The sequence below is a fragment of the Phascolarctos cinereus genome, unplaced genomic scaffold, assembly GCF_003287225.1.
Source record: "Phascolarctos cinereus isolate Bilbo 61053 unplaced genomic scaffold, phaCin_HiC Scaffold_9;HRSCAF=440, whole genome shotgun sequence".
NCBI lineage: Eukaryota > Metazoa > Chordata > Mammalia > Diprotodontia > Phascolarctidae > Phascolarctos > Phascolarctos cinereus.
Window position 1 is genome coordinate 255,938,740 of NW_027556402.1, and position 132,747 is coordinate 256,071,486.

Below are 132,747 nucleotides of genomic sequence, written 5' to 3' on the forward strand. Positions count from 1 at the left end.
CCACTGTCTTGGGTTCTAGTTTTCCCCCTACAGAGCTGGAAAATAAATATTGTTGTCGTCCTTGCTTTTCCTTGATTTCATTTCCTGATGCTGTTGCTACGAATCGTGTTGCCTGACAATAGTGGGTGGCAGAAGGAAATAGAAAAGGGGACCTTAAACCAGACGTGAGAGGCCCTGGGGGCTGCAGGTAGACTTAGGAAACCACAAACCCTCATCTTCTGTGGTCTCTTAGGTGTCTACTGATTCTGTTCAGTTTCTTCCAGTTGCATTTTAACCTGGCTGCCTGTTAGACACCTTCGATCCGCAACAGCAAAGGGAACAGCCTCGCCAAGGGCAAAGGGCAGACACAGTGAAAGCGGGCTGTAGAAGACACCAACTCTTCCTCAGGGCCAAGTTTTGTCAGTACAATCACTCACGTTCGAGTTCTTTTTTTTTATGTTTTGTTTGTTTTTGTTCTGTGTGCAGAATTGTAGTCATTTCAATGAACTGACCAATCAGTAAATAAATATTTGTCTCCTTCCTTCCTTGTCTGAATGGAATTTAAGAAATCACTTTGGAGCTGGGTGAGCCTGGAGGCCAATTAGAACAGTTCAGGTGAGAGGTGTTGAGGGCCTGGAGTGTTTAAGCTGAGAGCTGCCCTGGAGGGAAAACAGCCACCTGCTTGGATGCTGGAGGTGAGAGTGAGGAGTAGAGCACCACGCCACGTTTGCAAAGCTGAGCATGTAAGGACTGTGCTCCCTTCAGGTGACACTTAATTAGGGACGTTTGGATGAGGGATGGGTTCTTAGGGGAAGTGATGATGAGTCTGCTTGGACTAGTGGAGTTTGAGCTGCCTATGGGAAATCCAGCTTACAATATCTGATGGGCAGTTAGTGATGGCGGCCTTTGAGCTCCAGAGAGACTTGGGCTGGATCTAGGACTCTCTTTCACAGAGATGGGAGTTGAAGCCCTGGGAGCTGATGAGAGGGACCTCTATTTCTGAATGCCTTTATCCCTTCCTGCTGGGTGAGTCATCCCCTCTAACAATGATTTTAAAAGAAAGGGGGAGAAGGGAAGCAGTTTAGCAAAACTAATTAACTCGTTGGTCTCATCTGTAAAAAGTTGTTGTTCAGTCCCATCCAACTCTTTGCGACCCCCTTTGGGGTTTTCATGGCAAAGATACTGGAGTGGTTTGCCATTTCCTTCTCCAGCTCATGTTACAGATGAGAAAACTGAGGCAAGCAGGGGGAAGTGACTTGCCCAGGGTCACACAGCTAGTAATGGTCTGAGGTCGGGTTTGAACTCAGGAAGATGAGTCTTCCCGATTCCAAGCCCAGTGCTTTATCCATCGTGACTCCACCTAGCTGCCTTGTAAAAGGAGTAGTTGCCCTCAGATGCTTTCCAGAGTCCTTACCAACTCAAGCTTCATGATCTCATAATTAGGGAAAGAAAGAGGGGAAGGGGGCAGGCATTTATTACTGTGTTCTAGGCATGATGTTAAATGCTTTTCAAATACTATCTCATGAACTTGTGTCTAACAATCTGAGTAATATTCCACACCCGCTGTGCCTAACTCTTCCCACAAAAGAGGGAGACATTTTTTCAACTCCTCCAAGTATTGTCATTACAATTGTTCAAGTTCAGTTTCTTTTTTTGGGGTTCTGTGTACAGCACCGTAATCATTCACTGAACTGACCCATCCATCAATAAATGTTTGTCCAGTACCTGCTATGTGCCTGGAACAGGGATAAAAATAAGCTCTTGAAGAATTTACATTCAATCATTGTGTAACCTCGTTTTACAAACAAAGAAACTGAGGCCCAGAGCAGAAGTAACAACCAAGGTTGAGTCTTAGGTGGAATTCGAATCCAAGTCTTTAGGCCCCAAGCCTTCTAGATCATAAGGGAGACACGATATCCATCATATCACACACTAGACCCAGTGAAATTAGATGACTTTTCCTCTCCCCAACCCACTCCCAGCTTACATTCCACTGAGGAGGGTTAAAGTATATATGAATAAATAGAATAAAGGTAGACATTTCTAACAAGTGGGTGAAGGTTGGCCTCTGAGCTGGCGATTCAAAAGATCCCTACCATGGCAGATGTCTGGAAGAACCACCCGACACAGATCATTCCATTTTGGGGATTAATTAATCTCTAATTATTAGGTGTTTTTTTTTCCTGGCCTCAAGCCTCCATTTACTTCTTTGAAATTTCCAGGCATTGTTCCTCTAAAATATCCTAAATAACCCTAACATCCGGCACAGGATAGCCCTTGTGGCGTTCAAGGCAGCTCCCCTCCTATCTCCTCTAGTCTTCCCTCTCAGAGATCTTTGCTTTCCAGGTCTCCTTTACTGTTGTCTTCCATTATCTGAGTATAAGCTCCTTGAGTTCCCCAGTGCTTAGTGAATGTTTTCTGACCCTCCCCCCCCCCCTTTTTTGAGGCAATTGAGGCTAAGTGACCTGCCCAGGGTCACACAGCTAGTAAGTATCTGTGGCCCACTTTGAACCCAGGTCCTCCTGACTCCAGGGCCAGTGCTCTCTGCACTGTGCTACCTCTCTGCCTGACTCTCTGTGGAGACGGATGATAAATCATTCTGAAACTCAGTTTCCTCATTTGTGAGAAATGAGAGGATTGGACTCCATACCCTCAAAGTTTCCCTTCTTCCCTAATAAGAATTGCTAGCATTTATACAGCATTCGAAAGTTTGCAGAATACTTCACTTACATTTGATTCTTACAATAATCCTGTGAAATAGGTGCTAGTATTCTCTGTGTCTTACTGAGGAGGAAACTGAGGCAGAGAAATGAAGTGACCTGCCCAGGGTCACCACAGTGAGCTAGTGTCCCGGCAGGTTTTGAATCCAGGCCTATCTGATTCCAGGTCCTGTGGATTGCCCCCAGGCCTCAGGTTGACTCCATCCCCCTTCTGCCCTCCCAGTTCCCAACTCGGAGGAGTTGATCCAAGGTTGGGAGGGGGGAGGTGGGAAGGAAGAGTAAAGAGGTGGGCTCTTATCCTGCCCAGCCAAGTCAAAATCACTAGAGGGCAATAGGCTAGGTCCCACACCTACCTTGGCCCTGGGCACCTTGGTAACAGCTAGGTTTCACCTCACTGGGCTTTGGCTCCATACTCTCCAGTTAGATGAGCCACCTGCCTGTGACCAGGTCCCAGTCCATTCCTCCGAGGTCTGGAGTGAGTGAAGGGTGAGAAAGAGGAGAAAAAAGTCTCTCCAGGAAGATTGTAGGAACCTGGGAAAGGTGGATTGGCGGCTGGGCCTACCTGTGGGGGGTGGGCGGGGGAGGGGCTGAGCCCTTATAGAGAGGAGGTGGGGGGGCGCAGGGATGAGCTGTGGGTAATCACCTTGTTCAGGTGAGTCAGTTTCTTGAGGGTGAAGGTCTGTCTTTAGCCTCCCCCGGCTGGGGCAGCCAGAGATGATGGGTTTGTTGGGCACAGAGGAAGCTTTCCCTGCTGGCTCTGGGGGTGGGGCTGCAGGAGAGGGGAGTAGGTAGTCCCTTGTAAGCCAGAGCCCACCCCGGGGTGGGCGCCCCAAGGGTTCTACCACTGTCTTGCTCCTGTCCTCCAGCCCTTCTCCCCCTAGACCCAGAGGGGAGGCTGAGGCTTGTGTTCTGCCTCCTCCTTTGGACAGGTCTTGTATCCCCTTTCCATCCTTCCTTCCTTCCCTCCTGCCACGATGATAAGCCTGATGAACCGAGGCCTGGAGTCTGCTGCAGTCCTTCCTGCGGTCACCAGCTGGGTGAAGCCAGGGGTGTGGGCTGGCACCGGGCACCTCCCCTCCCCACCAGTGCCAGGAGGTGCAGGCCTTCCTTAACCTCCTAGGTGAGAAAGGGGTAGGAGAGGGCATCCTGTCCAGCTCCCCTCGGGCTGGCCTCGGGGGTCCCCTAGGAGGGCCAGGGCCCGAGGTGAGCCGGCAATGGCTGGGTCACTGCTTTCCCCACTGGCCAGGGATGGGGTTTAATCTCATTCTTCCCTTGCCCCGGGCACGCCCACCACCCTGGGCTGAACTTGCTTACCTGCTTGGGGGAAGGGGGTAAGAGGACTCCCAGGGTGGAGATATTAACCTTGTACGGGGATAGGGGGCAGACTGATTCTTCTTTTCTCTCTGCCTCCCCCTCCCCAGAGGACAGCTACCTGCAGCAATTCTTTGCCACCGATCTATGCTTTCAAATCTCTGATAAGGTGCGTGCATTTAAGCTTGGGGTGGGGGTGGGGGGCAGTTCCAGCTGTGCAGGCTTGGGCTCCTTGGAGGAATAAGGGGTTGTGTCCTCATTGAATTATCGGGGACACCTGCAAACTCCATCACCCATCTCTCCCACCATTTATTCCCACTTAAATCACAAGAAGCAGCGAGGCATTGACCTGGCAACATTCATTAAGCATCCATTCTGTACCAGGCTGGGGATGCAGAGAGATACCCATGCCTTAACGCTTAACTGGACCAGCCAGTCCAAAGGGACTTCCCTGATTGAGCACGTGGTCAGCACCTGCTGTGTGCCCTGCAGCAGGAATAAAAAAGATGAGAAGACTAGCAGCCCTGGCCTGCCCTTCCCTGCCCTGCAAAGGGTTACCTGTGCTCTAAAGGGAGAGAGAGGTAAGGGCCCATTGGGGCCTAATGAAGGGGCATCAGAAGGACTAGAGCCTGGCCCTCCTATTTCTGTCTCTGTGCAGTATCTCTTGGCAATGGCCCTGATTTATTTCCAAAGAGCTGGCCTGCAGCTCAGTGAATATACCCACAGCAACCTCTTCTTAGCCCTGTAAGTAAGGGGTGTGTTTTTGGGTGGGGGGGGAGAAAGGCCAGCAAAGGGGACGTTTGAAGACAACATTCATAAAATCATGCTTGTGTTGGCTTTGTTCCTGTGACCCCTGGTGGGTGCTGAAGGTATCTAGCCAATGACATGGAGGAAGACAGAGAGGACCCCAAGTATGAGATTTTGCCCTGGGCCCTAGGCCGGGGCTGGCGGAAGCTTGTGCCCAGCTTTCTCCGTCGGAGGGACCAGTTGTGGGCCCGGATGGGCTACCGGGCAGCTGTGAGCCGGCACTGTTGTGAAGAGGTGAGGGAGTCATGGGGTACTGGACCTGGGAGGGACCTTGGATCATAGGACCTGGGATTGTCAGAGCTGGGCGGAACCTTGGAAATCTAGTCTAACTCCATTTTATACTTGGGGAAACTGAGTTTTAGAGAGGGGAAGGGGGCTGGATAAAGTAGAAGATCGAGGCCCTCTGACTTCTAGACTGGTTTCTGCTTCACTCAGCCCTCCCAGGGGCAAATGAGAACAGCTTCCCTTCCCTATCCCCCAGAATGCTTGGGCTACTGATCTTATCTCCTTACAGGTCATGGCGAAAGAACCATCCCATTGGGCCTGGACCAGGGAACGGCCTGCACACCATGGGGGGGCTCATCGAGGCTCCCCCCAGGGGGACCGGAGCTGTTCTGCCATCATGTCCCATGTCTCAAATCTCTCTCCACTGGGCTGCTCTGTCTGCGGCTGCTGGGTCCGGTGGGGCCATTCTCCGTTTCCTCCCAAACAGCCATCCCCCAAACAGAACTCCCTTAAACAGCGGCCCCCCCAGCAGCACTCCCCCAAACAGCCTCCTCCAACTCGGTCCCTTCCCGCTCTTTCGTTGGCCCCTTGGCCCAGAAACTTTTTCCTCATTCTTCCCCCAATGCTGCAGCTAGAACCTGGGACCTACACTCTGCAGAGTGAGTGTGGAGAAGAAGGAAGAGGGAAGGGGTGGTGTGTGTGGTTTTGTTTTTGAGGGGTCTTGGGATCGAGGGTAACTGCCTGTCCACAGGAAACAGAGGTTTGGGAAAGAGAAAAGCGGGGAGGATTTGAGGTGTGCAGGTATTAGCCTCAGAGGCTTTAGCGGCTCTCTGCTGCCTCTAGGATGCTGTACCTGTCTCGGATTCAAAACTTTTCCCACTTTGGATCCTGGGATCTTTCGGGAATGAATGTTCCCTCATCAACTCTGCTCTTGCTCACTTGTATATACAGTGTTTCTCCTCTTCATTGAGGATGTCTGCCTTTGGAATGCACACTTCCCTTTGTAGGACCCCTACTACCTTCAAGTGTTCCCTCCTTCTGGAGGCTGGTCCCTCTCTGTTTTACGAAGATATACATACCTGGGTCAATAGACTGACTGTTTACTTCTTGGAGGCAGGAGCTATTTCCTCCCCATATTTATCTCTGTATCCCCAGTGCCTGGCACATAGATGTGTTTAGCAAATGCTAATTAAATTTAGAGTGGGAAGGGAGAGTGGCAGAGCTAATCCTCCCCTTGTTTGTAGCTCTTCCTTGGTGGGGCCATCTCCTGACTATCTCCTCTTCCCACAGTCTTGCCAGAGCTGGCTGCTGCTGCCTCCCCTGCTTCCTGGCAGTCAGTAGAATGAAGAGCAGTCAGGACCAGCCTGCTGGCCCCTCTCTGCAGTTGCCCCTGTGTGGGGTGACTGCCCTCCCTGGCTCGGCCTGGCATCACTGCTGCCCTCCTCTTCCCTTCTCCCCTTCAGCCTCCTAGTGATTAAGCATCAGCCTTCCTTGCTGTATAACTCTTCTTGATACAACAATGATCTTGATTACTTCTGTAATAAATTGGAGAAGAGACGTTGTGTTTAGGGTTTGATTTGACTCTTGGGGGAAATTTGGAAGAGGAGGAGGTACAGTCTCAGTGGGTTCCCCCACCAGAGACAGAACTAGGCCCCTTGAGATTGAGCCACAGGGCACCAAAAATGAGACCAGGAAGCTTGGCACCTAGGTAGCAAGACAAATTACTCAACATAGGAAGTTGTCAGCTGCCATCCTGGCCTCCTCCCTACCCCATGGGTTAGCTCAGGGCGGAGTCTTGGACAGCATCCATTTCAGCCCTCTCCCTCATTTTACAGTTGAAACTGAGGCCCAGTCATACAGACAGCAGATGGCAGAGCTGAGATTCAAACCCAGGCCCTCTGACTTCAGAGTTAGCCTACTTTTCTCTGAATTACACTCATGGCTCTGGGCATTCCCAAAGGACAAGGGGCTATCGGCGCTGGAGATGATTTTTTTTTCCCTCCCCTGCCTGAATCATGAAGGCAGAGGTGCCCTAAATGGTGGTACGTCCAATTAAAATGAGCTCCCATCCCTACCCATGATAGGGTCTCATGTTATCGGTGTATTTGGTTTTTCACAAAACACTTTCCTCCTGGTAACTGTGAGGTATTGGCCTTGAGCCTGGAGAGAGGAATATGAAGGGTGTGGGGGATAGGATGGGAGTTGAGAAGTGGGGGATGGGATAGCCCCAGAGGCCTGAGCTCGGAGCTGCAGGGGAAGCTGCAGACTCCTGAACGATGTCCGCTCAGTGTCTGGGGAGCCACTCGAAGTCTCCAATTTGGGAAGGATTGTAGAAAGGCACCTCCGGGGGCCATCTTGTCCAACCCCATCACTTGACAGGTGAGGAAACTGAGTCCCAGAAAGGTGAAGTCAAGGTCGTACAGGTGGTGGAGGTAAGACTCGAGCCTGAGTCCTTTGACTCCCAACTCAGCCCTTCTCACGGCACCCTCTGCGGGGCGAGTACAGGGGTTTTGAGAAGGGAGGAATGGAAGGGGGAGGGGTGTGGCTGGAGCTGGGCCTTCCAGGCTGCAGGTGGGGGAGGGGGCGAAAGAGGCTGAGCCAAGGTGAGTGGCAGTTGGGAGAGGCTAGAGGGGGCCTCGGAAGGAATGTGCCTGGCAGTCTTTGGCAAATCTTGGTTTATCCTGGTAGACTAGTTGGAGAGATGAGGCCTTGAGGTGGCAGAGGGGTTAGAGTACTGGGCCTGAAACTTGGGAAGACCTGAGTTCAAATTGTACTTCAGACGTGTGCAAACTGTGTGACCCTGGGTGAGTCACAACCTCAGCCTCAGTTTCCTTATCTGTAATTGAAAGGGCCTTTGAGACCCTGCCTATCTCTAAATCTCTGATCTTGTGTGGGCTGGTCAGGTGGCTTCATGGCTATTTGAATGACCAGACCCGAAGAGATCACTGCCTCCTGTGGCTGTCTGCTTGCATCAGGCCCTGCCCCAGGACCATCTCCAGAGGACGTCCTCTGGGGACAAAATCGCTTCCATCTCCTGCCTTGCAAAAGGCAAGATTTTTTAAAAATTTACTTATTTTTAGTTTTCAACATTCACTTCCATAAGATTTTGAGTTCCCATCTCTCTCCTCTCCCTACCCCAAGATGACGTGCAATCTGATATAGGCTCTACACGTACATTCATGTTTTTCACATCAGTCATGTTGTAAAGAAGAATTGGAACTAATGGGTGAAACCACACGAAAGAAGAAACCAAAAAAAAGGAAAAAAAAGAGAGCAAATCGTCTGCTTCGATCTGCATTCAGACTCCTAAGTTCTTTCTTTGGATGTGGACAGCATTTTCCATCCTTTAGAGTTGTCTTGGATCCTTGCTTGCTAAGAAAGATGGGTCTATCAAAGTCAGTCATTGCACATTGTGGCTGTTACTATGTCCAATGTTCTCCTGGTTCTGCTCATTTCACTTGGCTTCAGTTCATATATGTCTTTCCAGGTTTTTCTGAAGTCAGCCTGTTTATCATTTCTTATAGCACAATAGTATTCCACTACACTCATATACCACAACTTGCTCAGCCATTCCCCGATGGACGGGCATCCTCTCAATTTCCAATTCTTTGCCACCACAAACAGAGCTGCTGTTAATATTTTGGTACATGTGGGTCCTTTTCCCATTTTTATGATCTCTTTGGAATACAGACCTAGAAGTGGTATTGCTGGGTCAAAGGGTATGCCCATTTTTATAGCCTTTTGGGCATAGTTCCAAATTGCTCTCCAAAATGGTTGGATCAGTTCACAACTCCACCAACAATGCATTAGTATTCCAATTTTCTCACATCTTCTTCAGCATTTATCATTTTCCTGTTTTGTCACGTTGGCCAATCTGATAGGTGTGATGTGGTACCTCAGAGTTGTTTTGATCTGAATTTCTCTAATCAATAATGATTTAGAGTATTTTTTATATGACTATAGCTTTAATTTCTTCATCTGTGTTCATATCCTTTGACCATTTATCAATTGTGTTCTTATAAATTTGACTCAGTTCTCTATATATTTTAGCCTTTATCAGCAGAAGGCAAGGCTTTCACCTGTCTTGCTGCCTGCCGGCCTCCTGGGGCGGCACATTCCTATCTCCTGGTACTGGCCCCCTCTCTTCTCCTTCCTGCCCACCCCCCTGCTTCCTCACTTCTGTCACTATCAATCCTAGGCCCCCTTCCACTTCAGATCTGGCCAACCCTCCTTCCACTGTGCTCCCCAGAATGCCTGCCCAATATTAACAAACTTATTTTATTTGAAACACTTTCCTTTCTCTTTTCTTCTGTCTTCTGGCTCCCTCCTGACCCTAACTTTTCTCTTGTTACTCTTTCCAGGACTGGCTCTGCTATTGTATGCCCTGATTCATGGGCCCTGGTGAGGAAGTCAATATTCTTTGCTCCCCATTGCCAATTCCACTCTCTTGCTACCCATCTCTAACCATTCTTTCCTCCTGAGAGGCTCATACTACCTAAATTATCACCCAATCCAGATGCCCAGGAGCTTATCTAACACCTCCCAGGGCATCCTCTTTCCTCGGTGAGTTTAGGGCTTGGATCACTCTCCAGTCTTTCCTCTCCATCTCTTACCACACTCACATTTTAAAACTTCTTTTTTAAATCACATATTAATGCTCCCCCAGGCTCCTCCTTCCCACCTCAGCCACCCAGAGAGATGGTCTCACCCTCCATTTTACCATCACTCATAAATATTCCACTTCCTGGTCCATCAGCTTCCTTTATCTGGTCACAATCTGTGATCATTCCCATCTTTTGCTGTGCCTGACATCCTCTTAACAGGTTCTTCATCTTCAGTGTGACCTCATATATATGGGCTATACTCTCCTCTTTTTTTTTTTTTTTTGGTGAGGCAATTGGGGTTAAGTGACTTGTCCTTGGTCACACAGCTAGTTAGTGTTATGTGTTTGAGGCCGGATTTGAACTCAGGTCTTCCTGAATCCAGGGCCGGTGCTCTGTCCACTGCACCACCTAGCTGCCCCCTCTCTATTCTTGATCTCAAAACACTTGGCGAACCAATTCAGGTCTCCACTATCCTTAATCTCAAATGCATTGGTAAGGACAGCCAGGTGTAGAAAGCCTGGTCTGCAGTCAGGAAGACTCATCTTCTCAAGTTCAAATCCGGCCTCAGACACGAGCTGTGTGACCCTAGGTCACGCTTCATCCTCTTTGCCTTGGTTTCCTTGTCTATAAAGTGAGCCGGAGGAAGAAATGGCCAACCATTGCAGAATCTCTGCCAAGAAAACCTCAAATGGGATCACAACGAGTCAGGCATGACTGAAATGACTCCATACAACAGTAACAAATAACCACTGCTCCCTTGTCCTAGAACTGATTCCAGCTGGCCAAATCCCCGGTCCTGGACTGCTCTTCTACCTGCCTCCTCGGCTTCCATTCCTGCTGGTGAATGGAGCTGGAGGAAAGCTCCCCACAAACTTATCTAATCTTAATTGGCCCTAAGTGCCCCAAGGCAAACCTTCTATACTTTTCCAATTGATTTGCTCTCTCCCTCTCCCCAGCAGCTGTTTCAAAAGTTCCCAGCTGTCCTCAAACCTCCCACCCTACCCGTCCCTTACTCTCTCAGTTGAGAATCTTGCCTCCTACTTCCCTGATATTTGTGTTTCTTCCTTTGTTCTCCGAGAGGACCAATGACCTCACAAGGGCCTTGTCTGGACTTGCTCGTGAATTGGATTTAAGTGAGGTGGAGCTGTGCAAAGTCAAAAGTCCAGGTGAGTGGTGATGGCCCAGGATGCAGTGGGTGACCTTAGCCTTTTCTAAGTTAAGGTCCTGAAGTGGGGGCCACCTGAGGACAGCTCCCCCTTTCTTTTTATCATACATCATTCCAACCATTCCCCTCATTACCCCTTTCACTCTGGTTGCCAATGAAAAGGGGGCCCTTCTCCTGTCCAGGACCTCATACTCTTCTTACATCCGCTCCCAACCTCTCCAGCATATTTGTCCCTCTTTCACCCCCAGTTTCTCACTAGTCTTCAATCCTCTCTCTCTACTGGCTCCTTAGCTTCTGCCTTCAAATATGATCATAAAAAAATTCCTCCGAACTCCTTGAGAAAGCTGTCTATACACGCTGCCCCCTCCACTTCCTTTCTTCTCACTCTCTTCTAAATTCTGCAATCTGGCTTCCGACTTCTTCCAACTGAAATTGCTCTCTCTATAGTTACCAAAGATTTCCTAATTGCCAAGTCGATGGCCTTTTCTCCATCCTGACTCTTGACAGGCTGCTCCGCAGCCTCTGACACTCTTAATCACCCTGTGTTCTCTCTCCTTTCAGATAACTCTAATTGGATGTCTTGTAGACCTCTTAAATACAACACATTCCAAACCACACTCATTATCTTTTTGCCTCAAACCCTCCCCCACCTCCCTATTACTATTGAGGGCACTACTATCCTCCCAGCCCCTGAGACTCACAGACTTGGTGTCATCCTAGACTTTCCACTTGTACTTAACCCGTATGTCAAATAAGCCAAACTGTGATATTTCTACTTTTACAACATGTCTCATATACATCCCCTTCTTTTCACTGTCCCAGCTACCACCTAGGTCCAGGTCCTCATCACCTCCGGACTATTGATATACTGTCTAACCTGGTCTCCTGGGCTCAAATCACCACCCCACCCCCCACTCCAGTCTGTCCTCTGCTCAGTTTGCAAAATGATTTTCCTTGGCTTCACATCCCAACTCACTTTCTACAGGAAGTGCCTTCTTCCAGTGCCTTCCTTCTTTTAATTATTTCCTGTTTATCCTATATATATCTCACTTTGCATACATATGTTTACATGTTGTCTCCCCAATTAGACTGTAACTCCTTGAGGGCAGAAGCAACTTTTGCCTTTTTTTCTGTATCCCCAGTGCTTAGCACAGTGCCCGGTATGTCATAGGAGCTTAATAAAGGTTTATTGATAGGTCGATTTTCCTAAATTGCAGGTCTGACCACGTTCATCCCTCCTGGTCAATCAGTGAGCTTCGGTAGCAAACCCCACCCCCATCCCCATCTGTGAGTTAAAGCTTTCCCAGATTGCTCCCTTCCTACCTTTCTAGTCTCTTTGTACCATACTCCTTTCTATGTACTCCATGATTCAGCAACATTGGCTTCCTTGCTTTGACATGATACTCCATCTCCTGACTTTGTCCCTTTGCAATGACGATCTCCCATACCTAGAACCTTCTGCACCTCTCATTTTTTTTGTCTTAGCTTCCCTGGCTTCCTTCCAGATGCTCCTCCATTCCAGAAATTCCACCCTCTGAGAAAGGTCTTTTCCAGGAAGGAAGCTAGTGCCTTTCCCCCAGAATACCTTCCATCTACTCTGTATATTTTTCTTGGATAGACCTAGTTATTTACATTCAGTTACAACCTCCTGAGGACCAGTTCAATTTTTGCCTTTCTTTGAATCCCCAGGCCTTATTACCACTGCCTGGCACATGGTAGGTACTTAATCAATGCTTGTTGACTCACTCATGGTTCGATGTCAACTTGGACAGAGGTATATAGTACAGATTTCCAACCATTTGTGCTTGACTATTAAACATTGTTATCAATGCTTAGGAAGAGATCCGATGGCTTCTCAGTAACCTTCGCTGGTTCCTACCCCCTAATTGTGGGCCGGGGGGTTTCTGTCCCAAGCCCTGGGCTTTCTCTCACTCAATGAGCTCTGAAGAGCTCCCAGGGCCTCAACGATCATCTCTGTGCCGGTGACTCCCAGGTCTCTCTTGAGCTCCAGTCTGGCATCATGAATTGCACATTGGACTTTTCAAGCTGGAGCTCCAGAGGCAGCTCAAATTCAGCATGTCCAAGGCCAGATCTATTGTCTTCCTCCCTTCCCCAAACCCTCCCTTCTTCTAGACTTCCCTATTCCGATCCAAGGTACCGCCATCCTCCCACTCACTGGATTCACCACCTCAGGAACATCCTCCACTCTTCCCTCTCCTTCACTCACCCCCACATCTACCACACAACGGCCCAAACTCGTCTTCTACCTTCACCACCTCTTGGCTCTAGCGCTGCACCCAATGTCCTGATTCAAGCCCTCCTCACCTCTCACCTGCCTCCTGCTAGACCTCCTTTGGACTCTGTGTCTCAAGTCTCTTTCTCCTCCACTCCATCCTTCACGCAGACATGAGGCACAGAAGCCCGAGTCTGCCCACATCCTCGTCCTGATCAGTAAACTCCGATGGATCTCTGTTACCTTCAGGATCAAACACGAACTCCTGGGGCATTTACAGCCCTTTGTAACTCAGCTCCAATTGGTCTGTCCAGCCTCCTTGCACATTACTTTCTTCCATGTCTTTTTTGTTGTTGTTGTTGTTTTTTTGGCAGTTGGGGTTAAGTGACTTGCCCAGGGTCACACAGCTAGTAAGTGTCAAGTTTTTGGTCCAAGGCCGGATTTGAACTCAGCTCCTCCTGACTTCAGGGCTGGTGCTCTATCCACTACACCACCTAGCTGCCCCACTTCCGTGTCTTTTTTAGTCCTGACATAGTGGCTTGATTACTTTTCCTGACACGCTCCATCTTTCATTTCCATGACTTTGCACAGGTTTGACCCTGTGCCTGGAATGCATCTTAGACTCTTTAGTCTACCCTCTTACCTTTCCTGATTCCCCTACCAGCTGTTGGCCCCTCCCTCCTCCAATGACCTCCTATCCCTTTCACAAGAGAGAGGCAGTATGATATCTGAACAGAGTCTGGAAGACCTAAGCTTAAATTGGGTTTTGAGCACAGAATGCTAACTGTGTGACCCTGGGCAAGTTACTTAATCTCTCAGGGCCCTAGGTCACTATTCTTGACCAAGAAGGTGTTGACCTGCATTGGTAGAGGGAATTTCCTCACTTGGGAGTTCTCTATATCAATAAAATCACAATTTTTAGAAATATAAAATATAATTTTAATATATAAACATTTTTATATGCTTGTATTTTATATGCATGATAGAGTGTAAGCTCCTTGAGGGCAGGAATTATCACATTTGTCTTTGCATTTCCAGAGTCTAGCATTGGGCATGGCATACCTTAGGAGCCCAATAAATGCTTGTTTGATTGAAGAAGCTGTAAAGGGCACTCAGTACATTTTCAGATGAGACAATATTGGGAGGAACAGCTAGAGCGAATCAGTAGAATCAGGATCCCAAAAGAGTGTGACCCAACTAGAATCCAGGGCTTTATGAAGTAAGATGAGATTCTTTTGGATCACATGTACAGTTTAACGCTTAAGTTAACCAATTAACAAGCATTTATTACATATCTCCTATGTGCCTGGCACTGTGCCAAGCATTGGGATACTGAAAAAAAAAAGCAAAAATAGTCCCTCTTCTCAAGGTGGTTACATTCTAATGGGAGGAGACATCACATACAAGGGAGTAAGTGGAATGATGCCTTATGGGGAAGCCACTAGCAGCTGGAAGGACTGAAGTTAAACCATCAGCCTAGTACATAGGGGAGAGTTGGATGGACAACAAGTCTTTGGATAAAAAAATCTCAGCATCTTTGTGACCACAGGTACAATACGAGTCAACGATGCGATGATATCACCAGAAATGTTGGTGTGATCTTGGTGCTGGCACTAAGAGAATCTGAGTCCCACCTCACCTTCCCAGTGAGGGGTGAGGTCACAGTTTTGCCAGGTTCTGCTGTAGGCAGACCATGCGGGGGAGCCATTGTTCAGATATGAGAACCATATTTTAGGAAGGACTTTGAAAATTTGGGATGTGTCTGACCAGGATAACCAAAATATCAAGGGTCCTCAAGCCTGTTCCTGGCACACAGTAGACACTTACTAAGGAAGTGCTTGTCAATTGAGCACAGGGATCAATGCTTGGAAATGGGGATGTTTACCCTGAAGACTTGGTGGGAAATGTGAGTTACCATTTCCAAGCATTTGAAAGGCTGTTATAGGGAAAGGGGGTTGGGTTTGTTCAGTCCAGATCCAAAGGCTAGACCTGGGAGCACTGAGGTGGGGTGTGGTGAGGTGTTGTAAAGAGGTTTGATGCCAAGAAAACCTTCCTGTAAAATAGATATGACAAAATCAAAACTGTCCCTACCCTCAAGGAGTTTATATTCTATTGGATGCCTCTAGAAGCAAAGGTGGGATGAAATAGGCAGGTACCCTTCAAAGGAGGTTTCCAAGAGACTGTAGGATGATGACTCTCTGGAGATGCCTGTGGATGATGACGATGATGATGATGGTGATGGTGGTGATGATGATGGTGGTGATGGTGGTGATGACGATGGTGATGATGGTGATGATGATAATGGTGGTGATGATGATGATGATGGTGATGATGATAATGGTGGTGATGATGATGATGGTGGTGGTGGTGATGGTGGTGATGATGATGGTGGTGGTGGTGGTGATGGTGATGGTGATGATGATGGTGATGGTGGTGATGATGATGATGGTGGTGGTGGTGATGGTGGTGATGATGATGGTGGTGATGACGATGGTGATGATGGTGATGATGATAATGGTGGTGATGATGATGATGATGGTGGTGGTGGTGATGGTGGTGATGATGATGGTGATGATGATGATGATGATGATAATGGTGGTGGTGGTGATGGTGATGGTGATGATGATGGTGATGGTGGTGATGATGATGGTGATGATGATGGTGATGATAATGGTGGTGGTGATGATAATGGTGGTGGTGGTGATGGTGATGATGATGGTGATGGTGATGATGATGGTGGTGGTGGTGATGGTGGTGATGATGATGATGATGATGATGGAGGATTACAAAGAACCAGCATGGCCCCAAAGTAGAGAAAGGAGAAGATACTTACATCGTGCTCTACATCAATGTAGAGATGCTACATTGCTTCATACTTTTTCAATTTGTTGGTCAGTTTTCTTCATTTTTAAAAATCTTCCTCTTTTAAAAAAATGTTGGATGGCTCCTTGAGAGATGGGAATGGGAGGGATACTGCGTGAAATACTGGTGATGTAAAGAACAAGATATCCTAAAATTTTATTTTAAAATGATAATAGATGAGCACTATTAGTATAGGGTTGTTGTTCAGTTGTTGTTTTTTTTTTAAATTTTATTAATTTATTTTGATTTATCAACAATCACTTCCATATGCTTTTGAGTTGAAAATTTTTCTCCCCCTTCCTCTCCAGCACTCTTCCCAAGATGGTGCACAATCTGATACAGGTTTTACATTTACATTCCTATTAAACATATTTTCACATTAGTGAAGTTGTAAGTAAAAATTAAAACCAATAGGAGGAACCATCAGAAAGATGAAACAAAACTCAACAGAAGGTAAAAATAAGTGATAGCAATTCAACTTCCATAGTTCTTTCTTTGGATGTGGACTGTGTTTTCCATCCTGAGGCCTCTGGAGATGTCTTAGATCCTTGTAATGCTGAGAAGGGTTAAGTTTATCAATATTAGTCATCGTGTAATGTGGCTATTATTGTGTACAAAGTCCTCTTGGTTCTGCTCACTTCACTCAGCATCAGACCATATAAGTTGTTTAGTTGTTTTTATCAGTTGTGTCTGACTCTTCACGATCCCATTTGGGGTTTTCTTGGTAGAGATACTGGAGTAGTTTGCCATTTCCTTCTGAAGCTCATTTTGCAGATGAGGAAACTGAGTCAAAGAGGGTGAAGTGACTTACCCAGAATCAAACAGCTAGTAATATTTGAATGCAGGAAGAGGAGTCTTCCTGATTGCATGCCTAGCTATCTCTATCCTAGCTGCCCGTTAGTATAGGGTTGGAGAGTGCAAGGGCAAAACACTCCAGTTTCTCTGCCGAGAAAACCCCAAGTGGGATCACAAAGAGTCAGACACGCCTGAAAAACAACCAGCACATTAGTAAGGGAACTCCTGGAGGAGGACATTCCCTCCACCAAGTAGAGTCTTAGAGAGCTGCTTGGAGACTGGAAGCGACTTCCCTGGGGTCACATAGTCTGACTCCAAGGCTAATTCCCTGTCTACAAGCCATTGTCTCCTGATAATAATTAGCATTTCAGTGGTGCTTTAATGTTTGCCAAATACTTTATGTATGCTCCCTCATTTGATCAATAATCAGTCAATAAAGATTTATTAAGCACCCACTACGTGCCAGGCACTATGCTGAGTGCTGGGGATAAAAAAAGAGGCAAAAGACAGTCTCTGCCCTCAAGGAGCTTACACTCTAATGGAGGAGACAACACGCAAATGAATATATGCTAAATGAGATATATACAGGATAAATAGGAAATATTATGTGATCCTCACAACAGCCCTGTGAGGTGGGTGCTATTATTAGACCCATTTTACTAATGAGAGACCTGAGAGAGAGATAGGTTATCCAGCTAGGAAATGCTCAGGCAGGATTTGAACTCAAGCTGCCCAGATTCTGAGATCTAGTTCTAGGCATCAGTTTGACTAGCTGGTATCTGCTAACCTCTTCTAGCTCTAAGATTTGGTGGTGATGCAGGGTGGCCATGGGCCCCTAGTCAATGCAACAAGCATTTATTTAGCACTTACTGTGAATCCAGCAATTATTAAGTGCCCACTTAAGGTTCTTCAGGAGGATGGGTTTGGAGTAAGGGACAAATCCTAGGGAGGCCAGTTAAGAAGCTCCTGTATTAACCCAGGCATAACTCAGGAAGCTTGGGAGAGCCCTGAGAGATGTTCTGACGAAAACTGCTTTGATTTCCATTGCACCTTAAGGATTACAAAGAAGGTGTGTGTGTGTGGTAGAGACAAACATTTATTAAATGTCTACTACGTGCTAAGCCCTTTCCAGGTATCATCTGATTTGAGCCTCATTGCAGCTCTGGGAAGTAGGTGCTGTAATCATCTCTATTTTTTTCAGTTGAGGACACAGACAAACAAATGAAGTGACTTGTCTAGGGTCACACAGCTAGTGTCTGGGGCAGATTTTGAACTCGGGTCTATCCGACTCCAGGCCCAGCACTCTATCCACTGTTCTGCCTAGTAAGTGCTTGATAAATGCTTTTCATCCTTCATAGGTAACATTAGGTGTCACAGCAGGTTAAGCTTCTGGTGAGGCCAATTGAAAGGAGTAGGGCTGGCCAGCACCGTGCTCAAGGTGGCTAACCCTAGACTTTGGGATTTTTTGGTTTTAAATCATCTGACATCAATCTTCTAGGTGATGAAGCTATCGCTGGCATATTTTTGTTGAGTCATTTCTACTGTATCCGACTCCTCATGACCCCACTGGGGGTTTTCTTGGTAGAGCTACTGGAGTGCTTTGCCATTTCCTTCTCCAGCACATTTTACAGATGAGGAAACTAAGGCAAACAGGGTGAAGTGACTTGCCCAGGGTCACATGGCTAGTAAATGTCTGAGGCTAGATTTGAATTCAGGAAGATGAGTCTCCCCCCCCCAACCCAGAGCACTAAGAAGGTGCATGCTCAGACTGTAAATTCCCATTTTTCATTTTGTGTTTGTTTCCTTATTGTTTAGCTCTCCTTTGTCTTGTATATAGCAGCTGCATTATAAAAATGTCTGTAGGAATGGACCTTGATCTTAATATTTTTCATATATCTACCTACATATCTACATAATAGATCCTAGGTCTAGAGCAGGAAGGGTCATCAGAGGCCCTCCAGTCCACTGCTCGAATTTTACAGATGGGGAAACTGAGGGAGGGTAAGTGCTTTGCTCAGGGTCACACACAGAATTTAGATCTGGATCAGGAAGGGACCCTCTAGACCAACGCCCCCATGTTCTACTTTGTTTCCCGGAGTAAAACGGGAGCTCCTGGAGGGCTGGGCCTGATTGTCTCGGAAAGCAGCCCCCCACGATCGCCCTGGATAGATAAGGGGGGAGGTGGAGCGCAGTTTCGCTGTCCAGTCCTCCTACTGTCCTGCAGGGGGGGCTCGCAGCCCGCGGAGGCGTCCGAGGCCAAGTTACTGCAGCGTGGAGAAGGGGGAGGGGGAGCCGTCCCAAAGAGGGGCGGGCGGGGGCCGCCTCGAAGGGGAGGGAACAGTGCTCAGAGCACCTCCCCCACCTCCACGCCCCGGGAGCTGCTGCAGCCCTTGTCTCTGCAGCCGCCACTACAGCCCAAGGTAACGTAATCTCAGCGCTGCTCCGCTGGGCAGGCGCGGGCAGCAGGATGAGCGATGGGGAGCCTGGGGAGCATCCGAACCTAGCTAAGGGAGAGGCGAGGAGGCAGCATATGGAGGGGCAAGGATCTGGGCAGCCCTTATCTGGGCGGGGTGGGGGGCGTCCTAGCCTGGCTAAGTTAGGAGGGCCGAGAGGGATGGAATGGGGAGCCCTCATCTGGACAGTGGCGGGGCGGGGGGCGGCTGCCACAGCAGGGCGGTGCCTGCCCAGCCCCGTAACCCGAGCTGCCCCCTGGTTAAAAATACCGCACCCCCTCCCCGCTCCCCGTCCAGCTGGCAGTGCCCTTCAGCCCCCAGTCCTGCCTCTGCCCCAGCCCGCTCAGACTATTCATTCCCCTTTACCCAGTCCCGGTTTTGTTCTCTCCCACAGCTGGCCCTGAGCCCCAGCCTGGGAGGGCCTCCGAGAGACCGCGTCCGGAGACGGGAGGCAGAGAGATAGGGAGAGAAAGTTGGGGAGAGATAAGAGCTTGGCCACAGCGCTAGCCGTCAGAGAAAACCCGAGTCAGCTGGGGAGGAGGCAGTGGGAGGAGAAAGGCAGTGGGAGGGGACCAGAGAGGCCCCGAGGCTTTGGGCTAGGAAGGCAGGGCGGGGACCAGATTCTTCCTGGTTGGGCCCTACCAGTGAGCAAACCGATCCAGAACTCAGACTCCTCCGGAGTGGCCAGGGAAGGCACCCCGACAGACAGAGGGACGGACAGACGGACGGATTGACGGGCACCGATTAGACCCAGGCCGAGGTAAGGGGGCTGCGGGCTTCCCTGAGCCACTGGAATCCAGGCACAGGGGTTGGGATCGAGTTCCTGAGACAGGTGCCCCAGGGCACTCTCTGGGGCTTCGATTGGCTTTGGGACCTAGGTATCCCCATCTTCCCAGTTGGGGGGGCAGTGCAACCACCTAGGGTTTCCCCTCCTTGGGGGAGGTGATCTCCGAATAGAGAGAAGAGTTGGGTGTGGTCCAGATCCCAGTCCTGGGAACCCGTAGTCCTCCAGTGCCCAGCCTTAGGGCCAGGTCTCAGGCTAGAGGGTTGTCAGCCAGTCCCAAAGGGAAGAGAGACGACTTGTCTGCAGAGAGGTCCCTGGGTTGAGGGGTGACAGGGAAGTAGAAATAAGGGCCTCTGGAGAAGCTTTTATCCTCCCTCCACTCCCACTATTCCAATCTTGTCTAGTACCCCATCCCACCCAGCCCATCCTAGCTCAGGTCACAGTTAGAAGCCTAGGACTCCTGGGGTCTAGGAGAAGGGGAGGGGAAAAAATACCACATAATATGGTAGAGTGCACAGAGTTAGATTTGAAGTCAGAAGGTCTGAGTTCAAATTCTGCCCCTCCTCTGTTTTGTGTGACACTGGATAAGTGCCTTCCTTTTCCGGGTCTCCATTAGTTTCTTCATCTGTGAATTGAGGGGGTTGGACTCACTCTACACGCTCTTGTCTGGCTGGGGGTGAGCCGTGCATGTGGGCAAGGGAAGGGACTTGAGGTTTGGGCAGGACTCTGGGCTTCAGAGAATGATGGGCAGGGAAGGAGGTGACTCAGGGGCCAGACCTTCCCCTGACGCCCCAGTTCTGAGAGGGGACATAGTCGGGGTTGCTGGTGGGGCTCTAGGCTCTGGGGGAGAGGTGGCTAAGGGATTCTGGGAGCCCAGATGCTGGGGTTTGGAGTGGGAAGGGTTGGGTATCTCGAGGAGGGGGCTGACACTCAGGAGCCCACGATTCTGAAAGGGAAATTGGGCTTGCTGCTTGGAGAGTTGGCCGTCTTGAGAATGAGGGACTGGGGTGGTAAGTTGGAGGCTGGTGCCAAGCAGGGAGTGGACAGTGTAGTAAGAGGAGCTCTGAATTTGAATTAAGTAAGGCCTGGGTTCTCCTTCTCCCTGTATGACCTCAGCAAAGTCCTTTTCCTTCTGTGGCTCACTTACTTCTGTAAAGTATGGGGTTTGAATGAGGTGATCTCTCTTAATTCTCTTCTGGTTCTAAATCCTCTGATGGGGCTGGGGTGGAGGGAGAGCAGGACCCCTGGCCAGGAGTGAGGAGTTGGACATCTTGAGATGGGGAATATGTGAGGGAGGTAGGGTTTGAGGGACCAGGATGGCAAGGTTCTGAAACAAAGCGTTTGTCCATCTTCAAGATGGGGCTGGATAGGTGAGCTGGAGACTAGGACTGCTGAGTTCTGAGGAGGAGCTAGGGCTGGGGATGGAAAGCACACTTGAGTTTTACTGTTCAGGGTTGAATGTCTTGATGATAGGGAGAGGAAGTAGAGGCTTCTAGGACCCGTGAGTTTGGAGAAGGCAGCACAGAGGTTGGGAGTGGGAGACTGAGGCAGGGGTTCTGAGCAGTAGTAAGAGTGGGGAAGGGGCAGAACTCCAGGTTCTGATGGGGAGCAGGTCTGGACTCTTGTCACTCCCTTGCCTCCCCAGGATGACAGAAGAGATCATCACCCCTGTGTACTGCACGGGGGTGTCTGCCCAAGTGCAGAAGCAGAGGGCCAAGGAACTAGGCCTGGGCTGCCATGAGAACGCCATTAAGTACCTGGGCCAGGACTACGAGCAGCTACGGTCCCAGTACCTTCAGTCTGGGGCCCTTTTCCAGGATGATACCTTCCCCCCTTCTTCCTATTCCCTGGGTTTCAAGGAACTGGGGCCCAACTCCTCCAAAACCTATGGCATTAAGTGGAAAAGGCCCACGGTGAGTGGGACCCTCGCGGAGGGTCCCCTGAACCCCAAAGAGATCAGGGTTCCAAAGGGAGGCTCCAAGGAGGAGCTGGGCCTGGGAACAGGGTCTAGGTTTGGGGAGCGGAGTACAGGGGCTAGATACCCTGGGGGCGGGGCAGCTGAGGGAACAGGGAAAGAGGGCTGAACGTCCCAGGGAATCCAAGACCCCTTAGCTCTCCACGTCTACATTGTAGGAACTTTTGTCGAACCCTCAGTTTATCGTGGATGGGGCCACCCGAACAGACATTTGTCAGGGAGCGCTAGGTAAGCCTTGGACTGTTCCTGTTCATTCTAGTAACTTCATTCTCTCTCTCTCTCTCTCACTCCCTCTCTCCCTCTCTCCCTCTCCCCTTCCCTTCTCTCTCCCTCTCTCCCTCTCCTCTTCCCTTCTCTCTCTCTCTCTCCCTCTCCCCTTCCCCTCTCTCTCTCTGTCCTACACACACACACACCCCTTCCCTCCCTTCTTGTATCTGGTCCCTCCCTCTTACGAGTAAGGGCAGGTTCTGATTCTCATCTTCAAAGCTGGTTTGCCTGGATTCCTGGGTCTTTTCCGTAAACTGTGGGGGTGTTGAGAGGGAAACCAGTCCAGGAGATCTGTAGTTTTCTCTGGCTTGGGGATATAATGGGCACTGCCCAGCCTTGCTTCCTACTCTGTTCTTCTGTTAGTGAGTTGGTGGTGGGAACAGCAGGGCTCTCTGATGGCTGGTGCCTATTGCAGGAGATTGCTGGCTACTGGCGGCCATCGCCTCCATCACCCTGAACGATACCATCTTGCACCGGGTGGTGCCTCACGGGCAGAGCTTCCAGCATGGCTATGCTGGCATCTTTCATTTCCAGGTGAGGCTGGCTTGGGAGGGTGGGGTCTAGCCTTGGAAGCAGCCTTGAGAGAGCTGAGAGGGGCGGGGTTCCCCAGAAGTGCAGAGATGGAAAGTGTAGATAAGATGGAATCTCTTCCCAATCAGGCTCACAATCTAGAATGCCTGTTAAGTCGTTTTTTTTCTGTGATGTCTGACTCTGCAACTCTATTGGAGGTTTTCTCCGCAAAAAAGATACTGGACTGGTTTGCCCTTTCTTTCTCTGGCTCATTTTACAGATGAGGAAAGTGAGGCAGACAGGATGAAGTGACTTGCCCAGGGTCACACAGCTAGGAAGTGTCTGAGGCCAGGTGTGAACTCAGGTCTTCCTGACTCCAGGCAGGGTATTCTATTCACTGTGCCACCTAGCTTCAGTCTAATAGGGGAGGCAAAACATACCCTGATAACTTTAATTCAAGTCTGCCTACTGAAGTGCAGAGGTGAGATCAATTTGAAAGTGGGTGAGAAGTTCAAGGAGAGAGGCCTTGTTTATAGGAACGTTTAGGAGGCCCCTGCTTTGTGCAGAACACTGCTGGTCTCCTGGAGGAGATGTAGGTTAGATAAGACTGGGTCCCTGTCCTCTTAACCTCTCTGGCTGCAGTTTCCTCCTTTGTGAAATGAGGCCGACATGACCTCTAGGCAGGTCCCTTCTAGTTAGAAATCAATGACTCTTGTCTGGAGATATGTGTGCGCCTCGCTTCTTCATCACCTGTCCACCACTTCTTTCCTGAGGTGGGAGGCATTTCGAACCAGGTGCTCAGGAGTCACAAGCATTCCTGCATCCATCAGTCAGTAAGCATTTATGAAGTGCCTCTTGTTTGCCAAAAAGACAGTCCCTGACCTCAAGGTGCTCACAGCATGCGAACAATCTGGAACAAGCTAGGCAGAACACAGAAGAAATTAGAGCTAATCAACAGAGGGACGAAACCTGAAGGAAGGGGGCTGGGAAACGAAACCCTTCCTGATCAGAACTCTGCAGTTTTTCAGTTGTTTCCCTTGATCTGAACAAGGATGCCATCTATGTTGCTGTTTAGTTGTTTCAGTCATATCTGGCTCTCCATGACCCTCTCTGGGGTTTTCTTGGCAGAGATACTGGAGTGGTTTGTCATTTCCTTCTCCAGCTCATTTTACAGGTGAGGAAACTGAGGCAGACAGGGTGAAGTGGCTTGCCCCGGGTCATACAGCCAGAAAGTGTCTGAATCTGGATTTGAATTCAGGAAGAGGAGTCTTCCTGCGGCTGGGCTGGGCGCTCTATCCGCTGTACCACCCAGCTGCCCTCATCCCATCTATAGCATCTCCCATAGCTTGAGGTAGTCTCTTCTCCTTCTGGATGGCTCAGATTTAGGAAGTTTTTTCTGGCCCCATGCCCAGATCTTCCTCTCTGCTGCTGCTTCTGGCTTCTTGGGCTAAGCAGCGTAAATGGCTCCAAATCTTTCAAGGTCGCTTTCATGTCTCCTCCAGAGGTCTCTCCTCTAGATTAGATGTTACCGACTCCTTCGGTTTATTCTAGCCGTGAACTTGAGCCTCTTCGGCATTCTGGTTGCTCTCTTAGGTACTCTCCAGCCCCTCAGTGACCTTCCTAAAATATGTCATCTAGAACTGAGCATAATACTCCAGCCAGGGTCCACATAGGTGGGACAGAGGGAAGGCACCTCTGTAGTCCTGGATCTTAGGTTTCCCTTAACGTAGCCCAGTATTATATTATAGGCTTTCTTGCCTACTGTGTTCTCCACTTCTTACTTGATTTGTCCCACAATGCTGTATGTAGCCTGTTCAGAACATTTTGATCGACCCTCTGTCCTTCAGTTTGCTCTTCCTCTCTGCTTTGGGTCATTTGCAAATCTGATGAACCTCTCTCTTTGCTTTTGTCTTTGATAAAATGCTAAAAGGTGGAGAGCCCAGTGCCGAGCCCTGGGGCACTCCACCGGACACCCTTTTCTAGCTGACATTAAACTTTTCCTGGTTACTCTTTGTGTCGTGCCCTTTTTCTCTTCCTCCATGGCGTATTGCTAGAATCTTTCCATCCACGTTGGAAAAGCCTGAGAGATTTTGCTGAATCTGCAGCTTTCTCCTGGTTTGGCAGTCTAGAAAAAATAAGATGATTCTGGTGGGACCTGTTCTTGATGAAGCCCTGGTCACTGCTTCCTTTTCAGAATGTTCGCTAGGCATCCCTTTAGTAATACATTCTAGGATCTTGCCAAGAATTGAAGTCTTAGAAGCTGATTGGTTTATAATTTGCTGACTCTTCTTCTTTTTTGGATGAGGTCTACATTTGCCCTCCAATTCATTGCTACTTTTGTAGTTCTTGAGAATCGAAGAACACTGGTGGTGTTCTTGTCATCTGCCTCTGTGTGTTTCTCTGTGTGTGTGTGTGTGTATGTGCGTGTGTGTGTGTGCATGCGCTCATGCATGAGCTAGTGAGCGGGATCTAGATTGTTCCCTCCCCACTGTCATGGCCCAGAACTTCAGGGACACTCACCCTAAAAGAGGCAGCTCCTGGTGTTGAGGTCAGATTTGGGAGAGAGTGGTCTGGGTGTGAAAGAATTCACTTACACCTTCTCTGTAGCCATTCATTGGGAGCTTTCTTTAACATGTAAGCAAGATGGGCCCCATTTTCGAGAAGCTCATGAAAGGGCTCCAATAGTTGGGGGAGTTATGCTTGTATAGAGGTTTCAGAATGATGATGTAGTTTTAGGGTTTTATGGTGGTTAAAGATAAGGACAGCATAAGGAAGACCAGGGAAATTTTATGACACAGTATGAAGAAGGCAAAGAATTTTATGGTCCAGAATAAGGGAAAGTTCAAAATTTGAAGATAAAGGGAAAAGGACTTTGAAAGGGAGCTTTCAAGTTACGGGATCTCCGAAGTACTAGAGAAGCAACCCTTAATATTCTTAATATATGCCCTTAGGGGACCATTTGTATCCACATCACAGGTGTAGGGGACTGGGAATCAAAAACCTTAGTGTTAGTTTGTGACCTTGAGCAAGGCAATTCACTTCTTTCTGAACCTCGGTTTTTCCCTCGGTAGAATGAGGATACCAGATTCTGAACCACCTCCCTCACTGGGTTATTGCCTGCAGAGGAAAGTAAACCTCCCCAGGTGTGTCTCAAGTGATTCATCCCTAGGGCCTGGGCCAGGTGGAGGACCTTGCTGTAGGGTAGGGGCGTATCTTGTACTTTGAAGCGGAAGTTAGTTCCTTAATAGCTCCTCTCTGTTGCCTAGGGCACTGAATGCCCTTCATGTTTGGCTGCCCTTTGCATCCTTTCCTCCTGTGCCTCTTTGTTTTCACATGAGTTTTTTGGCCTTTGGTGCCTCACCCATCCTGCATTTGTACTCTGACCACGAGGTCCCCAGGACCTCCTATCCTCTTTGGGTGAGTACTGGTCTCAAAGTCAAGAGCCCTGGATTCAAGTTCTGACTCTGACACTCACTAGCCCTGTGACTTTAGGCTCTTCACTTGTGATATCTGAGCCACAAAGTCTTTATTGGTAAAACTGGGACACTAATTGTAGCTCTAGTGCTAGAAAGGTCCAGCACACTCTTATAAAATGAGAAAACTCATCTTCTCGACGCCTTCCTCGCTGCTCTTTGGGTTCAGTGGTCTGTGTAAGTGGCTCTCCAATTCTGCCTTCTCTCTAGAGTTCTGGTCCTGCACTGCCAAGTGCCTGATGGACTTCCCCTGGATGTCTGTCCCAGGGACATCTCAGACTCAGTTGTCTAAACTGGAACTCACTGTTCTTTTTAGACCTGTGTCTCCTCCCGACTTCCCCATTGTTGTTGAGAGGGTCATCATCTTTCCAGCTGAAGTATCTGGAAACCCCATTTCTAATCAATTGCCATGTTTTCTTGATTCTGGGGACTCTAGGCCAGGGCCCTAATCACTGCTCACCAATTGGTCCCCCTCTCTACACTATCATCTTTTTAATAATTTTATTGAAAAATGTTTTAATGAACAAAAATCTATTTTCTCTCCTTCCCCTGCGGAAAAAAGAATGAATGAGAATGTACAGGCATAGTTAGGTGAAACGCAGTCTCCATTTGGCCTCGTCCGAAAAATGAGGGTTGTCAACGACACTCTGTCACCTCTGTCAGGAATCCAACACATCTTCCACACTGAGGCCACCAAAGTTTCTCCGTATCACTTTTCTTTTCAGAGATCCTTTCTATATAATGAATACCATTTTTTTTTTAAAGAAGAGGGGCAAAAAACCCAGGAAAACTGATCAGTACATTGTAATGTTCTGACAATAGATGTCATGCCCCAGGGCCCTGCCCCACTGGGCTACAAAGGGGTGGGAGTGGGGAAGCCCATTTTCCTTTTGATTGTTCTCTGTCTGCTGTGGGAGTCCTCTTCCAGGTGATTTCCTTGACCCTTTGCATCAGATCTAGCAAATCTTTCCAGGCTCCTCTGTATCCCCGTTTGTCTCCATTTTTACACCCAGGCACTGTTATATTCATGGCCCACACTGAGTTTTGCCACTGAGTGGCTCCATGGATGGGCATTGCTGAAATGCTCCTCCTGGGTCCCACCACTCCCTCATTGTTTCTTTCTTTTTGTTTTTTTAATTATTGATTTATTTTGATTTCTCAACAATCCCTTCCATGTGCTTTTGAGTTTAAAATTTTTCTCCCTCTTCCTCCCCACCACCCTCCCCAGGATGGCACACAATCTGATATAGGCTCTACATATACATTCCTATTAAACATATTTTCACGTTAGTGATGTTGTAAGTAAGTAAGTAAGTAAGTAAGTAAGTAAGAATTAGAACCAATAGGGGGAACCACCAGAAAGAGGAAACTAAACTCAACAGAAGAGGGGAAAAAAATAGCCAATAATATGCTTTGATCTGCATTCAAACTCCATAGTTCTTTCTTGGGATGTGGATAGCGTCTTCCATCAGGTCCCTTGTGGTTTCTAAGGCGCCTCCTGGCTCTGCTGCTGCAGGTCCTCCTGGGCAGTCTGGCTCCAGCCAGCCTTTCCGGGCTGATTTCCCCTTTTCTCCTTAGTCACCTTCCACTCTAGTTGAGCTGGCTTGCAATCCCCCTTCCTTGACAGCCCAGCTTGCCCAGGACCGCTAAACTAGGAAGTGTCTAAGACTGGATTCGAACTTGGGTCTCTCTGACGCAGACCCGGCCCTCTCTATCCGCCGCACCACTCAGCTGCCTGGGTGTGTTGGTACCACATGCATGGGTGTGGAATGCATTTGTACAAATGTGCAAATTGCACACAAAGATAGTACAGGCAGTACATAGTAAATAAAGGTCATGTTGCTGTGGGGAGAAGGGCGAGGCACCCGCCGCTTGAAGAGATTGGGAAAGGTTTCGTGAAGGAGGTAACATTTGAACTGACCTTTGAAATGAAACCAGAGCTTCTAAGGGAGGGAGTGCACTCTAGGCGTCAGGGCCAGTCTGTGCAAAGACACTGAGAGAGGCTAGGGAAAGGCCAGTTCATCTGGAGTGTCAGAAGAGCAGTCCGGAATTAAAGGCCTGGGAAGGTCCCATGGAGCCAAGCTGTGGAGAGCTTTGAATGTCAAACAGAGGGCAGCTAGGGGGTGCCACAGTGCACAGAGTCAGGAAGACCGGAGTTCAAATCCAGCCTTCCTAGCTGTGTGAGCCTGGGCAAGTCACTTCACCCTGGTGGCCTCAGTTTCCTCATCTGTAAAATGAACTGGAGAAGGAAATGGCAGACCATTCCACTATCTGCCGAGAAAACCCCAAGTGGGGTCACATGGGGTCAGACGTGACTGAAAAACGACTGAACACCAGCCACAGAAGAGTTTATTGAGCAGAAAGTGAGGTCCAGTCTGTGTAGGAAAATCCCTATCTGCGTCCGGATGAGAAGGCAGTCGTGGTAGTCTAAGTGAGAGGTGCAGAGGGCCTGAGTGGCTCACTCCTGGGAGTGGCTGCATGAAGGCAAAGGGGGTCCCTGGCAGAGATGGAGGTGGAAACAGGGAGGCTTGCCAAATCGTTGCCTGGGTGGGCTCTGGAAGTGTGAGGAGTCTTCACATCTTCCCTGTGGCCCAGCACCAAGCCACACACGTAGTAGGCGCTCCCCTGAGAAGCCAGGTCACAGCAGATGAGCCGTGGTTATGAGGGCTTGTAGGAAGTTCTGGTCTCCACGGGGAGGAGGGAGGAGAAGTGGAACTGAGGGCCGAGATGTGGCTGTCAACAGAATTCACAGCAGCTGTGGCTGAATCACAGATGACCTTGATAAATCCCGTGCTTGATATCTCTGGGGAAGATTTGGGGGGGGGTGTGGAAGAGGATGGGGAATTGCCCAGGTGAGTCTGTGGTCATTCCGTGCCAGAGTGTCCTTAGGACCCGTGGCCTGTCGGGCAGTCAAGGCTATCCAGGGGGGTGGGAAGTACAGATCACCCCCCAGCACCCCTTCTCTCCCACAGCTGTGGCAGTTTGGGGAGTGGATCGATGTAGTTGTGGACGACCTGCTGCCTACCAAGGATGGGAAGCTGGTCTTTGTGCACTCAGCCCAAGGCAATGAGTTCTGGAGCGCCCTGCTTGAGAAGGCCTATGCCAAGTAAGTCCCTCCCTTCCCAGCCCAGGAGCCCTGGACCCTGCCAGGGGCTGTCCCTGATCCAAACTGGACCCCTCCCTGGACACCGTGGGTGCCAGTGGCCTACGAGCCCTGCCTGTCTGTCTTGTCCCCCAGGGTGAATGGTAGCTATGAAGCCCTTTCTGGGGGTAGCACCTCCGAGGGCTTTGAAGACTTCACTGGAGGCGTGACAGAATGGTTTGATCTCAGGAAGCCCCCTTCTGATCTCTACTCCATCATTCTGAAGGCCCTGGAGCGGGGCTCCCTGCTGGGCTGTTCCATCGATGTGAGTAACCGGGCCTGCCCTCCTGTGTCTGCCTGCCCCCTTTCTGACTTTTCCTGTTTCCTGGTTCTTGCTCCTTTCAGCCCCATTTTTTTCCAATGTGTTTTATTTTTCAAATAACAAGCCTTTATTTTCTTTCTCAAGCTCCTGTCTCCCCATTTAAAAGAAAAGAAAAACAAAACACTTGTAACAAATGTGCACAAACACGCCCAGCCCCTTCCTCCTTTGGATGGCTTCAGGGCCGCTGAAGAGCCATTGGCTTTCCTGGCTGGACCTGGCAGTCCCCAGGCCCCTCAGACCCCCTTCCGTGAGCTGCTGTCTGATCTGCCCCATCGCCCCCATCTGCTGCTTGTGAACCTGATTCTTTGAACCTTAGACTTGACTTATGTCCCTTTTACATTTTATGCTGTTCGACCACGTTTTCTAGCCTGTCAAAATCATTTTGGATCGTATCTGTCATCTAGTCTGTTAGCCAGCCCTCCCAGTTTTGTGTCCTCTGCAGATTTAAAGAGCATTTCACCTGTGCCTTCAGCCAGAAACCTTAAGCGACCCGGGGGCTGTCCCCTGTTGCCTCTTCCAACTTGACCTAGAGTCACTAATGACCACCCTTAGGGTAGTATCTGTTGGGTTCCTAGTGTCCCTTCTTTCCTTCTTCATCTTTTTTTTTAGTGAGGCAATTGGGGTTAAGTGACTTGCCCACAGTCACACAGCTAGGAAGTATTATATGTCTGAAGTCGGATTTGAACTCAGGTCCTCCTGACTCCAGGGCTGGTGCTCTATCCACTGTGCCACCCAGCTGCCCTTTGGGTCATTTTTCTTTTGAAAACAGTTTGACTACTTATCTTTTGTGTGGCCTTCTTTTCCAAATGTTTACTAGCCTGACTTGAATGATGAGATGGGCAGTTTTGCTAGGAATTACTAGCAGGCTCACTAGTCTATGGTTTGCAGATTGCCTTCCTTTCCCTTTTTTTTTTTGTGAATGGGGACATTTGCCCCTTTGTAGTCTTGTGGCTCTGCTGTGTTCTGTGTCCCCTTTCCCATATTGCCCCCCAGTGACTCGGGGATTGTGGCTCAAGGACCTGCTGCGTCTTGGTACATTCTCCAGGGGCAGAGGGCTGCTCTGTTACTCTCTTTTTACCTGTCTTGGGTCACAAATCCCTATTAGCCATTTCTGTCCTGTTCTTCTCAGTTCAGATATCATTCTCCTTGGCAGGAAAAAAAAATACAGTATATGTCAAAAACAACAACTAAAGCATGATAAAGACTTTAGTAGGCCCTGCTCCCATGCTGGTGTTGGTTGCCTAGAACAGTGTTCCGGTCTCTTCTTTGACCCTTCTCCTTTCCTAATATACCTTAAAAAACAAACCAGTCTCTTTTTGTTTTTCTTAGATTTCCTCACTAGGCTCAGCTCCCAGTATCCCCTTCCCCCGGTATCTAGGCTCGTGCCAGGCTTTTGGACTTTCATCTTGTTACTTGACCTGGGTTCTGTCTTCTGTGTGTGGCTCACAGGACTCCAAGCAGCACCCTGTGCAGCCACGCCAGCCTCTTTGGACAGTTCCTTTTCTGTGTTGTCAGAATAATTTCTCTTTGTCTCTTCAGAATTTCCTTCCAGTCTTTGGCACCCTCCCTAGCCTTTCCCTGAGCCCTTTGAAATCCCCAAACTCAGAGTGCTTGCCAGGCTGTGCCCAGCCCTGCCCAGCTTTCATCTCCTCTAGCATGAGTTCCAAGATGGAAAGTTTACTTTCCCCCAAGGTTCCCCCAAGATTTCTGTTTCAACAACCAAGTCGTCCTTAGAGCCAGGCCCACAATAGCAATAGAGTCGTTCTTGTGGCTTCATCTATCTCTTGAAGGAGGAAATGATCATTAAGGCATGAGAGAGAGAGACAGAGAGAGACAGAGAGAGAGAGAGAGAGAGAGACAGACAGAGACAGAGACAGAGACAGAGACAGAGAGACAGAGAGAGACAGAGACAGAGAGAAAGAGTGACCCTCAGCAGCTATTTAGAAGACTGGATTCTTCCAGTGAAGCCGCAGGCCCCTAGAATATCAGAGCTGGGAGGGCCTACAGATTCCATCTAGCTCAATCCCCTTTGGCCTCCCTTCTTTCCTTCCCAGCCGGGTCCTCATGGATCTGAGGGCAGCGGGTGAGGAGTTGGGGTGGGGCATGGCAGCATTTGAGAGAAGTATTCTCCCTTTGCCATACCTAGATCACCAGCGTGTTTGACATGGAAGCAGTCACCTTCAAGAAGCTGGTGAAGGGCCATGCCTACTCTGTCACTGGCGCCCAGCAGGTAGGACCAACCCTGGGGAGGGGCAGGGAGACTGGGTGGGATTCCCACTCTAGCCAGGGCTGGGTTTGGAGAACCCTCTGGGAGCAGCCTCCCAATTCTTTCTAATGGAGACAGGCAGGCCCACTCTTTTGGGGGCTGTGTGTCTTGTCTGGTTAGTGGGAAGGAGTGGTGATTGGAGGCTGGGGGGAGGCTGACTCAGGAGGGAAGGCAGGGGCCATACTGAGTGGGGCTCTGGCTTCCAGGTGAACTGTCGGGGCCGCTCGGTGAACCTGATTCGAATGCGGAACCCATGGGGTGAGGTAGAGTGGACGGGGCCTTGGAGTGACAGGTAGGGACTGGTGGGTCCCACAGGGCCAGGTTCAGATGGCTGTGGTGGCTTCCTTGCCACTCCCTGCCCGTCCCTTAGTGGAGGCGGTCTTGGCCTCGTTCGTTCATTCATTCCTTCAGTGAACACGTGCTGTGCACTGACTTTGTGTGGAGCCCTGAGCTGAGTTTTGAAAGAGATCTAAGGTTTAGCTAAGATCTGCTTGCTGCCCTCAGGGAGCTCCTAGTTTCGTGGGGATAAGACACAGGCATTATTTTCTTTATATCGTTATGAGCTCAACAAATGTAAGCACACGAACATTTCCCTGCTTCCTATGTGAGAGTGATAAAACACCTGGCCTGGTGGCCTACAGTGGGAAGTAGAGCACTGGACTGGGAGTCATGGGACTGGGGCAAGTCACTTTTTGTCTCTAAGACTCAATTTCTTTATCTATAAATAGGAGCTAGGGGCAGCTAGGTGTCACAGTGGATAGAGCTCCTGAAGTCGGGAAGACTCTTCCTGAGTTCAAATCTGGCCTCAGACACTTCCTAGCTGTGTGACGTTGGGCAAGTCACTTCACCCTGTTTGCCTCAGTTTCCTCATCTGTAAAATGAGCAGGGGAAGGAACCCCAAACAGGGTCATGGGGAGTCGGGCGTGACTGAAGGACAAGCACAACAGGCGGGGATCATCACAGCCAGAGCTCTTGTGGCCGGTGCTCTGTGAAGGTCAGCTGTCACACTTGCTCAGCGACAGTGGAGTGCATGCCCAGGGAGGGGAGGCTTTGGGAGCTGAGCAGGGTGGCCAGTGGAGGCTGACTCCTCTGGGTCCTAGCAGCTCTCAAAGACCATCCACCGAGGCAGGGAGGGCCTGTGACTCCGCCGCAGAGGGGGACTTCTAGGGACGAGGCCTGGGATCTCTGATTCTGATTCTTCACATAGGCTGACAACATACTTTTCCACGGGCATTTTTCTTAATGCGTTCGTTAGCTGCCTCTCATAGTTGTTCAGTCATTTTCAGTCGCGTCCGACTCTCTGTGTGTCCGTTTGGAGTTTTGTTAGCAAAGAGACTAGAGTGGTTTGCCATTTGCTTCTCCGGCTCATTTTACAGATGAGGAAACTGAGGCAAACAGGGTGAAGTGACTTCCCCTGGATCACACAGCTAGTAAATGTCTGAGGCTGGATTTGAACTCAGCTCTTCCTGACGTTAGGCGTGACGTTATCCACTCAGCCACCTAACTACCTCTCTCTCTACTTGCCCGTAACCCCGAACCCTAGATCCCTCCTGGGAGAGTCTGAGCCCTAATCTTGGGGCTTGTGGGTGGACTCTTGCCCTTGCTTGGACTGGGGTCACTCAGGTAATTAGGGGCTGTGATTTTAGAGCGATGCATACTGGGGCCCAGCCAGCCCTTAGGCCTGGGGATGATGGGACTGGAGCTCTACCCTATTTCATGGGCTCCAGCAGAAAAGGGTCCTAAAGAGCTACAGTGGGTTGGCCTTGGGGGCCTTTTTTTTTTCTTTTTGGTGAGGCAGTAGGGGTTAAGTGACCTTCCCAGAGTCACACAGCTAGTAAGTGTCACGTGCCTGAGGTCAGATTTGAACTCAGGTCCTCCTAACTCCAAGACCGGAGCTCTATGCGCTGTGCCACCTAGCTGCCCCATTACATGCCTTTCTGACCCTCTGCCTGGGACCTTCTTTCAGTTCCTCTGAGTGGAACCAGGTGGACCCCTCTACCAGGCAGCGACTCCAAATCAAGATGGAGGATGGGGAGTTCTGGTGAGCATAATGGGAAGAGGGATAAGCGCCTGACCCTGGGTTCCAGGAGACCCCCTCCCCAGCCACTTGGGGCTCTCCCCCAAGGTGTTAAGCATGTGGTGTCTCTGTCCCTAGAGCAAAGCATCGTGGGAATACAGGAAGGCTATTAGGACATGGGTCATAGAATGTCAGAGCCGGGAGGAACCTTACTTAGAACATAGAAAATGGGATGCCGGAGATAGGAGGGACCTTGGAACATAGAATGTAAAAGCTGAGGAAGGATATAGATGATTTAGTTCAGGGATTCTTAATCTTTTTTCTATTATGGACCCATTGAACAGCTAGTCTGGTGAGCCTATGGACAGACCCCTTCTCAGAATCATTTTTTGAAATGCATAAAATAAAATATACAGGATCACAAAATAAACCAATGATATTGAAATATTAAAAAAAAAACCCAGACCCTAGGTTAGGAAGCCTTGATCTAGAACAACCCTAAAATTTAAAGAGTGGAAAACTGAGACCCTGAGAAGGCAGGTGACTTCATGTGAGCGGTTAGCAGAGTAGATAGGATTTGAACCCAGACCCCAAGCTCTTTCTGCTACACTGTGAGTAGGTGCTCCTGGGCTGCCCACACCCTTGTGCTTTGTCCCTGCCCCCACTAGCCCATGAATAGCATACCCCAGGGCCTGTCGGATGGCCCGGCTCATGTCTCGTGGCCCCCAGGATGTCCTTCAATGACTTTCTCCGTGAGTTCTCCCGTCTGGAGATCTGCAACCTGACCCCAGACACCCTCAAGTCAAACAAATTCCGCAAATGGAACACGACCCTGTATGATGGCACCTGGCGGCGCGGGAGCACGGCAGGCGGCTGCAGAAACTACCCAGGTCAGCCCTGGCCCTAGCGTGCCAGGGAGGCAAGAGGGAGGTGCCCAGGAGAGGTGCTGAGGGCCAAAGAGGGGGACGAGGAGCCACAGACATGGGGTTAGGGTTAGAGATGCACAGAAAAAGCATCATGAGGTCTGCCAGGGACTTGGGGTTTAAGGACCTGGGTTCAAGTCGTGCTTCTGCCACCTCCTGCCTTCCTAGAGTTGTGGTCTTAGAGCTGGAAGGAGCCTTAGCAGCATCTCGTCTAGCCCTCCTCTGGCCAGCAGTACACCTGCCCTTGCCTTGAAAACCCCAGGGAGGGCTGATCCCCTGGCTCCCTGGGCCTGGGCTCAGCCATTGGGAGGAAGCTTTTCTTGCCAATGAGCCTAAGTAACCTCTTAGCTCTTCTCCTGTACTCTGACTTATGCCTTTGGAGCTGAATGGATGTCCGATCCTTCCTCCTAATGACAGCCCTGAGCAACTGGAAGTCAGCCTTACTTTCCCCTGAGTCTTTTCATTCTAAATAAACATCCCCAGTGGATCCCAACTAGCCTGTGTACGGCATGGTTCCTGGTCCTTCCCCACTGTGGGTACCGTTTTCTGGACAAGCTTCAGTTACCATTGTCCTTCCTTCCTCTCCCTCCCACTCTCCCTCCTTCCCCTCCCTTCTTCTTCCCTTCCTCTCTCCATCCCTTCCTTTCCTTTCTTCTCTTCCTTTCTTTCTACTTTCTCTTCCTCCCTTCCTTTCTTCCTCCCTCCCTCCCTCCCTCCCTTCCTTCCTTCCTTCCTTCCTTCCTTCCTTCCTTCCTTCCTTCCTTCCTTCCTTCCTTCCTTCCTTCCTTCCTTCCTTCCTTCCTTCCTTCCTTCCTCTTTCCCTCCCTCCCTTCCTCTCTTCCTCCTCCCTTCCTCCCCTCCCTCACTCTCTCCCTTCCTCCTTCCCCTCCCCTCCTCTTCCCTTCCTTTCTCCCTCTCTCTTTCCCTTCCTCCTTCCTTCCTTCCTTCCTGACAGAAATAGGCAGAGGCCAGGTTAGGAAGGGCTCTGAATGCCAAACAGGATTTTAGATTTGATCCTGAAGGTGATGAGGAGCCCCTGTTTCATGAATGAGGGATTGAGTGCATTAGGAGGATAACTTTGGCAGCTGAGTGGAGGATGGCCGGATGGGACTTGGCCCTGCCTGCCCATCCTGGGAGACTCAACCACGTTCTCACCAATGCTGGCCCCAGGGGAAGGCCAGTAGACTGGGGGCCTTCCTCACTGATCCATGTTGGTGATGATCATATAGTTATTATGTATTCCATCATGGTTCTTCACATTCTGTGGCACAGGCCACAGACAGAGCTAGGGAATCGCAGGAGTGCAAGGTCTTAGGGCTATACCAGAAGCAGGATTTACCTCCAGATGGGGTTTCTTGCTCCCTGCTCGTTGGGGTTCAGAAGAGGTAGGTGAGAGTTACAGGGAGAGGAGAGAGCGTTTGTGGTGTTTGGCCCACAACCCCTCTGATTCCTGCCTTGTTCTCACAGCTACCTTCTGGGTGAATCCCCAGTTTAAGATCAAGCTGGAGGAGATGGACGATGACCGCGGGGGTCAATCAGACAGGGGCTGCAGCTTCCTCCTGGCGCTGATGCAGAAACACAGGCGCAGAGAGCGCCGCTTCGGTCGGGACATGGAGACCATTGGCTTTGCAGTCTATGAAGTGAGTGCCAGGATGCAGGGTGGCCCACCTTGCCTCGGCTGCCTGCCTTCTTGTGCCCTGTGGCCTGATCCCTAGGGCTGCCATCAGGATGTGGGTCTTATAGAGCCCAAGGGGCCGGGACTGGGAAGGTGCCTAGCGATGGGCACGTCTCGGAGGGGAGGAAGCCGAGTCTCTGAAGGGAGCCCTTGTCCAAGGGCGCATGTGTGTTTACATGCCTGCACGCATATACACACACATACACATGCACATACATGCACACATACACGCACACACACACACACTCACACACACACACACACACACACACTCACACACACGTGAAGTTGGGGATAGAGCTAGGATAACTACCTCAATGTCTCTTTGGACCGAGGTGAGCCTGCTCTGTTCCCTCCATGGTCCCCTTCCATGGCTTTGGACCTGAACTGGCTTCCTGTCGTGGGGATCTCCCTGGGGAGTCCTCTGAGGTCTGGAACTGAATGATCCTGCTACAGCAGGGTCAGCCAGAAGGAAGGCTTTGGGACCAGACAGCCTTGAACCTCTCCTGGGCTTGGCAGCTTTGGTCCTTGTAGGACCTCAAGCCCAAAGTTCTCCTTGTCAGTTGCCAGGATGGGCATCCCCACACCCTGTGTGTCAGGTGTGCCTACTGCCAAGGCCTGTTTGCCATTGTCATTTGGTTCAAGGATGGGTTTAGGAGAATGTTTGGCTGCAGTCTCACCATCTCTGAGAAGTCCCTGTCTTCCACTCCAGGATGCCAGATCTGGGTGGGAGGTCACTGGGGTAGGATGGGCCATCTAGATTCTTGGGGAGGGCCACTGCTCAGGCCCGGGGTAAACAGATGAATCTTAGAACATTAATGACCCTAGGGTGCAAAGTGATGGGTGGAGAGTCAGGAAAAGCATCATGCTTTCTCATCTATGAATAGAAGACTCCCCCCCCCCCACACACCTTAAGTTGGGTCTTTAACCCCCTAGGAAGACGACCTTAGCCTAGGACTTGAGGCAGGAGATGTGGAACTTGTCGAAGTCACCCTGCTGTCCTTACACTTCCCCAAAGTGACTGGGCTCAGTGCTTGTGCCAGAGCAGTCCCCAAGCTCCCTCTCTCCAGAGCCCAGGTGTCCCCCCACCTGCCCATCCCTCTTCCCTGGCTGGGGAGAAGCCACAGACCCTGCTCTCACTGGTCTTTCTTTCTTTCTCTTAACAGGTTCCTGAGAAGGTAAGTGCACCTGCCTGACTCATTCGGTGCTGACAGCCCTGGAGAGCCGCCATGTCCTTGAGGCCAGAGCTGCAGATGGGCCAGGGAGAGGCCAAGGGCACAGACCAATCCCGGAATGGGGCTGGCTGCCAGCCTCTGCTGCTCCTCCGTATTGGCAGTGATTTTGCTGGCGTATTGCACTCCCCAGGAGAAAGCTCTGCCTGTGCAAAGCTGAAATGGAGGGTCTGAGGGAGTGTCCGCAGGCCAGGGTGGGGAACGGGGTCACACAGCCCGGATGGGACAGGGGCTGGACTTGGGTCAGGTCTTCCTGACTCCAAAGCTGACCCCCTTGGCAGCCTCTGGGCCATGATAACCAAATGATGAGAGAACACGTGCGAGGTGCTTTCCAGACCAGGGAAGCGTCAGCCGTGGTTCTTACCGATAACAGTTCTCATTTACGCGCCTCTTTGTCTGTGAGAGTATGCCCTTGTTTACCTCGTTTGATCCTCACAACCCCCATGTGAGGCAGGTGCCATTCCATGACAGCTAGGGAAACTGAGGCTGAGAGAGATGAAGTGACTTGTCCTGAGTCACACGGCCAAGAAGGTTTGCACTTGGCTCTTCCTGGCTCTGTCTTCTGTGCCACTGACCTGCCTGTGTGTGTGTGGCACTTGAAGGCTGGCAAAGCCTTTCCTCTGAACAGCTCTGGGAGGGAGGTGATGGCAGCATTCTCCCCATCTTACAGAAGAGGAAAACAGGCTCAGATTGGGGAAATGACTTGGCCAGGGTCACGCACCTGGGAAGTGTCAGGGGCAGGACCTGAACCCCAAGAGTAGGACGCTTTATGCTACACTGTGTGAATAATATTACAGATATGGGAGAACCGGGTCAAAATCCTGCCTCTGACATACACTTTATGACTCTGGGCATGTCTCTTAACCTCTCTGCATCTCTGCTGCTTCCTCTGTTAACTGGGGAGAATGATACCAAGGACTTCCTTCCCAGGGCTGATGTGGGCTCCAAAGAGATCCCCAATCCCTGTCCATCCCCGATGTGCTGCAGACCCCCATGACTCGGGAATGGTCTTCGTGTATTGCTGTGGCCAAAGCATTCATCTCCTCTTGGCTGGTCCTCCACTGTGAGGCCAGCTGCCCGTCGCAGAACGCGGACTTGAAGCCCTCCCAGCAGGACTGGGCTTTCTAGAGTGAGCTCCCTGCTAGCAAAGCCTTTGAGAGCTCTTGGCCACCTTCGTGTCTTAGTTGGTCAACGGAGGCACCTAGATCCAGAGCTGCTGAGGACCTACCTCAGCGGTCAGAGGGAGTCCAGCCTTCTCACTTGGCAGAGGGGGCAGCTTATTCCAGGTCACAACATCAGAGGCCTTCTATTGACATATGCTTCCCAAGTCCCTTGTAGGAACTCCCAGGGAGGTGCCCCCTTCTGCCAGTGCATATTGGCACCTTCTCTGCAGTGGATGGTCTTAGAGACATACTGGGGGGGGTGGAGGACTGACTTGCTCAGGGTCACACAATCAGCATGTGTCAGGTAGGATTTGAACCTGTGGGGGGCAAGATGGGAATTATTGTGCCATCTATACAGAGATGGGACCTTGGGGTCTAGAGAGGGAGGAGACCTGTGCACGGTCCCATGGCAGGATGGTAACATAGGGAGCTGAGTCTTAGACCTGACCCTGGGAGGGGGCAACCCTTACGCCCCCTTTCTTTCATCGGCAGTTGGTGGGTCAGCCTGGCGTGCACCTGAAGCGGGACTTCTTCCTGTCCCACTCGTCACTGGCCCGCTCAGAGCAGTTTATCAACCTACGGGAGGTCAGCTCACGCCTGTGCCTGCCTCCTGGCGAGTACATTGTGGTGCCCTCCACCTTCGAGCCCAACAAGGAGGGCGACTTCGTGCTCCGCTTCTTCTCCGAGAAGAAGGCTGGGACCGTGTGAGTGGGAGAGGGAGTGGAAGTGGCCCTGCCTCTTTCCCCAGCTCTCCCAGCTGTCCCCAGCCCTGTTTGCCTGCCTCAGCTCCCCAGGCTTCTGGGGCCTCCCATGCCCTTCTCACTGGCTCTCTTTTTCTTTCTTTCTCTCTCTCTCTCTCCGTCCCTCCCTCCCTCTCTCTGTGTCTGCCTTTCTACAGGGAGCTGGACGACAAGATCGAAGCTCACCTCCCTGATGAGGTAGGTAGTGCTTCTCTTGTGCTGGGGTGGTGTGTGAAAGGTATATTCCTTTCTCTTCTTCCCTTTCTCTCCCTCCCTGTCAGGCAGCATTGTACTGTGGAATTGGAGCTAGGTTCCAATCCTGGCCTTGCCACTAGCTGACTTGGGTGACTCCAGGCCAGTCCTTTCCTTTTTCTGGCCTTCAGTTTCCTTCATCTGGATGATAAGGGAGTTGGATAAGGTGATCTTTAAGGTCACTCCAGATTTGGAGATATGTAGGCTGTCCTGACCTCTCAGCTTCTCTGCAGGTTCTGGGGAAGAGTGGTCTCGGCTCAGGTGGTTGCAGGCTGGGAGATGAAGGACTCTGGTAGCTAACCACCCCTTCCCCTTTGTTCATTACAGAGAGTGCTCTCTGAAGATGAGATTGATGACACCTTCAAGAACCTTTTTAAGCAGCTGGCTGGGGTGGTGAGTGGGGCTTTGGGAGGGATGGGGGGGTGGAGGGGCCTGGCTCTCCCAGGGCACACCTCACACTCCTCTGTACCCCTTTCTCACCAGGACATGGAGATCAGTGTCAAGGAACTACAGACCATCCTCAACAGGATCGTTAGCAAACGTGAGTGTCCCTGAGGAACCCAGCGTTGAGCCCTGATTCCCTCCCTGAACCTGGAATGCTGATATTTTCCTGCTTCCTCTTCCTCCCCTAGAGCCAGGGCTTGGGGCAACTTCTAGGGCAGATGTCTATGTGTGCACAAGAAAGGACCTTGTTTATTATGATTTTTTAGTAATGCAAGGATAGATTCATGGAGCAAGGCCTGGCTTTGGACTCCAAAGACTTGAAGACCTGGGTCTGAGACTTACTAACTTTAGGACCATGGACAGGTCCCTTCCTCTCTGTTTCTTCCTCTGTAAAATGAATGGATGAAAGTTGTTTAGGTGCTTCCTCTATGCTAAGCCTGGGGATATAGACACAGAACTACACCCAGGTAGTCCCTGCCCTCTCTTGTCCCCTCCTGTAGTTCCTACCCTCTCTCCCACCAATACTACTTAATGCTGACTTATCTGGGTATATAATACTGTATTTGCCCCTTAGAAGCTGCTTGAGGGCAGGCTCTGTTTCCCTTTTATCCTTGAATCCCTAGTGCCTAGTTCCTAGCACATACTAGGAACTTCACAAATGCTTGCTAATGAATGAATGAATGAGGGGGTGGTTAGATGCTGTTAAAGGTCCCTTCCCACTTCGAATCCTTGGATCCATGATGTTAACTCCCAGGGGACATAATCCTCTGACTTTGTTTTATCCAACTTCCTCTCTTTCTGCTTCTCTCTACCCCCCCCATCCCAATCTCAAACACCTTCATCCCTTCCCCCTCCACAGACAAAGACCTCCGGACTAATGGCTTCAGTAAGGAGTCGTGCCGAAGCATGGTGAATCTTATGGATGTATCCTTTGGAGTCGGGGCCAGGGGAACTGCAGGCTTCCTAGCCCCAGGACCTAGCTAGTGGCAGGGAGGAATGGGCAGGGCTTTGGGAAAGCAAGTCTGGGCATGGTGGGGGGGCGGTCTAGATGGCATGCGCCAGGAAGGGAGTTCAGTTCAAAGAGTCTTTTTTACTAACTTATTTTCCCATTATCTCCTTTCCTCCTTTCTCTCACCTCTTCTCCAGAAGAGACAGTGTAGTACAGAGAGAAGAGCACTGCATTGGGAGTCAGAGGACCTAGGTTCAAATCCCACCTCTGCCATTTACTCTTTGTGTGACTTTGGACAAGTCACTTGTCTTCTTTGGGTCTCAGTTTTCTCATCTTTAAAACTGTATGAGTGACTAGGTGATGTCTAAGGTCCCTTTGATCCTGTGAAGTCTCTGCCCCTATCCCCTCCCTGCTTTTGGCATTTCCCCATCCAGATCTCTGTAGTTCTCTCTTAACTCTGCTTCAGCGAGATGGCAATGGGAAACTGGGGTTGGTTGAGTTTAACGTCCTCTGGAACCGAATCAAAAATTACCTGGTAAGGAAATGAATGTCCTTGTTCTCCCAGTTCCTCAGTCCCTGGGTGGTGGGGCTCTGGGCTGCCAGGCTGCCAATTTAAGGTTGGCTGGCTGGCTGGCAGAAAGCGGTGGGCTCTCTCTTACCTGCTTGTTTCCTCACAGTCCAGAAGAACCTCTGGGGTCCAGCCTTATAATTCTCCTACACCATGATCTCCCCCAACCCTGAAATCAAAGCATCCAGGCTAGAAGTGGTGATTCTTTTCCCACTGCATCCTCAGCACCTCTCCTTCCCGCTGGCCATGGTCCTAGAGGCCCCTGGGGGAAGATGAAAGGATTGACCTCTCCCTTTTCCTCATTCCCTGTCTGTCCCTCCCCTGTAGGACATCTTCAGAAAGTATGACCTAGACAAGTCAGGCAGCATGAGCTCCTATGAGATGCGGATGGCTCTTGAGGCAGCAGGTAAAATCCTGACCTGGTGGGGGTTTGGGGAGGAAACTGCCAGCAGGTGATGGGGGGGCACGCCCTATTGGTGGTGGTAATACTCAGCTGCTGGCCAGCTGCTCCTCAGGATGACAGTTACAAAAAAAACCAGACCCTTACAAGCATCTGATCTAATAGGAGAAGTAAACTGAGGCCCACAGAGGGGAGGTAGCTTTCCCAAAGTGGTACAACTCAGGAGCAAAGACATTGGGACCAAGCCCTGGGACTTCACTCTGTTGCCTCCAACTCCTTCATCTCTAGGGGCTCACTGAAGGGTGACTCCTGTCCTCTCCCATCACTGGGTCTCTCCAGGGATCCCTTAATGAGTTAATTATTTCTGAGCCAAGGGTGCCCTGTCTATCCCTGCCTCCCAGCAAGTTGATCTCATGGGAGAGCCTATGTGTATAGTGCCCAGAGCTTCTGGAGTCAGGAGACCCAAGGTGGAGTCTTGTCTGTGATGCATCCTAGGTGTGTGGCCATGAATAGCACAAGTCCAGTACCCTATCCCCCACACCAGTGGTTTTCAAAGAGTGGTCTGGGGACCCCTGTGGGTGTCCCAGATCTTTTCAGGGGTCCATGAAATCAAAGCCTCTTTCTTAATACTAATACATTTTAATTTCTGATAAGGTGAATATTGATGGGTATAACTCATAAACAAAAGCTCTTGGTGAGGGTATTCCTCAGTAATTTTTAAGAGTACAAAGGGGTCCTGGGACCAAAGAGTTTGAGAACAATAGCACTAGGCCATTCAGCAGAGGAAACTAAAAAGCGTGGTCTGACAGGTAGGAGACCCAGGAGAGAGCATGCTTCAAGAAGATGAGGCAGGAGTGGGTGGTTACTCAACTGTGTCAAAAGCTACCAAAAGGCCAAGAATGAATTAATAAAAATAAGCCCCATTAGATTTAGCAATTACGAGGTCATTGGTCATCCTGGAGAGAGCCTTAGTGCAAAAAAGGGTGGGAGGAGCAAAGGCAGAGTTGGGAAATGTAGATGGCTTTTCTTAAGGGTTTGCTTATGAAAGGGAAGAGAACTGTCAGGGAAGGTGGGCTCTAGAGAGGAGGTTATTGTTTGGGTTTTTAAGGGTGAGACAACTTGGGCATAAGGGAAGGGATCAGAACGTAAGGAGTGATCTATAAGGAAGTGAGAAAGTGAGGGTGCTTGAAGGGCAGGGCATTGATGCCAGTTGGAACAAATTTGAATTGGTCTCCAGTAGGACCAGTGCAAACAAGCTCCCCAGCCTGGCCCCATGACTGATTCCTGTGCTGCTCTTCCTGGCCCAGGGTACAAGTTGAACAAGAAGCTGTATGAACTGATTATCACCCGCTACTCGGAGCCTGACCTGGCCATAAATTTTGACAACTTTGTGTGCTGCCTGGTGCGCCTGGAGACCATGTTCCGTGAGTACCACCCTCCCGTCTTTCATTTCCTGGGGGCTCTGGGAAAGTTTGCCCCCTGCCTATGTCTGATGGAGGGCACTCCTTTCCACTCCTCGTGTCTGTCCTCCTCTGGTCTCTTCTGGGAGCCCCCCTGCACCCCTGCCATACAACAAAGGGAGACATGGGCACGTGCTCACACAGATATACATACATACGTGTTGTTTGTGTGGTCATTTCCGTGTGTACGTATGTTGGGGAAAAGGGACTTGAATCCATTTCTGGCTGGGAGGAACACACTGTGTGGCTTTGGTCTGCCTGACTCATCGGCTTTTCCTTGTACTGCTCACACAGGATTTTTCCAGAGTCTGGATACAGATAGAGATGGAATTGTGAATTTCGACTTACTTAGGGTAACGGCCTTCTCTTCCCTTCTCCTCCCTCTTGATGTGGGGCTGAATTGGGGTTGGTTGCCGTTTGTGGGTGGCTCAGGGCCCTGGAGGGGTCAGGCACCTGAGTTCTGGGAAGTGAGATAGCCGGTGATGAAATGAAAGGGGGAGCTGGGGGCCAGAGTACCTGAGTCCTAGGAGCAGAGCTGAGCGGGGTGGGGAGGCAGAATGGCCCGGGATTGAGAAGGAGGGAGAGTTGGAGAACACCCCCCGGCCCCAATTTCCAGCTTCTTTTCTGTGCTCTGACTTTCTCTCCCTTTCCTTTTCCAGTGGTTACAGTTGACCATGTTTGCGTGAAGTGGATGGGGCAGGGTTCCACCTCTTTCTGCACTGACCCTAGCCTCCTCTTCTGCCTACCCCATGACCCCAGCTTCAAGTGCCTTCTCAGGAGAGATGGGAAGCTGCCCTTCCTCCTGCCTCCCTTCCCTTTGAGCTGCCACGGATATCCTACACTAGATAGGAGCATGCCTCCCTCACTTGTGCCTAAGGCACAGACCTGGTAGGCCCTCCAGGAGGTGGGGAAGGAGCCCCTGGGACCCCAGCCTTGAGCCTGCTCAATCCTTCAGCATGGAAGCCAGGAATGCTGCTTGATTTTGTGCCAACCTTGAGTCAGGGGTCCCAGGGCAAGCTGGGACTGCCCCTGCCAGAGGCCACTGCCCAGACAGCCCTCCCCATTGGCCTGCCCATTTGATGCCAACCTGGGATTGAGTCTGGCCTCTAACATCACCTCCAAGAAAGCCCTCTGAGGGCATTGGCCAGCAGACCCCTGCCCTGCACTGTGGATGGACACTCACCTGCCCCCAGTCTGGTCTTCCTTCTGATCTCACACTCTACCCACCAGCTCCCTTTGCCCAGTTCCCTCCTGGCCCGGCCCTTTGAGGAGTCCCTGTGCTGGGTTCCAGAACACCATCAGGACCTTCACATCGAGAAAGCCAAATAGCCCCACTTTGGGGTGACGGCCAGCCCCTGTCTCACTTGGGCCCTGTCCAGCTCCCTGAAGGCTGCATATCCTGGGAGGGTCAAACTCTTTTTTTTGTTCCTGCTATTTTTTTTTTATACTTGGTGATTGTAAGGGGGTCTCTTTAGGGACTGGGTATGTGGTTGTGGGGGCATCTGAGGAGATGCCTAGGGTGAAGGTGGTGGAGGTTGTTTTCTTGTAGATCCCAACCACCTATTCTCATGCCAAAAGAACCCCAAATAAAACAGAAACCCCTCTAAGTTCTCCCCCTTTCCAGAGTCTGTTGTGGTTGGCCTGTGAGAAAAACACCCACTTGTCATTTTGCGAGGGAATGAGGTGAAGTGACTTGCCCAGGGTCACATAGCTAGTAAGTGTCAAGTGCCTGACGTCAGATTTGGACTCGGGTCTTCTTGAATCCAGGGCTGGTGCTCTATCGACTGTGCCTCCCCACTTGTTATTTTTCAACTTGACTAGCATGTGTTTAGCCCCTGCTATTTGCCAGGCACTATATTGCAAAGAAAATCTTGGAACTGTCCTTAATGACCTTTCATTCTACTCCTGCACACAGATAAAACAAGACAATATATTCAAATTAATTTAGGTGTGGTGGTGGTAGAGGTTCTGGTCTGGCTTCTTGCAGAAAGTGGACCCTGAGCTCTGCTTTGATGGAAGCTATTGATCCTACCTGGTGGAGGTGAGCATGGGAGAGCACTGCAGACTGGGGGGGGGGGGGGGGCAGACTTTGTTAAGGCCTTAAGATGAACCATCACGTACAAGGGAACATTGCAAGTGGGCTCAATTGGCTGAACCATTGAGTAGGAGTTGGGGAAGAAGTTTGGAAGGGCAGTTGTAGCTAAACTGGCTGTGGTTTTAAATGGCAAACTGTTGCCCGCAACCAGATTGTACACCGAACGGAGAGGCGTGAAATAACTTATGACATGGGCCAGGTGGAGTAGAATTACTGACTCCGTTTATTCATCTGAGGGCACAGAATATATAGGAAGATCTAGCCTAACTTCAAAGAGTCCTCCCCGTGAGATACTCCCCAGAACATCTGCTGAGGATGTAACAATCATGAATTTCCTCCTTATCAGGGTTCCTAGATTGGGCTGTAGATTCCAAGGTTTTCCCAGGCGCCTAGGCACCACCTGCATAGAGGAGTAAATATGTAAACCTAAGGTTCAAAGAGAGAGAAGGGATGTCTCAGTGACCTCTTTATCAGGAAGGAATTTGGGGAGCCGTACCACTTAATCCTTTGAGCCCTTTGGGGTGAAAGCCTGAGCAGAGGTCAAACTCTGCCTTGGATCTTAAACCCTTATCAGACTCTTAAGATCGGCCCTCAACAACTTCCTCCCTTCTCAAATTAGCAAGGAGCTTGAGGTGATGAACATCCGTTCCCAACACTGTGATCCTTGATTTAATTAAGGTAACAATGCAGGGGACAATAAAACATAATATGATGAATAATATTGCCCAAGACAATGCATGAAGTAACAAGGCAGGTAAATTGTTAAATATATTGGTCTCACTTAATTTTTTCAGGATCTCTACAGCCAGATTTTTTGGGTTAATCCCCGGGGAGTGACTATCTACAATCACCTGGGTGATATTAGCAAGAAAAGACAAATCAGCAGAAAGGTTACTATTATGCCAAACACCTTCTAAATGATTCTTAACCATGTTCCAATTTACAATGCTAGAATTATATGGAAAAGGAGTAACACATACCATAGTAAAGCGATAATCACATTTTAAAGTAGCTCTAAATTCTATTTCTGCAACTTCATCCCCAATAAATTCCACAGCATCTTTTAATGCATCCAATTTTCTCTCAAAATCTAAATCAATTTCCTTTTGTGTGTGAAGTGCCAATGACACATTCCTAGCCAATGCTTCAGTGTATTGTGCATCATGCACTTGCTGTGTAAATGTATGAAATGTTACTGCAGATGCAACAAGGGATGAGATAAGTGATACCAGGGACACAACTCCCCAAACGACACATTGGACACATCTCTTTTTTCTAACAGAAATCTCTCGATTAAGATAGTACAATGTTTGATCAGCAGGAGCTAAAAACCATCCCTCCTGTACTTGAGTAGGAAATATAGAATATTTAGGTCTTTCTAATATCATAGCTACAAATTCCCAAGTTCCATGTGCATAATATAAGCATCTATTTACTACACAATTTTTGCATACAGTTTTATAATACCCATCAGGTGTCAGTGTGATGTTGGGTCTTCCCAAAAGAAATGCTTGATGCCTGGGTAAACAGGCAACTAGCTTTGTTCTATTATAAAAAAGAGCAATATCAGGTTTAAAGGGAGTGGCAGCATGTAAGTATATAGGATCAAATGCTGCCATTGCTAACCAAAGTTTTTCCTGATGTACACCATTCTTATTGATAATTCCTGGCATAATCCACCCCTGTCTTGCACCCTCAATATCATGATCTAATTTATTCCATATTTCAAATTTTTCCCACTTGTAATTAGCTACACCCCTATACTGAGTATGACATTTTACCCAAGGTGGAATTTTATGCCATGCTGACGATACAGAGATATTAGAACAATCTGGCCAGGGAGAAAGATGAGCTGGCCCTTTCACAGATCTAGTAGTTTCCATACCAAACATAGATATATTCCAAACTAGCAGAGTGAGTAATATTTTCTAACTTAACACAATAATCTATAAAATCTACATTAATTCCAAAACATATTGGGGGTGTGCCAGTTTTGCCTTTAAAATTGTATCCTAAAACATCCTTCATTTCTAAGTCTTTAATTCTCCAATCCCTTTGTCCAAAAATTTCTGCCGCTTGTCCTGCGGGTATAATGTCAATAACTGGATCATCCCAGTGAGTAGTCTCGGCCACGGGGGGTTGTTAATGTATGACCAAAGCTGTAAAGTCTTTGCTTCAATAGTCATTGTTTGTAACAGCATCATCAGTTGCAGCAGCCATCCTGCCGAGCTTGCTCCTCGCTATCGCCTCCGGCGCTGCTTCTGTTTTCTTATGTCCTTTTTCCTCTTTGGTATTTGAAGTTTCTGAAACCTCCGGTCATCTCTGAGACAGATTCTGATGTTACGTTCAGGGATCCATATTGGTCCTTCTGCACCATCTGGAAAGACAGAAGCATACCCTCGTCCCCAGGTCAATAATCTATCTGGTCCAAACCAATGATTGGTTTTTGGGTCCTTCCACATGACTCTTTTTTGAGTCTTTTGTTCCTCATAATTACTCCCCTTATGTAATCTAAAGTGTTTTTCAGCTGGGGTACAGCCTTCTCTATCAGGAGTAAGAAAATTTAAAGCATATACTGCTTGAGCCAATTGTCTTCGTGGCCTACCCCTGGCTTCTCCCCCTTTTGCTTTTGAAGAAATGTTTTAAGAGATCTATTTTTCCTTTCCACAATTGCTTGACCGGTAGGATTATAAGGAATCCCGGTAATGTGGTGAATATGAAACGTAAGACAGAACGTACGAAATGCATGAGAAACATAAGCAGGGCCATTATCAGTTTTTAAAACTGAGGGCACACCAGAAATAGAAAAGCAATGAAGCATATGATCTATGACATTTTGTACTGCTTCCCCTGCTTGTGCAGTAGCCATAGTGAAGGAAGAATAAGTATCTGTTACATGAATAAATTGTAACTTTGCAAAACTGCTGTAATGAGTAACATCCATTTGCCAAATTTCTCCTGAATATAATCCGCGTGGATTAACAGCCATTTTATATGGTGTGGGTATATAAGGAAGACATTTACAGCAGGATTTTACTATCTGTCGAGCCTGTTCTCTAGTAATCCCAAATTGTTTCCTTAACATAGAGGCAGACTGATGAAATTTGTCATGTGATTCCTTAGCTTCCTCAACAGACAACATTAACAGGGTTGGTCTAGTGAGGTCATCAGCTATCTGATTCCCATGTGTAATAGGTCCTGGAAGCTCCGTATGTGAAGGAACATGTGTACAATATACTGGGGAAGTTCGTTCCCGAATAGTTTTTTGTAACATCATAAAAAGTTGCAATATATTATAATTAGATGACACTTTAATTTGAGCAGTTTCTATGTTATTAACCATTCCTACTGCATATTTACTGTCTGAAAATATATTAAGAGGACCAGAATATCTTTGTAGTACTAATATTATAGCATAAATTTCATTTTGTTGTGTAGAATCAAATGGTGTATGTGCTGCATATCTCTCATCAGGGGGAATAAAATATGTTGAAATGTGATGAGAGGAAGCGTCAGTAAAGGCACAGAGTGCTCCCACTATGGGATCCTTTTGCACTATCGTGTTAATAATCCACTGATGTTTCCTGGCAAATTGTAAAATTGGGTATTGGTATGTATTATCTATTTCCCCTTGAAAAATAGTAAGAAGCACCTGCCAAGAATGGTCTTGACTGAGCAATTCCTCTATTTGTTTTTTATCATAAGGTTGATGTATAATACTAGGGGCATTTCCAACTAATTGTAATATTCTTTTGCAGGCTTTCTTAGCCAAGTCTGCTACCATAGAAGGATATGTTTGAAGGGTATATTTCGGCTGTGAAGGCCGAAAAACCCACTCCAGTAACTTGTCTTTCTGATGTATACATCCAAAAGGTATATCTGGGGTATCTAATATTGTAACTTCTAAAGGCACACCAGATTCTATGCGATGAGCCATTGCAGTTTCAATTGATTCTTGTATTTTTTCTAATTGCTGTTTTGCTTTTGTAGTAAGTGTTCTAGGAGATGTAGGATCAGGGTCGCCTCTAAGAATATCATATAGATCCTTTAATTCATGAGTCCCTATTTTTAAATAAGATCTGATCCAATTAATGTCTCCTAGGAGTTTCTGAAAATCATTTAATGTTTTTAGTTTATCTTGTCTAATACATATCTTTTGAGGCTGAATTTCTTTCATCCCTACTAATTGTCCTAAGTACGAGTAAGGAGGTGCCTTTTGAATCTTTTCAGGTGCAATCTCTAACCCATGATCTCTAAGAGCGGTAAACATGTCCCCCAATACTAGCTAATTGCTCTTTTTGTGGATGAGCACAAAGGATGTCATCCATATAATGAATTATGTATGCTTGGGGGTATTTTTTCCTGATGGGATCTATAGCATCTGCTACGTATTGCTGACACATGGTGGGGCTATTCTTCATCCCTTGAGGAAGCACCTTCCACTGATATCTTTGGTAAGGTTGTTTCAAATTTTCTGATGGTAATGAGAATGCAAAGTATTTACAATCTTCTGCTCTAAGAGGTATAGTATAAAAACAATCTTTTAAATCAATTACCCACAAAGGCCAGTCTGCCGGGATTGCAATCGGAGAAGGCAGCCCTGGCTGTAAGGTTCCCATAGTTATCATACGAGCATTAACTTGTCTGAGATCTGTTAACATTCTCCATTTGCCTGATTTTTTCTTAATAGCAAATATAGGAGAATTCCATGGACTAGTGGAAAATTCTATATGACCTGCTGCCAATTGTCTGGTTATAATATCTCGAAGAGCCTTAATTTTTTCTAGACTAAGGGGCCACTGGTCCACCCATATGGGGGCCCTTCTTTCCATGTTATCTTAGGAACCTGTACTGTTCTTTTCTTTTCGACCGTGACCCCTACTAAAAAATTTTTGCTACTTACAGTAACATTCATATGTTTCAATAAATCTCTTCCCCAGAGGCAGTATGGAAGGTGTGGCAATACATATGGTCTAAATCTCCCTTGCTGCCCCTCCACTCTCCAAGTAAGCCATGCTGCTTTGTGCAGGAGCGGCTATTTCTCCTATTCCCTGTAACATCACATTTCCTTGATCTAGTGGCCAGTTTCTAGGCCAAGCCCGTAAGGTGACAACTGATTTATCAGCTCCAGTGTCTATTAACCCTTCAAATTCTTTTCCTTGTATCTCTATTTTTAGAGTTGGTCTGGCATCTGTGATAGTTCTATGCCAAAACAGTCCTGTGCTACCAAATCCTTCTGTCCCCCTTACCTTTTTTGTCATATTCCCCAGTTTTTTATAATCCATTACAATCATTTGTGCTATTCTTTCCCCTTTTTGAATGACAAAACGACAACGAGGAAAAGCATAAACCATAACCTCAATTTCTCCAGTGTAATCAGAGTCCACCACTCCAGGAATGACCATGAGTCCCCTAAGTGTCTGGGAACTACGCCTAAGATTAAACCCACCATCCCTGGGGGTAATGGACCATGTACTCCAGTGGGAATACGTACAACTTCATCTCCAATGTTTTTATCAAGAGTGGAACTTAAATCTAATCCGGCACTACCTGGGGTGGCATGAATAAGGTCTAATATTGTGAGTCTTGTGGGCCTGGAGCAGGGACTGGTTGAATCAATGACAGCACTGCTCCTATTGTTTGGCGGGCGGAGCGGCCCCTCCGGGGGTTTAAAGGCTGTCCATTAACATCTGAAGTAGATCTACATAATGAAGCCCAATGATTTCCTCTTTGACACCTAGGACAAGGAGTAGTAGGGGGCTGAGACGCTGTCTTCCTAAGATCCCTACAATCCTTTTTTATATGGCCAGGCCTTCCACAATTAAAACATTTTAACCTTCTCAGGTCCCTCTGATTGTTAGGAAAGGCAGCTGCTAGCATTTCTGCTTGGGCTGCTGCCATAGCCTGTACCTGAAATTGCGTGGTCCCTACACTCTCACACCGCTGAATCATTTCTGTAATATCCATATTGAACTTGCCGCTTTGTAAGGCTTTTTTACAATCAGCATTAGCATTTTCACAGGCCAATTTTTGAAGGAGTATTTCAGCTGCTTTTGAATCAGAAATGCTCCTTTGTATGGCTTGCGTAAGTCGGGCTACAAAATCTGGGAAAGTTTCTTGGGGCCTTGCTTTATCTGAGTATACGAGGCTCCCCTATCTTGTTTCCCAGGAACCTTTAACCATGCCGCCCGTGCAGCCTTCGTAATTTGTTCATATGCTACAAGTGGATAATCTAGCTGTTGCTGCAGTGCAGTAAACATTCCTGTCCCTGTGAGCTGCTCCAAAGAAACAGGAATCAATGTTCTTGTATTGTATCCTGCCTGCTCTTGGCATTGCTCAATAAATTCTGATTTCCATATTAGATAATCTCCTGGCTCCAAACATGTTTTTGCTAATGAATACCAATCATATGGGGCCATGGCTGTATTAGCTATTGAATCTAATAAAGTTTGTACATAGGGACTGTTTGGCCCATATTGTACTGAGGCTTGTTTTAATTCTCTTAAAACTTTGAATTCAAAATTCCTATGTTCCCTAATCATCTGTCCAGGATTATCTGGATTCTCTTCTTCATATAGTGGAAACATCATGCTTTTTGGGATAGCTAATTTTAAGTCCATAGGCACTTCTTCCCCTCTGCTTTCTGCCCTTTGTATTGTCTCTTCTAACAAGCCCTTACATATTAACTTTCTCCCAGGCTGTTGTTTAACTGAAGGTAAATACACATCTTTCTGTTGCTTAGGGGAATGCACATTTCTCTGTTGTATAACAGAATACACATCTTCCCTCTCCTCTTCAACTATGCTCAATTGTTCCTCAAAGGCTTTATGCATTTCTTCTTCCTCTCTGTTCCTACCCCCTTATCTGCCCGTATCACTTTCTCAGCCACTAGTACTTTATCCGGGGCTAAGACATATTTTTAGCACATTCCACATTAAAAAGGTAGCAATCGAGAATGCACCAGGGCCCTCTTCTCTGTAATATTCTCTTAGTTGCTTGCCTACAATCTCCCATTTCTCTAAATCAATTGTCCCTTCTGGTGGAAACCATGGGCAGCATTTTTCTATAACTTCTAAAAATTCCTGTAACTGACTGTTTGGAATAACTAAACCTTTTTCTTTCACTATTTTCTTTAGTAATCTTAGGTAATACTCTCTATCTCTTTTTCCACTTTGTACTTGACCCATACTTTTGATCTTAAGGGCGCCTCTTAAGATCGAAAGTATATATGTGGGCCTTTCCAAAGCGACACTATATCTTATGCTCTAAATACCGAGCCTGTTTCTAAACTTTTTTCTAATCAATTTTTTTTTAATTTTATAATCTCCCACGTAAGCCTGGTGATTTCCCCCCTTAATCCTATTATTTCTATGGGGAAACCTGTAATGACCCTCGTTCCTTTTTACCTTAGTACCGCGCGTTGAGCCACTTCAGGACCTTGTTTCCTGGCGTAGTGACCAGCAAGGATTTCTTCCTCCGGAGCGTTTCAAGGAACCGACCTCTCTGACTTTTAGTCACTGTTCAGGCGCCAAAATGTTGCCCGCAACCAGATTGTACACCGAACGGAGAGGCGTGAAATAACTTATGACATGGGCCAGGCGGAGTAGAATTACTGACTCAAGTTTATTCATCTGAGGGCACAGAATATATAGGGAAAATCTAGCCTAACTTCAAAGAGTCCTCCCCGTGAGATACTCCCCAGAACATCTGCTGAGGATGTAACAATCATGAATTTCCTCCTTATCAGGGTTCCTAGATTGGGCTGTAGATTCCAAGGTTTTCCCAGGCGCCTAGGCACCACCTGCATAGAGGAGTAAATACGTAAACCTAAGGTTCAAAGAGAGAGAAGGGATGTCTCAGTGACCTCTTTATCAGGAAGGAATTTGGGGAGCCGTACCACTTAATCCTTTGAGCCCTTTGGGGTGAAAGCCTGAGCAGAGGTCAAACTCTGCCTTGGATCTTAAACCCTTATCAGACTCTTAAGATTGGCCCTCAACAGCAAACAGGAGTTTGCATTGTTGCTGGAGGCAATAAGGGACCACTGGAACTTCTGGAGCAGAGGGATAAGGAGGTCAGCTCTGTGCTCTAGGAATAGGTTTGGAGAGTTTTGGCTAGGGAATAATCTAGAAGACTGGCAAGAAAGGAGTGTCTGTGTGAGTCTGGGCAAATCACTTCATCCTGTCTGCCTCAGTTTCCTCATCTGTAAAAGGAGCTGGAGAAGGAAATGACAAACCGCTCTAGTATCCTTGCCAACAAAACCCTAAATAGGGTCATGAAGAATTGGACATGACTGAAAAATTTCTTAACAACAACCCGGAGGCTGGTTTGGCAAGGGGAGGTCCTGGAGGATCAATTGGGAGGAAGGAGACCCGAGTGGGAGGCTATTGCAGTAGTCCCAGAGACAGGGACCGGAGCTAAAATCAGCAGCACTTGGCAGCTGGATACTGTGGGGAGGGTAAGCCAACACTAAAGATGGTGCTGAGCTTGTGACCTGGAATGACCAGAAGGATGGAAGACAGTGACATGAAGCAACACCTAACACTAGCACTGCCCTAAAGTGGGAGGGGCTTCCTCTGGCCATGGTGGGCTCTCCTTCCTTGAGAAGCTAACCTTCAGGCCATCAGGGTACTTGGGATCCAAGAACAGGAACTTCTTTCAGATCTGGGCTGGACTAGGTGGCCAGTGGGGCTCTGTCCAGCTCCCGAGATGCTGTGACTACGAGGGGATATGAGTCTAGGGGAAGGTAAGAAGGTTGAACATCAGCCTTCGGGCTGTCTCAGCTAGGGTCTCAGCCAGGAGCACTGCGGCTATCTGCAAAGGGCTGGCTGCCTAATCTGCCTAGGAAGGAGGGCGGGACCTGGCGGGACCTGGCTGGATGGCTGGAGCAGCAAAGCCCGCTCCCCTGGGCCATCTGTGATTCAAGGGGAGCACAGTTAGGGCCTGGCTTGGGACTGGGTGATGGGCTTTTTTGGGCCTTTGTCTAACACACCCCTGAGATTCACCTCTCTCCTCTGTCCTTTCTGTGTCCAAGATGCCATCTGGGGCCCCACGCTTTGGGCTGTGCACACTGTCCCTTTGCTCCAATTAAGTCCTTAACAGCAGTCTCCACCCCTTGCAGGCCTGGATGTGCTGGCCCTTCCAATCTGTCCCTGACACCCAAGCCTGGAGTTGGCACACACCTGATCCCCCCCAGGGTTTCCTTGGGTATAGCTACTTCTTTCATGCCGTGTTCTGGGCTGCCCTGAGACCTAGTAACTCCTGCTGCTTACATACGTTATGCCCACTCTTCCTGGGATCCAGTGGTTTGTAGTCAGAGATAAGCACTCCCCTGCCTGCAAACACCATTAAACCTCTGGCAACTATAGGCTTATCCGGGAGCATGTGCCTGGCAGCCAGTTTAAATCGCTAGGAGATAGTGGGGACTTTGGAGTTTGCAAACGGATCCCTCTTCGAGTCCCCCTGCCTCCAACATGACGCGCATCTTCGGGACCCTGCTCTTGCGGGGCCCCGAGGCCTTCAGAGGCTTTTTGGCAGGCCGGCACGAGGGCGGGGTGACTGGGGCTTTGCCCTAGGGCACCAATGTGGGGAGGGTCCCACAACATCCTGCAACAGTCCAAAAGAAAGCCATTACTCCGCCTCGCATTGTACAGCCCTACTCCTTCACTCAGCCTCTGACCCGCAGGGCCCTGCCCAGTGCCGTGGTGCCCAGCCCACAGCGGGCAGTCATACCCGCCACCGGACTATTCCCCGCACATCTTGTGCCCTCTACTCAACTGCTGTTGTTCCAGGTGAAAGAATGCTTGGTTTTGGGCAGCATCTACACCAGTGGTTTGAGGGAGCCCCGGAGAAGAGGATTTCACTGCAAAGAACCTGCAGTCTCATAGTCTTTTTTGGGGGAGGAAGAAGACATTCTGAGCAGATCATGCACTTGAGCCTTTGCTCAGACCCAGCAGCCACCGGCTGGTCTGGCTGGAAGAACCTCTTGGTGACCATTGCTTTCTAGCTTTGTGATCCTGGGAGGGTTGGTCCATCTCTCAGAGCTTCAGTTTCCATATTGGTCAAATGTGGGCAATGATCCCTGTAGCCCACCTACCATTGTGGGGTCTTGGAAAGCCCGATGAGATCGTGGATGAAAAGACTCCAACCCGAGGGTCCCAGCAGTGTCTGTTAGCATCAGTACCTGGCAGGACGCCTCAGAGACCAAATCTGGTCCACCCTCTACTTGTACAGGAGTCTCCCTGGTGATCAAAAGATTTTGGGTACAAAGGAAGGTACCCAGCCCATTTTGTAGATGAGGCAAATGAAGGCCAAGGGAAAAAATACCTTGTTGCAGGTCACACTGAGAACTGCATCCCTGCCTCTTGAAGGAGCCTTCCAAACAGTCCCTGGCAGGAAGGTGGAAGACAAGGTTTTCTTCCTAGCTCACTCCTAGGGGGCCCTTTGCGAGGGTGAGTTGGGCTTATGCATAACAACAGCACATTTTCCTCACAACCCTGTAAGACGGGTGACATAGTTGTGCCCATTTTGCAGATGAGGAGATTGAGGTGCAGCTCAGGTTGACCTCTCAGTTTAGTGACTCGCCCTGCACCCCCAGCTCCTGGGTGCCTGTGCCAGGCTCTTTGGGTGAGCCAGCTAGGGCTTGTCTGTCCGGTAGTTCAGGAAGCCGGAGAGTGGCCTGCTGCCACGGAGAGTTGAAGGGTTCCTGCCCTACCGTCCGCTCTCCTCGGCGACTGGGCCTCACTTCTCCTCTCTGGACTCATTTCTGCAAAATGAAAGGGTTGGATGGGGGCCTTCCCGGCTCTACCCCTGAGAGCCTGAGAGGAGGCGGGGTGGAGACGGAGGCTGATGGGCCTCCGGCAGCAGCAGGAGGGAGGCTGGTGCCAGCAGCCCCTGGACCTGGTGGACAGACACCTGAGGCTCCCCATGAGGTGTAACCAGAGTCTCCTGAGCCCAGGTCCTAATCCCTCTGTCCCCTGGCCCCGCGGCTCCCTTACATAATGCCACTCAAGGCTAGCTGGCTGCCTCTGCCGCTGCCACCCACAGGCCTGCTGTCCAGCCCTTTGCTGCCATGGCCTCCACTGAGTTGCTGGATACCCTGGGTGGCGTGGGCCGCTTCCAGATGCTGTACACTGCACTGCTCTTGTTTCCCTGTTCCCTTCTAGCTTGCCACAATTTCCTCCAAAACTTCACAGCCGCTGTCCCCCGGCATCGCTGCCGGGGCCATGCAAATGGGACGTGGAGCACCAACCTCACAGCGGAGAGCTGGTGGCGGGCATCCATTCCCACGGACCAGCACCAGAGGCCGGAGCCCTGCCTGCGCTTTGTCCAGCCTCAGTGGGTACTATTGGACCCTAATGCCACAGTCGGTGGGGCGGCCACTGAGGGCTGTGAGGACGGATGGACCTATGACCGGAGCGTCTTTCCCTCCACCATTGTAACTGAGGTCAGGAGAGGGCCCAGGCATTTGGGGAGGGGAAGCACGGGAGGAAATGTAGTCACAGAGTCTCTGTTTTTTCCCTGACAGTGGGATCTGGTGTGCGATTCAAGGTCCATGAGGGACCTAGCCCAGACGATCTACATGTCAGGGGTGCTGGTGGGGGCTGCTGCGTTTGGCAGTGTGGCAGACAGGTGAGCCACCCCATCCCCATCCCCATCCCCATCCCCATCCTCAACCACTGACACTCCTCAATGGAGGAGCTGTCTTAAGCACTGGGGGCTTCTCTCTCTCTGTCTCTCTTTTCTTTCTTCTCTCTCTTTTTCTCTCTCCTTTCTCCTCTCTTCTCTCTCTCTTTTTCTCTCCCTCCCCTCCTCCACTTTTCTCTCTGTTTCTCTCTCCTCTCTCCTCTCTCTTTTTCTCTTCTCTCTCCTCTCTACTCTCTTCTCTCTCTTTTTCTCTCCCTCCCCCTCTCTCTTTCTCTCTCCCTCCTCTTTCTCCTCTCTCTTCTCTCTTTCTCTCTCCTCTCTTTTCTCTCTCTCCTTCTCTCTTCTCTCTGTCTGTCTGTCTGTCTGTCTCTGCCTTTGAACTTTTCTTGGCTGCCCTCTGTTGTCTTACCTTGGAGGACTTAATCACATAGAATCACAGCATGTCAGAGTGGGAAGGATCCCCTGAGGCTATGTGCTCTAACTTGTTATGTGAACCTACATTCCGTTTCTCAAACCCCTGACAACTGGTAATCCATCCAGTCTTCCCACAAGGTCAGGGTAACCTGCTGGAGAATCAGAGTCACACAGTCCCAGAACCCAGGAGTTGTCAGGGACCTCAGGAGCCACTGAGACCAGCCCATTCCTGAGAAGGAATCACTGCCAGGTCATACCCTACAAGGGGCCATCTGGCCCTCTCTCCTCAGTGAGGGGTCGCCTGCTCACTCTGCTGCTGAGTGACTCCAGATGGTAGGAAATCTGTCCTTTTAACCAAATCCAAACCTGCCCCTGAATATCACTCACCTCCCACCCCATTGCTCCTCAATTGACTCTTCTTGAGTCTAAACATCCTTTGTCCTTCCACTGATTTTCCCAAGGCATGAACTGGAGACCCTTCACAGCCCTAGTCTCCTTCCTCTCCAGCTTGGGAGATAGCAGGCGTGCTCTGACCAGGGTGCTGGTCAGTCTCCAGTTCACTTACTTTTCTTGGTTGCCCTACAAAGCAGGCTGGCCTTGGAGCCAGGAGTGCTGGGTGTAGAGTGCTAGTTCTAGTGACCCAGAACGGGTCACTTGCTTTGAGTGCCCTGGGCAAGTCTCTACAAGTTGTAGAAAAGGTGCCAGTCAGACCCTCCCATGGGGGCTCCCTACATCAAGAGCTTTCAGGTTTGCTGAGCTCTCTACAGGTATGGTCTTATTTGAGCTTCACAACCACCCAGGGAGGCAGGCACTATTTTTGTCCACATTGGACAGATGAGAAAACCGAGGCCCACAGAGCTTAAATGACTTGTCTAGGGTCACACACTTACCTGACTATATTGGGTTAAGTCACTTAAGTTCTCTGGGCCTCAGTTTTGTCCTCTGCAAACTGGATATTATAATAGCACCATCTCCCAGGGTCATTGGGAGGCTGAAGGAAGTGAGTGCATGAAAGCGTTTTATTAGCCTCAAGGCACTAGAGAAATAGCAGCCCAATGGTTCGCCCCATCTAGGGAAGTTGGCTCTGTCTGGTAGAAAAGGTCCTATCATCCTCATGACAGTCAAGTGGGGCTGCAGTCTCCTTGACAGAGTTATTGTCTCTAACAGAGCACAGTAAGCCCTTCTTGCCCATGCTAATCCTCATTCTCAGTCATCACCTTATTAACAGATGTAACTTTTATGATTTAAAATAACTTCTTCTACTGTGGCTGCAGTTCTTCTGAGGCAAAGTGGAGAGAGTGGGGTCAGGAATACTCATGACCAGCTTCTGGCCCATCCTGTTGTGTGACTCTGGCCATGCTAGCCTATCTCTCAAGGCCCCACACAACCCCCCAAAACCATAATGATTTAGACTTAGTGTGTCACAGCCGTACCAGTGAAGGGAGTTTCCACACTGGGAGTTACCAACAATCTATGAAACCCCAGAGGGAGGCCAGAAGCCCCCTACCTCCAAGTCATTGGATGGTGTCCATCCTGCCTCTGGACACCCAGGCAACTCTGTGATTGTGTGTCTTCTCTCTCCTGGGCTCAGGTGGGGCCGGAAGGCTCCTCTCATCTGGTCCTACCTACAGCTTGCTGTGTCTGGGGCCTGCTCAGCCTACTTCAACTCCTTCATCATCTACTGTGTTTTTCGTTTCCTGACGGGTATGACTTTTTCAGGAATCATTCTCAACTCCCTTTCTCTGGGTAAGTCTTCCCAGGTAGGGTAAGGTAACCCTGGCTGGGGAGGGGGAAGAGGGTGGGGATAGGAGGCAAGATAATATTATCTTCATCCTTTCAGTAGAGAGGGGAAGACTGAGGGTGGGGAACATTTGTCAGATGTGGTCAGGCACCTTAGAGGTCCTCCAATCTCATCCCCTCATTTCACAGAGGAAATTGAGGCACAGAGTGGAAGACCCTTGTGCCAGATTCCACAGCTGGTCAGAGGCTCGCTCCAGAGCTCTGCTTAGCTGTGTTGAGGGAAGCAGACAGGACCGGTTTGGCCCAGGTTGGAAGTGTTGGCCCTGGCTGGGGTGGGTTTGCATGCAGCTGCAAAGAGAGATGGGGCATGGGCCTTCCTACTTAAGTGTTCCAAGTTAATCCTTTTTCCTGGCCAGCTTCAAGAGAACTCTGGTCAGCACGTGAGACTGGGCTGTGACTGATGGAAAAGACAGCCTAAGCCTCTGCCCAGGCCGGTTGCTCTGGCTCCTGTTACAGATTACAGGGTTCACTCTGGTCACTCTGGGGAAACAGCCTTGACCTTGAGAAAGCTTCAGTGCAGGGAAGGGCAGAGCCACAGGCTCCACTTGGGGGTCATCTTGGTGCCAGAGTGGGGGGCAGGGGAAGAAAAGAGAGCAAAGAAAAGAGGGTCTGAGAAGGGTCCATTCATCTATCAGACAGACAGACACAATCTGAGAATTAGAATCATGGAAGGAAGCTCAGAGGGCAGGCGTCCAGTATCGCTGCCCATTCAGTGTGGACATTTCTTCTGCTTTCTAGATCTAGCCTCTACTTAAACAAAGAGGAGGTGTGGCCCGGCAGAAAGAATACCAGGTCTGGAGTCAGAGGCTGCAGGTTCAAAGCCCTGCTCTGCCACTTACTCTGTCACTCTGTTACCCTCTGTCTGCCTCAGTTTCCTCATCTGTAAAATGAAGGAATCAGGGGAGATGGCTTCTAAAGTCACTTCCAGCTCTGAGTCTGTGATCTTAAGATTCTAAGTTCCTTAACCTCTTTGGGCCTCCGTTTCCTCATCTGTAAAAAGAAGGCATTGGACTAGATGACTTTTTTTTGTCTTTTTTTAAATTAATTTATTTTGATTTATCAACAATCACTTCCATATGCTTTTGAGTTTAAAATTTTTCTCTCTGTTCCTCCCCACCACCCTCCCCAAGAGGGTGCACACTCTGATATAGGTTCTACATATACATTCCTATTAAACCTGTTTTCACATTAGTGATGTAAGTAAGAATTAGAACTAATGGGAGGAACCACCAGAAAGAGGAAACAAAACTCAACAGAAAAGGGAAAAAAATAGCAAATAGTCTGCTTCGATCTGCATTCAAACTCCATAGTTCTTTCTTGGGATGTGGAGGCATTTTCCATCATGAGGTCTTTGGAGATGTCTTAAATCCTTCTATTGCTGGGAAGGGTTAAGTTTATCGATACTGGTCATCACACAACGTGGCTGTTATTGTGAACGACGTTCTCTTGATTCTGCTCACTTCACTCAGCATCAGACCGTACGAGTGGACTAGATGACTTCTAAGGTCCCCCTTCCAGCCAGGAGTGTGTTGGTAAATGCTTAACAACTTGTTTTCTGAAAAAATAAAAATGCGTAGACACACGTTTACGTTCAATCTACAACATTAACATTTCCCCCGTTAGTTTCTTAGGTCTAGCCAATCAACAGACAGAGAAATCACACCCTGGTCTGTAGTGTTTGCTGTGCTGAAAATCTAACCGTCTGCTCTGTGGCTTGTGGTCCTCTGACCTCCAGTGAAGGGGAGCTTGCTCCCTCCGAGGGAGGCCCACCCAGTTGTCAGATGGGTCTCACTGCCAGCCATTGCTTCTTTCTGTTGAGCTGAAGTTTTCCTTGCGCCCATTGCACTGATTCTTCCTTCAGACGTGCCACAGGATCAGTGCCCGAGTTGAGATGAAGGCTTATTGGGATGATGCAAAAGAAAGATCCAGACAGAGCTTGTCAGATGCCCAAAAATGGCCAGGGCATTTTGGGCTGGGGTGGAGGTGGAATTAGGAAAAGCTTCCTGGAAGACATGTCCCCTGAGCTGGGCATTGCCAGCAGAGAGAGATTTTACTAACCAAAACTAGGCAGGAAGTAGAGACCATGACTCCATTCCTGGCATGACAAATGGGTTGGGCAAAGCTCCAGAAGTGGGAGAAGACAAGATGAGAAGCTGAATTGTGAGTGGTCTGGTCTGGCTACAGTAAAAAAGGATAGCGTCAGATAAAATGGAAAAAATAGACTAGTCCTAGATTATGGAGGGTCTTGAATGCCTTGAAAGGCTCAGCAGGAAATAGAGGGAGATTCTTGATGGAAGAGGAATGTGGACCTGGTGGGTGGGTTGGAGTAGGGAGAGAATGAAAGGAGAAAGATCACTTTGGGGAGCATTCTCATCATCCAGGGGGCATGAGTGCACTTGAGTAGGGTGATCATAGCGGGAGACAGGTCACATTCCTAGCCACCACCAAGTTTTCTCTTCTGCTTAGAAGGGAAAACATTCCCAGTTCCTTTAGCTGTTCTCCATCACCACCTCTGCTAGTATAGCTCACACCTATCCTGCGGCTCTCAAGGATTACAAAGTCCTTCCCCCACAATGATCCTCTTGGGTTGATACCATCATCCCCTTTTTATAAGGTGCCAAGAAGTTCAACCCCCAGACCTAAGTGAGGGCCAGAGCCAGGGCTGGAACCCAGATGGCCTGATTCCCAGGCCTGTTTTTTTTCCTTCTCCACCAACATCCCTTCTCGTCTGACCTGGCTTTTAGTTCTGTCACTATTCTTGTCCATCCAAATTGACTTTAGTTTGCCATGGCCCAGAAGGGAAGACTGCACTGTGGGTGGGATCTCACCAGGGAGAGGACAGTGGGCCTCTGACCTCCCTTGTCCTGGATACTGTGTTTGTCCTTGCGGCCTAAGGGGTAGGGTAGCAGACTGGCAGAGCCCTGGGCTTGGAGCCAAGGAGAGGGTTTAAATCCTACCTCTGACACTTCCCAGCTGGGTGAATTTGGGTGAGTCACTTAAACTCCAGCTCCCTGGGATTTCTCCCTGTGAACTGCTTGCTCTTAAGTGATTCACAGCCTCTAGCCTGTATTTGTGCAATTGATTTTTTGAATCCAAGTGTAGAACTTTACCTTTATCCCTAACCTGTATCTTGACCCATCTTCCTAGTCTGTTGAGATTTTCCTTCGCCTTGCGGTCTCAGCAGCGTGGTGTGCACTCAGTAAACGCCCACTTGCCTCGCCTCTCCTGGCTGGCTGGGCCCTCACCTCTGTGTTCTCCCCAGTTGTGGAGTGGATGCCCACCCAGGGGCGGACAGTGGCTGGAGCCCTCTTGGGCTACGCCTTCACCCTGGGGCAGATCCTGCTGGCAGGAGTGGCCTATCTGGTTCGGCCTTGGCGGTGGCTGCAGTTTGCTGTCTCTGCCCCCTTCTTGGTCATCTTCCTGTACTCTTGGTATGTTATGAAGGGAGTGTTGGGGGATAGAGTGGGGTTGTAACTCTGTGTGTGTGTGTGTGTGTGTGCGCACCCTGACAGTATGGACCTTGCCACTGGTGGGCACGAAGCTCTTACTGCCAGCATACCCCAACTTCTCCAGTGCCTGGGACTCCTCCCTCTTCCCAGCTCCCGGTGCCACCTGTGGAGGGCAGAACAGTCTACGGAAGAGAGTTCAGATTCTCTGCCAGCCCAGCCTTATGATTTGAGTTGGGAAACCATGCCCTAAGGAGCTAGGTGCTATCTAAGAGGGGTAGAGTGAGTAGCGCTCAGACTTAGCAGGGTGAGAAGGGCAGAGGAGGGTACTGAGGAATCCAGTCCTGGCACAGGCTGAAGGGGCAGCTTCAGAAGGCAGCCCTGGCGTTTCCCTGTAGAGAATGAATGCTTGCTGACAGCTAACTGGCTGACTGAAGGAAGGGAAGGCTGAATACAAACAAGCAGATTGATGACAAGTTGGCCAGTCCTTTAGACTCAAACTTGCACCACCTCATACACAATGTAAATCTAGGTTCTAGACTCCGTGTCCAGAAAGGATTCTGGATTATCAGGCTGACAGTCCCAGCAGTGGCTTGGAGGTACCATTTGTTAAGCTCTTCTTCTATGTATGCCCCAACCCTAAGAGGCAGAAAACCAGCACCTGCCCTTGGGGTCTTACATCCACTCCCAACTTCTACTTCCTGGTCCTTTCCCTGGTTAATGCAGCTTGGCTTCATGGGCCAACAGCCTCCCAATAAGCTCCCTGTGACTCTAACTTTTGGGAGGACAGTACCTGGTGCATAGTGGGGCCTTTAATAAATACTTATAGTGGGATGGCTTGGTTGCCACTTTCCCCAGGGGCAGAATTTGCATCAAAGAGGGGGTGAGGGTAGCTGGTAATGGAAGCCCTGCCTGCTGAAGCTTCTACCTGCCAGTCTGGACTCATGGCCATGCCTTCCTGACCAGGTGGCTGCCTGAGTCCTCCCGCTGGCTCCTCCTCCATGGAAAATCCCATCTGGCCATCCAGAATCTGAGAAAAGTGGCCAGGCTCAATGGAAAAAGAGAGGAAGGGCAGCGACTTACCAAGGAGGTAACAGGAGGGCATCCAGGCGAGGAGAGCATGGGAGCTGCCCTCATGTTCCTCGGGAGCTGCTCTCTGTGCTTGAAGGCCTGAGGGAAGCTGGGTGGGAGGCTCTCAGCTGGTCTTGGCTCAGGTCCCACCTGAGTATGCCTAGCTGACTTGGGACAATTAATTCAACTGCCTCAGGCCTCAGAAAATAGCTCCCTTTCCCCTCATTCCATTCAGAGTTCAGGATTTAGTCATCAGGAAGGATCTGGAAGTCGGGAAAGTATCTGGAGGGCCTCAGAGAGAGGCACAGGGGTCATTCAGTGGTGATGTGATTTTAGCAGCATCTTTGAGGCTGGAGCCCATCATCTATACCAAAGGTCTAGTTTTAGCCCACCAGGCAGCCTCCAACCTGGCATCCAAGAAGAGGTCACTTGGAGGCTGAGATCTCATTGAGGCATTAGTGTGGTAGAATGAAAAAGAATTGGCTCTAAGGGCAGAAGACCTGAGTTCAATTTCTGGCTCCATTACTGTCTACCTATGTAACCCTGGGCCAATTACCGAGGCTCCTTGGGCCTCAGTTCCATTATCTATAAAAAAGGGGGTTGGATTTAATGGTAAGTGAGGTCACTTCCAGATTTAGATCTGTGGTCATCTGAGCCTATCTCTGTCCCCCTCCCCACAGTGGGAGGGAAACTTGAAGAAAGCAGAGGGGATTGGGATGATTTGATGTGACACCACCCAATTTTTCTCAATGGCCTTGCTTCGCCCAGGTGGTGAGTGCCTACATGCAGGGGGAGTCTTCAGTCGGACCACCCTCTAGTTCTGTCCTGGACCTCTTTCGGACCCCAGCCATTCGCAAGGTCACTTGCTGCCTCATGGTTGTCTGGTAGGTGGTGGGATCCATCCTTGAGCATGGGATGGGGGTGGTGGTCTTTTCCCTAATCGTTTAACTTTGTAGGAGTAATTCGGTATACTCGATAAGGGCTGTGGGGAAATACTGCAGTGAGGGAGTGAATTGTGCAGATAAGCAGGTTCCCCAAGCTGCCAGCAGGTGCAAACTGCTGCCAACCTGGAAAACCACTGGGCATAAGGCTGGCACAAGAGACCATCACTTGAGTTTTCCTCCACTGAGTTTCCAGAAGCTATGTAATAGCACTTGGGTGAGCATTTCCCCAAATTTGGAGGTAAGGGGTGGAGCATGCCAGCTCTCAATGTGTGCTCTAGTGGAAGACAGTTGTGACACAGATAATTCAAAATGGTGGCCAATTTGCCTGGAGAATGTTTCTGGAATATGGAAGCCTATAAAATGTATTCATTATACTTCAGACCCTTGTGCAAAGATCAGTTGTCCTGTGTGAGACCTCCCTTTCTCTGTCTATCTTGCATGTCACCCCCCTGACTGGATTCACACAAAATTTTTACTGCATAATCTCACCTGGACCCTCACTTTGGCAAGACAATCCTTTTACATCTTCCTAATTGACCCACTATCCCACTTATCACAGTGGAACAAGAAGGCAGCCAGTGTCATTGACTGGCAGCGCTTGTGTTAGGGAGGAGGGTGTGAGAAGACTGGACAAATAGGAAGAGGCTGGTTAGGAAAGGCTTTGAATGCCAAACAGAGCATTTTGTATTTGATCCTGGGGGAGGGGATAGGGAGCCCTTGGGACTTATTGAATGGTCAGACCTGAGTGGAGGACGGCCAGGAGTGAGGATAGACTTGAGGAAGGCTATTGCAATAGTCCACGTGATGAGGTGATGAGGGTCTGCGCCAGGGTGAGGGCAGTGTCGGAGAGAGAGAAGGGGGCATATTTAGGAGATACTGCAGAGGTGAAATCACTAGGCCTTGGCAACAGCTCAGGTATGGGGGGGGTGAGGAGTACCGGATGTAAGCCTGAAGAACTGAGAGGGTGGAGGGGGGAGAGGGGAGGGGGGGATGTTTGGGGGATAAAGATAATGAGTTCTGTTCTATGTACTTCCTACTACTCCATCTTAAGTCTCCTCTTTTCCCTTGTCAAACCATGGCCTCTCAAGGATAATTCTAGGCCGAAAAAGTCTGATAAAACACAGTAACTCCACCAATACCCATGTTATAGGGGGCGGCCAGAGCTATAACTAGGGTGAGGCCACTAGGGTCTGGCACATGGCACCAACATTCAGAGAGTGGATGCTGACAGTGCTTGCATTCTTTTGGCAGGTAGAGATAGCTGGGTTATTAATTAACAAAATGGCTTAATCAAAATAGGGAGCTACCAATGGTGCTTCACCTCACATGAGCTTCTCCACAGGCAGCTCCTGCTTTCCTCCACCTGCCTGGTCACAGCCTCATCAGCAGTGGCCTTGCAGTGTCTTGGGGCCCCACCCACAAGGGCTGGTGCCCTTCCAACTCTCACCGGCCAGAATCACAGCATCTCAGAGCTGTAAGGGACCTAAGTGTCGATGTAGTCAATCAATCTACAGTCATTTATGAAGCACCTACTGTGTGAGGGGCACCAGGGATATAAAACAGCACTGAAATAGACCTTGCCCTCAAGGAGCTTCCAGTCTAGCCAGGGGGCAATTAAACACATCTCGATCCAGCTATAAGGATTTGGGATTGTGAGGGTGTGGAGGACACTTCCGCATCCATGGTTCTGCAAACTCTGCTTGGAGATTCCAGAGATGGGGAGCTCAGCCCTTCCCTCAGCAGCCCCCACATTCTACTATGGGATGGCTCTGATGCTTAGAGAGTTTTAGATAATACTGATTGCCTCACCAAAAAAAAAAAAAAAAAGAAAAAGAAAAGTTAAGTGACTTGCCCAGGGTCATGCAGCTAGTAAGTGTCTGAGGATGGATTTGAACTCAGGTCCTCTTGACTCCAGTGCCATTGCTCTAACCACTGTACCACCTAGCTGCCCCTTCTTAGAAAGTTTTTCCTGGTATCAAGGCTAGATTGGTCTTTTGCCAACTTCTCCCCCCTTCCCCATCCCACCCCAATTGCTCTCTGTTAAACCAAACCAGGAGTCAGAGGAGCCTTTCCCATCAGCTGAAATTTATCAGCAAGCATTTATTATGCACCTGCTGGGTGCTGGGTATTGGAGATACAGAGACAAAAGAAAGATGTTTCCTGCCTTCAGGGAGCTTACACACCCAATCTGCAGCACGTAATGCACAGAAACAAGTTGCTTATGGGAAAGCAATGGGAGGAGGTCATGGGCAGTGGCTTGGAAAGGGGGGGAACTGAGGCCTCAGGGTATCGGCACTAACAGCAGAGCTGGGGGGCTAAAGCAGGAGCTGTGCAGGGGGCCAGCAGAGGATTCTGCTGTCCTTCCCAGGTTCTCCAACTCCTTGGCTTACTATGGCCTGGCCATGGACCTGCAGAAATTTGGCCTCAGCATTTACCTGGTCCAGGTGATGTTCGGGGTCATTGACATCCCAGCCATGCTGGTCTCCACCACCACCATGATTTACGTGGGGCGCCGGGCCACCGTGGCTTCCTTCCTGATCCTGGCGGGATTCATGGTGATCGCCAACATATTTGTCCCAGAAGGTAAGGCAGCTGAGCTACTCTTTCTTCCCTTCTCAGGTTGCAAAGTCCATTAGTTCACTGGAGCCTCACAACAGCCTTGCGAGGGAGGGACTACAGTGATTTTGGTCCCCATTTTACAGATGAAGAAGCCAGAGCTCAGAGGGAAAAGAGAGGCACAGAGATGCCACCCTAAGCAGCACCTGGGTATAGGTGTCAATAATGCAGGGATCTGTGACTCTCACAGCCAACTCAGAGAGAGAAATCTGTCTTTCTGGGTCAATAGGTCCAATGAGGCTCTAAGAAGCTGTCCTGTTCATGGTCATACAGAGTAATAATAGCAAACCTCATATATCTGAGGCAACATGCTACAGTGGAAAGAAAACTGGCATGGGAGTCAGAGACCTGGGTTCAAATCCTGCCTCCACCATTCAACCTGAATGACCTTGAGCAAGTTCGCACCCCCTTTCTGTGCCTCAGTTTCCTCATATGTTAAATGAAAGGGGAGACTAGATAGCCCCTAAGTCTCTTCCAGTTCTAGATCTAGGTTCCTGGGAGTATATTACCACGGGTGTGTGATCTCATCGATGATGACCCATCCCTGCCCAGATGCTGTCTGTGTGTTTGGGGTGGGGGTGGGAAGGTGTGCTCTTCCAACACACAACAGCTGCCATTAAGTGATGCTATTGTCCAGCCATTTCAGTCTTGGTCAACTCTGTGACCCCATTTGGGGTTTTCTTGGGCAAAGATACTGGACTGGTTTGCCATTTCCTTCTCCAGCTCCTTTTACAGATGAGAAAACTGAGGCAAACAGGGTGAAGTGACTTGTCCAGGATCACATAGCTAGTACATATCTGAGACTGCACTTGAATTCAGGTCTTCCTGACTCCAGGTCTGGCTCTCTATCCACTGAGCCATCCAGCTACCCTGTTGAGGAGTGGGGTGCGGGAGATAAAGCTGGAAAGAGAAGGTGGAGTTGAATTATTATGGAGAGCCTTGGATGCCAATCAAAAATGTGGTAGGCAATTGTAGGAACCTAGGTTTCTGGGGAGGGTGAGGATGAAAGTGCTATCTTTGGAAGATTAATCTGCCACTAACGTGCAGAATGGATCGTGGGATGGAGAATCTTCAGTGGCTCCCTGGTGTCTCTAGGATAAAATACACACTCCCCTGTTTGGCCCTGGAAGTCCTTCATGGTCTGGATTTCATTTTTCTTTCAAATTACTTCTTTTTGCACACTCTACCCTCCAACCAAGCAATCTTGTTTGCTATTCCCAACAAAGGGCATTCAATCTCCCACCTCTTCGCACCCCACACCTGGAATGCCTTCCCTTTTCACCTCTCCATCTTGGAATCTATTTGGAATCCCTTGATGGCTCTGCTCAGGTATCATATCCTGGTCCTTCCAGTTGTTAGCTCCCACCCCCCACCAGTTGATTTATACTTTGCTATGTTCATATTTTGTAATTACTTACTTGTGCCCATTGGGTTTCACTTCTCCGGTAGAATGTAAGAGGACAGGGAAAGTTGGGTTTTTGTAGACATTTAATAGATACTTGCTGGATTAATGAGTGAATTTGAGGAAAGCTGATCCCAATCCATTGAGGTATTGAAGGCCTTTCCCTGGTGGGGAAAGAGGGAATTAAGATAGGGACCGACCGGACTTGGGAGACAGACCATAGAGATGAATTTGGGCAGAAGCTTGAGCCCAGCTATTCCTGGAACCTCGAGGAAACAGGCCAGATGCAGCCCAGCAGCCTGGCATCTCCTCCTTTCCTGGCTGCTGCTCACGGCTTCCTTTTCTCCATTCTTCCACAGACATGCAAACCCTGCGGACGGCCCAGGCAGCCCTGGGGAAAGGTTGCCTGGCCAGCTCCTTCATCTGTGTGTACCTCTTTGCTGGGGAGCTGTACCCAACACAGGTCAGGTAGGCAGCAAGATGGGGCTGCTGGATCCCCTGGGATGCTCACAAATGTGCCTGAAAGGAGAGTAGAGTCCTGGGTCTATCTGACCTCACTAGACCAGAGTCTTCTCTCCGGATCCCGAATGCTGTTAGGCAGTGGGGATGTGAAGAGGAAAGTGAAATCTCCTGCCTTCAGGGAGTTTGCATTTTACTGGGAGGGAGGACAGATATGGATACCCCTAAGGTCATTTGAGGAGGGCAATGGCATCAGCCAGTGGGCAGGGGGAATTAGGAAGGAGGAAGTCGTGCCCAAGGTAAGCTAAGAGAATTTACAAGATTGAGCCTGGGTCCCCAGGCCTTGGCACCATCCATGCCCTCCCTCCGAACTTCCTCTACTAAAGCCTCCCCTCACTCCAAGTGACCTCACCTCTACATTGTGTAGAGATAGCATGACACAGCACACACAGAGCTGGCCTTGGAACTGGGAAGCCCTGGGTTCAAACTGCACCTCTGATACCTCCTGGCTGGACGACCTGTGGACACTTCTTTTTACTGTACCTCTCTGGGCTAGAGGTAGCAACTCTGAGAGAGAGAGAGAGAGAGAGAGAGAGAGAGAGAGAGAGAGAGAGACAGAGAGACAGAGAGAGAGAAGAGAGAGAGAGAGAGAAAGAGAGAGAGACAGAGACAGAGACAGAGAGACAGAGAGAGAGAGAGAGAGAGAGAGAGAGAGAGAGAGAGAGAGAGAGAGAGAGAGAGAGAGAGAGAGAGAGGGCAGTGATAAAGGCTTTGTCCAAGGTACTGAAAATTTAGAGGAGGCACCAACTTCAGTCTTTGAGTAGCTTTGATACAACTGGGTTGAATAATTAGATAGGAAGAGAAATGGAGTAGAGAGCTGGATGGTAGGGGTAACCTAGGGTTGAGGGTTGTCAAGGTACAAATGTTTGGGAGACGAAGAGGCAAGGGACTCAGGACAGAGGTCAGTGCCCACTTGGAGTGATCAACTATAGAGTTGAGGATATAAAGGGAGAAAAGTATGGCCAGAGGAAGGTGATAGATGAACAGGGAGGGACAGAGGGGACAGGTTTGTGGTCAAGGGGAAGACAAAAGACAGGTTTAGTAGTAAGGTGGAGGCAGAGCTGGGAGAATAGGAGACTGTGATCTAGGGAAATTTCAGAGCTCAAGCAAGTGTTGTAGGTGGTGTAGGTTGAAGGGGTAGCCATCCCTCTGGGTAGCTGAGTAGAGTAAGGATGCAGGTCATGGGAGCTGAGGAGGCCACAGCATTCAAAGGACCATCAGCATAAGCACTGAGGTCACTGATGATGAAGGCAAAGTCTGTGATGGGGAGGAATACTGTGAGCCAGACGCTGACCTTGAGAAAAGAGGAGGAATGCCCTGGGTGCCATTGGCAGTCACAGCAAGGATCTGGTCAGAGTGATGTGGAGGGATTGAATGATTTCAGTAGTGGTCTGGAGGTACAGGTGGTGAAGGAGGCCTTTGACCCAGAGCCCTTACCATGGGGCAGTGGGCTTTTTCTTCTCAGTGGGTGCTGTCTCTCAAGCTCAGATCTGTCATTTTTTTTTGCCCTAATCTCTTAATTTCATCCTTGAGGGTCTCAGGTCCTGCTTCCATCCTGCAACCCTCCAGCTCCCACAATTTGGCTTGCTAACCCATTGACTTTGCTCTGTCAGGCAGATGGGCATGGGATTTGTTTCTGTGAATGCCCGTGTGGGCGGAATGGTGGCCCCGTTGGTCTCCATGTTGGGAGAGTACCACACTGCCCTGCCCCCTGTGATCTTTGGGGCTGCTGCCATCTTGGCTGGAGTGGCTGTCTGCTTCCTCATGGAGACTCGAAACATGCCCCTGGTGGAGACTATCGAGGCGATGGAGAGAAGGTGAGCCCTGGATCACAGGTGGTTGTGGTTGTTGTTGTTGTTCTTCTTCTTCTTTGCAGAATAACTTAAGCACTCACCCATGGGCCTTGTCCATTCATCCTTCTTCACATTTCCTCATATAGTTGCAGTAGACGTATCTGCCTGTCCTTTGGCTCAGCTTTCTCAGTTTTGCAGAATTTCATCCCGAGGTAGTGGGTGTAGGGGATAGAGAATTGGCCTCTGGATTCAACTTCTGCCTTAGACACACTGGCTGTGTGGCCCTGGGCAAGTCCCTTAACCTCTCTGTGATCTAGGCAACTTTCTAAGATGAGACATTTTGAAGAGAAGGTCCCTATTTTGTGCCAGGCCCAGTTCTAGGTACAGCAATACAGAGACAAAAATGCCCTCCCTGCCTTCAAGGAGGTTAGTCTGGAGCAGCTAAGTGGCACAGGGTACCAACCCTGGAGTCAAGAGGACCTGAGTTCAAATTTGGCCTTAGATAATAGCTGTGTGACCCTGGGCAAGTCACTTAACCTTGATTATTTTTAAAAAAAGGTTAGAGTCTATCAAGGCTAATAATATGTACATATAAACATATGTAAAATAAAAGCCAGGTGATTTTTTGGGCGGGGCAGGCACTAGCTGCTCAAGGAAAATCAAGAAAGGCCCTGGGTAAGGGGGTTTATTTATTTTACACTATTATGGTTATTGTATGTATTTTTCTCCTGGTTCTACTTACTAAGTTCAGCATCAGCTCACCCAAATCTTCCCAAGTTTCTTTGAATTCCTAATATTTGTGTTTCATGCGGCATTCAAGACAAGATAATTTATTAAGCAGCTACTATATTCTGGGCAATGTGCTAAGTGCTAAGGATGCAAAGAAAGGCAAAAGACAGTAGCTGCCCTCAAGGAGCTTACAACCTAAAGGGGGTGGGCAGGAGAGAGAGCCCTGAACATAAACATAAACAGAGGAGACAGGAAGCACTCTGAAAGGGGGTGTTAGCAGCTAAGGTGTCTAAGAGAAAAATCTCCTGGAACAGGTGAGATTTGAGCTGAGTCCTGAAGAAAGTCAGGGAAACTGAGAGCCTGAGATCAGAGGGCAGAGCAGCCAGTCATTTGGGACAGCTAGCACAAAAGCGTGGGAGAGGGAATGTTGCATTCCACAAACTTGTATTGCTGAATCCTAGAGAGCTGGAGGTCGGTTAGGTGTCAGAAGACTAAAAGACAGGAGGGGACCAGCTTGTGAAGAGCCCAGAGTGGGTCAGTGACTTGTTCAGGGTCACACAACCAGAAAGAGTCAGAAGCCACAAGGATAAATCTTACCTCTTCTACAAGTCACCCTAAATCTGATCCTGAGTGAGAGTGCTGAGCCAGAGTGCAACTTCCTGTCATCTTTCTTGGCCTTGGGAAAGGTGGACTGAAGGGATAGGGCAGACAGTGGGGCTGGGAATTGGGCACACACTCTCTGTTGCCCCTTCCCCCAGATGCCTAGAGAGCATCCGGGACAGCAGAGACTCTCAAGACCATGCCACATGAGGACTAGGGGGAGGACCTGGGTTGAAGGAGGTTCAGTCTGGGGAAGAGAAAACTGAGGGGAGACATGAGAACCATAAGCATGTATCTGAAGGACTGCTATGTGGAAGGGAGAATCAGCCTTGATCTGCTTGTCTCAGAGAGCAGAAACAGGAGTGATGGAGTGGGCGGAGGGCTGCAAAGCCTCCCATGTAGGCTTAAGGTCAGGAGCATTTCCCACCAATTGGAGTTGTCCAACAGTGGAATGTGCTGCCTTAGGAGGTGGAGGGATACTCTCCAGTCGGAGGTGTTCCACCCAAGATTGATGACCACGGATTGGGGATATTGAACTTCAAGCCAGGAAGATGAGTTGGAGTCCAGCCTCAGACACTTACTTAGCTGTGTGACCCTGGGCAAGTCATTGAACTGTTTGTCTCAGTTCCCTCACTTGTAAACTGGGGATTATGATAGCACCTACTTCCCAAGTTTGTTCCGAGAATCAAATGAGATAATATTTTTAGTGCTTAACAACTTTGAAGTGCTGTTACTTATTATTGTTGTTGTCATTGTGGAGTTTTGCTGAGGCATGAGTTGAGCTCCATGGCCCTTAAGGTCTCTTCCAGCTCTGGGGTCCTCCCATTCTGTGCTCACTTCCCTCCACCCTTTGTTTTCATTAGGGCCAAAGGATGCCTTTCCAAGGAGGCTACAGAAGGAAAGAGTGAAGAAGTGAGTCTGCAGCCCCTAGGCATTTCTTCTCATATCAAAGAACCATCTGAGCTGGAGGGACCCGTTGGGAAGGGCCCTGCTGGGGGCCAGGCTGCTCTGGGGGAGCATCCTTTGGAGGAGGGAGCCAGAGCCTTGGCCCTGAACTTGGTGCTGAGGCCAGGAGGAAGGGCATGGTATCATCTTCCTCAGTCATTTCTCAGATGTTTATCAAAATTTCCAATGTGAATTGAATTGAATTGATCTTCAAAGTTGTCTATGTTTTTAGCTGGTTACATTCCGGTGCCTCTACTTCCATTAGGCCCTAGTGGCGACTAGACCAGGGCTTCCAAGATCGTGAAGGAAAGTCCCGCAGGAGATATGAAAACCAGCCCACCACCTGCCAATGAAAATGTGCAGAGACAGGGAGACAGTCTGTTCCTCCAGGGGTACACAAGGTCAGAGGGCAACAGAATCCTACCGGCCCTCTCAGGGGACGGGGGCCTGGCCAGGCTTGGGTCACAGGACCCCTGCTTCTATCTCCATGACAACAGCTTACATCTCTACAGCATGTTAGGGTTACAAGGTTGCTCTGCAGAGCAACCCTGAACTGGGAGTGGGGAGACCGGTCAAAGTCCTGGCCCTCCCACTTACCATCTGTGTGACCTTGGGCAAGTTGTTTAACTGTGCTGGATCTCAGGTTCCTTATCTGCAAAATGAGGGGGTTGATCTTTGCTGTCCCTTCCAGTCCTGGGACGATCATCACCTCAGCTGAAAGCATTGTTTAGGTCTTCTCATTCCTTCTTAGAGGTAGTTTGGGGGAGGAGAACGAGGCTTTGGAGGCGAAGGAGCTGGCCTAATGTCATAAGAGAGTGAGGATTGAAGCCGGGTCTCAAAGGTGGGTCTCCTGACTCCAGTGCCAGAGCCCTGCCCACCACGCCATCCTGCCTCTCCACTGGGTGCTGGAGTCATTCTCTTTCCCTGACAGCCTTCGTGCCCACTCCTATTTTGCCCTCAGTTGGGCCTTGGGAGCCAGAGGAGCTTAAATGATTATTTAAAGCAGTCACATAAAACCTGGAATAGGGTCAGGGTTCTGGCGCCACGTGAGATCCATGCCAGAGAAATACGCTTTGGCCAGTGGTAGGAGGGATGGATTGGAGAGCCTTGGAAGGGGTGTCCCTGCTCCTAGATCCTCCTGTCTCCAAGCCATCCTCCTGCCTCTGTCAAAACAATGACCCTAATCCGAAGTCTTCAGCAGCTCCCCATTTCGTCGGGGCTAAAATACAAACCCCTCAGTCTGGCCGTTCACAGTCTGACTCCAGCCTACCTTTCCAGATTCACTGTACATTATCCCCTTTGCTTACTCTTTGTTCTGGGCCACATTAGACGTCTTGCTGCTCCTTGAGCCTGGCACCCCCTCCCCCGCCTCAAGCCTTTGCACAGGCCTGGAATGCCCTGCTGCTCTGCTCTGCCCCTTGGGCTCCCTAGCCCCCGCTAGTCTCACCTCAAGTACTTCCTTCCATACAAGCCTCCCAACCATCCCACCGCTGCTCTGAGTTTCTTGGTTTCCCATTGCCTTCTTTTAGAAAGCTCCATGAGCTTTAGGGCTATTTTGTTTCTGTGTCTCTAGCGCTTGGGCACATGGTAGACTCCAATGAAACATTGTTGCTTTGGACTGAATTGGTTCCAATTGGGTGCTGGGGCAAGGGGTGGAGGGTGATAGTGATATCACTGTAATGCTGATCAGCCTCCTGGCCCCTCTCTAAGTCACTTTCTACACATCTGCAGCTAGCAAGTGCCACAGTGCGCAGAGCAAGAGGCCTGGAGTCAGGAAGATCAGAGTTCAAATTTAGTCTGATACATACTAGCTGTGCGACCTTGGGCAAGTCATTTACCTCTACCTCAGTTTTCTCCTCTCCCTCCCTCTCAGGGTTGTTGTGAACATCAGATGACATAATAGTTGTAAAGCGCTAATCACAGTGCCTGGCACATAACAATCCCTATATAAATGTTAGCTATTATTATTTCAGGAGAAGCAGCTTTGATGTATCCCAATGGGATCAGACTGAAATCAACATGGAGGGGCCACCAAATTATATATAGGGATCCCTGGGAGCTGCATAGTAACTGAGTTTTAAAAACATAATATTATCTATCTTTTATTATATTTTTATTTATTTTGTTAAATATTTTCCACTTACATTTGTTTTTTAAGTTAATATTTTATTTTCTCCCCCAATTACATGTAAAAACAACTCCAACCTCCTTTTTTCAAATTTTGAGTTTCAAATTCTCTCCCTCCTCCCTCACTGAGAAGGCAAGCGATTGGACAGGGGCCACATGTGCCGTCACACAGAGTACATTTGCACGTAACCCACTTGTATTTGAAGCTGGTCTGGCTGCACGAGGGGGTGTCGTGGGCTTCACGCACGCAGCCTGAGGTTTTGTGTTCATCGTATCTGTTGTAATGAATAGAGGAGGTCTTGAAATGCAGGCGACCTGGGTTCACGTCCAGTTTATAAGTTTGGCTATGTGACCTTGGACTAGTCATTTACCCCTTTAGTGCTCTCAGCAATTTGTTAAAATCATAAACATCAGAGAAGGTAGTGACTTGCCTTGGTTGCAGTATTTCCTCATGGAGGATTTCCCTATATTTATGAAATCTCAGGTCCAGTCCTGATGCAGCCGAGCTCACCTCTTAGACCCTCCCTCTGTCCCTCACGCCTGACACTGCCCCTCTTGGCCTCTATTTCTTAGAATAGCAGGAGGCTGTTCCTCTGTGTTCCAGCTGTTGGCGCTGTCCCTCTCTCCTGGAATTGCCTTGTGGTTACTTGCCCGTGAACATGCTGTGTCCTCCACATACTGGCTCCCCATCCCCTGAATCACAGGATCCGAGAGTTGGAAAGGTCTTCAAAGCCACTGACCCTAACCTCACCCCACCCCCCATCCCTGACCATGGGTTCTCCAGTCTTGCTTTGAAAGGGAGGAGGGACCGCCCACTTCTGGAGGCAGGCCAGTCCACTCTAGGGAAGCTTTCCCCACCATTGGCCCAGCCCAGGTCATTGACCTCTTTCTGACTCCAACCACTGCTCCTTATTCTGCTCCATGGGGCCAGACGACAAGTCTGTTCACTGTGTGTATGTGTGTGGATGGATCAATAAGCCTGGGTCTTGGAGCATACTCAATGGGCTCTGCTGAGGCAATTCCCACTTGGACTGCAGAGCCTATGCTGACCTGAGACGAAGAGGAGCCTTTCCATCCGGCTGCTGAGTCAGAACTGAGAATCCTTATAAAAGGTGCTAACTAGACAGCTAGGCTCACTCCTTCCTGGCTGTGATTGAGGAAAGACATGCTGTAAGCCTTTGGGTGGATGGGGCAGTGGAGACACACACACACACACACACACACACACACACACACACACACATGGGCACAGAAACAAAGAGACAGACAGAGAGACCGACAGACAGACACACACATACACACACACAGAGGAGACAGAGACACAGAGAGACAGAGACAGAGCAAGACAGACAGAATGACAGACACAGAAACAGGAAGAGAGAGATAGAAGGGGAAGGGAGAGAAAGAGAGACAGAGACACAGAGAGAGACACAGAGATGGGGAGAGATAGAAGGGGAGGGGGGAGAGAGAGAAGAGCCTTGGACCTTCATCTTCCATTCTTCCCATCTGGGCCAATATGTGGCCAGTGAATGTTGGCCTCCTGTTTTCGTCTTTTCTTATTCTTTGTCCAGTCCTGGCCCTGGACCAGGTGGTGACTTTGGGAGCTTAAAAAGGCCCGGGACCTGGAATCCAGATTCGAAGCTTAGAAGTCAGATTTTGTGGTCAGTCAAGCCCTGTTTGACCTAGCAGAATAGTGGAGCAAGGGCAGTCCACAGGGAGGGACAGCACCTGGTCCATCTGCTGTGTAGTGCTTAGAGGTGACCTTGGTGGGGGAATGGATGCTTTGTAGAAATGGCTGTAAGTTTGAGCTCTCTCTCTCCAGGGACCAAGTGATTTAGGGGACAGTGTCCCCTAGGTATTGGAGTGCAGGGACTTTTATAACTTCTGTTCTTGCTATATCATATCACAGAATATCTCTTTGTAAAGGCTAATTGATATTAATTGGTTAAAAGATACTGAAACACCAGAGCTAGAGATGATATAGGGGAAGTGCTCATTGTAATGGGGGATTGCAATCGAGGATAATGCACCAGAATGGGCTCAAGTGCCACCCACCTTCCATGTGACATGCCTCCAGATAAATACTTACAGACAGCTTTCACATTTCCCCAGGGTTTTCTTCAGTAGGCTAACTGGTCCTAATTCATTCACTGATCCTCACAGTGGCACGAATATAAAACTTTTCACTATCCAGCTCTGCCTTCTTCAGCTTACCAATATCCTTAAACCTCGTGGCCCAGAATGGAACCAGATGAGATCTGAACAGAGCAAGGGAGAGTGGGACAGCCACTTCCCTTTTCCTGGAAGCCCAGCCTCTAAGTGGAGCCCAAGATCACATTCACTTTCTTGGCCACATCTCACTGCTGACTCATACCCAGTTTGCAGGTCATGAAAACCCCCAGGGCTTTTTCTGAATAACTGCTACCTAAAAATGCTTGGAAGGTTTCACATATTAAATAATAGTGGTGACAATGGCCAACCTTGCTTTGTTTCTTATCTTATTGAGCCAAATGTTAACCTTTAGCCTGTAATTTCTCATTTAAAAATATTTTTAATTGATCATTTAGCTCACCTTTTAAAAAAAATTTAAATTATAGAACAGCTTGTCTATTTTATTAGTTTTTTTAAAAAATCTCAGTTTCATTTGTGAATTTGGTTTTTTTTTTAATCCCATGTCTTTTGTTTTTAAAATGTCTACTTTTGGGGCTGGTAGTGGCATGGTGTCACTTACTAGCTGTGTGACCCTTGGCAAGTCACTTAATCCTCTTTGTCTCAGTTTCTTTATCTGCAAAATGAGCTAGAGAAGGAAATGGCAAACCATTCCAGTATCTTTGCCAAGAAAACCCCAAATGGGGTCATGAAGAGTCAGACACGACTGAAAATGACTGAGCAGCAACAGAAAACTTCCAAAAAGAATTTGAGGTAGTTTGCCGAGTTTAAACCCCTATAAAAGACAAAGAGAGATGAAAAGAGGAATAGAAATCAGTGACCTGAGGCAGAAATGTAATGACACCCCAATGACTTAGCACAGCTGGGCTCTAAGCTTCGCTGGGACCAATGCAGGATGGGAAACATCCTGGGTTCCACAGTGTGCTATTGAGTGGAAGGAAGCACACACATTGTTCTAGAGCAGGGATAGGGAACCTGCAGCCTCGAGTCCACATGTGGCCCTCTGGGTCCCCAAGTGTGGCCCTTTGACTGAATCCAAAACTTCTAGGTCCTCAAGTGTGGCCCTTTGACTGAATCCAACAAGTGTGGATTCAGTCAAAGGGCCACGATTGATCTAGAGGGGCACATGTGTTCTCTGGGGCTACAGGTTCCCCACCCCAGTTCTGGAGAGACTCACTTTTTCCTGGAACTAATTTCTTGTAAGAATTTCTCCCACAGACTTACACAAGAGACACTGAATACCATCATGGGCAATATCTTCATTTGTGGTTTTTGCAGACCACCAGGGAACCATTTTTTTTTTTTTTAAGGATAGGCAATGGGGTTAAGTGGCTTGCCCAGGGTCACACAGCTAGTGTTATGTGTCTGAGGCTGGATTTGAACTCAGGTCCTCCTGAATCCCAGGGAACCATTCTTCAAATCATTTTTTCCCCTCTAGTTCCCATCTGCTGCTTTCTGAGGCTTTGATATATTCCTGGTCCGAGATCTAACCCATTCATTCCTTCTGCTCCTGTGTGACTTATGTTCATGCCCTCCCTTGGGCCTCCACAAAGGACTTCCCCCAGGACCCCAGGAGCCTTCCTCTAGACAACATTGTCCAGAAGACATCTGGAACTCAATGTGTCCAGAGCAGAACTCACCATCCTTCCCCCTCCCCCCCAACCCTCTTCTCTCCTACATTCCCTATTGCTGCAAAGGGCAACACTACTATTCTCTCGGGCAATCTCTGAACCTAGGAGTCACCCTTGAGTCCCAGCAACCTCTTATCGAATCTGTTGTCAAGGCCTGTCATTCCTGACGTCCTAACATCTTCTGTATCTGCCCCCTTCCTCCTCTGACATTGCCCCCGCTCCAGTTCAGTCCCTGCTTGGCTCACGCCTGGATTACTACAATATCTGCTGGGGGGGGGGCGTCTGCCTGCTTTCTGGTCCTCTCCCCACTCTACTCCATCCTCCACTCTGCCGCCAAAGTGATTTTCCTAAAATTCAGGTCCAGTCACACTATCCTTCTAATTAATAAACTCCAGGGGTTCCCTATCACCTCCAGGGTCAAATACAAAATGCTCTGTTTGACGTTCAAAGCCCTTCCTAATCTGGGCCCTCCTCCATTTCCAGTTTTCTTACACTTTACTCCCATCACATACTGTTCCATCCAGTTACACTGACTTCCTGGCTGTTCTGCAAATAAGATACTCCTATCTCTTGGCTCCAGGCAGTTTCTCTGTCTGTCTCCCACTCCAGGAACACTCTCCACCTCAGCTCTAACTGCTGACCTTCCCAGCTTCCTTTAAATCCTGACTAAAATCTCATCTTCTACAGGAAGGCTTCCTTAACCCCTCTTAATTCTAAGGCTCTCCCTCTCTTAATTATTGAATATTTATCCTCCATATAGCTTGCACCCTCTCTCTCTCTCTCTCTCTTTGTATTCTCATGTTGCCTCCCCCATTAGATTATGAACTACTTGAGGGCAGGGATTGTCTTTTGCCTCTTTTTGTATCCCCAGCACTCAGCACAATGCCTAGTAGTAGCAAGTGCTTAGTAAAGACAGATTGATTGATTGACCATTGGAACACATGGACTGACCACTGGGTCTCCCTGGCTCTCCCCACATAATGACCTCCTCCCTTTTCTCCTGGTCGCACATCTTCCCTGATGATAGCCCTTAAACTCTTCTCTTGCATGATTGTTTTTTAACAAGGCGCAGCAGCCCACTCACCACTGCCTCCAGCCTCTCTCTACTACCTTTTGCATAACCCTCAATCCCAGTTCTTTGGCGGCAGTGCTGTTCCATGACTTGACGCCTTAAAGGAAGACTGTTGCTTAAAAAGATGCGAGAGACAGAGACATTAAGAGCATTCTGTTTTCTACTTGTTGGGTTCAGGTACTAGTCCATTGTCTATCTAAGGTACGTATACAGTGGGATCAGCTCTGCCTTCTGGGTGAACTCTTCAGAGTCTGGCACTCTTCATCCTCTTGGTTTTTTCCAGTGTGGATGGTTGTATTGAACTCTTTTAAATGATTATAGAGCTCTTTTGGGATACTGTGCCACGTTACTGAGCTTGACACTGTAGCAAGATGCTGGAGCTATTCTTCTAACCCTAGTTTTGCCTACTAGGTAGGTTTCCCACCCCTCCTGCAGCAGAGTTAACTCCAAGAGGTTGACTTTTCTAATGCTGTTGCTCTGAGCCCCATTCCAGGGTATCTCCCTCCTCCCTCACGTCAATGGCCAGTGATCCAGTTGCTGCCGTTTGTAGTGGGAACAAGAACCTGACCTCTTCCTTCCACAATGCACGATGGGGTAGTTTTTCCTTGAAAGACATTGAAACCATGCTTGTGAAAGGGCAGCTAGGTGGTGTGGTGGTCTGAAGTTAGAAAGATTTGAGTTCAAATCCAGCCTCAGATGATGGCGTCACTTAGCTGTTATCTGCCTCAGTTTCCTCATCTGTAAAATAGGGATAATAATAAGAACACATACTTCCCAGTGTTGTTGTGAGATTCACCTAAAATGATAATTATAAAGTGCCTGGCACACGGAGGGTGCTATGTAAAAGCTAGCTGTTATCATTATCATCCCTCAGCAATAGGCCAGCGATTATTACTGTTATCATGACTTGAACAGCTCTGGCTCAAAGGCGAAGGTTGTTGACGTGACTTCTTGGTCACCAGAGAACAAAACAGGTATGAGGTGCTCCCAACATTCTCTGATGCTTGGCTGCTGGAGGCAGCAGGCTTCATCCAGACGAATCAGCTCGAGGCGGCCCCTCTTTGGGGAACACTGCATCCAACTGCGGCTAAGCAAATCTTAACAAAAAAAATTGTGACCCACCCCCAAGCGTCTTATTTCATTCCACCACTGAGCATAAGCTACCAGGAGACGGGCTAGAGTCAGGCAGGGCCTAGAACAATTGTGAGGATAGGAAGAGAACAACTCATGGAAAAGGATGGGCGTACCACGGCAGGGAAACCTGCCCCGCCTTCGTCACGCTGTTGGCGCCTTTGGGGAGGCCTCTAGGGATGTGAAGTGCCCTCCACCCCAGGGATAAGAGAGGAAACAGTGGGTAGCCATGCCACAAAGTGAGACCCGTGGCAAAAGGTTCAGGGCCTGGGGATAATTGTGCTAGATTGTCTTTCCGGTCCAGTGGGGGAGTAGTCTCAGAGCCTGCTGACTAGGTAATTTGAGCACCTTCCAGTTCTTCTGAGGGACTTTCTCCTCTTTACCTTGGAAGCTGCAGGACCAATGAAGCAGATTTCTGCATTTAAAAGGACAAAACAGTAGAAAGTGCAGTGCTCGCTTGCCTCCGTGCTTTTGTATTGCTAATGGCATGACTAGCTAATTACCTCCGGGGAGGCCCAGTCTAGCTCCGAGAGACCTTTCTGTGTGTGAATGGAGAAAGCTTTGTTTAGTTTCGATGCTTTATGGAAATGGCCAGACTGCTGAACCTGTGGTCCCTGCTTTACAAATGCATATAGCCCTAAGCAGCCAATTGAATGGAGGTCTTCCAGAGGGATCCTAACTGTGATGAAATGCAAATCAAGGCAGATCCCTGGAATTTTAGGGTTGGCTAACATGCTGGAGAAACTGAGATTTGCAAAAAAAAAAAAATCCAAATGGAATTACGCCCCATGGATTCTGTGATTCTTTGGGCAAGCCTTTGAGGGAGACTCTTGGAAAGATCAATGTTTGATTCTTCCTAGGATCCCAGAGACATTTCTGGAGTTGGGGGTCTGGACAAACCTGGCAATTACACTCCCAGTGAATTTGCGGAGGCCAGACCGGGGACTGCATCCACTTTTCAAGTTTTTACCCTGACCCGCAAACTCTGAACAGTAACAGTGAGAGGTCCCTGCAGAACTTAGGGTCCAGGCACCCTCTCCCATCCTGGATAGGCAGGCAATTCTGAGGTGGACAGTCCAAGTCTTGGTGGTAGCCCACATGAGTTTGAGAAGTCAGAAGCGTCTGGGTCTCTCAGTGGGGACTGACTAGAAGCAAGAGGAATTGCCTGCTTTGGAGGCGATGATTACTTGCCGGAAGGGGAACCCAAGTCCTGGCACATGTGGCCAGAATTCTTTCGAGGTGCCTGAGCCTTGCCTGTGGCAGTTCCTGAGCGTAGTGACTCTGGTGGCCCAGCCAGGGGGCAATGACATGATGGTCTGTATTCACTGTACATTGTACTAGGGTAATAGTGTGAGTTAGGGCCATTCCAGAACCCCAGTGCTGCTTAGTATCTCCTCAGTATAATTTTTTTTTTAGGCAATTGGGATTAAGTGACTTGCCCAGGGTCACACAGCTAGCAAGTGTCAAGCGTTTGGTCTGAGGTCGGATTTGTACTCAGGTCCTCCTGACTTCAGGGCCGGTGCTCTATCCACTGCGCCACCTACCTGCCCTCCTCAGTATAACTTAGCCAGTTGGTAGTTCTGTGATATCATCAGTAGACAATTGACATTAATTAGCTTTTACAAAAGAATATTTACTGAGAAGATATGCCCCCCCCTGAAAAAAACAAACCAAACCAAAGACTTCTGAAAGGAACCCACCTGTGATCCTTGGGAAGAGTCAACTCAGATTTAAAGTCATTTTGGGGGAAAGGCATTATGCTAGGTGTTTCACAAATATTATATTATCGGATCCTCAGAACAACCCTGGCAGGCAAGTGCTATTATCACCCCCATTTTACAGTTAAGTGAATTGAGACAGAGGTTAAGTGACTTGTCCAAGGTCACACAGCAAGTAAGTGTCTGAGGCTAGATTTGAATTCAGGTCTCCCTGACTCCAGACCCGGTGCTGCCTTGAAGGAGTTAACATTCTACAGCTGGGGGGAGAGGGAATACGTTTAGACAGGTAAGTAAAGGCAAGATAATTTGGAGAGGAAGAGAACACGCAAAAACTAGGGAAATCCAGAAAGGCATCTGTAGGAAGTGGCCTCCCAGGTGACCCTTAAAGGAAGCTATGAATTCCGTCAAATGTATGGGCCTGTCTCATTGAATCGCTAAAGGACAGAGCTTGGGATAGCTAACTGGCGTGCGGCCTCTGCACAAGCCGCCAGATGGCGCTCCAAGCTTGAGCTCCTGGGCTCCAGTCGCTGACCAAGCAGGCGATCTAGCCAGCATCTTGAGCCACCTCTTTCAGTCGCTCTGCACATGTGCGAGTAGGACTTGCCTGGTCCTGTCATCTTTAATCTGTCCTTTCAGTGCTTTTCAGGGCTCTGCTCCGGGAGGATTTCAGCCCATCGGTCAAGCCGCCAAGCAATTAGAATGTATTAAGCACCTACCATTTGCCTGCATTGTCCTGGCCTCTGGGGACACAGAGACAGAAAGGACACGGTCCCTGCCCTCCAAGGTGCTTGTTTTCTGTTGCTGAAAACAAAACTGGCCTGGATGAAATTGTTCTAACAGGTCCCTTCCGTACGCAGGCAATTTCTCCAGGAGAGTCTCTCCACATTTTCACAGAAAAATACAGGATTCTCTCTCTCTCTCTCTCTCTCTCTCTCTCTCTCTCTCTCTCTCTCTCTCTCTCTCTCTCTCTCTCCATCCATCCATTTATCTATCTACCTGTGTTTTTCTATCTAAATATCTATCTATCCATCTGTCTATGTATCTTTCTATGGCTAGATGATAATCAGAACACTAATTGAAGAAAAGGAAAGGAAAAGAAGGATAAGGAAAGACCTCTTGAAGAAGGTAGCCCTTGAGCTGAGCCTGGAAGGGAATTAGAGGGTCCAAGAGGTGGAGGGAGGTTAGGAGGGTGAGCATTCTCAGCTTGGGATATAGCCTATAGGCTCAGAGGCACCCATTTTAGCTTTATTCAAACTACCACTACCATTGTGTAGGCCGGTTTTGCTCAAGGGCTTTTGAAGCTTTATTTATTTGTGCCCCAGAGAATGACTGTCTGGATGGAGGGGGGAGAGGCAGGGGCATATTTGGAAATGAAGGAAATGTGAAAACAAAAGAGAACAATTGAAATGAAACTTCAAAAAAAAGAAAAAAAACATGGAGGCATCTGGTGTGTCAGTGGTTTGAGCGCTGGACCTGAAGTCAGATAGACTTGAGTTCAAATCCAGCCTGAGACACTTCGTAGCTGTGTGACAAGTCACTTAATTACTATTTGCCTCAGTTTCCTTCTCTGTAAAATGGAGGTAATAATAGCAACTACCTCATGGGGTTCTTGTGAAGCTTAAATAAGATATTTGTGGAGTGCTTTGCAAACCTAAGGCAATATAAAAGCTATTCTTATTATATCATTATTGTAATGGGGGTCTGGTGTGGACTGGTAAGGGCTCCTGCTTTCAGAAGAATGGTGAGGATATGGAGTGTAAGGACCCTAGAGAGATCTTGGAGCTACCAACAGTGGCACTGCCTTTTCTTTTCTTTCTTTCTTTCTTTTTTTTTTCTTTTGATGGGTGGCCAGAGCCAGAGAAGAGGCATTCTTTGCATGTGGCAGACCCTTATTACACAATCATCCTAAGTATGTTTGATTTGTACAAATCTTGTATTTCCTCCTGGCTCCATACCCCTCTCCTGCTGAGAATGAAGCTAGAGGATTACTTCAGCAAATAGGAGTCAGCTTTTTGAGATTGGATCAACTGTGTGCCCTTCTCCCTGTGCTGGCCTGGGTTGTGGACATCCAGAGTTCGAAATTGTCAATGCCTTCCAAAAGTTCACTGCCTGCTGGGATTTATTGAGAGTGAGCTTGGATCACATATGCAAACTGGGGCCCTTAGGCAGGAGGTGGGCTCTCACTGAGACCTTTGAAGGCTTCTAGTCCCAGTGCCTTAGACCCCAGCTCAAAGGGCTCCCTCCTTAGCTGCAGTAAAATGTAGTAAGATTCCAGTGAAAAGGGGCTGCTCCTTTGTGCCTTAAAGCCTTCCTCTGGGGTATTTTTCTGACTTATCCTCTTCACAAACATCCCTGGGCTGGGTCACTAAATAGTGACTGTGTTGCTCAGCCCACAACAAACAGTCATAGGAATTTAGCCGAGATGGGAAATTTGGCATTAGCCTAAAGATGTGGGAATGATTGCAGATGGCTTGACCTTTAGGAAGGAGAGGGAAAACACTAAAAGGCAGTCCCAGTTGGGGTTTTTTTTGGCAAAGATCCCGGAGGGGTTTGCCATTTCCTTCTCCTGCTCATTTTACAAATGAGGAAACTGAGGCAAAGAGGGTGCAATGACTTGCCCAGGTTCACACAGCTAGTAACTGTCTGAGGGCAGATTTGAGCTAGACTCCTGCACTACAAATCCACTGCACCACCCAGCGCCCTGTTAACCCTCCATCCTCAGAATAATCAAGTAAAGTTTAAATTATACTTTCATGTACTCTGTTTAAGAAGGCAGGGAGAGACAGAGTTCATTTGAAAAACACTTCCTTTAAAAACAGTGAAAATAGAAAAGAGTTTGTCTAAAAAGGGATGGTTCCCATTCACTGGATTCACTAGATTCAGCAGTGGAAGAGATCCTGGAGGTAATTAGGTTGAACATCTTCATTTTCCAGAGGAAGAGACTGATGGTCAAAGAGCTCATGCAGCTGGGAAGGGTCTGAGGCAGGACTGGAAGGTTTGTTCAGGGCTCTCTCCACTGCTCCCAGCTGCCTCTCAGTATAGCCTCCCAGAGGATGATTCATTCACGACCAAGGCTTCACTCCCTGCTCAGGCTGAGGGAAACCAGAGACAGAACCCCAGGTCTGGACTCTGAGGGCCAGGTTTCAAATTCTGGTCCAGCAGCTTCCTTCTTATCTGACCTGGGGCAATCATGTAACTGAGCTGGGTTAAAGTTGCTTTGCCTGCAAAATAAAAGGGGTTGGGCTCAGTGATATCTAAAATCATCTTGTACTTCTTTCTAAAAAAAATGATTTTTATCGATATCTTTTGTTTTTATACCACATGTAATTCTTCCCTCTGCCCCTCCCAGAGACTCATGCCTAAACGAAAGATTTTTTGGGGGGGGGGCAAGGCAATGAGGTGAAGTGACTTGCCCAGAGTCACACAGCCAGTAAGTGTTATGTATCTGAGGCTGGATTTGAACTCATGACCTCCTGAATACAGGACAGGTACTTTATCCACTGCACCATCTAGCTGCCCTGAAAGATTTTTTTAAAGAAAAAAGAGAAAAGAAAGTCAACATAACTAATCAATACCTTGAAAAAAAGTCAGAAGCTGCAAAATGCTTCATGCCTGTGACATTTGGGCTGCGCAGAGGAGTGGGGGAGGGGGCGAGCTGTCTCATGGCTCTGTTTGGGGTCAAGCATGTGCTCTGTCATTTCACAACCTTTGTTTTCGGTTTGCCTGTTGGGAAGTTATTCTGGTCACTTGCATCATCCCAGGGATGTGTGTCTTGTTTTCTTGGCTTTGCTCATGCTGCTGGGCATTAGTCTACGTTGACCTTCCCATGCTTGTTTGTATTTACGATATTCATTGTTTCTGACCACCTAGTAATGTTCCATTCCATTCATTTATGAAGCTCCTACTATGTGCTGGAGATACAAGGAGCAAAAATCCATGTCTTCAGGAGCTTACAATCTAATGGTGTTAGATGCATCGCTTCTGAAAGCACAGTAATTGTGTTCACAAAGTGTTTGCAGCTCCCTCTTCCCCATCCTATGTCCTGGGGTTGGGGCAGAAGCCTGGGGACTTCTGTGTGGAGTAGGAGCTGATATCTCTCTAGTCCTTTAGACTTTCAAAGCCCTTAGCGTGTGGTCTCCTCGGAGCCCTGTCGAATGCTCCTGAGGGAGGTATGGCTGGTGTTAGCCCCTTTTGCAGAGGAGAAGCCTGAGATAGAGAGGATAAATAGCTTTTCCATAGTCACATATCCGGTGAGTGTCAGTGGCAGGATTCACACCCAGGTGGTCTTGGTGCTAAGCCCTGGGCTCTTCCCCAACACCACAGAATAATCATCACTACCAGAGGCTCCAGAAATCCCAGTGGGATTTTCTGAATTACCCAACATCATTAGGGGCACAGTATTTCAAATTCTCCAAAGTCCTCAGATGCCCATTTCTTGGTGCTGTTGGCCTGGCCCAGTGTGAGTGTGTGTGAACATGTGTGTGCCAATGGTGAGCTGGCACTGCTAGTTCTGGAACCAGACAGGGGCTGAGGTGACTGGGATGAGGCACAGCTGAGGGTACCCATTCTCCTGGCCAAGCTCCAGGATCCCAAGCCACATGTCAGGTTCACTTATCCGGTGTGGCAGCTTCGGAATCTAAATGCAACTGATGGGGTGAGACGAGGCCCTGAGCACAGGCTGGATGGGAGGGCTCTATGAGGGCAGCAGCTTCCTCCTGTTCAGCGGAAGGCCAGAATGGGGGTGGGGGTGGGGACTCTTTTGCCAAACTCTCCAATGACTCATAGAACCTCACAGGGAGGATAGACATTTGGCACCCGGTCCCCAGCCCCTATCCCTGAAAAATGCTTTCCTCTCACACCTAGCCTACAGGTGAACATTCCCCCTTTATTCACCACTGATCAAGCATACTCAGAGCACAACATGGGTTTCCACCTAATCTAAGGGTATGATTTAATCCCACGCAAACTCCCCATTCACTTGGTTCACTCTCATTCCCCAGGATCCCACTTGCCTGGATCCAAAAGAGTCTCTCCAAAAGAGAGCACATTTGTGGAGAGGCTCTGCCTGGGGAAAGTGGAGCATTCAGGGCTGCTGCTGTTACTCTGAGAAGGCCACCTCCCACCTTTGGCCACCTGGTCTATCCCTCGCTGTCAACACTAGGACCAGGAACCCCCCAGGACTGAGCATGGCTTGGGGCACACTACAGCCTGTGTGGCCAGGATTTCCCCATTGCCCACTGATTTATTCGGTCCTTAATTTAATTCCACTCGATGAGCATTTATAAAGAGCCTACTGTGTGCTGTACCAGGCACTGGTGTAGCTGGGACTGGGGTTACCAGAGACCAAATGAAATGGTTCCTGTCCTCCCAGAGCTCACCCTCTTTGGGAATATGAATGAGCTACATCCTTGTTGTCTGTCCTTCGTTTTTGACGTGGAGATGCGAAGTCTTGGTTCACTTACGGATTGGGTTGAAGCAAGGCAGAGCTACACAGACTCTCTCCCAGAGTCATTGATGTCCAGTGGCAGGACAAAGGTCAGGAGGAGCGGCGATGGTGAGGGATGTGGTGGATGATTTTGGGGTTTCCACGTCTGCTCGCTCTCCAAGCGCTCCATTGCGCTTCAGCTGCCTTCACGGCCGTGGGAACAGATTCTTCTCATTCACCCATTCCACTGGGGGGAATCTTCTGCACCTGACACAAAGGGGGAAAGCCAGTTAATGCCAAACGACACACAGGAGGGAGATGGAAAAGGTGTACTGGACAAAATGACCCTCCCTTAAAGAAGCGCGCATAACAATAAGCATTTATAGAGCGTGCAAGGTCCTGGTGGGGGCACTGGGGATACAAAGACAAAACCAAAACAATGGATGCCCTCAAGGAGCTTTTGTTCTATTGGAATGGAGCCTGCTGGGTGGAGGCTTCCAGAGCCTCCAGCACCTTCGTATGGACTGAGAAATTAATTGTCACTGAAAATGTTTGATTCATTGAATAGAAGAATGGGGGTCTCAGGGCCAACTTGGGGCAGCTGGGCTCCTGCCAGGCTTCACTAAGCTGCCTTTGGCCTCATTGCTTCTGCCTTTCAGAGAATCCGTAGATTGCTTGGATGCAGAGCCCTGGCATGAACCTGTTCCAGCTTCTTCGGATATGCAATGGAGTCTACCCCAAGGAGGCTGAAGTCACCCAAGAACACAGGAAAGGAGACATGACCAGAATGTCTGAGGCCGAGATGACAAACTTCTCCTAGGCAGCTGATGGTGTAATGGTTAGAGCCCTAGGCCTGGAGTCAGGAAGACCTGAGCTCAAATCTAGCCTCAGTCGTCTACTTCCCCATCACTTCCATCCCTGGTCTTACTTCTTCACCCTGGTGCTGAGAAGGACCAGTTCAATCCTCTTCCCCCTCAAATACTTGTCATGACACTTGCCATGTTCCATCCTTCCTTGACTTCATTTGGACCTCTACTCAATTCCAATCAGTATTAGTCAGTCTGATATTCTACATAAATCATATAGGGATAGATAGGTTCTTATAGCGGGCCTCAAACTTTAATGTAATGTTCACTACTTGTTTACTAAGTTATGAGGCTCACTTGTGCAACCATGAGAATGCTGACAAAGATATCTCCATCCTGTTTTACTAAAATACCATGACCAAACCCAACATGGGTAGGCTGCCTCGATGCTTTGTAAAGTCCCACAATTTATTTTTGTATCTCTGGATCATTTTCTCTTGTTCAACATGAGCAGGGCATTATCTTATGATGACTTAGTCAGTGGAGATGCCCCATGCTTCACCCAACCTGTGACACCCCTGCTGATATGTCATTTTTGGACCTCAAGAACAAGGTCTATCAACCAATGAGATTCTGTGTTTTGGCATGTCTCTTTTGCATATTTGGGTATCAAACCCTATAAAAACAAGGTACTGGAAGAAGGGGGCATCTCAGATTGTGAGGAACATCTGAGGTCCACTTCATTGGAGGGGACCCTTTAATAAATTGCCATTGGCTTAGAGCTCAGCCTCAGTCTCTTTTATTGTAGGTTGGACAATTTTAATCTCCACACAGGCGTACTCCCAGGTATTTTATATTGTCCACAGGTATTTTAAATGAGGTATCTCTTACTTCTCTTGCAGAGTTTTGTTGGTGACGTACAGAAATGCTGATAATTTACATGGGTTTATTTTGTATCCTGCTCCTTTGCTAAATTATTGTTTCCACTAACTTTGTAGTGGAATCTTTAGGATTTTCCAAGAGTATCATCATATCATCTGCAGAAAGAGATAGGTTTGTTACCTCATTGCCCATTCTGATTCCTTCCATTTTTTTCTTCTCTTATTTCCATTGCTAGCATTGCTAATAAAATATTGAATAATATTGGTGACAGTGGGCATCCTTGTTTCATTCCTGATCTTATTAGGAAGACTTCTAGCTTATCCTGGTACAAACACCACTTGGTCACCATGTGTAATCTTTGTAATATATTCCTGTAGTTGCCTATATCCACATTATTTTATCACATCCATATTTGTTAATGAAATTGGTTTATAACTTTCTTTCTCTGTTTCTGCTCTTTCTGGTTTAGGTATCAGCACGATAGCTGTTTTGCAAAAGAAGTTTGGTAGGACTCCTTCTTTGCCTATTATTCCAAATAATTTTTAAAAATATTAAATATTGGAATTAATTGATCTTTAAATGTTTGGTAGAATTCACTTGCAAATTCATTTGGTCCTGATGCTTTCTTTTTCTTAGGAAACTCATTAATGCCTGTTCAATTTCTTTTTCAAAAATAGGTTTATTTAGATATTCTATTTTCTCTTCTGTTAATCTAAGCAGTTTATATTTTTGTAAATATCCTTCCATTGCACTTAGGTGATTAAATTTATTGGCATGGAGTTAGGCAAAATAACTCCTTATAATTGCTTTGATTTCATCTTCATTAGTGGTATATTAGCCCTTTTCATTTTAAACATTAGTGATTTAGTTTTCTCTCTTTTAAAAAATAATATTAACCAATGGTTTATCTATTTTATTTTTTTCATAAAACCAACTCCTAGTTTTATTTATTAATTAAATGGTTTTCTTACACTCAATTTTATTTATTTTATTAATCTCACTTTTAATTTTTAAGATTTCCAATCTGGTGTTTAATTGGAGATTTTTAATTTGTTTTTTTTTTCTTCTGGTTTTTAAAATTGCATACTTAATTAATTGTTCTGCTCCTCTGTTTTATTGATATAAGCATTTAGAGACATAAATTTTCCACTGATTACTGCTTTTGCTGCATCCCGTAGGTATTGATATGTTGTCTCATTATTGTCATTCTTTTAAATAAAATTATTGATTATTTCTATGATCTATTCTTTAACCCACTCATTCTTTAAGATTAAATTATTTAGTCTCTAATTAGTTTTTAATCTATGTTTCCCTGGTCCCTTATTATATAGTTGTTATTGCATTGTGATCTGAAAAAGACACACTTAATAGTACTTTTCTGCATTTAACTATAAAATTTTTGTGCCCTAATATGTGATCAATTGTTTGATACAAATGGATTTTTTTAGACCTTTTTCCATTCTATATCATCAGGAGAATTAATATCAACTTTCCTTTTACCTACATCAGACCAGTTGGTAATCAGAACTGTGCCTCCAGACTCTATAAGTGACTTGTTCATGTCATGTTTCATTTCATCAGAACCAACTGAAAAGATCTGCTGAAATAATTTGGTTAGAGCCGCATTTCCTTCTAACTTTTCATTCTTTTCTTCTTCATTGATCTCACCAACTGATTTGCCCCAATTCCTTGTACAGTGAGAGGATGACAGATGCCAGCTGGATGTTGTTGTCCTTTGTTCTAAAAGAGGACCGAAATGACATCACTAGGCTAGAGGCAAGTTTCAGTGTGTCCAACTGTGGCTGATCAGACCAATGTCAGTTTGGAATGCTCTACCACAGGATGGGCACAAATAGTCCATGTGAACATTTAGAGTGGATTCTCTAAATTTGTGCATCCTGCATTTCTTTTGAGTTATTTTAATTCTGCTTTGCTCATACAGCACAGCACCTTCTCTAATGTGGGCATATGAGCTTTGAATCTGGTGTGAATTGTTTGGGTCTGGGGACCTCTCTTTTGTCCCTCCAGCTTCTGGAGAAACATCCAGCAAGCTTCTGTCTGGAGGAGCCAATGAGGAGAGGTATATGGTCAATTTTTGTAAAAGTACCATGTGCCACTGAGAAAAAGGTGTATTGCTTTCTATTTCCACTCAATTATTTCTATCATGTATCTATCATATCTAGCTTACCTAAAATCATGAACTTCTTTCTTATTTATTTATTTTTGTTTAGATTTATCTAATTCTGAGAGGGAAAGGTTAAAGTCCTCCATTATTATAGTACTACCATTTATTTCCACCTGAAATTCATTTAACTTTTCCATTTAAAATTTAGATACTATAGCATTTGGTGCATATAGGTTTAGTACTGATATTGCTTCATTGTCTATGGTACCTTTTATCATAACGTAGTTTCCTTGTTTATCTCTTTGAATTAAACTTATTCTAGCTTATTCTAGTTTATTAAGTGTGCAAGAGTATTATGTCTAAAAAAAATCCAATGTACATGCCTTAATTTAAAAATACTTTATTGCTAAAAGAATGCTACTCAACATCTGAACCTTCAGTGAGTCACAATCTTCTTGCTGGTGGAGGGTCTTGCCTTGATGCTGATGGCTGCTGACTGGTCAGGGTGGTGGCTGCTGAAGGTTGGGTGGCTGTGGCGATTTCTTAAAATAAGACACCAGTGAAGTATGCTGCGTTGATTGACTCTTCCTTGCATGAAAGATTTGTCTGTGGCATGCAGACAACCCCATGTTTGGTAGCGTTTGTCAACCTCAGACTCGGTATAAAGAAAACCAGAAGAGTCAGGAGTTAAAGAAACCCGCAGAGATGTACTTTAACATGGACAGGACTGTGGATGCCTGTACCAGGACACCGCAAGTACTGAAGTAGCAGGGTGCCCATCAGTACGGGATTACAGAGCAGTATTTAAAGACTAAAGCCACATGACAGAAGGGAAGTTAGGGAGATGAGAGTTCTTGTGATGAATGGAACTCAGAAGCAGGATGTTGGTGCAGGGTAGCAATCCTGGAATCACTTCTGGCTGATTTAGGATGGTCTGAGCTGCTCCAGGCACAGGGCTCAGTTAGAGGACAAACCCAGGGGGGTCTGAGTAACAGCAAGACTTTGTTTCATCGTTCTTTTTGGTGATTGGTCAGCTTGGGTCTTCCTCTAGAAATGGGAGTTCTGTCAAAGCTATGGTACAGGCCTGCCTGTATGACCTGTGGCTTGTGGGCTGCTTACAGCCTGAGGGCACAACAAAGGATTTCCTGCAGCCCATGAAAAATATTTTCCACAGGTTGTGCAAGTCTACTATAGCAGAATAAAAGTCATTTTCATACATTTTACCCTCAGAGAACTTCTTCCAAAATTGGACTCAATCCTCTCAAACCCTGCTTTTTTACTTGCTGCTTTACCACCTAAGTTTATGTGATAATCTTCAATATTGTCATCACAGGGAATAGGGAGGCCCAAGGAAAGGGAGAGAAATGGAAAAGCTGGTCAGAAGAGCAGTCAGAACATACAACACTTATTAAGTTTGTCCTCTTATGTGGATGTGGTTTGTGGTGCCCCAAAACAATTGTAGTAGTAACATCAAAGATCACTGATCACATATCACCATAACAGATTTCATAATAATGAAAAAGTTGGAAATATTGCAAGAATGACCAAAATGTGACACAGAGATATGATATGAACACATGCTTTTAGAAAAATGGTGCTCCATTTTACCCTCCCCCAGGGTTTTCCAGCACTCTGAAGAGGACTTGGAGATCTAGGTCTTTGACGCCAGCGCCTACTGTTTCCTTCAAGTAGAGGCAAGGTCTCCAGCGCTCCTGTTCCATTTTTAACCACTTACCAGTCAAATGAGCTTTTACAAAGAAATATTTACTTCCAAAATGTAACAAATATATAAACAAATTCCACAGAATTGGGAACACCCCACTCCAAACCGCTTATTCTCTGGGGAAGAGAAGGGGATTAGGTTCACAGATTATATCAGTTCCTATATAACACAGTCCCATTTCCAAGTACAAATTCCCCTTTGGTCTTGAGTCCCAGGCACCCTGGCTTCTCAGGGCTTCTCTGCTAGGCTGGCTGGCTGCAACATTCCATCTGGAATCCTGGCTCTAAAGTCACCATAGCTCCATTCTGGGTCCAGTAGAGATTACTGCCTACACCTGAAACCAAGGACAAACAAAAATAGAACAAACAGAGACCCCAGACACATTTCTCAGAGTTTGCAGGTAAAAGGGGAGCAGCAAAAGAATCCCTTCTCACTTTACCAATTCATTCCATGCAGCTTGTGCATGGGGTTAACTTTCACCCTCTCTGGAAACTGAGCAGGAGAAAGAGTGAGACTTCCAGTCTGCCAGTTCTGGCTAATCAACCAATCGAGAAGCTACTCTCTACCTACACGATTGGAGAACATAGAATGATTTTCCCAGAAGCAGGTCCTTGACTTTTCTCAAATGCCTGTCTCTGTTTTCAGTGATCTTGGCAAGCTCAGAGGAATCTCTGGTTCCACTAAAGTCTAATTTTTATTGCTCTTTTGTTTTCACCTCACTTTCTTTTCCAACTGTATTCCTCCTCTTCCATTACTCAGCAAGTCATCTCTTGTAACAAAGAAAAAAGAGGCAGTTCAGCGAAAGTAAGCCACACATCAAGAGTTGGAATATCAAGCACATGTGATATTCCAAATCTGTCGCTCCTTACTTCTGCAAATAAGGGAGGGAAATAAAATTTCTCATCTTTGCTTGAGTCAAGCTTTGACAATTATACTAAATTAGAATTTTAAAAGCACATATTCATGTAACCTAAGACCTATAACTCATAAGGTTAGGTATATATGAGCTAGGTTTGATCTTGGAACACGTCTTGAAAATTACTCTGGCTTATGCTTACCCTCAAAGTTATCTCAGGGAACTTCAGTTGTGGTCTCATAATGTATGCTTTCGTGGACTGGGTATGACTCAGAATGGTATCTGGTAGTTTAGGTTCAATATTGGAATGAAATGAGATATGGGCAGGTCATCCAATGGTTGGCCAAAGTGGGGTTACTTAGGCATAGAATGAAAAGGATAGTCAACAAGTCTACAAATCTTAGTTCAGGTAGACGTAGCTCTCAATATTTCCATCCTGAAATGTGTGGAGATCAGCATCTGCCAAGGGGTCCTGACTCCACCTTGGTGGACCTTTCTATGCCCTTCTGTGAGCAAGGTCAATGTTGAACCTCAGGCCTCTGGGCTAATCAAGTCTTGAGGACAGCTTCCTTGCCGTTTAGGGACATAACGAGCTTAACCTGCATGATGGCAGGGCGGGGGAGCAATGGAATACATATTGATTCAATCATGTACGTCTAGGGTTTCCTTTGGAAACACAGGACTATAACATTTAGTATGGAAAGGACCTTCAGTAAAGATGCAGTCTTTAGTTTGGGTGGAGAGTTGCTGGAAAGTCAGTTCCTGTTTTGCCCATATTTTAGAAAGGTGTAGTTTGGAGACATTCACACTTATAGCAAGAGATGTCATCTAATTGATCAAGGAGTTGTTTCCCTAATCACTTTGATGAGTATACTTTTCCTCCTACAATATTTATAGAAGACAATGGCTAATCGATTTCCTGCAAGCTGCCCCCAAGGTGATTGGATGATTGATACCTCATCTTGGGAGGATAGACTGTTGTGGGAAGAGCTATCTCTTTGTGCTATAAGAGCAAACCAACAGATCTGTTCATCTTTTTCCTTGATCGGAGATGGACCAGAGTACAGCAAATGGATATGGGTTTGAGGTAGGGAGGAGAAGCCTTGGATGTGCACAATGTCCCCAGCCCCCTAATCTAGGGGCAGCTTTTTTTTTTGGCTAGGCAATGGGGTTAAATGACTTGCGCAGGGTCACACAGCTAATAAACATCAAGTGTCTGAGGTCACATTTGAACTCAGATCCTCCTGATTCCAGGGCCAGTGCTCTATCCACTGCACCGCCTAGCTGCCCCCTAGGAGCAGCCTTGAGTCAGAAGAACAAAGAACCTTCCCAGGATCATCCACTAAGTCTAAAAGAGAAATGTTTCTGAGAGTGGACTTCCCCTCCTTCTAGGAGCTGGTTACCTTGATAAGGGTAGGAAGCGTGGCGCCATAGAAAGAGTTCTACATTTGGAATTGGAGAATCTGGGTTCAAATCCCAGCTCTGCCATTTACCATCTATATGACCTCTCTGTGTTTCAGTCTCCTCACCTATAAAATCAGTACGTCAGAGAAGAGGGTTTCTGAGGTCCTATCCACTGCCTAATCTGTGATCTATGAGAGTTGTATATGCTTATCCATGTGATCCAAGTAGAGAGGTCATATTCAATGTTCCCAAACCCAAACTTCCTATGAAGAAGAGAAGGGATCCTGATTTCCTGGGTAGAATGATTTCAGAGCTGAACTTTCTAATAGAGAAGGGAGATTTCATGGGCTGTATTCTAAAAGACACCTCAAGGATTAATATCCTTGGACAATTTGTGTGTTATATACTGGAAATTATGCAATTATTACTTATGGGGTCCTAGGACCCCTTATGGATTGTACCTTCCAGATCAAGGGGATGTTCTTAACCTGGAGTCCAAGGACTCACAAAAGGTCCATTGGTAGATTTCAAGGGGACTGTGGAGTCCATGACTTTGGATGGGAAAAAGATATTTTTATTTTCACTGACCTCTAACTGAAATGATCATTTCCTTCAACTCTTTAAAAACATCCTGAAAGAGACCTGCTAGCTTCACTAGATCGCCAAAATGGCCCATGATGCCAAAAAAGTGAAGGACCCCTATTCTGGAGAGAGAAGGAGATTTCCTGAGCAGCATGCCTCTTGGAAAAAGAAGAAATAGCTCACTCCGTGGCGACTCCTGAGTAATAGAAGAGGATTAAAGTAAACTGGGTAATTAGAAGAACTGCTTTGCTACTCACTGCTTACATATGTTATTTGGATAGATCCACTTGAATGTTGAAATGTCCTTCTGACAGCCCTGAATTAAATTCCTGTTTGAAAGGAGTTTATTGGTAATTATGAATGTGTGTGTGTGTGTTTGAATGCATGTGTGTACATATGCTGTGTATCTGTTTGTGGGTTCATGTGGGTTCTTTTCATGAGGGGTAAAATAAAGGTTATTCTGTCTCCAAATTATAATTGTTCCCTTGTGTGCTTACATAATTCCGAGAACCCATTTTTAATATTGGTGGCAACCTAAGATGTACTGAATTTGGAGATTTCCCAAGTAAACTCCGGGCATAATAAAGGGTGTAATAAGCCAAAAAGGGAAACTGATCTTTTGTGGTCAAGTTCCTCAAACAGGACCTCTTGTGAGTCCAGAGTTTGGCAGGCCCTGGGTTACAGTGGTTATTTCTAGGTTATAGTGGATAAAGGACCAAAGGATATGAAAAGACAATTATCTTTCTTTAAACAGCTAAGGGACAGACCTGCTGCATGCACACTCCCTCTAGTCTTCTACTTGAATTGGGGTCCATCTTAAATTGGGGCTAGTTGATTCTTCCAGGCCTCAATGGGTCAGATTCTCCCACTAGAAAGTACACTAACATGCCATCCTACTAACTTGGCTCTAGTTGCCAAATGCTAATCAGTTCCTCATTTGTAAAGTGAGGGGGTTGAAGTAGATGGTCTCTAATATTCCTTTCGCTTTGAATTCCCTGATTCTTTTTTTTTTCCTTTGCAAGGTAAGTAGGTGAAGTGACTTGCCCAGGCTCATACACCTAATAAGTGTCAAGTGTCTGAGGCAGGATTTGCACTCAGGCCCTCCTTGTAGGGCCAGTGCTGTATCCACTGCACCACTTCGCTGCCCGATTCCATTCTTGATGTAGTCTAAGATGGCATTTGCTATTTGAGGCTGTCATTTCATGCTGTTTTATTGATCTTGGAGTTCACTGAAATTTTCAGATCTTTTTTCGGATGAATTGCCATCCAGCCAAATTTCCTTCCTTACATTTGCCTTGTAAAGGTGAAGTATAAGAATTTACATTCATCTCTATTCAATTTTGTGTGACTAAATTTGTTCCAAATCTAATAAATATTTAGGTGCTCAAAACCTTCAGGCTCTTCTCTCTCCCCCTCTCTCTCACTGCCCACCTCTCTCTTGTGGGACCTGGTGTGCGGACGGAAGTCATTGAAATCAATAGTTCAGACAGCAAGCAGGAAGTGTTGTTTTTGGCAGACTCTCTGACACGTAAGTGAAAAAGGAAAAGAATCTAAAATGTTTACAGAAGCTCTCTTTGTGGTGGCAAAGAACTGGAAATTGCAGTGATACTCATCAATTGGGGAATGGCTGAACAAGCTGTGGTGTATAATCGTGATGAAATAGTACTGTGCTGTAAGAAATGATAAGCAGGCAGATTTCAGAAAAACCTGGAAAGATTTACATGAACTGATGCTGAGTGAAGTGAGCAGAACCAGGAGAATATTGTATACAGTAACAGCAATATTGTTTTAAGAACAACTTTGAGTGAATAAGTTATTTTGTCTATTACAAATACCTAAATTAACTGTAAAGGACAGGTGAAGAAAGACACACTCTGCATCCAGAGAAAGAGAAACAGTTGTAGAATAATTTTACATACATACATACATACATACATACATACATACATACACACACACACCTATTTTGTCTAATGGTAGCCATCTCTAGGGTAGGGGTGGAGGGAATTAAAAAAAAGAAAAAGAATTTACACGATTTTGTTGTATATTTGAACGGAATAGCAGGCCATGCATGGTAGATTTGCAGTTTCATGCACAATCATCTTTTTTATTGTATTATATCATGGAAATGCTTGTTTTATTCCATAAATTAAAAAGAAAATAAAAAAAGAAAAAAGATATTGGGCTTGATTCCCTTGTGGGTTTTTTTTTTTTTTGAGGCAGTTGGGTTAAGTGACTTGCCCAGATGTTTGTGGAGATCTGGTGTTGACCTTGGAGGTAATAGGGAGTCACTTAACGGTATTGACCTGGAGAGCTTTTCAAGCCCTTCACAGACTGGCCCCTTCCCTTTCCAGGATCTCTATGCTTTTCTCTACTCTTTATGTTCACTGGCTGTCCCCCATGCCTTGAATGTACTTCCTCTTCATTTCTGCCTCTTGGCTTCCTTCAGATCTTGGCTAAAATCCCACCTTCTACAGGAAACCTTTCCTACTCTCCCTTAATATCAGGAATTATGCCCCTCACATTTTGGGGCTGAGGTATGTTGGCATATTTGTCACTATGCCTTTGGAAGTAAATATTCTTCTGTAAAAGCTCCAGCATTACACAAGTGTTTATTAAGGGCAGGAACTGTCTTTGCCTTTCTTTGTATCCCCAGGGATTGGAACAGTGCCTGTAGCATAGTGAGTGCTTAATAAATGCTTCTTGACTTGACTTGGCTGGAAGGACATTAATTAATTAATTAATTAATTTGTTTATTTTTTGGTGAGGCAGTTGGGGTTAAGTGGCTTGCCCAGGGTCACACAGCTAGTAAGTGTCAAGTGTTGGAGATTGGATTTGAACTCAGGAACTCCTGACTTCAAGGTCGGAGCTCTATCCACTCGCCACCTACCTGCCCCATGATTCCTTTGTTTTCACACACATTCCCCAAGGTCAATTAAATTTCTTGAGGCAAGAAGAGTTGGATTTTTAAACTTAACTCATTACAGGCCAGCTGAACTCTTAACTAAGTTCAGAGACAATGAACGATGACTTGAGTAGTTACAGGACAAAATCAATTGATTGTGAATAGGATCAATAAATAATCAATATAGGATCAATCTTAATCTCTCATCTACAGTAGGTAAGCTAACTTAATTACCCTACAAGTGAACTAAATGAATAGCTTCCTAAAAAGACTGAAAGAAATCTTTGAGGGAGGGCAAAACACAAACTCCACGAATATGTTAATAGTGCTAATTCTAAAAGATTCCACCCAGTCCATCTGTTCTCAATTGATCATCATTTGCATCTGATGCATCAATTGATCCACCTTAATTTTCAATAAGGGCTGAAAAAAGCTTTATATATAAACTTTCCAGAATGTATTTGCATTTTAGTAGAAGACAGTCCTTGACCAAAAAAATTGAATCTCAAATGGTGACTTATCAGCCGTGAATGATAAGAGAGATACTTTTGGGTAGGGGCTATGGATGGGTAGGCTATTAGCAGTGTTATCTACAGCTCTGGTTCCTGATAACCTCCCAAACGGTGTATTTGTCCACTGATAGATGAATCCTGATTAGGGAAAAGGCAGGAGACATCTTTATTATTATCTTTTCTTTACCAGGGAGAGAGATGAATTATTTCTAAATAGGGCAGGACAGAGCAGAGACAATGGCCTAAGAGGAAAAACAAAGCAGGGGAAGGAGGGGGCATGTGGGTAAGAAACAGCCAAAACTTTGTCAGTGATTCAGTTTTCCTTCTTTGTGGTCAGGTTTGGGAGGAGGACAGTACTGCTGTGGTCCTCTCTGATGGCCACCATTGTTGGTACCTGTGCAGCTTATATGCCTGCCTTTGCTGACTATGCTATATTGATCTTCTTCAATGGAGTATCTTGCACAGGAATCACTCTCACCTGCTTCTGCCTAAGCAGGTGTCAAATAGGAAGTAAAAACCCTGCTTTTTATACAAAAGGGAGTAAAACTGAATGACAGTTGTTATGAGCCTGGTCAGGCAAGAAACTGGCAAGTTTTGGCAAAGCAAATCATAGCAAGTCTTTTAAAAATTTATTTCTATTTTTCTGTGGTATTCTCCCAGTAGAACATGGCTTCTATTTCATTTTCTTCTTTGTGTCATTGTCTCCTAACACAGTGCCTGGGACATAGGTGCTTTTTGACTGTTTGGTGGGTTGATTAATTGACTAGAATGTCAGCCCCTTGAGGGCAGAGATACTATGTGCTTGCCTTGTAGTAGGAGTTCATAAATGTCTGTGGGATTGAATCATCTGCACCTGTGTTAATTCCATCCAGAGGCATGTAAAGACCTTGAAGGAAAGGGCTGTGTCATTTTTGTCTTTGTAACCTCAGTGCCGAGCACAAAGTAGGCATCTAACAGATGCTTGGTTATTAAACCACTGGCCAACATACAATTTGAGCATGATTCTTGTTAATCTTGCTGCTCCGTTCTTTCCACGTGTCATGCAGTCTTTTTTTTTTTTCTTTTCCCTTAACCCTTAGAGTGGACACTTGTAGCACCTATGCCTTCTCTGCTGGACAGACCGTCCTGTCTGGATGGGTCTACCTGATCCAAAATGGCGCTGGCTGCGGTTTTCTACTTTGGTCTCATTTGGCATCATTCTTCTTTATACCCTATGTGTAAATGGGACAGAGAGACAATTGTCCAAAAGCCTAGGGCTAAAGGGATAGACCAGAGCTGCCAAGTAGGGGTTTGTGGGAGGAATGCGGCATTGAGAAAGGCTGCTTTGCAAAGCTGCTCTGTAGCCCTAAGGACTGTGAAAATCATGGGCATTGTTTAGATAGAATTCAAGGAAAAACATCAGGTTCCTTGTCCTTGAGATAGAAATGCTAGTCGAAGGTCAATAATTTGCTTTATGCTACGCCACAATGAATGTTTGTGGAGCCCAAGGACAGAGCTCATGGCTTGATGGTGAGACTGGGGGAGGCTGAAAGGCTGGGAAGCTTTACGTTCCCTGACAATTGAGACCCAAGAACTTCTGGCTTTCTGATGTCTCTCAAGGATGCGACATCTGCCCTTCGTGTTCTACTCACAGCAGTGTGGGAGATTTTAGGACTGGATTATGTTGCCTCCTCTGAGGTCTTCCTGCAAGAATGTGCTGGGCATACTTGTTACTCTTTTATCTTACTAAAAGCCCACGTTTAGTCAATTCAATTCAATTAATTCAATTCCAGAGGTATTTCTTGTCCCTGCTATAGTGAGCTTACTCTTTAATAACTCTTTTTTTAAAAAATTATTTTATTAACTTATTTTGATTTATCAACAATCGCTTCCATATGCTTTTGAGTTTAAAATTTTTCTCCCCCTTTCTCCCCACCACCCTCCACAAGAAGGCACACAATCTGATATAGGCTTAACATTTACATTCCCATTAAACATATTTTCACATTAGTGATGTCGTAAGCAAAAATTAAAACCAATAGGAGGAACCATCAGAAAGAGGAAACAAAACTCAACAGAAGAGGAAAAAAAAGATAGCAATTCAACTTCCATAGTTCTTTCCTTGGATGTGGACAGCATTTTCCATCACGAGGCTTCTGGAGATGTCTGAGACCTTTGTACTGTTGAGAAGGGCTAAGGTTATCAATATTAGTCATTGTACAACATGGCTGTTATTGTGTACAACGTTCTCTTGGTTCTGCTCACTTCACTCAGCATCAGACCATACAAGTCTTTCCAGGTTTTTCTGAAGTCAACCTGTTCATCGTTTCTTATAGCACAATAGTATTCCATTACATTCATATACCACAGCTTGTTCAGCCATTCCCCAATTGATGGGCATCCTCTCAATTCCCGATTCTTTGCCACCACAGAAACTCTTTAATAACTCTTGAAAAGGTTGGGCTGTTTACCTGCTATTCAGTGAACTTCCCAGGTTACTGTCAAAAAGAAGCCTCTTGTCATGTTTAGACCACATCTATTAGTCACGTTCATTCATTCATTTTAGAACTCATTTACAAGCCGTCTTAATGAAGAGTTTCTCAAGCTATTGCCATCTTGAGAACTCTATAAGAATGATAAAAAGTAGTTTTGTGTGCATTAGAATTAACTCTGGGGATTACTTTGGATCAAAATCTGGGGATGTTACAAGATAGGTGGCAGAAAGTTGTCTCAAAGTTCCTCTGAACGTTTATAGAAGAGGTAGAACATGATGTCAAGGTCCCCCAGATGTACGATTTTCAATACTGTGGCTTGACAAACAAGCACTTTCTGGTCCTCAGATGAGGGAGCTGTTTCTCCTCTCATCTTTGCTGTACATATACCTTGGAGCAGGCGAAGTTTAAGATCTGTCTGTTCTACTTGCAGACAACTACGTGAAAGGCACTGTGCCAGGGACTGGGGAGATGAAGGGAAAAGCAGCACGGCCTCTGCGCCCTCCAAGGACTTGCATTCTAACTTCTGCTCTCCTTCGGTTTGCTTGCAGACAGACGGTCTCGCGTGCTGGTCTGTTTAGCGTACGCTTTGGTTTGTTGCTGGCTCCCATCCTCTGCGTCATCAGCAGCTACCTTCCTGTTCTGAAGCCCCTGTTGCTTGGGATTGTACCTATCCTTTCTGCAGCTTCTGCCTACTTCTTGACTGAAACTCGTGGCCTCCCACTTCTGGAGACCATCCAGGACACAGGGAACAGGTCAACTCCTGACACCTATCAAGGTGTCTTTTTGGAAAGACTAAAGATGGGGAGTGGGTCTTTGGGGTTGTTCCTCTGGCCTCCCTCAGCTCAGAATAGATGCCAATACCTGTAGAAATTCTTTGGTTGGTTCCATAGTTTCACTACAAACCTAAATCCCATAACCAAACCCCCAGCTCTCTTCTTCCTACACCTCTATCTTTAAAATAAGACAAATATCTAAATAGGAAGGAAGAAGAAAACCATTTATTAAGTGCCTACCATGTACCAGGTACTGGGCCAAGTACTTTAAAAATATCTTATTTGGGGGGCAGTTAGGTGGTGCAGTGGATAGAGCAGCAGCCCTGGAGTCAGGAGGATCTGAGTTCAAATCTGTCCTCAGACCCATAATACTTCCTAGCTGTGTGATTCTGGGCAAGTCACTTAACCCCAATTGTCTCACTAAAAAAAAAAATTCTTATTTGAGGCTCCCAACAGCCCTGTAAGGGAAAGTAGGTGGTATCATTATCCCCATTTTATAGTTAAGGAAATTAAGGCAGACAGAGGCAACAGCTAATTAGTGTCTGAAGCTAGATTTGAACTCAGCTCTTCCTGACTCTAAGCCTGCTGCTCTATACACTATTCTACCTAGGTGCCTCTAATACCTTTCTTTTGCTAAATGGGTACAGTAACAATTAGTGTAATGCATCAGGTACTTGAAGATCTAGATGTATTATGTATGTTTCATCTCAGTTTTCTCTTGACTATACTCTTCAATTACATTAACAATTAAAATGTACAAATGTTTATTAAGTACCTACTGTGGGCAAAGCACCGTGCTACGTGCTGAAGATGCAGAGAGAGTTAGAAAAAAATCTTACTGTTCAGGAGATAATGGAGAAAATACTTCTAATAATAAATAAAATACTAGAAGTATAAAAATAATTATGATACAAAGTAGGAGGTAGACGCCAAGGAGAGATCCAGGTAATGGGACAGAGAATTTAAGGTGGGAGGATTCACTTTCCTCCCTTGCCCCTGGGGAATCAGAGAAGACTTCACAGAGAAAGTGACATCTAAATTTGAAGGAAAGGAAGACCACCCAGAGATGGAGCCCAATTTGGCTTGATGTGAGGTCAGTCAAGAGAAATAGTATGAGATAAGAGTGGACAAGTATATGGAAGCCCAATTATGGAAGTCCTTGAATGCAGGGATCAGGAATTTTTATTGCATTTGCTAAACAATGAGGAGGCACAGAAGATTTTCGATTGGACAAGTGGTGTACGCGTGGTCATATGTAACAGATTAATGATGTGGCAGATGGATTGACAAGGAGAGGAAATGGAGGTAGGGAGATCACTTAGAAGTCTAGTTTAGAAAAGATGAGAATCAGAACTAGGGAGGCTGCAGTGAGGAAAGAGAGGAAGTGCTAAATGCGAACAATACGGCTGCGGTAGCGCCCCAGGACTTGGCGACTGGACGTTTAGGGAACAAAGAGTCAAAGGTTGTGTACCGGGGGCAGTGAGAGGATCAGTGGCACCTCTTTATGAAGATAAATAGAACATTGGGGGAATAGTGGGAATTTTGTGGGAAGAGAAGCTGTTTTAGTCATGTTATTTTAGGGGGCACCACTGGGATATTCAGGTAGAGATATCCAGGAAAAAGTTGGAAATATTGGAATAGAATTCTGAAGAGAGATTAAGGGTAAAAATATAGAGTTGGGAGTTAACTGCAGAGAGGTAACAATGGAAGCCACGGGAATGAGGGAGATCACCAAGGCATAGGATCTGGAAAGAGAAGAGGAAAGAGCCTGCTTTCGAGCCTTGTTTTATTTTTTATATTTTATTCTGAGTTTAAACACCCCAATTAAAAAATGCGTTTCCATATACATATACATAGCAGAACACAAAAATAGGTTTGCACAGGAAACTGAGAATGTCCATTTCATACTGCATACTTTATAGATCTATGCACATATATGTAGAGATATCTATATGTGTATATCTATACCTATCTACAATTCAACATTATCCACAAAACTGTCCATCTTCTTGGTTCTTCCCTCTGAAAGTCTAACTATTCCCTTCTGTGCATTTTCCAAAAATGTTTCATGGCCCTCTTTTCTTTAACATCACTATTGCTAACTTCTGCTTTACCCCCTACCCCCAATCCTCCTCTCATTAAAAAGAGAAAGAAAATAAATCCTTGTAACAAAGAAGTTTAGTGAAGAAAAATGAATTCACACAACTGTCCCTGCCCATTAATGTTTTGTTTTCCTTTCGTCCTTTCGTCCTTCACTTCTCTGTCAGGAGGTGGGTACCATGCTTCATCAGAGGCCCTCTGGACACGTGGTTGGTCATTGCACTGCTTAGCGTTCTTAATTCTTTCAAAGTGATTTTTCTTTACATTTCTGTTGTCCTCATAAAATGTTTTCCTGCTTCCACTCACTTCACTCTGCATCAGGTCATACTACCCAGAATTCTCTGAAATAATTCTTTTATCATTGCTTACAATGAAATAATATTCCATTACATTCATATACCAGTTTGTTCAGCCATGCCTCAATTGATAGCCATCCTCTTAGCTTTTATTTCTTTTCCCCCGACCCCCCCCCCCAATTTAATTATGTCTTCAGGATCAAGAAGTTTCCTTTGCTTGTACCTCTTCCCTCTTCAGTATTACCCTTTCTCTCAAACCTCATCCCACCTACTATCATATCTTTTCCTGTTGATTGTGATGTATTTCTTCACCAAACTTCCTGTGTGTGCACATAAATGTTCAGCCCTCTTTACCCCGTTTCAGATACAAATGTGGCTCATCTGATGCATGCTTTCGTCCTTTCCTCCAGGTTTGGATGTTCTCACTTGCCCAAAATATAAGAAATAACCGGTTGCCTTTTCACCTAGAATGCTTGGAAATCAAATTAATTCAAGGTTTATTCCCTCTTGGCCCCCACCCCCTCTTATAAGATTATACTTCAGTTTTTCTGGGTAAGTTATTCTTGGTTGTAAGTCTATTTCTTCTGCTTTTATGAATGCAATATTCCAAGACTCCCGCTTATTTATAAAACTGGCTGCTAAATTTTGTGTGGCCCTAATTATGGTTCATTGATGCTTGAATTCTTTCTTTCTGACTGCTAATAATATTTATCTTTAACCTGGAAGCTCTAGGTTTTGGCTATAATGTTACTGAGAGTTTTCATTTTGGTGTTTCTTTCAGGAGATGACCAGTGGATTCTTTCTTTTTTCACTTTGCCCTATGGCTGTAAGAGACCTGAGCAGTTTTATTTTATGATTTCTTTTTTTTCCCTTTTTAGGCAATCGGGGTTAAGTGACTTACCCAGGGTCACACAGCTAGTAAGTGTCAAGTGTTTGGTCTGAGGCTGGATTTGAACTCAGGTCCTCCTGACTTCAGGGCCTGTGCTCTATCCACTGCGCCACCGAGCTGTCCCACGACCAATGATCTCTTAACTGAAAAATGGAATAGACTGTTTTCAGCGCTCATCCTTCTTGTCTGCAGTGTACAAGGTTTTTGATCACCCTGTTTTCCTCTGGATCCTCTTTCTTCCATGCTTTCATGATGCCATTCTCTTCTGATTCTACTGCCCTTCTGATCTGCTTCTTAAGGGACTTTCCCCCCTTCCAGGACTCTATTGTATTTTTTTTTTCTCATCTCCAGCTACATTCTGCTCCTCAGAGAGGTTCAATGAGCGCGTGGATGTTGCTGATTCCCAGATCTCTACATCTGGCACTGATCTTTTCTCTACACTCAAGTTCCGCATCTTCACCTGGTTGTCCTTGCCAGCACCTCCAATTCCACATCTGTGTGGGCAAGGTCACCTGCCCTGAGAAAAGAACTTGTTTGCATTATAGAGTTCCTAAACAATTAATTTGGCTTACTGAGAAGTTGCAACTTTATGTACAGTAGATAGAAATAAATTTCTAATAATTGGCTTTTACACCAGGACAAGTTTAAATTTGAGAAAAAAGGATGTTAAGTGAAATCTCTTATATATGTGAGTCCTACTAAATCTTTATTATTTATTACAACTCCATTAGAATAAAATTAACTGTATCTGGCTTTAAGCTGTGATTAGTGAAACTTACTCTTTGAGGTAAAAGACTCTTAAGACTATAACTAATTTTGTTTTGAATTTGAATTTGGGTACAGCTGTCTCCATTAAATCAGTATCTGAAGTTTTCCTATTGTGTTCCTTTAAGAAGGAATATTTCCCACCATGTGCCAAAATTTTGTTCGTAACACTATCAAACCTGTTAGACAGAGGTATTCCCAGACAAAAATAATTCATTATATGGATGTTATACTTTGCAGTTGTTCTACTACTAGCGAACTTTCCTTATTAATGCCTGAGCTTCAACAAGCCCTTAAGTCTCATAGACTTATAATTCCCCCTGAAAAGGTACAAAAGAAATCATCCTATTGGCATATTGTTTCACAGTCTACAATTAGACCCCCAAAATATTACAAATTAGGCAAGATTCCTTAAAAACTCTTAATGATTTTCAAAATTTTCTAAAAGATATTAATTAGCTTCAGCCTGCCTCGCAGATCCCCCCTAATCAATTATTTAATCTTTTTTTACCACCCTCAGATACCTCACCAAGAATATTTACACCTCAAACAAAAGATGAATTTAAACTAGTAGAATAAAAGATAGTTAAAGCCCAATTAATTCCTATTAATCCCCACAAAAAGTACAAACAGCTATATTAATCACACCTATTTCTCCTACTATGGTCTTATTTCAAACTGCTAGCTTAATTGAGTAGATTTATCTCCCTCACTGATTCCTTAGTTCACTTACTTCCTATACTACCATAGTAGCATTATTAGTTCAACAACTGTCAGAAAGATATTTACGATTGTCAGGACATTTTCTTCCCATTATTCAGCCAGCCCTACAATAAACAGCAGCCTCCTCTAAATATTGCCAAGTTGCTCTCTCTATAGTTATAAGTAAACTTCATAATCATCTTCCTTCACCTAAGATATTACCTTTTTTTCAGTAATTATTTTTGGATTTTCCCAAATGTCATACAATACACCCCTATACCCCAAACACTCACTGCTTTTACTGACAGCTTAAGTAGTGGAAAAGCTGGTTATTATGTTTTTCAACATTGTCACAAGGTAATTCAAACTTCCTTTTTCTCTGCCCAGAAGGCAGAACTTTTTGTTTTGATTCTCCTTTTTCAAAATTTTTTTTTCTGAACCTCTTAATGTAATGTCACACAGTAAATATTCTATGTATGTTTGTCAACATATACTAACAACAAAATTAAGCCATATATTGTCCCCCAATTTCTATTCCCTTTTTCCACAATTACAAATTCTTATTCAGTCCCATAACAATCCTCTTTATATTACTCACATGTGAGCACATTCTAATTTGCCCAGACCTCTTACTAAAGGTAATGCCATTACTGATTCTCAACTACAATTCTATCCAACACTTTTAACCCCTACCATACAACAAGCTATTACTTCTCATTCTCAGTTTCACCAAAATGCTGCCACTTAACTTTTTATTAAGCTTTTATTGAGCCTTTTATTAACTATATTCTACCAATGCAGCAACCTTAATTGTAGAGAGGATAACATTTTGTGACTATTTTTGAATAAATAAACCCCTGTACTATTAGAAACATAGTATAAAGAATAAATTTTTTAAAAAACCCTCTTCCAAACGTATCACTTTTATTAACCCTCCTTCTTTCCCCATTAATCCCACAGGCTTTTCTCCCAATCATATTTGACAACTGGATGACAACTGGATGTAACTCATACGCCTTCTTGTGAAAAGCTTTCTTATATTCGTGTTATAGTCGACACCTTTTCTTCTTTCACTTTTGCCACTTTACAAACAAGTGGAACAATTAAACGCGTAATCAATCATATTTTACAAGCCTTTGCAGTTAAACAAATTAAACAGATAATGCTGCTGCTTACTTTGGCAAAGCATTTTCTTCCTTTTATGCTTTTTATAACATTCCTCTGATCACAAACATTCTATATAATTAAAAACGAAGATATTAAAACTATTCTTCTTAAACAAAAAAGGGGGTACCTGGGCTATTGGCTATTACATTATATCCCCTTAATTTTTAAAATATTAACAAAGATGGGTACACTCCAGCCAAAGACATCTTGAGAAAAACAAACATCCAGAGGCTCAGATCCATTACTAACATGGGGACGAGGGTATGCTTGTGTTTTTTCAGAAAACTTTGATAAACCTGTCTGGATACCGGAGAAAAATGTCCAAGCATGTACCACAACTCACAGCTCGAATGCAGAGTATGAGGATTCAGGGAAAGCGCAGAAGGAGTCGATCTACAGTGCCAAGTTGCCTTCCTACACGCGGTCAAGTGAAAGCTCTCTCTCATCGAGCAATGAAAGATTCCTGAACTTGTATTTTTAGCAATGGTAGCTTTACTTTCTGCTCAAGTGTGTAATGTACAGAGTGCTCAGCACTGGACCTATTTTCCTTTTCCACCCTGGTTGCGACCCCTCACATATATGGACAAATTTGGGACTATATACACTAATAACACCTGTATATTTGGAGGCCAAGAATAGCCCTTCCTCCAGGACAGAACCAATGTTACAATTACCCTCAGATCTCTAGCATCCAGGACACCTATATGTTTTTCAAAATTTAGCAACAGTACTGAACCCTGTCTTTCTCTTGCTGCGTCGTCTTTTAATACCAGTTCGTCTAATGGATATGTAAGTTTTACTCAATCTAATACTACTTTTGAATAGAATGTTATTTGTGCCAATTGTACTCTCAAACAATGTATTGATAACAATGACTATATTGTACTTTTGGTAAAACAATCATCATTTGCTATTTTCCCTACTAACATCTCACATGAATAGTTCCAGAACTCTGCTGAATATGCTCTTCAGATTATTACTTCCTCCTTAAGTCAATCAAAACGATCTATTGGTCTCCTTATTACTGGTTTAATCACTGTTGCTTCTCTTGTTACATCCACCACTGTTTCATCTATTGCGCTACAATCTGAAATTCAAACTGCACAATCTGTAAATGACTTAGCAAAAAAAATACAAGTTTAGCACTTAAAGCACAAGAAGCTATTGATGGAGATATATTGTATAAAGTCAATTTATTAGAGCAATCAGTGTTGAATTTTGGAGGTGAGTTAGAAACCTTGAAAACAAGGTTGCTTTTGCTGTGTGGTTACAGATATTCATATATTTACGTTACTCTGCTACCCTGTGATGCTTCAGATCCTAATATCTCATGAGAGAAAATACATGCCCGCCTATTGGGGGCCTGGCACGATTCTAATATTACCCTCAATATTAATACCCTTCATGATATTACTTCCAACTTTGAAAAGAGTCCCTGCCTTGGGATTGACCCCAATAAAATAGCTAATATTTTCCTGTCTGCCTTACACCAACTTTCACCCTTTTCAAGTATATCCTTGCTTTTGCATATGCTCCCCTATGGAATTGGCTTAATTTGTTTTTATTTTTGTTTCCCATTTCTTTTGAGATTCATATCAGCAACCATTAAACCAATTATAAGTTAATTACATGAACTTAAATTAACAAACAAAAAAGGAGGAGATGTAGGGAGCCAACCTTATGGAAAATCTCTAAGTCCTTATAGACTTAAGGGGTCAGTACATATAGAGGCTTGTCTCAAGATAAAGCCTCCCATGACTCTTGTCCTAATTCCACTTGTTATAGTTTGTTGATTCCAAGTTCTCACTCATGACTTGCCTTGAGCAGGTGGCTGACTGGGGCAGATAATACTAAGAACTGGGTAGGGAAACAATAGACATGAATTTCGGCATTAAAACTACTTTCTCATGAGAAAGTGAGGATCTTTAGCTGCTTAGTCTGTGTATGTTATTAATTAGCACTTGTAGATCATTTCTCATGGTACAAAGCTGTTTTCTAGGGGCATATAATCAGAAAACTCCTGAAATAAACTAGTCTTGAGCATTAATCTCAGACTTGCCTAGCCCGACTTTTCTTTCTCCATTTTCCCTTCCCTGTTTTTCTTTCACCACTCTGTCTTGCACCACTCCCACGGGCCGCTGGCAAGAAAGTGGTCACAACAGAGACTGCAATCTGCTAGAGGAGATGGGATGAAATAGGATTGCTTGTGCATGAAGAGAAGTTTGCCATGGCGAGGAGAAGGGCCACCTACTTCTGGTGAAACTGGTGAAGGAGAAGATTGTGGCAGAAGCATGGCAGTGATGGGAACAGGGGGAAAAAGTGAATCTTCAAATGCCTTCCTTTTTTTTCAGTGAACTATGAGACTAGTGAGTTGGGAGGGAGAGGAGGAATTGTGGAAGACTTGAAGAGCGATGAAAAGGTTTGGAAAAGTCACTGTGTTGAATGGGATTGATTAGAAAAGCGTAAAATTATTTTCTGGCCATAGTGAGGGGCCAGGTCAGATTATATAATATAAATTTGTGGTGGATTCAGTTAGCATGGTTTCATGATTTTCTCCAGCTTTATTCAGCACCAGAGAGTAGAGTAAAGGGAACAGATTATAAGAGTAATCCCATTAGTAGAGGCAGTTTGATGGAGCAGATGACAGAGAGCTGGGCATGGAGTCAGGAAGAACTGAGTTAAAATCCAACTCCAGACACTTGCTAGCTGGGTGACCTTGGGCAAGTCACTTAACCTTGGTTTGTCTCAGTTTCTTCATCTGTAAAATGAGGATAATAATAGTACCTACATATCAGGGTTGTTGTGACAATAGAAAGATATAATAATTGCAGAGTAATTAGCACAATGCCCGGCACACAGTAAATGCTATGTAAATGTTAGCTATGGGCAGCTAAGTGGCTCAGTGGAAAGAATGCCAGCCTGGAGTCAGGAAGTCCTGAGTTCAATCCTGGCCTCAGACACTTCATAGCTATGTGATCCTCGGCAAGTCACTTCACCCTCTTTGCCTTAGCTCCTCATCTGTAAAATGAGCTGGAGAAGGAAGTGACAAACCATTCTAGTATCTTTGCCACGAAAACCCAAATCAGGTCACAAAGAGTCAGACACGACTGAAACAACTCAAGAAGAGCAACAGATGTTAGCTATCATTGCTGTTATCAAGGCTGAGCCTTGGCAGAGAAATATCAATGACAGGATAAAGGGATTCAAGAGAAGAGGGCAGGGCAGGACTGGACTGGTTCACCAAGTGATCAAGAGGAGAAAGGGAGGAGAGTGTAGCCAGCGCAAGGATGATAATGTGGCAAAGACCTAAAGGGTAAAGGGCCCGGAAGTTTCAGTGAAGACAAAGAGCAAGGTTTGGCGTTGGAAGGATGAGCAAGAGATGGAACGATAACAGACTACGATCGGATAATGAAATGTCAGAGCTGAGAAGATGGCAGTAGAACACTGGTTGGTGCTGGCTAGATCGTGGGTACTTCGCTCTAGTGGGGTGGAGAAGTAGGTCGTGGAAAATGACAGTTGGAGAGATCACTTTCGAGATGGAGGAGTGTTTGTCTGGTGAGGGTGGTGACCCTCAGAAGGCAATGAAGCATCACATAGCCAAGAAAAAAAAATATTGTATTTCTGTTCCTTTGTTTATTGGTTTCCAGATCTCAGAGTTGGAAGGGACTGCAGAGTCATCGAGTCGAACCCACATCAAAAAGTGAATCCTGTGCATTCAAGGATTGTCAGGAATATATAATATATAACATAATCAAGAAGTAACCAGACTCTTCTTGAAGACCTCCAGCAAAGTGGGAATGTACGACTTCCTGACACAGCTGTTTCAGCTTTCTTGTTGTTATTCAGTAATTTTTCAGTCATCTCTGACTATTTGTAACCCATTGGAATTTTCTTGGCAAAGATATTGGAGTGGTTTGCCATTTTGTCCTCCAGCTCATTTTACAGATGAGGAAACTGAGGCAAATGGGGTTAAGTGACTTGCCCAGGGTCACACAGCTACTCTTTATATTTTTGGGGCTCATTTTTCCACATTTAGGAGAGCTCTCTGGCAACTTTAGCAGAATCAACCAACGCCTTTTCATGGACCTCTCCAGTCAGTGTGTCAAAAAGCAGTGATTTAGCCCCTACTACGTGCCAGACACTGAGCACAGTGGGGATACTTAAAAGGACGATAGCATGGCCCTTATTCTTAAGGAGTCCACATAGTAACACAGGAGACAACACAGAAGATATTCACAATGTAACACAAGGAACTCTCAGAAGGAAGAGACGAGGAGTGGGATGGAGCAGATGTTTGAGCTGAGCCTTGTTGGGAGCTAGAGAAACTAGGAGTCAGAGGTGAGGAAAGGGAGTATTCCAGGCGCAGGGGAAAGCCAGGCAGAGGGTCAAGAGAAGGAGTGCCAGGTTTGAGGGGCAACAGGTAGGCGTGTAAGCTGGGTCATAGAGGATATGGAAAGGAGTGAATTCTAAGAAGATCGTAAAGGGAGGAAGGGCCCCGCATACAAAGAGCTTCAAGAATCAGAGGATTTTACGTGTAGCCCATATAGGCTATTGTCTCTTTAAGCCTTAGGAATGCACACTGAGTTCTGGTTTTGCAGCCAATGAAGAGGTTTTTGTAGTAAGCTCACTGACATCATCTTTCATTTCCAGAAGCAGAATCACTAAGCCTCCACCCGGATTGCTAGGGAGCAAAATGTACTGTTCTTGCCCTAAGGACTGAAACAGATTCATCCCTTCTAATATTTGTCATTTCCCCCTTCCATCATTTTAGCCCATATGGTAACATCTCCAACTTCTTAATCTATATACCTTTCTAAAAGTCCCTCCCTCCTCCTGTCCCCTTGCCCTCCTATTTATAAATTTAGAAGACTTTTATAACTTTCTAGATGTATATGTTATTCCCTTTAACCCAGTTCCAGTGAGAATAAGTTTCCAGCACCACCAGCCCTTCACCCCCACCTACTTCCACTGTAACAGTTCTTCCATTCACACTTGTTTGTATGTGGTTGCTCCATTTTACCTCTCCCTAACCGATTTTATTTCTTGGAATCATCCCATCATACTCAACTCAACTCCAAGCCTTCTATGTATGTATGCTCTTCCCAACTCCCCAAATAATGATAGAATTCTTAGGAGTACAGATAACATTTTCCCATATAAGAAGTAAACAGTTTGACCTTATTGAGTCCCTTATAATCAATCTTTAATGATTACTTTATGTTTCTCCTGGATCTCATACATCAAATTTTCCATTGAGTTCTGGTCTTTTTGTCACAAATACCTAAAAACATTAAATGTTTGATTTTTTTTCTTTCCATGTTATATTCATCTTTGCCAGGCAAGTTATTCTTGGTTGCAAACCCAGTTTCTTTGCTTTTCAAAATATATTTTTCTGAGCCCTTCCATCTTTTAATGTAGAAGCTGCTAAATCTTGGGTTAGCTTTATACTAGCTCCACAATATTTAAATTGTTATTTTCCCTTGTTGCTTATGGTATTTTCTCCTTATCCTGGGCGCTTTGAAAGTTGGCTATAAAGTTTTCGGTGTGGGATCTCTTTCTAGCAGCAATCCAGGGATTAAAAAAAATTTATTTTACCCCCATTGTTCTAGAACTTCAGGGCAATTTTCCGTAATCATTTTTTGTAACATCATATCTAGCCTTTTTACTTATACCTCTCAGGTAGTCTAACAGTTCTCATAGTGTCTCTCCTCGATCTGTTCTCTAGATCACTTGTCTTCCTACTGACATGTTTCACATTTTCTTCTATTTTTTCATTCTTTTGACTTGATTTTTATTTTTTCTTGGTGTTTTACAATGCCATTAGCTTCCCTCTGCCTGATTCTAGGTTTTAAGGAGTTGTTTTCTTGCTTGAGTTTTTGAATCTCTTTTTTCCATTGGTTGACTTTCTTTTCATAATTTTCTTGATTTTCTTGGATTGCTCTAACTTTTTCCCTAATTTTTTCCTCAGCCTCTTATTTGATTTTAAAGTCCTTCCTAAGCTCTTTCAAGAGCTCTTTTGGGGCTTGTGACCATTCACATTTTTCTTTGAAGTAGGAGTGGTGTTTTAAGTTTCACTATCTTCTTCTGAGTACAAATCCACGTCTTCTCTATCCCCAGAGTAGCCGTCTATAGTTGGGTTCTTTCTCCTTTTTTCACTCATCATTATTATTTTTAGTGGCTTATTATTACAGTCAGGTTCTAGTCCCAAGGTGAGGGCAATGATGACTCAGGCTTCAGATTTTTCATGTCGTTGTTTTCTGATCTCTGTATGGGCCTGACCTTGGACACCTCTCTGTGCCCCTGAGCCACAGCTTGGACTTCCAGCCAAACTCTTGTTCACTTTGGTCCCTCCTGTGGTTGCAGAGTTCAGCCCATGCGCCTGAACTGGAACCAAAAACCAGGGACTGTGCCCTGCTGCAGGTGCTCACAGCCAGTAAGATTCCCTCCCCCCTCCCCTCCCCCGCTACTGCACTTAGTGGGTGTGTGCTCACTGCTCCTCACCCACAGCCACAGTTCTGGACTGAGTCTGGTCAGCACATTTGAGCCTGGCATCAGGTGACAAATGACGGTCCTGTGATCTTCCCCGATCAGTCGTCTGACCCTGACATTGTCCATGAGGCAAAAGTCCCTGGAGCAGAGATGACATTTTCTGACACAGCTGCCCAAGGTTGGTTGTTTACTGCTTCAGTGGAGTCTGCCCAAAGGGACTTGCACTTCCGCCAAGCCAAATCCCCACCCGAGCAGGTCCAGGCTTTCCTAAGGCCTTCCACAGGTGTCTTAGGAGGACCACTGCTTTACCACAACTTCTAATTATTTCTGCTGATCAAAGTTCACTTTGAGGCAATCCTTATTTGTGGGAGAATTATTTCCGTCTTATTCCACCACCTTCCCACAGTCTTCTTCTTCACTATTACTCTTGAGGGCAAACACAATCCTCCCAGTCACTAAGACTTCCAACCCAAGTGCCACTTCCAATTCTTCACTGTCTCCCACCCCTATACTTAGTCTGTTCCCAGTCAGTCATTTTTCAGTCATGCTGATTCTTTGTGATCCCTTTGGGGTTTGCTTAGCAAAGATCGGCTGCTTGGCCATTTCCTTCTCCATCTCATTTCATAGCTGTGAAAGCTGAGGTAAACAGGGTCAAATGACTTGCCTAGGGTAACACAACTGTTAAGTGTCTGAGGCTAGATTTGAACTCAGTTCCCCCTGACGCCACAGGCAGAGCACTCTGCCTACTGTGTCACCGGTGGAGGTATCAGAAAAGGCCTTCTCCGGGAGATGGCCTGTGAAATGAATCTTGGAAAGAGCTCAGGATACCAAGATGTTCATGAGCTAAATTCCTGGGAGAATTTTCCAGGTGGATTCTGTTGAAAGGGGCACCATGTAACATAAAGGCTCATGTCCTCAATGCTTAAAGAACAAAATGCTCTTTAAATGGAAGATCTACTAACATTCCCCACCTTGGCCTTCTTGGAATGCTTGGAGGGCACTCATACTTGATTCATCCAGACTAGAAATAAACTTGGGCCTGTGAAGGGAACCTGACAGGTAGCTTGCACTCACCCAAGGCATTCTGATTAATTAGACAATCAGCCAATAAGCATTCTAAAAGGCCTACCCTGTGCCGTCCCTGTGCCAGCCACTGGAAACAGTGCCACACTTGCAAACAGTCCCTGCCCTGAAGGAGCTTTCCTTCCATGAGGGGAAGTAACATGAGCACACAGGAATGTGTACAGACTAGACCCAAAATACATACGACACCATTGGGAGGGGTGGGGAGGGAGCCACAAAGGGGTGGTAGCAGCTGAAAGGTGCCACTTAGAGGGTGGTGCCTGCCCTGAGCTTGAAGAAAACTAGGGGTACTAAGAGGCAGACTTCAAGGCTGTCCTGGGAATGTAGCAGCTCCAGAGCCTTGGGATCACTAGGGGCACTGGTCAGTGACTCCTTACAGCCTTCTGGAGCTGGTGCCCAGCATGTCCAGAGGATCATAGAATCTGCATGAACTTTGACTAACTGTCCTCAGGTTCAATTTCCTCTTCTGCAAACTGGAGATAATGGCATCTACCTCCCAGGCTTGTTGTGAAAACCCAGTGAGATAAGATATGGAAAAGGCTGTGGAAATCATAGAGCTCTATATAGATACCAGCTATTACCAGCTACTAATGGCCTGGCTCAGGGCACAGGTAATAGCATTTCTGAGCTCTTAGCTGTGGATGAAATCCAGTTAGTTCTGACAGAAGGCCCTGGTAGAGCTGGCATGGCCCCAGAGGCATAACCAGCCCTCTTGGGGACTGATGGCAGCATCCTATATTACAAAGCAGAAACTTCTCTGTACAGGACAAAGTGAGTGAAAAGAAGGACTTAGGAGGGCTTTGAAGCAGCTTTGCCAAGCAGGCTTTCTCAATGCCACATTCTCCCAGAAACCTCTATTTTCCCCCTTTAAGCTCTTCCATTTTGAGTCTTGGACAGCCCTTAGTCTAGGGCCTGGCACAAAGTTGGTGATTAATAAATGCTACTGGACCGACTGACTGATTGGCAGTGGCTCTGCAATCTCAAGCATGTGGTCATTTTGCCCAACAGTGCATAAAAACCCATCCATTAAATTCACCAGCACATCACCAGCTCTCAGGCCAGTGTAGGCTCGAGTCTTATCCATGAATGTAGGAGGACTCCCCAACCTGTTGGTTATTTTCCATAAGTTCTCCGAGACAGTAGTGATCAGTGACTTATGGACTGGTACAGTGGAAAGTGTGTTGGCTCTGGTGTCGGAGGACCAGGACCCAATCCTGGTTCTGGCATTTGCTACCTGTGTGACCTTAATCAAGGTCAATTAACTCTCTGGGCCTCAGTTTCCTCATCTGTATAATGAGGTGGCAGTTGGGTGAGATGGCCTCTGAGGGCTTTTCCAGTTCTAACACACAACCTATAGCCCATTCCTTCATCCTGGTCAACTGAGCCAAGCTCTGTACACAGGCAGGGTACAAATATTTGTGACCAAGAATTATACATTGTTTAGGCAACAGGATAGCACAATTGGGACAATGGATATCCTTCATCAACTTGTTTTTTGTGCAAGAGCATGTGTCTTGAGTCTCAAACAATGAAAGAAAGAGGACTAAGACATACATGTGTGATGAGACTGATTCCTTAAGACACGCATGTCAGGACCCAAAAGCCAAATTACTTCTCTGTTGGCCAAGGGGATCAGCCTGAATCAGGAGTAGGGGTGGAACTAGAGAGAAGACCTAGATGTCTTTGTGGCACAGGTAGGAGGACCTAGGGCAGGACCAGGCTGCACTCTAGTCTATGCACAAAAGTGTCATGAGCGGCACGACCTCTTAAGAATTGTGTCTTCTGCAATGGACAAAGCTGAGCACAATGTTTTGTCTATGTGGCTACACTTGCCTCCGTGTAGGACGCTGGATGAACACCTCCCATGACTGTTGGAGGGGGACTCCTGTGCAGATTTGTGAGGGACTAGCTGTCTCCTAAAGTGCCTTCCAGCTTAGAGATTCTGTGATCATCAGTCACTCCTGTGAGTGAATTTACGCTCCAAAGTTCTTGGCCATTGCTGAGACGGTGTTAGGATCTGGCAACTCATGTGACAGGCGAAATCTGAAATAATTGAGGAAACAAGGGTTAGAACTTCTGAGCATATTTACTGATTAAGCAATGAATGCTCATTACCTATCCAACTAGGGCCAGGCCCAACTTGGCATTGTACCCCTATTGGCATGGGGCCAGACAGATTTTTTTATGAATTAAAAGCTATTAATAAAAAGACCAGTTAATTAAAAGAAAACAATTAATCAGGAGACAAAATTAGGAAATCATATTTCTAATTGGAGGAAAGATTAGGGGCTTTTTGAATTGGGAGTAGGAGAGCAAACAGGCACAATTCCCTGAAATCAGAAAAAGGGCCACCCCCCCCCAAGTGTCTGACCATGGAAACAATAACTAATTAACTAGTACAGGGCGAGTTTTCCGACAAACATAAGGGTTGAGATGTATAATTGTGAGAAAACTCTTTGCATCTATTTTCAGATCTAACTGGGTTTCTGGGCAGCATAATCTAGATCCTGAGGTAAAGGTCTCTATGCACCAGGCAGTGGTGGGTGCATCCCACCCATGCAGGGCTAGGTTCAAACAACGCAATAAAGTTTTCTTCCAAGGCAGAGATTGGACTAGACCCATAGTTGAGTAGAATGGGAACAGAGGTAGCTCCAGAATCGAATCATAAGATGGAGTCAGTGGGGTTCAGTCAATTCCCACAATTGCCTCACTCAAGAAGTTGGTATTAGTGTATAAATATTTACTGAGCAAATTTTTTTTTGGCTAATGTGTGTCAGCAGCCATGAGGAAAAGCACTAAGCCTTCAGTTCATATCGGGACAGGAAGCAAGACAGTCTGGAACACAGAGGTACAGGTTGACCTGATCTGTTTTGCGGGGCTTTGTGCCAAGTCTTCTGTGGCTGGGCCCTCCACGCAACCACCTCAGGCCCCGAAATCTTGGAACGGTGAGGGCTCCGCTAGAAGATATATTCACCAAAGGTCCCCATCAGGTCTGAACCTACAGTAGAAAATGCTGAAGCAAAGTTATTCTGGGACATGGTGGAGCCCAAAGGGCACTAATGAGATTCGTGCAGGTCTGCTGCTTGGTATCAACAGCTACTTCCTTCTTTGTCGTCTGAGCAGGATCAATGTTTCTCCAAAAGAGGCAAAATGAAACCTGAATAATTATCACGTAGAAAGATGTGTATGAATTTAGGCAGAGTGAATGGGGGCGTCAGCTCCTTTCTAAACCATAGACTGGTAAAGACCAAGGTCTAGACTAGGGCCATTCACGCTGTGGCATGAGAGGTGTCATCTAAGGAAACTGGAATGTCTTCGTGTAGAAAGTGATGTTTGAGCTGCATATTCACAAAGAGAAGGGCTCTAGCTACAGGATGAGGATGGAGGGCGTTCCAGATACAGGATACGGTCAGTAGCAAGGCAAAGAGATGAGCGATGTAGCAGCGTGTGAGAAGCAGAGAGAGGGCCAGTTTGGTTCACAGAGTGAAGAATGAGGAATAATGTCCAATAAAATTAGAAAGATAAGTTGGGGCTACATTGAGCTGGACTTTCAAAGATAAACTGAGTGCAGGGAACTCCCAGTGTGGAAGTTCCTCCACATCCCACCTTTAATGAAGATTAGTAACCGTTTGCAATTGGCAGCCTTGGGCTGTGGTCTGGAGGACTGGAATTTCATTTGCTCATCATCACATAGCTGCATGTGCCAGAGGTATTTTCAATATGTTACTAGATACTGGGGAGACACATATAAAATCAAGACAGTCCCTGCCTTCAAAGAACTTACATTCTGCTGGGTGTACACATGTTCACAGATAAGAAAACACAGCCTATATACATATGAATATAAAGTGACTAGAGGAGTGAGGAGGCTAACAGCTAGGGAGGCCATTTGAAGTGTTCGGTCTTGAAGGGAGCTGGGGACTCCAAGAGATGGAAGTGAGAAGACAAAACAGTTTAGATGGGGTAACAAAGAAAAATATGTTAACACTATTTAATGGAGAAAATACAGCAAAAGAAAAAGTGCACAGAAGGAAGCACAGAAAAGCTGGGTTGCTTTGAAAACGATGTGTAGGATTTATTACGTGGATTTTCATGAAATTTGAATGTATTGTTTTAGACTGAATCACCTCTTATGTTCTACTGTGTACATGGCAATGTTCTTTTTTTTTCTTTTCTCATTTTGTATTTAAGTTCAAAATGAATAAAAACTAAAAAAACTAAAAGATAAACTGAGGCATTTATGTTTTATCCTAGGGCAATAGGGAAGTGATGGAGTTTGTCCTCACCTTATATGTCAGCATTTCTTAGGCTCTGTCCAAAAAGATCAATGATAACAACAATAATAATGATAAAAATACCTAGCTTTTATGTAGCAATTTAATATTTGCCAAGTGCTTTATGGATATTATATCCACAAATAGATAGCATAGACATTATATCATATATTACTGGACTCTGCATCTGCTGTCCTTCCTGGTTTCGACTCCACAGAACAATGTGAGCTATCATGGTTTATTTTTGTAATTTTAGATGCACGTTTCTATCAGACTTGCATGGAATTAACCCCAAGTGAAGTAAAAACAGTTTTTGGAGTTGGTTAACAAATTTGTTTCCATTCTCCTTCTTTGCATCATGTTTTATTGTGGTGATTTCTGTTAGTGAAATCATCCTTCAAATAAATCCTTTTTTTGGATTAGAACGAATTGAGTTGGCTTAGATAAGATGATTGCCTCACCAGTCTCCTGAAGTGATTGACACCAGGACCCAGCCAAGGGCAGTCTTTTCCTACGTATAAGATGAAGATATTGATCACAAAGAGGAAATCCTTTCAAGCCAGGAGGGAATTATTAAATCAAAGAATCTAGTCATTTGAAAGGTTTTGGTACAGTAAGTGACTATTGTTTTAAAATGTTAAGTCTCCCACTCCCAATTGTGATAGGATAGCTTTCCTCTTCAGGATTCCCATAAATGTTACCCCAGATGATCCTAGGGGTATTGATTCATGTCTAGGAGTATGAGGTGAATAGGCCAGTTTGGACATATCTCTCTCCAAGGTAGAAATGTTGTGGTTATAGATTGGTGATAAAACAAATTTTTAAAAAATGAACAAACAAAGGAAACGGAACTGCTCAAGTGGAAGCTGAGGACTCCATGAGACAGCAAGCAAAAATAAAGGCAAAAGACTGAAAAAATATAAGAACATGTGAAATATTTCATTGGAAAAACAGCTAACCTGAAAAATAGATTAAAGAGAGATAATTTAAGAATTATGGGATGACCTAAAAGACATAATTTTTAAAAAGCCTAGATGCAATACTTTAAGAAATTATAAAGGAAAATTGCCATATCATGGCATATCTTAGAATCAGAAGGTAAATTAGAAATTTAAAGAATCCACTGATCATCTCCTGAAAGAAGGCCTAAAATCAAAATTCCTAAGAATATTATAGCCACATTCCAGACCTCCCAGATCAAGAATAAAATGCTGTAAGCAATCAGACAGAAATAATCCAAATACAGTGACAATGTAGTCAGGACCACATAAAATTCAGCAGCTACCACTATAAAGGAGCAGAGGGCTAGGAAAGGACATAGAATTCCAATAAAAAATAAACTGGCCAGCAAAACTGAGTATAATCCTACAGGGAAAAAATAGACATTTGATGAAATAGAAAACTTTCAAGCATTCCTGATGAAAAGACCAGAGATGAATAGTAAATCTCACACACACACACACACACACACACACACACACACACACACACACACGAAGTAAGAGAAGAATGAAAAGGTAAACATGAGTAAAAAAAACATAAGGAACTTCATAAGTTTAAATTGTTTATGTTCCTATGAAAGAAGATAATACATGTATCCCCTAGGAACTTTGTCATGATTATGGCATTTAGAAGGAGTCTACTTAGAGGGCATCATGTGAGTCTATTATGTTGATATGATCTCCAAAGAACAGTGAAAGGATGAAAAGGAGGGATGCATTGGGAGAAGGAGCAAGCAAAGAGAAGAATGGGGAACTATCTCAAACAAAAGAGGCATGCAAGGAAGCATTTTTATAATGGAAAGGAAAATTGTTGAGGGGAGAGAGCAGGCAACACCTGAATGTTACTTTCATATCGACTGACTCAAAGAGGGGAGAATACTGGTACATACACAGCTATACCCACATACAGCCGGGTATTGAAATTCATCTTACCCAACAGAAAGTAGGAGGGGAAGGGGCTACCAGAAAGGGAGGGATAGGTAGATTAAGGGAGGCAATGGTCAGAAGCAAAACAAAATTTTGGGGAGGGAACATGAGGAGGGAAACAAGAAAGATGAGTAAAATAAGAATACGATGAAGACAGTTAGCAATCATAATTGTGAACGTGAGGGGGATGAACTTATCTATAAAACAAAAGGGGATGGCAGAATGGATTAGAAATCAGAATATAATAATATGTTGTTTGCAAGAGATAACACGTGAAACAGAAAGATATACAGAGAGTTAAAATAAGGGACTGGAGCAGAATCTCTTATGCTTTATCTAAATTAAACAAGGCTTGGGTAGCATTCAAGATCTCCAACAAAGGAAAAGCAAAAATAGATGTAATTAAGAGAGGTAATCAGAGAAACTGAATTTTGATACAAGGTACTATAGAAGATGAATTAATATCAATAGCATCCACATTCATGAAGAAAACTTAAATGAGTTATAGGAGAAAATAGTAAAACAGTATTAGTTGAGAGGAGGAACCTCAATTTACCCCTCTTAAACCTAAATAAGTCTTTTTTGTTTGGGGGGGGCAATTGGGGTTAAGTGACTTGCCCAAGGTCACACAGCTAGTAAGTGTCAAGTGTCTGAAGCCATATTTGAACTCAGGTCCTCCTGACTCCAGAGATGGTGCCACTTAGCTGCCCCCAAAACCTAAATAAATCTAACCATAAAATAGACAAGAAAGAAGTTAAGAAGATGAATAGAATTTTAAACCGTATGATTGATCTCTGGATAATATTAAATGGGAATAGAAAGGAGTATATCTTTTGCTCAGTTGTAAATTACACCTTCACAAAAAGTGATCATTTATTAGGGCATAAAAACCTCACCAAAAATATAGAAAAGCATTACCTGAGTAGAAAAGTCCTTAAACATCAGAATAGACCAAATAGAAGTTAATTACTCCAGAAGATAACAATTATTAAAAACCAAAGCCAAAAGATTAAAAAGAAATCATAGAAAAGTCAGGTATCTCATATACAAAACTGACTTCAAGAAAACAGATCAAAGAGAAGTAACAAGAACCATTGGATTACCTGAAATCTATGACCAAAAAAGAGAACCTAGATATAATACTGCAGGAAATCATTAAGGAAAATACCCAGACATATTTGAATAAGAGGGCAATGTGGGAATAGAAAAAAAAAATCCACTGATGACTTCCTGAAATAAACCACAAAATGAAAACCCTGAGGCATATCATTGCCAAAATCCAGAGCTTCTAGATAAAAGAAAATTACTTGGGGCAGCTAGGTGGCTCAGTGGATAGAGCACCAGCCCTGAAGTCAGGAGGACCTGAGTTCAAATCCAACCTCAAACCAGACACTTGACACTTACTAGCTGTGTGACCCTGGGCAAGTCACTTAACCCCAACTGCCTTAAAAAAAATACTTCAAGCAGCCAAAAGGAATTCAAATACTGAAGAACCACAGTCAGAGCTTCACAAGTTTTATCAGCTATCAGTATAAAAAAGTAGAGAACATGAGATGAGATATTCCAAAAGGCAAAGGATAAAAGTCTATAACCAAGAACAATGCATCCAGTGAAAGTGAGTTTTAAAAAAAGTAGATCTTCAATGAAATAAAAGACTTTCAATTACTCATAAAGAAAAAAAAAATCTGAAAAAGAACTGAGATATATAAATATGGGAATTAAGAAAAAATAAAGGGATAAACAAAAGTAAATCAGAAGAGACTTCATAAGGATTAACTGCTTTTCTTCTACTGGAGGAAGGATGATAATAGATTGCTTTCAGAACCGTAATATCATAAGGGGTCATAGTGGAAAGTCAAATGAGGCAGAAAACTGAAAGATAGTTCTGCCGTGTTTTGATAATGTCAAAAGAAGTGGGGAAAGGCTTGAGGGATGAGGTAGGAGAGGATGCACTAGAAGAAATAGGAGGATGAGGAAACACATTACACACAATTAGGATGCCAAAGTATGTGGACTACTACAGTGAGGTAAGAAATGACAAGCAGGTTGATTTTAGAGAAACATGGAGAGACACACATGGCATAATGAAGAGTAAAACAAGCTGAACCAGGAGAGCATTGTATACAATAACAGCAATAATTTTTTGAAGAGTAGATGTGCATGACTAAGCCTTTCTAAGTTATTTTTTGTGGTTCAGTATTTTTCAGATGTGTCCAACTCTTTGTGACCTCACTTGGGGTTTGGGGGAGGGGGCAGAGATACTGGAGTGATTTGCCATTTCCTTCTTTAGCTCATTTTATAGACGAGGAAAGTGACGCAAAGAGGTTTAATGACTTGCCAAGAGTCACAAAATGATTTAGTGCCTAAAGCCTGATTTGAACTCAGGTTTTCCTGATTTAAATCTTGGTGCTCCAATCTATTCAACCTGTAAAATCAGCAGCAGCAACTTTGAAAGACATTAGAAGTTTGATCAACACAACTCTAAGAAAAAATTCAAAGGAGGGAAGATGGTAACTTCATTTATCTACTGACAGAGAAGGGATGAATTTAAAATGCCGAAAGAAATAGGTGTTTTCCGATATGCCTAAGGTGGACTTTATCTTTCCAAACTGTGTATAGAGGGATCTGTTTGTTGTGGTCTCTTAAAATTTTTCTCAGAGGGCATTGGGTATAGTGGGAGGGGTAGATTAAATTTTTAAAAATATCTGCTACATGAAACATAAAAATAACTTTCAATAAAAGAAATTTTTTTTTCCTAAAAGGATTATAGCCTTAACAATGGAAGAGATCTCTGAGGTCATTGAATCCAATCTCAGTTTACAGAGGAAGAGATTCAAGGCCAAAGAGGTTAAATGTCTTGCCCAGATGGTGAATCTAGGAAGTGTCTGAGGCAGGATTGGAACCCCCAGCTGCCTTTCAGTAGAACCTCCTGGAGGATGTTTCATTTACAAGAAAGGCTTCAATCCTTGGTTAGGCTGGAGGGAACCGGAACCAGAACACCAGGTCTGAAGTCTCAGGGCTTGGTTTCCAGTACTGCCCCAGCAACTTCCTTTTTATCTGACCTGGGGCAAATCATATAACTGAGCTAGGTTAAGGTTTCTACATCAGTAAAACAAAGAGGTTAGATTCAATGATCTTTTTTTTTTTTTGCTAGGCAATGGGGTTAAGTGACTTGCCCAGGGTCACACAGCTAGGAAGTGTTATGTGTCTGAGGCCGGATTTGAACTCAGGTACTCCTGCCTTCAGGGCCGGTGCTCTATCCTGCACCACCTAGCTGCCCCGAGATTCAATGATCTTTAAATTATCTTCCAATTCCTTATAAAAAAATAAAATTTTATGGATATCTTTTGCTTTTAACATTGCTTAAATTTAACTCAGGTGCCTCTTACCCTCCCAGAGAGAGATCCTTATGGCAAAGTTTTATTTTTTAAAAGGTAAGGAAGAAGAAAAAAGTCAGCATAACCAATGGCAACCTCAAAAGCAATCTGGAACTCCATGCAATGCTCTGCTTCTCTGGACTTTAGGCTTTGCAGAAGAGTAGGAGAGGGCGACTGCCTTCTCGTGGCGCTTCTTTGGAGTCAAGCGGCAATGTCCATTTTTGATCCTTTTGGGGTGTTTGTTCTTACCATTTACATTGTCACAATGATAGTGTATGTTGATACTGCATATTTGTGTACAGGACCATGATGGTCCCGCATACAAAATGCTTATAACAGCACTTGCCTTATAGTAACAAAGATCTGGAAACAAAGTAGATGCCCATAGATTGACAAATGAACTGTGATATATAATAAGAGCTGGCATTTGTACAATGCTTTAGGGTTTACAAAATGCATTAAAGATAGATCTCATTTTATCCTCAGAAAAATCCTGGGAGGGAGTTGCTATTATAATCCCTATTTTACAGCTAAGGAAACTGATGTAGACAGGTTAAATGATTTTCCCAGAGTCACACAGCTGCTGGATTGAGGCTGGATTTGAACTCAGATGTTCCTGACTTGAGGGCCAGTGCTGTATATACGGTGACACATAGCTGTCACATGAATGTAACGGAATATTATCATGTATTATATGTGTGAAGCAACACATATTCTGAGTACAGAAAAGTGATTGATTTACCAGAAAAAGAAATAAAGAGGTTTATTGAAATATTAAAATATTCAAAGAAACAGAAGGAAGGCCAGAGGGAGATACAGACAAGCTAGACAGCTTTGAAAATTGCGTTAAATTTATTACCGCCTGAAAGAAAATGCAAGTTATATATAATAAAGATTCATGGTTTTACGTGTTGTCGTTTGTCCCTTGTTTTCAAAGATCACACAGGTGATGTCTTGACTTGTGCATGAATTAGATTTAAGTGACGCAAAGTTGCACAAAGGCAGCCTCACTCTCTAACAGTCACTGAAGTCCAGTGGCAAGACAAAGGTCAAAACGCCTGGAGACTGCTTGGGATGTGCAGTGGATGACCTTGGTGTCTTTGATGTTTGATCAAGGTCTAAGTATTCCACAGTGTCCTCCACCTTCGTGGCCGTTAGAACAAATTGTTCTCATCCGCCTAGTCTACCAGGTGAAGCCTTCACAAGGTTGGAGCAGACATCCCCCAACTCAACAATGGGTTTGAGGCCTATAGATTACCTCCAGCCTGGATCAGCTCATCTGCTGAGATGGTTTTGCTGGGAGTGTGGCCACTGTGCGTGCTACAGCTTGTTGGGGCTACAGGTGAGTTGGGTGGCAGGTGGACACCAAATACGGATGATCAGACTTGAAATGAGCTTGGCAAGCCCTCCCACCAGAGAACATAGGAGCTAAATTCCAGGAAACTCACTTGGTCCAAGCAGTCAACGGGTGTTGAGTCTATGGAGTTTTAGACCAAAATAGACAAAAAGAGTTGAAGCCTTTCACAAAAGCACCAATCTTCAGGTTTGTAGATAAGGCTAAGCACAGGTATTGACAGATAATTGACTTGAATTAAAAGAGAAAGAACATGGAATTTGAAGATAGGAGAAGAGAGTTTGAGCTTCAGTGATGCTACTTACCCCCTCTGCTCCTATGGACAAGCCACTTGACCTCCATAACCCTCAGTTTCCTCATCTTTAAAATGGTATCATAATAGCTAATATTTATATAGGGCTTTGCTTCCTTTTAATAATATTTTACTTTTCCCCAATTACATGGAAAAACAATTTTTAACATTCATTTTTTAAAGTTTTGAGTTCAAATTCATATCCCTTCCTCCCTCACCCTCCCCGAGACAATAAGCAATCTGATATAGGTTATATATGTACGATCATGTGAAACACCTCTACATTAATGATATCATGCAGGAAGAAAGAAAAAGAGAAATGGTTTGCATCAGTCTGTATTCAGACAGCTATCATTTCTCTTGAGGCAGATAGCATTTTTCATCGAGTCCTCAGAGATTGTCTTGAATTATTGTACTGCTAAGAATAGCCGTTATTCCCAGTTCTTTATCATACAGTATTACTTGTTACTGTATACAGTGTTCTCCTGGTTTTGCTCACTTCCCTTTTTATCAGTTCATGTAAGTCTTCCCGGTTTTTTTTGGAAAGCATCCTGCTTGCATTTCTCATAGAACAATAATATTTCATCACAATCATATATCTCAACTGGTTCAGTCATTCCCCAATTGATGGGCATCCCCTCAATTTCCAATTCTTAGCCACCACAAAAGAGCTGCTATGAATATTTTTTGTACAAATAAGTTCTTTTCCTTTTTAAAATCTCTTTGTGTTACAGGCCTAGCAGTGGTATTGCTGGATCAAAGGACATGCACAGTTTTATACCTGTCTGGGCATAGTTCCAAACTGCTTTCCAGAATGGTTGTATCAGTTGACATTTCCACCAACAATGCATTAGTGTTTCCTAGTTATCCCAATCCCCTCCAACATGCATCATTTTCCTTATTTGTAATAGTAACCAATCTGATAGGTGTGTGGTGGTACCTCAGAGTTGTTTTAATTTTCATTTCTCTAATCAATAGTGAAGTAGAGCATTTTTTTAAAAATATGATTAAAAATAGCTTTGAATTCTTCATCTGAAAACTACCTGTTCCTATTCTTTGACCATTTATCAACTGAGGAATGACTTGTATTCTTAGAAAGTTGACTCAGTTCTCTATATGTTTGATAAATGAGGCTTTTATCAGAGATACTTGCTATAAAAAAGTTTTCCCATTTTCTGCTTTCCTTCTAATTTTGGTTGCATTTATTTCGATTGTGCAATAATGGTTTAATGTTATATAATCAAATGTATCCATTTTACACCTCATAATTCTCTCTATCTTTTGTTTGGTCATAAATACTTCCCTTATTCATAGATCTGATAAGTAAACTATTCCACGATCTCCTAATTTGCTTATGATATCACCCTTTATGTCTAAATCATGTACTCATTTTGACCTTGTCTTTGGTGTATGGTGTGAGATGTTGGTCTATATCTAGTTTCTGCTATACTGTTTTCCAATTTCCCCTGTAGTTTTTGTCAAATAATGAGTTTTTTTCCCCCCCAGCTTGAATCTTTGGGTTTATCAAACACTAGGTTACTATGGTCATTTGCTACAATGTATTGAGTACCTGATCTAATCCACTGATTTACCATCCTATGTCTTAGATAGTATCAGATTGTATTAATAATTAACATTTTATAATACAGTTTGCAACCTGGCAAGGCTATAAGCTACCTTCCTCATATTTTTTTCTACTGATTCCCTTGATATTCTTGACTTTTTGTTCTTCCAGATGAGTTTTGTTATTATTTTTCTAGCCCTATAAAATAATTTTTTATTACTTTGCTATGACACTGAATAAGTAGATTAATTTAGGTAGAACTATAATTTTTATTATATTGGCTCAACCTACCACTGACCAATTAATATTTTTCTAACTGTTTAGCTCTGACTTTATAGTGTGAAGTATTTTGTAATTGTGTGCATATAATTCCTGGGTTTGTCTTGGCAGGTAGACTCCCAAGCATTTGATATTGTCTACAGTTATTTTAGGTGGAATGTTCCTTTCTATCTCTTGCTGCTGGACTTTGTTGGTAATATACAGAAATGCTTCTGATTTATGTGGGTTTATTTTGTTTCCTGAAACTTTGCTAAAGTTATTAATTGTTTTAACTAGTTTTTTAGTTGCTTCTCTAGGATTCTCTGAGCATCTCATTATATCATCTCCTAGGAGTGATGTTTTTCCCTAATTCCTTCAATTTCTTTTTCTTCTCTTATTGCTACAGCTAGCATTTCTAGTACAATATTAAACCATAGTGGTGATAATAGACATCCTTGCTTCACTTCTGATTTTATTGGACAGACTTGTAGCTTATCCCCATTACAGATAATGCTTGCTAACCACTTAGGTAAATATTACTTATCATTTTTAGGTAAGTTCCATTTATTCCCATGCTCGCTAGTGTTTTTAATATGAATGGGTATTGTATTTTGTCAAAGGCTTTCTCTGCATCTACTGAGATAATCATAGGATTTCTGTTGGTTTTGTTATGGATATAGTCAATTATGCTGATAGTTTTCCTAATATTGAACTAACCCTGCATTCCTGGTATAAATCCCATCTGGTCATATTGTGTGATCCTTGTGATACATTGGTTTAAACTCCTTGCTGATATTTTGCTTAATATTTTTGCATTAATATTCATTACGGAAATTGGCCTATAATTTTCTTTCTGTTTTCACTCTTCCTGGTTTAGGCATTAACACCAAATTTATGTCATAAAAGGAATTTTGTAGGACTCTTTCTTTGCCTATTTTTCCAAGTAGTTTATATAGTATTGGGATTAATTGGTCTTTACATGTTTGGTAGAATTCACTTGTGAATCCATCTGGCCCTAGGGATTGTTTTCTAAAGGAGTTCGTTGATGGCTTGTTCAATTGCTTTTTCTAAAATGGGCTTATTTAAGTATTCTATTTCCTCTTCATTAATCTGGGTAATTTATATTTTTATAAATATTCATCCATTTCATTTAAATCATCAGATTTTTTTGGCGTATAATTGGGCAAAATATTTCCTGATGATTGTTTTAATTGCCTCTTCTTTGAAGGTGAATTTACTTCTTTCAATTTTGATACTGGCAATTTGGTTTTCTTCTTTTCAAATCAAATAAATCAATGGTTTATCTATTTTATGGTTGTTTTTTTCATAAAACCACTTGTAGTTTTATTTATTTATTAGTTCCATGGTTTTCTTGCTTTCAGCATTTTGTGCTGGGGCTTGGCGCCCTCCTGATGCCTTGAACTGGGGGTGGGGGTGGGGTGGTGGAGTGTCCCTGTTGGCCTGCCTTGGGGTGGGGCTATGTTTCTGCCTTGCCCCAGAGTGTGCTCTAGCTACTGGTCAAGAGTCGGGGCAGGGCTTTGCTGTGCTGCTAATCAGGGATTAGAGACTTGTCTCCTGGGCTGCTGGCTTGTTCTGGGCTTCAGGACCTGGTTACTGGCTTACACTGGAGAGGGGTCTCCTTGCTGGCTTTTGCTGTGGGTGGGGCTGATGGGGTGCTTGGGTGCTTGTGCTTGTACTTGGACCCCAATTTTTCCCTAGTCTCAGAAACACTGTCTCTGACAACCACTCTCCAGCCCAAGGACACTGTGCCTAGCAGTTATTCATGCACAGGCCTCAGCACGACCCTTATCTCTCTTCCTAGTCCAGCTACACAAAGCTGGGTGAGAGAGTGCTGGGCTGCTCAGGCCCCAGCCCTCTGATCATGTCTCTGGAAGCCTCCCAATTCCTTAGTAAGTTCCTGTCTTGTGAGAATGCTTTCCCTTGCTGCAGAGCATTCTCTCATCAAGACAGAGGGAGAGGGGTGCCTTGCCCAGCCCAAGGAGTTTTTTCCTTGGCCAGCCCGAGGACTCTTCCTCCTGCCAGACTCCAAAGATCCATACCTCTGTCATCTCCCTCCCTGTCTGGTCTACTCCCTATACTTTCTCATCTATAGCTCCCAAAGACACCTGGACTTTTAGATTACCTCATCAGTGTCCCTGGC

General features: G+C 46.0%; 3 protein-coding genes across 3 annotated transcripts; all 3 read left to right on the forward strand.

Moving 5' to 3' along the window:
• The first annotated feature begins 3,640 nt into the window (after positions 1–3,640).
• SPDYC (speedy/RINGO cell cycle regulator family member C) lies at positions 3,641–6,547 on the forward strand. Its single transcript, XM_020968036.2, is given in 6 exon segments — positions 3,641–3,778; positions 3,780–3,819; positions 4,121–4,179; positions 4,669–4,754; positions 4,880–5,051; positions 5,332–6,547. Coding segments are annotated over 6 exon segments (888 nt in total). The 5' UTR covers positions 3,641–3,673; the 3' UTR covers positions 5,758–6,547.
• Positions 6,548–19,047: 12,500 nt separating this feature from the next.
• On the forward strand, positions 19,048–45,327 carry CAPN1 (calpain 1). The gene is made up of 23 exons (XM_078148446.1): positions 19,048–19,121; positions 19,549–19,914; positions 21,584–21,851; positions 22,072–22,141; positions 22,596–22,714; positions 29,136–29,269; positions 29,402–29,570; positions 31,774–31,857; positions 32,100–32,185; positions 33,860–33,934; positions 34,640–34,800; positions 36,301–36,473; positions 39,093–39,104; positions 39,396–39,607; positions 39,802–39,841; positions 40,223–40,288; positions 40,379–40,436; positions 41,199–41,263; positions 41,755–41,823; positions 42,184–42,262; positions 43,564–43,680; positions 44,011–44,069; positions 44,376–45,327. The coding sequence occupies exons 3-23, from the start codon at positions 21,585–21,587 to the stop codon at positions 44,400–44,402; spliced, it is 2,142 nt and encodes a 713-aa protein (XP_078004572.1). The 5' UTR covers positions 19,048–19,121; positions 19,549–19,914; position 21,584; the 3' UTR covers positions 44,403–45,327.
• Positions 45,328–56,572: 11,245 nt separating this feature from the next.
• On the forward strand, positions 56,573–74,050 carry LOC110195340 (solute carrier family 22 member 20). Its single transcript, XM_020968046.2, has 10 exons — positions 56,573–57,254; positions 57,336–57,439; positions 59,460–59,614; positions 62,931–63,099; positions 64,081–64,204; positions 64,954–65,069; positions 67,498–67,712; positions 69,507–69,615; positions 71,280–71,483; positions 73,652–74,050. Exons 1-10 carry the CDS (start codon positions 56,880–56,882, stop codon positions 73,923–73,925), a joined length of 1,845 nt encoding a protein of 614 aa, XP_020823705.1. The 5' UTR covers positions 56,573–56,879; the 3' UTR covers positions 73,926–74,050.
• Positions 74,051–132,747: the final 58,697 nt, after the last annotated feature.

Excerpts from the sequence above, each read along its gene's own strand:
- CAPN1 (XM_078148446.1), top strand. The coding sequence starts at position 21,585 with ATGACAGAAGAGATCATCACCCCTGTGTACTGCACGGGGGTGTCTGCC. Across the intron at positions 22,142-22,595 it reads CATTTGTCAGGGAGCGCTAG|GAGATTGCTGGCTACTGGCG; the intron begins GTAAGCCTTGGA and ends TGCCTATTGCAG. Across the intron at positions 34,801-36,300 it reads CGGCTGCAGAAACTACCCAG|CTACCTTCTGGGTGAATCCC; the intron begins GTCAGCCCTGGC and ends TTGTTCTCACAG.
- LOC110195340 (XM_020968046.2), top strand. The coding sequence starts at position 56,880 with ATGGCCTCCACTGAGTTGCTGGATACCCTGGGTGGCGTGGGCCGCTTC. Across the intron at positions 57,440-59,459 it reads TTTGGCAGTGTGGCAGACAG|GTGGGGCCGGAAGGCTCCTC; the intron begins GTGAGCCACCCC and ends TCCTGGGCTCAG. Across the intron at positions 67,713-69,506 it reads CAACATATTTGTCCCAGAAG|ACATGCAAACCCTGCGGACG; the intron begins GTAAGGCAGCTG and ends ATTCTTCCACAG.